The 117359-nt window shown below is 41.3% G+C and overlaps 11 protein-coding genes across 18 annotated transcripts; 3 read left to right on the top strand and 8 right to left on the bottom strand.

Moving 5' to 3' along the window:
- The first annotated feature begins 2188 nt into the window (after nucleotides 1-2188).
- ppm1la (protein phosphatase, Mg2+/Mn2+ dependent, 1La) lies at nucleotides 2189-9555 on the top strand. Its single transcript, XM_086272583.1, has 4 exons — nucleotides 2189-3092; nucleotides 6936-7110; nucleotides 8529-8690; nucleotides 8886-9555. The coding sequence occupies exons 1-4, from the start codon at nucleotides 2694-2696 to the stop codon at nucleotides 9239-9241; spliced, it is 1092 nt and encodes a 363-aa protein (XP_086128709.1). The 5' UTR covers nucleotides 2189-2693; the 3' UTR covers nucleotides 9242-9555.
- Nucleotides 9556-12341: 2786 nt separating this feature from the next.
- Nucleotides 12342-14805, top strand: arl14 (ADP-ribosylation factor-like 14). Its single transcript, XM_086272649.1, has one exon. The coding sequence runs from the start codon at nucleotides 14100-14102 to the stop codon at nucleotides 14700-14702; it is 603 nt and encodes a 200-aa protein (XP_086128775.1). The 5' UTR covers nucleotides 12342-14099; the 3' UTR covers nucleotides 14703-14805.
- Nucleotides 14806-19121: 4316 nt separating this feature from the next.
- LOC147308457 (zona pellucida sperm-binding protein 3-like) lies at nucleotides 19122-22337 on the bottom strand. Its single transcript, XM_086272746.1, has 8 exons — nucleotides 21817-22337; nucleotides 21578-21693; nucleotides 21395-21498; nucleotides 21056-21230; nucleotides 20818-20935; nucleotides 20052-20137; nucleotides 19575-19843; nucleotides 19122-19397 (listed from the first exon to the last, which is right to left on the bottom strand). Exons 1-8 carry the CDS (start codon nucleotides 22225-22227, stop codon nucleotides 19300-19302), a joined length of 1377 nt encoding a protein of 458 aa, XP_086128872.1. The 5' UTR covers nucleotides 22228-22337; the 3' UTR covers nucleotides 19122-19299.
- Nucleotides 22338-25277: 2940 nt separating this feature from the next.
- LOC147308456 (interleukin-12 subunit alpha) lies at nucleotides 25278-27294 on the bottom strand. The gene is made up of 6 exons (XM_086272072.1): nucleotides 26743-27294; nucleotides 26575-26661; nucleotides 26400-26441; nucleotides 26150-26254; nucleotides 25882-25926; nucleotides 25278-25723 (listed from the first exon to the last, which is right to left on the bottom strand). The coding sequence occupies exons 1-6, from the start codon at nucleotides 26950-26952 to the stop codon at nucleotides 25592-25594; spliced, it is 621 nt and encodes a 206-aa protein (XP_086128198.1). The 5' UTR covers nucleotides 26953-27294; the 3' UTR covers nucleotides 25278-25591.
- A 3653-nt stretch (nucleotides 27295-30947) lies between these two features.
- LOC147308455 (schwannomin-interacting protein 1) lies at nucleotides 30948-40996 on the bottom strand. Of its 3 annotated transcripts, XM_086272400.1 has the most exons (8): nucleotides 40853-40996; nucleotides 40357-40547; nucleotides 37265-37374; nucleotides 33602-33719; nucleotides 33275-33481; nucleotides 32744-32867; nucleotides 32329-32422; nucleotides 30948-32210 (listed from the first exon to the last, which is right to left on the bottom strand). In XM_086272400.1, exons 2-8 carry the CDS (start codon nucleotides 40474-40476, stop codon nucleotides 32159-32161), a joined length of 825 nt encoding a protein of 274 aa, XP_086128526.1. In that variant the 5' UTR covers nucleotides 40477-40547; nucleotides 40853-40996; the 3' UTR covers nucleotides 30948-32158. The 3 variants fall into 3 exon arrangements, with proteins under 3 accessions (XP_086128526.1, XP_086128525.1, XP_086128527.1); XM_086272399.1 differs by lacking the exon at nucleotides 40853-40996 and having other exon boundaries at nucleotides 32285-32422; nucleotides 40357-40551; XM_086272401.1 differs by lacking the exons at nucleotides 40357-40547; nucleotides 40853-40996 and adding an exon at nucleotides 39145-39302.
- Nucleotides 40997-41515: 519 nt separating this feature from the next.
- On the bottom strand, nucleotides 41516-43525 carry LOC147308454 (uncharacterized). 2 transcript variants are annotated; one of them, XM_086273255.1, is made up of 4 exons: nucleotides 43183-43525; nucleotides 42944-43084; nucleotides 42749-42867; nucleotides 41516-42519 (listed from the first exon to the last, which is right to left on the bottom strand). In XM_086273255.1, the coding sequence occupies exons 1-4, from the start codon at nucleotides 43451-43453 to the stop codon at nucleotides 41662-41664; spliced, it is 1389 nt and encodes a 462-aa protein (XP_086129381.1). In that variant the 5' UTR covers nucleotides 43454-43525; the 3' UTR covers nucleotides 41516-41661. The 2 variants fall into 2 exon arrangements, with proteins under 2 accessions (XP_086129381.1, XP_086129382.1); XM_086273256.1 differs by having other exon boundaries at nucleotides 42944-43081; nucleotides 43183-43524.
- A 2775-nt stretch (nucleotides 43526-46300) lies between these two features.
- Nucleotides 46301-48659, bottom strand: LOC147308453 (uncharacterized). Its single transcript, XM_086271195.1, has 4 exons — nucleotides 47928-48659; nucleotides 47633-47773; nucleotides 47426-47544; nucleotides 46301-47126 (listed from the first exon to the last, which is right to left on the bottom strand). The coding sequence occupies exons 1-4, from the start codon at nucleotides 48196-48198 to the stop codon at nucleotides 46317-46319; spliced, it is 1341 nt and encodes a 446-aa protein (XP_086127321.1). The 5' UTR covers nucleotides 48199-48659; the 3' UTR covers nucleotides 46301-46316.
- A 60-nt stretch (nucleotides 48660-48719) lies between these two features.
- Nucleotides 48720-53292, top strand: LOC147308452 (glutamate-rich protein 6). 4 transcript variants are annotated; one of them, XM_086271192.1, is made up of 11 exons: nucleotides 48779-49071; nucleotides 49994-50120; nucleotides 50221-50307; nucleotides 50400-50590; nucleotides 50713-50777; nucleotides 50925-51091; nucleotides 51639-51716; nucleotides 51862-52031; nucleotides 52260-52315; nucleotides 52430-52473; nucleotides 52781-53292. In XM_086271192.1, the coding sequence occupies exons 1-11, from the start codon at nucleotides 48923-48925 to the stop codon at nucleotides 53033-53035; spliced, it is 1389 nt and encodes a 462-aa protein (XP_086127318.1). In that variant the 5' UTR covers nucleotides 48779-48922; the 3' UTR covers nucleotides 53036-53292. The 4 variants fall into 4 exon arrangements, with proteins under 4 accessions (XP_086127320.1, XP_086127318.1, XP_086127316.1 ...); XM_086271194.1 differs by lacking the exon at nucleotides 48779-49071 and adding an exon at nucleotides 48720-48772 and having other exon boundaries at nucleotides 49992-50120; nucleotides 52260-52473; XM_086271190.1 differs by having other exon boundaries at nucleotides 52260-52473.
- Nucleotides 53293-53550: 258 nt separating this feature from the next.
- selenot1a (selenoprotein T, 1a) lies at nucleotides 53551-62342 on the bottom strand. Its single transcript, XM_086271196.1, has 6 exons — nucleotides 62153-62342; nucleotides 61252-61362; nucleotides 57919-58045; nucleotides 56352-56439; nucleotides 54183-54349; nucleotides 53551-54068 (listed from the first exon to the last, which is right to left on the bottom strand). Exons 1-5 carry the CDS (start codon nucleotides 62284-62286, stop codon nucleotides 54225-54227), a joined length of 585 nt encoding a protein of 194 aa, XP_086127322.1. The 5' UTR covers nucleotides 62287-62342; the 3' UTR covers nucleotides 53551-54068; nucleotides 54183-54224.
- Nucleotides 62343-63415: 1073 nt separating this feature from the next.
- Nucleotides 63416-69816, bottom strand: kif2c (kinesin family member 2C). Of its 2 annotated transcripts, XM_086272704.1 has the most exons (23): nucleotides 69708-69816; nucleotides 69446-69526; nucleotides 69256-69344; nucleotides 69066-69167; nucleotides 68481-68529; nucleotides 68365-68400; nucleotides 67472-67618; nucleotides 67064-67186; nucleotides 66845-66942; nucleotides 66622-66717; nucleotides 66462-66516; nucleotides 66180-66342; nucleotides 65916-66006; nucleotides 65728-65791; nucleotides 65560-65651; nucleotides 65312-65454; nucleotides 64958-65171; nucleotides 64742-64852; nucleotides 64588-64655; nucleotides 64402-64480; nucleotides 64240-64320; nucleotides 64032-64125; nucleotides 63416-63601 (listed from the first exon to the last, which is right to left on the bottom strand). In XM_086272704.1, the coding sequence occupies exons 2-23, from the start codon at nucleotides 69504-69506 to the stop codon at nucleotides 63540-63542; spliced, it is 2118 nt and encodes a 705-aa protein (XP_086128830.1). In that variant the 5' UTR covers nucleotides 69507-69526; nucleotides 69708-69816; the 3' UTR covers nucleotides 63416-63539. The 2 variants fall into 2 exon arrangements, with proteins under 2 accessions (XP_086128830.1, XP_086128831.1); XM_086272705.1 differs by lacking the exon at nucleotides 68365-68400.
- Nucleotides 69817-83492: 13676 nt separating this feature from the next.
- Nucleotides 83493-111526, bottom strand: ptch2 (patched 2). The gene is made up of 23 exons (XM_086272003.1): nucleotides 110937-111526; nucleotides 109379-109571; nucleotides 100307-100496; nucleotides 100149-100218; nucleotides 99944-100035; nucleotides 97716-97824; nucleotides 97516-97602; nucleotides 97294-97415; nucleotides 96320-96467; nucleotides 95247-95378; nucleotides 94994-95149; nucleotides 94748-94840; nucleotides 94522-94647; nucleotides 93290-93671; nucleotides 92682-93203; nucleotides 92020-92162; nucleotides 91739-91919; nucleotides 91362-91642; nucleotides 89787-89924; nucleotides 89333-89475; nucleotides 86092-86494; nucleotides 85429-86002; nucleotides 83493-85325 (listed from the first exon to the last, which is right to left on the bottom strand). Exons 1-23 carry the CDS (start codon nucleotides 111081-111083, stop codon nucleotides 85291-85293), a joined length of 4467 nt encoding a protein of 1488 aa, XP_086128129.1. The 5' UTR covers nucleotides 111084-111526; the 3' UTR covers nucleotides 83493-85290.
- Nucleotides 111527-117359: the final 5833 nt, after the last annotated feature.

Genomic DNA, 117359 nt, shown 5'->3' with positions numbered 1-117359 from the left:
TCTTTTGGCATTGGCTGCTTTTACACTAATTTACAGTGGAGTCCTTGAACTCTACTATTTTAGCCACCTTACACTGACCTTTGAATCGCTCAAGCATAAGAAAGGCACTTAACTTAAGGGATGAGCCGGTGTTGTGTGTCTATATAATAAAAGTTTGTTACCAGCAGCCTGTCACAAAAACACATAATGTGTTCCCATTTATTTAGTTGAATCTACACAAAATGCCAAAGACAACACAGTTTGAAGGCCTAACATATTTCAAATTGTTTTAAGAAGGAAGGCTTCCTGAACTCAGAACACTCCCATTTTAGATGGTCTTTGGAAGGAATACATGTACACTAAGATATCCAAAAACTTCAAGGCACTTTCATATGGAAATTATATAAGTTTATTCTCAAAGAATTGTTGTATTTAACCTAAAGCTCATTGCAATCGTTGCTTAAATGTAGTACAAAGTGTGACATTTGTTGATTCTGCTTCACAAAATGAGTTTACTATAAACCATTTTAATTTTAAAACCTCATTTTTAATCTTTAGGCCAGTGTCCCAGCTGCAAAGTGTTTTTTTTACATTGATAGAATAAAAAGATGGTTGTATAGGTTAGCAGAACACGAATATGCCATACGCACAGGTAACATTATTTACCCCATGGCTAAGCACTACCTGGACTTTCATAACAATAATCCTTCTACACTATAAGGGGCTTGAATTAACCACATTATTCTTTCAGTACGGAGAGGTACTAGACAAAGAAGTCTTAACCAAAATGAACCTTTTTGGATTTGTAAAATACAGGCCACTAAAAATTGTCCCTTTGAAGATGCATATATGTTATCATTAGTTGATTTCACTGTTGTCTTTTCTTTTGTCTGACTTGGATTGAATTTGAGCTCTTGCATCTGCCAGGTTACTGAGGACTCCTCCTATTGTTGAAGATTTACTGGTGGAATTTTCCACTCTCACCCTGAGTGGAAGTTTTCTACTTCTGGAACACCACATGTCGAAGACCCCTTAAGGAGCAGAGATTCAGTGTGTTCATGGACCGTGTTTTCACCCAGATGAAGGCCCGTTTGCTGAAGAAATATAACCAAGATAAAGAATAAAGGCACTTGATGGTGTCAGACTGAGCGGAGGTCTTCCTGAGCTCCCGCCGCCACTGAGCATATCCTGCTTTATTATCTATACGTTCTGTACAACCTTGAGGGATAAAAACTTTAAACAAGAGTCTGTTAAAATGCTGATCTGAGACATGCATCGGGCCCTGCAATTGATCCATCTACTGTTCATCAAAGCCTGATCAGAAATAGTCTCAGTGGTAGTTGTCAAGAAGGCATTCTTAAGGAGAGGAAATAGGGGGGAAAGGATTAGGTATGCAAATAACACAAGATCTGGACTGACATTCGGTGCCAATAGGTCTAATTGAGTGATTAATCCAAATTTAAAGCTTTTAATTGGTATGATTTCTCTGCCTGGAATTGTCCCTTTACAACTTTATGTGCCCCCCCCCCCCCCCCTCCATCATTTGACTCCAAGAATGTAAATTATAGAATTAGCAGTGAATGTTATACCTTAAACTGCCACCAGGAGGTGGCATTTTTCAACCACTGCTGTAAAACATAAAGACATCGCCTCCCATTAGTTTAGGGCCAAAAGCTGCCTGTTTTGAAACGACCACATAATTTTATCTACTTTTAAATACTGTTGCGTGAGTATTGGGACTAATTTATGTCTGTTTTCTATTCTGCTGCATTTTTATTTTGGGCCTCGTTAAATGTTCTCCATAACAGTCAGCAGCCCCATAAAACATCACATCATCACACAGTATTTTAAGTCATACGAAGTGAAAATGCCGCTATCTAGATTATGACTGTGATGTGTTACACTAGATGACCTCATCATCCGATTCCGCAGTCACCACCATTTGTCCAGCGTTCTGCTTGCGCATGGCCTGAGTTTGCGGCTGCGCAGTCTCGTCAGTGCCGACTGCGTTTGAGGAACGAGTGGACGTGAAGTTTCTCGCTGTGAATAAACCGTTTCCGCTGGTCTTTCAACATAAAGCACCTGATTTGGCCGCATTGCTCGCAGCTCCTGCCTCTTCTACTATTTTGCTTCGTTAAACACACATTCGGATTTCCGATATTGTTCGCGCTCCCTGTTGGTGGTTTGACAGTTCTTAAGTAGGAAGGTGTATGTGTGTGTGCGTGTGTATGTGAAATGTGTTGTTGATGCGGAGACTGAATCGGCACATATCTGACAGTAGGAACGGGGTCAGCGGTGAAAAAGAAGGACATATTGCAGTCACTTCGTCCCCCTGGTGACTCCTATGTCTGTCAGCGTGGTGGGTCTAACCCAGAAAATCCGTCGTTTTACAATGGGTTGTGGGAGATCGGCTGAACTCGGAGAATCCTCTTGCAGCTGTTTAGAGAGCCGGGGATAGGACCAAGACGTTGTGTTGAACCAATGAGGGTGGCCTCCTCTCTTTTGTCCTCTGTTTTCCGCCGGGTGTCTGGCAGCCAAGCTGTGCACAGTGCGTAAATGCGCTCGGAGCAGGCAGACCGAGCTCCGAACAAATGCTTAAATCTTGTCTTTTTCTGACACAGTGGTAGTTAATCGATTTCTTCATAGTTCCGCTGAGCGGATGGAGTGAATTGTGCAGACGGGGGGAGAGACAGACCGCAGTTTGGTTGCGTGTGATGATAGGAGACACAATGACGCTCTTGTCTCTTTTGGGTCGGATCATGCGTTATTTTCTCCTCAGGCCGGAGACATTGTTTCTGTTATGCATAAGCCTGGCGCTGTGGAGTTATTTCTTCCACACGGACGAAGTCAAAACCATCGTCAAGTCCAGCCGGGATGCGGTGAAGATGGTGAAGGGGAAAGTGGCGGAGATGATGCAGAATGACCGGCTGGGAGGCCTCAGTGTCCTGGATGCAGAGTTCTCCAAAACCTGGGAGTTCAAGAATAACAACGTAGCCGTGTACTCCATACAAGGGAGGAGAGACCACATGGAGGATCGCTTCGAGGTGCTCACCGACATCACCAACAAGAGCCACCCGTCCATATTCGGGATATTTGATGGTCATGGTGGCGAGGTAAGCTGGAAGCAAGAGGTTACGAGGGCCCCTTTTATTTTATTTTATTTTTTAGCAGCACAGTGAATTTGGCAGGTAAAGAGAACGTGATGTATCTTAGAGTGCAGTTTTATTTAATGCTGCTACATTTATATATATTAAAATAAATTCTTAATTTAGCCTTGTTGAGTGGGTTAATTTGCTACCAATCAGGGTTTGAAATAACAAAAGTTAAGGTTACAAACTTTCCACAAGGGTGGTAGAGAGCTCCCCCTCCCCACTCCGGCATTGTATTCCCTTGTTTGAACACCTCCACCACTGCCAATCAGGAAGGTGACTTGGATTTCATCACAAAGGGCTTTGTGTGTTTGTGTGTGTGTGTGTGTGTGTGTGTGTGTGTGTGTGTGTGTAAGAACAATGGTTTGTAGTATGTGTGTGTATGTGCGTGTGTGTGTGCTCCAGTCCCCGTGTTATCAAGGGTCAGTTGTTTCTCAGGATTGCCTGAAGAGCAAATGTCCTGCGCCATCTGTCACACCATCACCACTGTCAGAGCTCCCAGTACAGGACATATTGTTGCATATTTCACTCAGTGATAACGTCTAAGAATAAGAGTGCCATGCAGCTATAAAAGTATGGAAAAAAGGAAGTTTTGTCCCTAAATGCAGTATATGCTCAATAAAAATGGTCTGCTGTTCCCGTAGAGCAAATAGGAACGAGCCTGAGTCATAAATCTTATTTCTAATTTGGAATATTTTCCACATATGTATTATCTGTTGCACTTTATGATACAGTCCATGACTTGGCTTGTAATTCCTCCAGATTTAACTTGAAACTTTACATTTATTTTTGAAACTGGATGAAATTTGGGTGAATTTTTATTTACCTGCAAATACTTATAAGAAACCTACATGTGATTAAAAGGGTAGCAATTCTACTGTAAGTACTTTTAGGTTAGTGAGTAAGTTGAAGTACTTTACATGTACTTGTGGGCCATTTTATGAAGTAGCTTAATCTTACAGTTTTACAATGTAAATATGCCCCACCTTTAGGGCCATGGGCTGTATTGTAGAGTGGCCTAAACCCCTTTCTGACATCATAAGTATAATTTACTTTTAGAGGTGGCAGTTGTATTGTGGAGTACCTTAAACTCCCCATCTTGAATAATAATAAATAGATTCTACTTTAAGGTGTGTGGGCTGTGTTAAAGAGTGGTTTAACCTCCTGTCTAATGTTGTAACTGCACCTTTTTTATGGTCTTGGGTCCTATTATGGAGTATTTAACCTTGCCCTATGAGAAATAAGCTCGAGCAGCACTTGTAGTGTTAAGAACAGCTTTAATGTTCATGTTTCAGCTTCTTGCTTTCATTGGGGTCACCATAAAACATATCAAAAAGTTTAAATTGCATACGTATAAAGCAAAACTTGAGTTTTAGCCCTTTATTCTGGTGTACCTAATAAAATTGCACCCTAATTTCAGAACAAATTTCATTCAAATTCCACATTAAATCTGAGGAAATATGGGCTAAGACGTATTATAAAGTGTTACTGTTTTCTTAATAAATATATCAGTTTTTATTTTTATTTTGAAAATTAAGGAGTTGTGAAAATGTTTTTTCATTTCTTAATCTAACTTATTTCGCTTCAGAGCTTTTAAATATCCAGTTTAGTATCATTAACAGGCCAAGAAAACAAACTGTAGTTCACATTTGACTTGAAACAGTGAAACTGGGATTTTTGCTTAAAACTGTCTGAAACAGTAAATCAGAAGAGTTAGTGATTACATCCAGTCTATCCTCTCTTTTAAGCACATCTTAAGGGATTCATTAGACACAGGCAATTAATTTTCTGTCTTAAGGAAACAGGCATTAGTTTGTTAGCTCCCAGAAATGCTGTAACTGTTGGCGTCCGGATGTGTTCAGTCACAGGGAGGTAAACAAACAGACTGTGTTTAGCCTTTCTGTCTCTTTCCACTGTGTAAACAAATATTTTTCTTTCCTCTAATTCCCGATCTTGCACCCTCTTTCTCCTTTTCACACTCAGTGTCTACTGTTTTTCTTTGCTCCCTTTATTTTCTGTAGTTCACAAGTCAGATTTGTGTTGCTCTGTCTGGTTTGTTTATATGTGTTTTACTCAGGTTTGCCCCCCTTCTTTTTATCAGTAGTCACAAAGGCTTTGGACTTGTATTGGGTTGCTTTGACATCGACCTCAGCTGCTTTAGGGTCATTAGCATCAGTGCACAGAACACATGCTGTAACATGCAAACACAGTAACCACAATTCCCAGTATAAAAACTAGGCTCTGGTAAAAACAAACTACGTGGGACCCTCAATGCTAATGATATGCAGGCACAAACTGTAGGAAGTGACATTTGTTTGCTGCTGATCTTTTTTTTTTTTTGCACTTTCGTGCATTTGGAAGCACACACAAACCCTCACACATCACCAATATTGAAAGAAGCCATACTGCCAAGCCAAATATGGGCAGATAGAACAGGCCGTCTCTGAGTGCAGGGTGTCCTGGCTCTGAAAATATGCGCTACATTCCTCAAACATTCTGTGTTTTTTCTCTGCAGTTTTTATTTTCTATCAAGGCACAAATTGTGGCCTTGAAATATAAAAGTCAGCACAAGCTGCTGCTTAATTTTTAACTTGCCTTACAGGGGAAGAGACTATTTGCTTTGACTAGTTTACACCTTAAACGGGCTTTCACGTTACTTTGCTGTACAAACTAAAATTCAATCCTGCATGCTGGCTCTGGGAAGAAGTAGAATTTAATAAAACAGCACAGTTAATAAGAAATCAAGATCCATAATCTGTATTTTCACTTTAAATGGGGCTTAGATGATATTTTACATTAGCTGATTAAATGTAAAGGCTGTAAAATATTGGAGCCCTTCGTGAGGTTTGTAACTGCACTCAGTCTGGCATTTCCTGCTATTTACTGCAAATGGAAATTTACACTTGAAGCTCTTTCCCTGATCCAGCCTCCCTCAGTGCTTCTCCTCCATTAAATAGATCATTGAGCACAGGAAGCAGACAGGGACTTGATTTGTCCCTCCTGATAATTAGACATAATTAGACATTCCATATACTTCATGGTAAATATTTTGAGCAATATCACGGTTCAAATGTCAACTGCGCTCATGGATAAACCTGATAAACCCGAGTATTATTTTTTATTACTGCATCACGTCAGAAGGGAGCAAAATGAAAGCGCGTGGACTGAAGGGCACAAAGTGTCCTCGTTTCGTAGGAGCTGTGAATCTGAAATATGAATGCAGGGACATCAAGATGGTGTAAAATGCTCCCGTTTTTAGATTTGATTTGACAGCATTAGCATAATGGAAATCTTGGCGGAGAAAACGAGGGTGGAAGCAGATATGTGAAGGGAGGAGGTGGAGGAGTGGGCTGGAAGAGGAGGAGGTTGCTCAATAATTCAGCTCTGAACACCTGGTGTTAAAGCACTCCTCTAAATTAAAGTTGTGTTGCCTGGCGAGACATAAAAAATAATCTGAATCATAACCTTATTTATTCTGTCTTTCAAAGCTGGGGAACATTGTATTTATTCAACACGATGAAATCTATCCATATATTACGGCACCAAAAGTTATATGAAAAGTCACCAGAAATCAACATTACATTTATAAACAGCATATCCAATATACAAATCTAGCAGGCATTAAATAAAAAGAGTTTGACTGCTGACCACTTTTCAGTATTTGTTTATTTTTGGCTCTGTTTTGGGCAGCACCAGTTTAAGGAAACATCTGTTTGCTATTTCTTTCTACTTATTTGTTATGATCACAGGCACTGTCCTGTGTCTAATCCTCTCTGTGCCTCCCTTCTTCCCCTTCTGACGTCTTAGGCTGCAGCTGACTATGTGAAGGCCCACCTGCCCGAGTCCCTGAAGCAGCAGCTGCAGGCCTTTGAGAGAGAGAAAAGAGAGAGCGCTCTCTCGTACGCCAGCATTCTCGAGCAGCGCATCCTGGCTGTGGATCGTGACATGCTGGACAAGCTCTCTGCAAACCACGATGAAGCAGGTCAGAAGGAGGAGGAGGAGGAGGAGGGTGGAAGGAAATGGGGAAAAAAAGATATGTGGTCAGTGTGTGAAACTAAAATTGCCACATGAGACAAATAGAGGAAGCACGTCTCACATGTCTTGTAAACACACTGTGCAAGCACTTTTGCCAAGAAGTGTCAAGAGTATTCCTTTAGTGCACTTTAAAATAAAGCTGGCTGTTTGCGTGAAAGTTGGCATGTTAAGAACGATGCTTTCGAGTACTCTCATTTTCACGCTCTCTCCTCTTAAGGGACTCGGTTGCATTGCAGAACCTCACCTATGAAAGAAAATCCTCACAATTTCCTGTCTTATACCCTCTCATCTCCGTACTCCCACCTGACATTTACGTCTCTGACCGAGTCCTTCTACAGCCCACTCGAAACGCTGGCTGAATTAGAAGAGTGAGATGGTTGTGTAACACTATGCTGATCCAGATTTACGCTGATGTTTCAGAGAAACAGTTCAGATTGATCGGTTGGTGGCATTTGAAACAGTTTCCTCATATTTTTGACCTACTATTATTTTTCATCATTGATGTTTTGTTTTTTTTGGTGACAGTCTGCCACATCATCTCCTCAGGATAGTGAAGATACAGTTAATGACTGGCCACTGGCACAATGGTGTCTCTATAAAATTAATTTTAATAATTGAGCTTGATCTAGTATTGACTCACAGGTTAGCAACTTTATTATGGAAAACTCTGTTTTATTTATGTTTTATTTATTTATTTTAAAGCTCACATTCATACATGTCATCGAGCATATTCTTTAAGGTGTAATTTAAGTTTTATCCTCTGAAAGCCCTCTGTGGTAGTGTGAAAATAAATTCATTACAGGAAAGGTGCTGCTATAGCTCACTGGGATGAGTGGCATTTGCTGCAAGTCATCCCCCCATCCTCTTCCTGCTTTTCTGTCCACCCTCTACATTGTACAATATAGGGAAAATACAAAAAATAAATCTTAAAAACAACAACAAAAAACACCCCATACTTGAAACATATCGACTGTGTGCATTGCTGTAGTGTAGTGGTGCACAGGTTTGCGAAGCAGCAAAACAAATCCCTTGAGTTTTGCATCAGTAGGGGCAGCTGGAATAAAAAAATTTGCCTAATCAAATATTTGGAGCTATCTGAAGTCATGAGTTACGTTCTCAAAAGCCAGCATAAACAAAACAAAATCTAGTTTTAAGTATTACTGTTAATCTGGCATAAAAATGATTTGTTATATTTTGTGGTGTGATTAAAATAAAAAAGTTAAAGGATAATATAAGATCACAAAGATGTGCCTGTAACAATTCTAAGGTTTTTTTTTTTAACTTGTAGCTGGTTACAGTACAAAAATCACTAATGATTAGTGTTTGGATTTTTGTTTTTGTCTTCTCTTTGAATTTCCCACACAGGAACGACATGTCTGATGGCGCTGCTGTCAGATAGAGAGCTCACAGTGGCCAACGTTGGAGACTCGCGTGGTGTGTTGTGTGACAAAGATGGGAATGCTGTCGCCCTATCACATGACCACAAGCCGTATCAGCTTAAAGAGCGCAAGAGAATCAAGAGGGCAGGTAAATAATGAGTATAAGAGTGTAATGTAAAGCTTAGGCATTGTGTACCTGCTGTTGCTGTGGGGTCCTTTGTCGCCATCTGTTGGTCTGTTCTGGGAAATCACTGAGTTAAATTTAATGCAGTGTTAGAAATAGGTTGTGATTAAACTTATTTCTTAAACTTTAAATTTGAATTTTTACTCTTTTTACTTTTAGGAGGCTTCATCAGTTTTAATGGATCGTGGAGAGTCCAGGGAATCCTCGCTATGTCCCGCTCCCTCGGGGATTACCCACTGAAGAACCTTAACGTAGTCATTCCCGACCCCGACATAATGACCTTTGACCTGGACAAACTGCAGCCAGAGTTCATGATCCTGGCCTCTGATGGCCTGTGGGATGCCTTCAGTAACGAGGAGGCAGTGCGCTTTGTCCGCGAGCGCCTGGACGAGCCTCACTTTGGTGCCAAGAGCATCGTCCTACAGTCTTTCTATCGTGGCTGCCCTGATAACATCACCGTCATGGTAGTGAAGTTTAAAAGTGGAGCAGGGGGGAACAGCAAGGCAGGGGAGTAAGTGAGGGTCGAGTTTAAAGCTTGCGTCATGATCAGTATATTTTTCCTCCCATCTTCTGGATGTATCAGTAAGTACATCATCACGGAAGGACTGGGAGAAGTATAGATTTCGACTGGGCTTTTAACTAATGCACACACATACAGAGAAATGTACACACACACATGCAATGATATGAGAAAATGAAGCTCAATTTAATTTGACCTGATGGAGAAAAGGGGCATTTAAATTCAATACAGTTCACAGCCATCTGCTAAACGGATGAGGAATTGATTAAAATATTGAAGTACAGTACCAAGACTACCAGACACAGGGGAGGGGGGTGGGGTCTTTTAACCAGCACACATTAGACTGTGATGACATCACTGCTGTTTACTGTACATGCACACGCACACGAATGGTACAGGTCCACTGGAGGCTTCTTCAGAGAAGGCTTCAACCAGTGCCTGCACAACAATTACTGTCCATCTGCAAAAACACCACCCGGCTTGCTGCATTTTGATGATTCTCTGATTGTATGCATTTGTTAGACTTTCCAACAGGAATAATAATTTCTCAAATGTAAGAAGACTCCAGTGGATCCATACCTCTACTTAATTTCTGATGACAATACACACACATGACTTTTGAGTATTAAGCACCTATTTTGTGGCTTGAGGAGTGACGGTAAAAGCTTTGGGAGATTTATTGTTTTTGCATTTATTTAAAATTCATGCTCAGTACAGCAGATTTTAAAACTAAGCAGTCACATAAAGAGAAGGGGGTAGAAGGTAAGCAGTGACAAGGGCTCGTGGCTTATTGAGCTGAAAATTTTCGTTTTAGGTGACACACATTTTAAACATCTTTAAATGAAATATCTTTTTTTAAAGTGATGCCTGAAGTCAATTTTGGAGTATCTGATAATTCATTGACCAAATAAATGCTAAATAAGCCTTTTTTTAATATTGCACATCAATTTAATCAACTTAGAATAGGCATAAAGATGATCTGAATGTCCATATTTTTTTCAAAATGTGTTTTAATGTTGAGGGTCAGTTGTTTCATTGCATTAAAATTGACAACAACAAAAAATCCGTTCTGGTTCTTATCCTTCAAGATCTCCAATAGCGTGGACTCAGATGTTTCTTCAGCTATTTGAACATTTACATCTCATTCCCAGACATGGATTAAGCCTGATCCTAAACCATAAACTTTAATCACTGTTGATCTTCATTTAATTTTTCTTTTAGTCTGGGGCTTGTTTCAATCCACACCTGGGAAACCTGGTGTTATTTTCTTCACCTCTGAAGAATCCTTAATCAACATTACCCTAACCGAGTGACTATAAAGGCTGAAACGTAACATTTTGAAAGAAATTTATCAAGTCTGTAGAAGGTGTGTGATACTCAAAAGTGAAATTTGTGTGTGGAATGTGACTTTAACTACAACACACACATACACCACATGAGCCACAATCTTATAACCACCTATCAAATATTGTGTGGATCCTCCTTGCCAAACACCTCTGATCCATCAGAGTGTATTCACTGGAATTCTGAGAGGTTGGTGTGTGGGACAGGGATGTTGGCACTGGATGCTTTGGCTCATGTGGGTTTCACGGTGGTGGCTCTAATCTGATGCCCAGTTGGCTCTCGATTTTGGGGTCCCTGGAGTTATTCGTAGGCAGTTTTATATAGTGGTTGAAAGTGCGTTGCCTTGCTGGGAGAGGCCATTCTTGGTCTGCAGCAGTGTTTAAGTGGGTGAGATGTCATCAAGGTTACTTGCTCCACTTGTCAGTGGTTTAAATGTTGTGGCTTATACATGTAACTTCCACAGAAATACATGTGGTTCTAAAAAAAATGCACTTTTCAGATGTTTATTTTTTGGAATGGTAAATTCTTACATATCAGCAAACGTAAACACTGTTTACCCTCAGCAACGCAAGCGGGTTTCACTCTACGTCGAGCCCGACACTCACCTGTTTGCGAGGCTACGGAGGAAACGCAAACTGTTCCATTCAAGTGGACTTACACTGTCTGTATCAGGGCATGTGCTTCAGCTTAACCATGTTCACGAACGAATGACCTAACGGCGTGTAGCAACGGACACTGGTGGCTGTCTTCGACCTGCGAAGCACACGAAGCGAGGAGGTGCAACGGACACACCTCGACCACGAAAGACTGAAAGACTAAACGATGTCGCATCACGAACTGTACAGCTGCAGCCAGAATGCTTGTGATTAGAAATACGATATGCTCCCGAAGCAATACAACTGGTGTCAATGACGCAGTCTGTCAAGGAAAGTTACCGTAAACCGTGCTTGATTTACTGCTGTTTTAAATTCACCTTTTACCACTGTGTATCATGACTTCATCAGTCGAGAGAGGGGAGTTTTGTTCCTTTTGTTTTCTTTCTTTTATTTTAACAGTTTACCCAATGCCTTATTTATTGTTATGTTTTTTGGATGTCTCAGGCAGATTGCCAAACCAGTATGATGTATTTTCAGTTTTGTCCTTCTGTACATGAGCAGAAGTTTACAATAAAACAAATACCCGTGATTTTAACGTGAGAAAGTTGTAAGCATTAAACTCTTTCCTCTGAAATATATCAACCGTTTTCATCTCCATCATCTCATGACAGGTATGATCAATTTGGATGTGTTTATTCTTTCCACATTTTATCATATATTAAATGCAATGCACATCACCTGCTGCCAGGTCTGTTGGAGAGCTCCACTGGAGCACTCCAGTCTTAAGTGCCTTCCGTTGCAAATATAGATTTTGGGGAGATGCAAACAGCTTCTCATATGTTTACCTCAAGACATTTCTTTTAAAGAATCTAGCTAACAACAGTCACAAAGGCTAGGAGGGTGAGGTCACACTAAGATTGAGGGAAAACACGTGACCCGAGCGTTTCTGGGATGCTTCTCCCAGACCACAAATAGCTCTCTCACTCTCAGAGCTGCCGTCTGCAAGGTAACTCAACACCGCAGTCTTCAGCCTTGAAGCTCAGCGATGTCAAGTTCAGTGACACTCTGCACCAGGTGGCCAAACTCAGAATAGCCTCCACACGACTTCATCCAAATTCCTAAGACCAGTGTGGTCTAATAACTATAAAAATCAACAGCGTCACTCATCGGCTTTACGGGAACGCTTTGCCGCTGTTTATTTAAATTTGGCATGCTATACGAGAGATCAGTGCGCGTGGAAGACACGTGAGATTCACTAACAAGCAGAAATACACCACTTCTGGCTTAAAAAAAACCCCTTAGATCGTTTTTAGGAATCTTCTCGAAGTTCCAAACAACATGGGACAGCATGGCTCCAAATCTTCCATTGAAGCCCGTGCGATTTTTCAGAGCGATGGCGCAGCGGACATGTGCCAGAAAGCGGACACATGCTCTACCCCAGGCTCAGTTGTCCGCTTTCAGGAGAGGGTGACCAATCAGTCGGCCTGTCTTCACTCTTCCCCCCGGACAAGGCAGAAATCAGAACTCGACTCTTGGCCCCTGCGTCGCCGTGACACCGGAGGACTGGTGTACGTGATGGATAACCCAACCGGCGGGGTGTGGGTGAAGCCGGAGGAGAAATGGTCCAGATCTTGATACAAAAAACTGAAATACAAATGATTTAATCAGTGGAATCAGTTGAGCATCTTACAGAGTAGCAGACGTTGTTGATTTATCTTCCTGCTGTGAGGTGAGCCTCCACTGTGCCCGCCCGCAATGCAGTGAGGTGGATTCAATCGACCTTCTCCTTACCGAGGATTTGGCTGGACGGATCATTGAGATGAACGGATGTTTCTTTATTCTGTTTACATGTTCAGTGTTAGACTGAGAGGGGGATGGTGAGGGGAGGTGATTAGCCACCGAGTCTATGTCTTTGGGTGCTCTATTATTCTGAATGATGTGAAGCAGAGTAAACAAAGGGAAGGGGCCTGGCTGTAATGCTTTGGTCGATGGTGTCATGGTGAAACCTGCACCCTACCAATGGCTGACCAACCATTATTGATTTTGTCCACTTTCCTTTTTTAAAAATTATTTGACTTTTATTTCTGTTTATAATTACGCGTGTATGTGCTATACAACATACACAAGTATTAAAATACAATATTTTAAAATAACGATGGCATTTTGGATGTGATGGAGTGACCTTGATTTAGGACGGAATGTCCACAAGGGGTAAAAGCAAGTTGTGCGTGACGTGACCTCAAGTTTATGATGTTTGGCTGCTTCTGGTTTTCTAGAAGCACTGGAATCTGAGTTGATTTTTTTAATGTGCATGTCAGCGTTGAAACATCCATCTCACATTTAACATGGCTGACAAGCCCGTGTAGAAATTTGTTCGAATACAAGAACTGTGTGTATGCAAACAGGAAGAGCTTCGACGTTTTATTTATTTATTTATTAATTTACGTATCACTTATTTAATTCCGTGATTGGACATGTCATTCAAATTTCGAAATGTTGTAACAGTTTGAGGCATCCCAGTCACTAAGGCACCTTCCACTACGGTCCTTTTTAACTTTAACTGGTTTGGTGCAATTGGCTATTATTTAGTTTTTAATATTTAAGTGTTTGAGTACCCGGTTTTGTTCTCAGTGCGCTTTTGACACTTTTACGAATGCACATTAGTCAGCCTGATATCTTCGGATAACAAACATAAAGTGATGGAATACATGACCAATAAAAGTGTAACTGGGGAACGGGAAACTTTGCCCTCTGGTGTGACGCCTTATCGGAACACAGTGCCTTAGCAGGGAACTAATGGCTTATCCATTAAACCTCGGTAAACGCACTAAGCAAACACCGCGTCAGACGGGCACAGTGCGGAGGATGTGACTGTCCCGCGTCAGTTAACAGCCTTTGTATCTGCACTTCACCATGGGATTATGGGTTTCCAAACCTCAAGTGCAAGTTCTTCTTCTGGGTCTGGACAACGCTGGAAAATCGACTCTCCTCTACAAACTGAAGCACAACACTAGTGTCAGCACCGTCCCTACCATCGGCTTCAACGTGGAAATGCTCGAGGCCAGAAAGAACAGGAGAAAAATAGCTATAACCATCTGGGATGTCGGCGGTCAAGGGAACATGCGCGACCACTGGCCGAATTTCTACCAGAACGCTGGAGCTATCGTGTTCGTTGTGGACAGTGCCGACCAGGAGCGCCTGAACGAGGCGCAAAGGGAGCTGGAAAGAACTCTGAGAAATGATGAGCTCCGGGGCCGTCCGCTGATTCTTCTCGCCAACAAACAGGACGTCGACGGCGCGCTGAATGTCACTGAAATGAAGGACAGATTCAATATGAGAAAGATCTGCCAGGAGCGGGATTGTTTCGTTCAGCCATGCTCTGCGTCGACGGGATTTGGAGTTGAGGAGGCCTTTAAACGAGTGGTCCAAGTGGTCAAACTTCCGTCAGAGCCCGGTGCAGTGAAAGACAATATCAAGGATACAGTGCACTACCTCAGAACAAACACCAAACATTAACATTTATTTATAAGCAATGTTATTTGACAATATGACGAATGAGCTCTGACACTACCTTCTGCTTTAATTCCTTTATATCAACAATAAATCGTATTTAAAGAAATGCCATGTTTTGGTTACATTTCTATGATTCTTACGCCCACGGAGACATGCACTAATCATATAAACAGGTAAGCTGTTTATTAAGTGTGCGTTTAGAAACTGCATATCCGTATCTCCTTTTAATTATTAAACGCAATTCTGTTATCTCACAGTCGTGTATCTCACTGACAGCATCGTCAACCCAGGGGAAAAGCGCAACAAAGACAAGTGCAAATAGGTTTGGATGATTTAGTTGCGTTGCGCTGACTCTCGGCTGTAAACAGTATCCTTTGGCTAGTGTTTCACTTCACTTATGTAAGAAATGATAGATGCTGATAATCCACTGATTAGCTTTTCGCTTTCTAAATGGCTAGTCTGCAAAAACAATCTAAATGTGGTAAATGCTGACTGTATTCATAGGCTGTATTAGAGTCTGGCTGATTAAAGAGCAGATACTTGTTTTTTGTTTTCTTTATCTTTGTTATATCATATCACATCGAATCTATGAAGCATTAGATGCGATATGATAATAAATCGAGCCTCAGTGCTGAGAGTATTTAGCAGAAAATTAAGCTAGACCTGAACACTCACTTGGACACACTTTTTTTTTGGAAGAAATGGAGGAATTGGATGAAAACATTTTCCAGAGGCATACAGTTCATGTTGTATGGAAATTCACCTGGCGATATTTTGTGCGTTCTTCTCCAAAAATGCGCACTATAGTGACAAATATCTCGAATATCGAATACTTGAATCTATAGTGCTACGTGTTCGCGCCTTGTAGCTTGTCCGTCACAGGATTCCGGTCGTCGATCTCTTTCCGTCCCGAACCGTCTCCTCATATGTCGGCAGATGTTTGCATTCATCGTATGTTGGCAAATGCGCAGCGGCAGCTGGATCCGCCGAGCTGTCCGGTGTACAGCTCTCCATAAGCATTTCTTGCGATGTGGTGGCCGCTGGCTGTCCATTTTGAGGTGGGATGTCCTGCCTTGATCTTGAACACAGCACCCTCTGGACAAAGTATCCCAACGCGAAGAGAAGCAGCAGAATAAGTATTCCAGAAAGTTTTCGGGTGACCATGGCGATGCTGTAGTACGTATAGTTCACCAACTCCGGGCAACAGGTGACAACAGAAGTGTTGTTTCCCTGCGTGCAGCATATCTGATCATTTCTGCAAAGGACGTCTCCGCATCTCCGGCTGCAATCAACAACCGTGTGAACAAAAAGGCAAGTAGTGAACAACGCCAGCAGTTGGTTTCTGAGGGAAAACATCGCCGATGTGTTCAACGGGATAAAACAACCCAGTGAGAGACAACAGCTAAAGCCCTGAAACAGGATGCAGGCGAGACGACGCAAATGCCCGGACTGAAACACTGACGCAGAGCATTATCCACTCACCGCATCCCCAGAGCATGGATAAAACGACGGACCAGGGTGGGTAATCAACAATCTTAAGTCTACGTATTAACAGTACCAATCGGCAGACGATAAACTGTAAGCATTCCCCGACTGAAAACGATCAGGCAGAGATCTGGACTGCATCTGTAACCCCTGCAACGCATGAATATGCTAATAAAGCAGTGGCACTGAACTCCTAAGTGCTACTTCAGTGCGCTCCTGATTTGTTATGCACTTAGCAGGTTTATTGGTACAGCAACTCGTAAACAGCATACATATAGTGGCTTGTTCATCTGATATGCAAGTAAACAGGCGCCCGGGAAATCGACAAGTCGTGTCAGAAAGGCTGAAGAATGGCAATTAATCACGGAGATGGGAGGGGACGCTGAAAACAAAGTGGCCCGTGCAGACTGTTTCAGCACCGCGGACAGCGCTCATCACGCCCACCGAGGACAACAACAAGGGGCGCTGTCCGAGATGCTGACACCACAAAATCCAAAGAGCATAAATGCTCCACTTGGCACGAGCAAAAAAAAAAAAATTCCATTTGCAATATTAATACCACTTTGTGTACATCAAGGGGTCAAGCCAGGCCACCCCCTTAAAAGGCCGCAATGTGCAGCGGACGTCCATTTAAGATGATCCGTACATGATGAAATAAGTGCTACTAGGGAAGTGCTGCTCTTGGAAGGTGTTTGCTAAAACCCTAAAAGGCTGCTACACAAAAGCACAGAAGTGACACTTTCTAACAGAGGTGTGGACTCGAGTCACATGACTTGGACTCGAGTCAGACTCGAGTCATTAATTTTATGACTTTAGACTTGACTTGAAAAAATGTTCTAAGACTTGTGACTTGACTTGGACTTTTACACCAATGACTTGGGACTTGAATTGGACTTGAACCGGTTTACTTGAAAAGACTTGATATTTTACCCCAAATATAAAATTTAACATGCATATTATATAGAGATTGAAAATGTGACGTCATTCACGGGTAGAACCGCAAAGGATTCTGGGAACTCGTGGCAAGCGGTACTAGCGCACGCAGGCTTTCAATTAAAATCAGTTATACAGCGATATAAAGAAACACAAAAATGTCAAGAAGCTGTTGTATTATTAACTGCAATAGCCGGTCACATGACAGCCACGGGAAGCCGACGGGTAAAGAGATCGGTTGTTATCGGATTACGTTGTTGAAGAGAAATTGTTCAGCCATGTTTCCGAAGTAACAAAGACGTGACGGATGGCCTGGATTGCAGCCATTCAATGATCAAATATAACGTCCCAGAACCCTCCAGCTCACAGGTTAGTCTGCTCCAAGCATTTACACGAAGGTCAGTCTGCTGTTGTAGTTAATGCGTCATTTTTCTTAACATAATTGGTGATATAGGTTACAAGCAAGTCTGGCGCTGAACAGAAATTGTCGCGCTATGCTCCTTTATTTATTGTGTTTATTGTGCATAAACAGTGAATTGTCCTGACACAATATTGCGTTTCGCTTCTGTTATTATGGTACATTGACAAAAACACATACTTTTATTCACAGGATAAAACAGGTTTTTTGTATCACTAATTGCCCAGTACGATTACAGCATACAGTATTATTGTCACTGCTACATTTCTGTGATGGGTACCAGAAATTATTTCCACTACTACCCATCCCACTACTACCCACTACTACTACTACCCATCCGTCGGTAAACTGTACCTGGGCTTGTTGCAGTGACCTGAAGTTACTAAACTTCATGAGTGTATGCACTCACTCCAAGAACCGTATGATTATAAATATGCATATAAATATGCTAAGATGAGATAGCTGACTTCATCTAACTAGCAAATGTTGTCCAGGCTACGTTGGTGATACAGTTTTTTTTTTAATGTGTATGATATTTTTGTCATGCGATTTTAAAGCTGGTCCTACAACCGCATCCAAGAATAACATGCAGCTTATCTCAGAACTGTCGGTGAAAATTATTCTTGGAGCTAGGTTTAATTGAGCTGCATTTTAAAGAGGTGCAATTTCACAATTTGTGTATATTTTCTAAGTTCACTATTTTGTCATGTGTTGAGAAAAACACAGATTTTAAAATTACATGGTCTAATATTTACATTTAGCATAACTGCAACATTATTTTTTCGTTTTTTTTTTTTAAAGACTGGAAAGGACTTGAAATTCAAAGTTTCAGACTTGTGACTTGACTCGGACTTTTACACCAGTGACTTGAGACTCGACTCTGACTTGCCTGACATTACTTGAGACTTGACTTGAGACTTGAGGATAAAGACTTGAGACTTACTTGAGACTTGACTTGAGACTTGAGGATAAAGACTTGAGACTTACTTGAGACTTGCAAAACAATGACTTGGTCCCACCTCTGCTTTCTAATGTTTATTAAACATATTTACTGATAAAGTGTAAAGCTGCTCTTTTATGAATAAAAAGTTAGAAGACAAAGATGCAACAGTTTCAGTAATCCATCTCTCCAGGGAGCTGTGACTAATGCGTTACTGGATATATCTGAAAAGCCAGGATTTTATATTGCATCAAATACCCCTCATTGTGACAATAATGTGGTTACATGAGTAGGCTGAGGGTAGTAATGGAAGGAAGCGCTCTTTAATAGCATGTCTGCATATCTTCTTAATTGATAATGGTTGGCATGTTAGATGAATCTTTACAGCTGGCAAAAGGATGCATTGTTTGCGTTCAAGTACACAAGTAATGCATCATTTTGACATCCACTTCTGTTGCTCGGGGCTAATGAGCTTGAGTGCTTAAAAACCCGATGCTAATTAAATTATTTGCTAGCTCCATATCAAGTTCAGACTGAAAATTACAGGATGTTGTGGATTTGTTCATGTTTGTTGTCTATAGCAAAGAGTTATTTGAGGTACAAAATACATAATTTAAAGAAACTGACGGCAAGCAGCACACTTAAATGGCTGAAGAAGTTGAGACAAAACTTTATTTGAAAAAAATGTAACGGGCCTGATTGTGTTCTAGTGCACAGGATGAGCTACATTCATGGGGTTTGTGTACAGCATCCACAACATGTTTGTAAAGTCAGCAGAGAAATCTTTATTTTAACCCTCACTCTCCAGCAAAGCCTCCCGAGTCTCAGGTGGTCTTGTTTGAAACTACTGTTTTTGGGTCTGCTAAACTTGTGATGAGGTGACTGAATGGCAGCACAGTTAAGGGTCCCAGCTGGAGGCTCCCTGTAAAAACAGGGAAAAAATAAAAATAAATTACAGATCACAGTGTCTCACTCAGGTTTCTTTGAGCTCCACTCAAGGTTTAATTATTAAATCTCTGAAATACAAGTTCAACAGCAATCCAATTTTAATGAAAAGGTGTTTAATAGCAGAAACCCACTGATTTAAGATTGTACTCACGTGCTACATAGTCTGTTCCTCCCTTCATTAATTTAGCAGAGGATTGCTCATGTTTTGTGTGCCTGCGCTGGTGTAATCTTGGACGGAAACGGACATAAGTTGCTGGATGATGTTTGGGACTGTTCTGGACTAAACCTTCCAGTGAAGACAAGGTGGGCCCTGCTTTGGCATTCATAGTAGTTTTAGGAGGTTGGGTGGACTGAGTTTCAACCTGGTGGGCAATATTACAGCTCCTACATGCCTCATCATTCCCGTCGACTGAACGCCACCTGGATAATGTGAAATTTTACATGTGTAAAATAAAATTACCCATCTGTGAAATCTGATATAACAAACTAAATATATTGTACTTTTAGATTTTAGTGATTTTAGAGACATCGTTTTGATTTTGTCCATCATGACTTATTTTCTGATAACATGGTAGCACAAATGGGCAACTGACCATTGCTGCACATAAAAATGACATGATTTTGGTACCTGTTCTCAGTTAAAGAGCAGGCCCGGTTTTGTGAGGTGGCAGTCATTGTGGCTGGAACAGCCTTTACATGGCAGGTTATATAAACCTGTGAATGAGACAAGAGTTAGGGACATAATTTGGCCAAAGACAGTTGAGATTAAGTCACTAAGGACACCACTGCAGAACAGCCATCCCACTTCTTTGCTCTGAGAAACTCTTGAGTAGCTTCTACAGTATGCTTTAGGTCATTATCCCATTTCCACTGTGAAGCACTGATCGGTTTTGCAGCATTTGACTGAACCCATTTTTGTCCTTCTCCCATATATGCACAAGATAAGAATAGTTTCTTTGTTTCATCTGTCCAAAGACATGGCCCAATGATGGCTACCTTCATATGCACAGACATTTCTTTGGCCCTTATATTTAAACTTCTAGTGAAAAGATCAAATACAAACTCAACAATTTAAATCAGCTTCAGATATGATGTCTCAATTTTTCATAAAAACAAAGAGAGAGCACTGCCTGTTGGCCAAGTGTGCAACTACATATAAAATTATTGTTATTCTTAAACAACAATGCAAAAATTTGGGTGAAACCCTTGAATTAGAGTCGAAAGCTTTCAATGGCACATTGATTTAAAAATCCACTGTGGTGTTGTAAAGAAGCAAAACTACAAAAATAGCATGTTTGATTTGACAAATCATGGGTCCAACTGTATATTACAGTAAAACACACAGGTCTCATATTGAACATATGTACTGTGGAAAGCCATTATTTACTGTCAACCTGGTTGCTGGGTGATTGGTAAAAAATGAAGGCTTCTAGCTGGAATCTGAGCTTGTGTTCCTCAGTTCTTGGCAGAAAACGCGAGCTGGAGTTTGTCAGGTAAGCATCAGTAAGACATCTGTTATGTAAAAAAAATAAAGACAATTTAAAAATGAAAGCCTATGACATGATATGAGTTTTACTATATGGAAATATAGGCCTCTTTATTGAGAATTAAAGCTTTAGTAGTAGAACTCACCCATGCTCAACAAAATCATATCTTAATGCTACGTCTGCATCAGGAGTTGCTGTGCCAACACAATGGTCAATGTACACTCGCAGGGGCATGTGGTTACCAATAACAGCAGAGACTTCAAAATGAACCGAGTCACCAAGGAAATATGTATAAGACCCCCTCTGAAACGTCCAATCATCTGCAAGATGGCAACAATTAAAAAAATAAAAGTACTTGTAAGCCTCTAATGAATATTCCTAAAACCTGTGATGGCATTTTAAAGATGAATCTTTGTGTGATGACGTTAAGTATGACTCTTAGCAACAGCAGAACAATGTTTCATGGCTGTCATCCTTGTAATACCGGTCATGAGAAGCAGATGAAAGTCTATCTGGTCTTCTGCTGAAGCTGTTGCAACAAGTGGAACCCAGGTGGGCTGCAGGGAAATGCCACCTACAGAATACTTCCTGGAAACAGACAGATTTCACACAGACACACAGATTGCCACAGCACACTGCAAACTTCTGTTCATGTGCATAGGCATACTTTTTGTAATGACATTCAACTGGAATAGCAGCTCCACCCAGCCTAAGCAAACCATCAGATGAGGGCTCAGGTGAGTAGACGAGCACATTGGCATAGATAAGCTTCTCTTTTGTGGACTGAAAGAAAATGTTAACATTTTAGTCTGCAACTCACACTTCATTTTGTTTTGTAAAAGGAGAAACTTTTGACCAGAACACAGCAGTGACTGAGCCACGCTCCAGAGAACTAGCAGTGCTTACTGAGAGCTTTGTTCCACAATCCACCAGCTGGGCCCGGATGGTGAACTCCGCCTCTCCCGATGGGACTGCTCCGCATACTCTCTCCTCACCCGCGGAAACTGAGCCGAGTCTCAGATGTCCGCCGTCCACCTGTAGACCTGTGTCAAACATGTCAGCCTGCACCACGACCTCCATGGCATCCGGTTGGCAATTTACCGTGACCGGACGAGGGCGCTCCCGGTGCTCCGTGCTCGGTTTCTGTTTTACCGCACCAAACTGAGGCTGGATGCGGCCATATGTCCCACCCTGGCTCAAGGAGTTTGCCACGCTTGACTCGTTGCTGTGAACTAACCGGCTGCTTTGTGCCAATGCGCAAACGGAATACAAAATGATAAAGCACCAAGAAACGAGGCCGTGCAGGTAACAGTCCATGCTTTAGTCAGATTTTTGGAAGGAGTGATAAGTCCCCCGACAACACAGCCTCTGAAAGAAAAAGCACCACCGCTGTAAGTGATTGCTCTCCAACACACCTGGTTTGACTGATTATAACCGTTTCACTGAGCATGCGTGCCCGTTACTTGAAACGTGACGACACAAAAGTGATTTTTTGCTAAACAACAAGTTTAACTAAAGTGCAACAAGTGAAAACCTTGTTTTCGGCATAATTTTATTCATTTCGATTGTGTGGTCGTTTAGAAAATATAAATGCTATTGTATATATTTTCCACCAGGTGGCACTAAAACAGCTTAAAGTCAGTTTGTCGACAGGGATTGGATGATGTAATGATGACTTCATTCCTCTGTTTAGAAGTGACTGTTTTTGCACTGAAGTTTGTCTTGAGCCTCACGATTTTAGTACCAATTTATTACGTCAGCTCTACTGGGATGTTCGTGAAATGACATTACTTAATAACTACCTAAAGTAAATAAAAATAGTCTGATTTAATTCCAACTGAACCTGCCAACTAAACAAAAAAAAATTACATTTATAAACTAGAAGGGGAAGCAGGTGGGGCTTCTTTAACCTGGGTTTTCCCCCTTAGTCTACATTCAGGTTGCCCCATCATAAACACTTTTAAGTCTATACTGATGAAACTACATACATTTACATAGTATTAAATGAATTAACAAGGTATTTTCTGCTTGTGTGGTGCTTTCTTTCCTATCATGTTATCACATGTATTTGGACCTCCATCTCATTCTATCTTCTGTGCCTGATTGTGATCCTTTTTTCCCCTTTTTAAATGTTTTTTTTTTGTCTACCTCACATGTTTCTGTGGCAAAAATGTCGCACCTCTTTTCTCAGCCTCATAAGCCACAAATGTCAGCTGTGACAATTCAAACGAACAGGGAAGGGATGCGGACGGAAACAAAGTTATATTTCATTTTCAGTTCGGTTTTATGAATAAACAGTTCGCCTTACCTCTGCTTTCAAACCATCGTTCCCACAATTAACCTGTGTAACTTTCAGGTGGCACTTTAGGGCATTGACCTGATTAAATCAATTAAGTTTGTGTTCGAGTCAAGAAAACATCAACAGCGTTTTACACGCTCACAAGTACGATGACGATGGTTTTTTAGAGTATCCTGTTTGTCTGTTGCACAAGCATGTCTAAGCAACCTACACTAAATTCAATATCGAAACTGAAAGTGTGGCATGTTCGGATTTTTTTTCCTTTGTAAATAACGAATACAGTAGTTGATATTGTGAGAAATCAATGCGCTACTGCACACACCCAGAACCCTGCATAATCTATGACATCATTTAGGAAACACCCAGTATATATCGTGTTACATGGAAGTGCTGTATCCTGAATGTCGTCACAGCCTGGATATGACTAAAACCTGCAATTATAATGAGAAATAAAACAAGCTTATCTCGGTATTTCATTGTTAATAATTTTGTGTGGACTTTTCTGTATAAATATGACACAAAACATCAAAAATAAAGTCCTAAAAGTAAAAAAAGGGAACAAAATTAAATAAAAGAGACAAAAACAGATTGAACATTACATATATTTAAGTGGCAACATGTGAAGTGTCTGGTGTACAGCCTTGTGTAGCAGTAAGTGCAGCCTTACACTTCCTGGTCAGTCAGCTCTTGATCAGTCCTGCACACTGTCTTGGAGTACTTCTAACCAATTTCAATCCATACAATGCATTTTCAGGACACTTGTTGATTTCTTCATGTTAACTGCTGACTTCAGCTCATTCCACATTTCAGTTGGATCAAGCTGAAGACTTGGTTGCAGTCTTGCTGCATGACCCGCACCTTCTTTTTTATTGCTATAATTTAAAATTTATTCATCAAAGTACAGCTACAAAAACGAGCCCAAAGCATGATGTCACTACTATATAGCTTCACAGATGAGTGACGTTTCCTCTTCTGAAATGCAGTGTTCTTCTTTCTCCACAGGTAACACTGTGTTCATGAAGATGAATGTGTGAGGGGGTTTTAGCTGCTTAAAGGTTACCCACTGTGACCTCCCAACCCCGGAATAGGTGCTTTCCTCCATTTGCAGTAGGAAATCTGTCCGATTGTGGATTGGTTGTGTCCATACTTATCAACAACTCTGAAATCTTGTTTGTTTTTATCGTAAAACACTTCCACAAACACATGTTGGGAAGATTAGATTTTTTTTCTGAATGTTTTTTTAGTAAACACAGGCTGCTGACTCATAGCTGACTCGCACCCTGCTGACTGAAAGCACCTGACTCTAATTTCACCTTTAAATTAATGGCTAATCACTGAAGTTCACACACATGTGCGTCTCACAGATATGGAAGATTGGATTTATTTATTATTATTTAATTACCTGCTTGTGGATATAGTGTTAAAATCAGAACATGTTTTAGTTCATGGTTATTCAATAATACTAAATAACAATTACAATAATGATTCTTTCTGTAAATCTTGGTCTTAACAGATTAACTATTTGATGCATTTCTTATTACATTGACTGTAATGGCACCATAATGAAGTGTCATAATCCAGTTTTTAAGTTTAATTTAACCCCTTGGACAGATACTGATTGACTTTCCTTCTTGATATCAGACCACGTTTTATTGGCATTTTATTATCACTATTTTATCATGACAATAATAGTCACCTGACTGTCATTATCTTAACTTGGGGATTTCCAAATGAAGCGTGAACAAACACTATACTGTGGTCTCTTTGTAAATGTTCTTCATGGTGGGTTTAGTTTGCTACATGTTTATAGGAAACATAGAGCATTGTGATTGCTCTGTGGCAAAAACAAAGAAACAAAACAAAATCCATCAATGTGCAATCTACATTTTTTTGTTGTTTAAAATGTATTAAGGAATTTTTTTTTTCTTATAGTCCACAAATGCTTTTTATTGTTTTCAAGCTTGACCGTAAACTAACCATGTCTTTAGATTCTTATAAAGAGTTAAAGCAGTTATCTTGTTGTAACATATTTAAAGTGAAAAAAATAAATTAATTAATCAGTGAACAAAAAAAGTGTAAACCAGCAGGTAGTATGCAGGAAAAAATATTTATTCAATGATTCTTAGAATCAAATAAATAACAACATGTTCAACATTTGAAAATAAATAGTCCAGAATAAAATAAATAAATAAATATCATTTTCAAGTCAGTAAACACAGTTAAATATAAGTCGTCAATTTTAAGATATGAGTTAAGTAATTTATGAAACTTTAAAGTATATTGAAGTGTTTTCTGTCACAGCAACATTAACTGACTGTCACCGTAGTTTCTGTAATTTCTTTCTGGAGCCTCTTGAGTATTGTTCTGGAGCTCAGTGACGATTCATTTAGTGTATTCATCAGAGGTCATGTATGCAATCACTCGGTTTATTGTGATGGCACGGACCTGGAAGCCCTTCAGCACTTTGCAGAGGTGAAGTCTTTGGTCGAAGGAGGTTCCGATGTTTGCAGCAGCCTTAAAGAAACACAGAAACATTATAAATGATTTGAAACATTTATGTAATTAAATTTTGTTTCCCTAACAAGCCTAAAATTTCTTTTTCAAAATATTAATGAGAAAGACCCGAAGAAGTGTGAAATCAAGCTTGATTTAAAAATAAATAGATCTCTTACCTCCCTTAAGGTCGACTCTGATGCCGGAAATATTCCGAAGCAGTTCTGTTGAGAGCAAAAAAATTCTTATATGATATAAATAATGTAAATGTTGGTAGTTTGTGATTTCTCCTTTGTTAAGATTTTAAAATTTATTTTAGTACCCTGGCAAATCACAGTACGATAAAACAACATTCAGAGAGTAATTTTATGAAAGAGTCTGCATTTATTTATTGAGAATTATGTAAAATCACAGTAAAAATGATAATAATTGTGTACAATCACATACCTTCATGAGTTCCCTGAGACTGAACAGAAGAGTACCAACAGGCTGCGCTGCGAGAAATTCGTCATAGTACCTCAGATCCTCCCAAATGTTTTTCAAACATGAGCTCTAAACACAGCAAGCACAACCACAATAAATGTCAAACATCATTTTAGATTTGCTTGGAATTATTTGGCTTCCATGTCTAGACCTTAACATGTTTATCAAGAATATAAAGTAAAGAAAAAAATGATGAAGTGGCACAAAAACCTACCTGATCAAATCCTGATGTAGTGATTTCTGAGCATGCTGATCCCTGTGGGGGAAACACAGTTAAGTAATCAGAGGCACAGCTAAAAAAGACTTATCAAATGTTTGTTATGTCTTGTTTCCATTTCACAATGTATCCTGAAACAAAATGGAAGCAATCTGGTATTTAAAGTGGGTACCTGTGGTGCACACGCTGATGGTGTGCTGGTTTTTTTGTACAGCTCCATGTTCTGCTTCGTGCAGTCAATTCCACTAAACAGGGTTTTCTGTTTGAGGACAAGTAATATTTAATAAAATGTAAACTGTAAGAAAAAAACCCTGTGGATTTGCATTCGTTGTAGGCCTACCTGGTTGAGTACATCCGTGATGTTCTGGAGCAGTGTTCTTGCGTATAATACACAGGAGTCTTGCATTCCCATCAGTGGCACAGATTGGCTGATCTGCCATAAAGGACAAGTGAGCACTAGGAGCAGCAGTGCAGGAGTGAAGTCTAGAAAAAAAAGAGAAAAATTAGATAACTGTAAAATATCTCTTGGAAGATTAGACTCTTCAATCATGATACGTTATACTCACAGAGCTTGATGAGGGGCATCTTGGTTCAGAGTGGTAAGCTGTGTTCTTTGACTGTGTCTGGCTGAGCAGTGTTTTATATTCAGACTGATGCAGGGAAATCCCTGCATCAGTCAATGGAGCAGATCCACTGTAAGTTGAAAGTGTGGGCTCAAAATTGTGTAGTTTCCTTTCTCACCATATAACCGTGGTTTGCTGAAACTAATGTCTGTTCATTGTTCGATTACCAAAGAAAACATATTGAAAGTTCATCACATATGCTCTTTTAAACTTTGATTGTGCACAGTTACGTCTAATATTTCTCAAAATATTGATCGCATCTAAGATATCATTAATCACAACTAAACTTATATAGCCTTTTAAGGATGAAAAATAATAAAAGAAAAAGGCTGAAACATTTTTTTATGTGACAGAAAACTGAAAAAAAAAAAAACCCAAAACCACTCTAAATGGTCACATTTTATTCAGTCTTTATTAATAATCATGCTGGTATTTCAAGCCAGCAGGATATATATATATATATATATATGTGTGTATATATATATATGTGTATATATATGTGTGTGTATATATATATGTGTATATATATATATATATATATATATATATATATATATATATATGTGTATATATATATATATATGTGTGTGTATATATATATATATATATATATATATATATATATATATATATATATATATATATATATAAAACACCCAGCACGCCCCTGCGGGCGGTTTATCCTTCAAGCTCGGGTCCTCTACCAGAGGCCTGGGAGCTTGAGGGTCCTGCGCAGTATCTTAGCTGTTCCCAGGACTGCGCTCTTCTGGACAGAGATTTCCGATGTTATTCCCGGGATCTGCTGGAGCCACTCACATCCTCTCGAGCTCTTCTCTGAGCCCTTGGTATTTCTCCAGCTTCTCGTGTTCCTTCTTCCTGATATTGCTGTCATTCGGAACCGCTACATCGATCACTACGGCCGTCTTCTTCTGTTTGTCTACCACCACTATGTCCGGTTGGTTAGCCACCACCATTTTGTCCGTCTGTATCTGGAAGTCCCACAGGATCTTAGCTCGGTCATTCTCCACCACCCTTGGGGGCATCTCCCATTTTGACCTCGGGACTTCCAGGTTATACTCGGCACAGATGTTCCTGTACACTATGCCGGCCACTTGGTTATGGCGTTCCATGTATGCCTTGCCTGCTAGCATCTTGCACCCTGCTGTTATGTGCTGGATTGTCTCTGGGGCATCTTTACACAGCCTGCACCTGGGGTCTTGCCTGGTGTGATAGACCCCAGCCTCTATGGATCTTGTGCTCAGAGCTTGTTCTTGTGCTGCCATGATTAGTGCCTCTGTGCTGTCTTTCAGTCCAGCTTTGTCCAGCCACTGGTAGGATTTCTGGATATCAGCCACCTCCTCTATCTGCCGGTGGTACATACCGTGCAGGGGCCTGTCCTTCCATGATGGTTCCTCGTCTCCCTCCTCTTTCTTGGGTTTCTGCTGCCTGAGGTATTCACTGAGCACTCGGTCAGTTGGGGCCATCTTCCCAATGTATTCTTGGATGTTCGTTGTCTCATCCTGGACTGTGGTGCTGACACTCACCAGTCCCCGGCCCCCTTCCTTCTGCTTAGCGTACAGCCTCAGGGTGCTGGACTTGGGGTGAAACCCTCCATGCATGGTAAGGAGCTTTCTTGTCTTTATGTCAGTGGCTTCTATCTCCTCCTTTGGCCAGCCTATTACCCCAGCAGGGTACCTGATCACGGGCAGGGCGTACGTGTTGATGGCCCGGATCTTGTTCTTACCATTCAGCTGACTCCTCAGGACTTGCCTGACCCTCTGCAGGTACTTGGTGGTTGCAGCTTTTCTAGCGGCCTCTTCATGGTTCCCATTCGCCTGTGGGATCCCCAGGTACTTGTAACTGTCCTCTATGTCTGCAATGTTGCCTTCTGGTAGTTCAATCCCCTCAGTTCTGACTACCTTCCCTCTCTTTGTTACCATCCGACTACACTTCTCCAGTCCGAACGACATTCCAATGTCATTGCTGTATAGCCTGGTAGTGTGGATTAGTGAATCGATGTCTTGTTCACTCTTGGCATACAGCTTGATGTCATCCATGTACAGGAGGTGGCTGACAACTGCTCCGTTCCGTAGCCAGTATCCGTAGCCAGTCTTGTTAATGATCTCACTGAGGGGGTTCAGGCCTATGCAGAACAGCAGTGGGGACAGAGCATCTCCTTGGTAGATCCCGCACTTGATGGTGACTTGTGCTATGGGCTTGGAGTTGGCCTCTAGTGTTGTACGCCACATCCCCATTGAGTTCCTGATGAAGGCTCTTAGGGTCCCATTGATCTTGTACAATTCTAGGCATTCCAGTATCCAGCTGTGGGGCATTGAGTCATAGGCCTTCTTGTAATCAATCCAGGCAGTGCACAGGTTGGTCAGTCTGGTCTTGCAGTCTCGGCTGATTGTTCTGTCTACCAGTAGCTGGTGTTTTGCGCCTCTGGTATTCTTGCCAATTCCTTTCTGTGTCCCGCTCATGTATTGACCCATGTGCCTGTTCATCTTAGCCGATATGATGCCTGACAGGAGCTTCCATGTAGTACTGAGGCAGGTTATTGGTCGGTAGTTGGAGGGGACCGGTCCCTTCTTGGGGTCCTTGGGGATCAGGACCGTCCGGCCTTCAGTTAGCCATTCCGGGTGTCTCTCGTTAACTAGCAGCTGATTCATTTGTGCTGCCAGACGCTCGTGGAGTGCAGTCAGCTTCTTCAGCCAGTAGGCGTGAACCATGTCGGGCCCTGGTGCTGTCCAACTCTTCATACTGGAGACCCTTTCTTGGATATCTGCCACTGTGATGGTTACTGGACCCTGTTCAGGGAGGTCGCTGTGGTCTGCCCTCAGATCCTCTAGCCACTGAGCATTGCCGTTATGGGTTGCATCCTTCTCCCATATGCTCTTCCAGTATTGCTCCGTCTCCAGCCTTGGTGGTGCTGTTCTCTTATTGTTCCCTTGCCACTGAGAGTACACCTTTGCTGGTTCTGTGGAGAACAGCTGGTTTATTCTCCTGCCTTCTATCTCTCTGGTGTACCTCCTCAAGCAGCTGGCCAAGGCTGTGAGTCTTTGCTTGGCAGTTTCCAAGGCCTCAGGTATGGACAGTTTGCTGTATTTCTTATGCACCTTATTTGTCGCACCTTTCTGCAACTCCGTTAGTTGGCTAACCTCCCTCCGTGCTACTTTGATTTTGCCCTCTAGCCTCCTTCTCCATGGAGGGTACTGCCCCTTGTCGCTGTTCAACTTGTAGCCAAGCATCTCACTGATCACTGCTGCCGTATTGTAGATCAGCTTGTTAGTGTCGGTAATCGTGGTTGTAGGTATTGCCCGTAGTGCTGCATTAATATCATCGAGCAGACCTTCTGAGGGTACTTCACGTAATATATATATAAATATATATATAAATATATATATAAATATATATATATATATATATATATATATATATATATATATATATATATATATATATATATATATATATATATATGTGTGTGTGTGTGTACTTCCTGAGATACTTTGTTTTGTAATATTGCATTGATTTAATTTTACTGTCCCATTTTTGGGCTTTTTTAACAGCAATGTCCCAAATTTTGAGAAAAAAAGTATAATGAAGGCTTATAATAAACAGTTAAGTGATCATTAGTTTTTGCCATAGATTATTTTCCCACTGGTTGTAACTATGTAACACTAACCAAGGTTATTTTTGTCACCACGGCTTTTTCCCCCGTTGCTGGCGGTAAGTCCTTACAAAACTTAAGTGTCAACACATCACACGTGAAAGTGTGAATGTGAATAGAAACTAGACGGTGCCCTCGCTTCCTTCCTTGTGTAGCCTGCAGTCATTCAGTTGCAGTGTCAAGGCGTGATGCTTTCCTTGGAACGTGTGGATTTTTTTTCTTCTTGTAAATTCAGAAAAAAAGCAAAATAAATCTCATGAAAGTCGACACACTTGAAACATTTATTACGGAATCATTTTTTTCTGGTCTTTTTTTTTTTTACAATCATTATAGAATACATGTGTTCATGAATCAAGGAAAATAAAAAAGTGACTTTGTGTTAAATGACATTCTTAAAAAGCTTAGAATTAAAACACTAAAACACAACAAGGCATGTTGTTAATCCTTTTAATAAAGTATATTTTAACATTTACATACATAAACATTTGAAACAGATAAAATAGATAAACGCTTAGGCTGCGATTTATTAATATATGTTTTACATTTGTGTTTACCATCTCTGATCGTTATTAAATTAAGAAAATGGAATTGCATATTTCTATTAAGAGACTATCTGTGTGGAGATGCCTGTTCCTTTTTACAGCTTTGTGTAAACTTTGAAAAAAAATGAACTTTTTGTGTCTTCTACTGAGCAGATCATCACATTTGACAAATACAGATTTGCCCAAATAAAGGTCAAAATACTGTCCAGTAAAGCTCTAAATGTCTTTAAAGGAGGTGGAAACTGTAGCAGCTATTTAATTATATTAAGGTTTGAGTCTTAAAGATTTTTTTAGGAACTTTCTGGAAAGCAGTTGCTTAAATGTAACAAATACAGAGTACTTATCGTTTCCTATTATACCAGATCAGGTATGTGATGCTTGATAGTGAATGAGAGTGATAAACGGCAATGTCACAGTGCTTTTAGTGAAGTGAACGATATACAAGTGAACAGAGCATTTCTAAGAACCCTGTTGATTATTAGAGCCAAACAAAAGACCTCAAGATCTCAACTCATCATCCTTTTTCATAAAAAAAAAAAGAGACACAAGGCATGGTGGTGCTCTCTCCAACCCAGCCGTGCCAAAATCATTGAGTGCTAAATAAAGATCAGGGACGGAATCAACTCGACTCCCCTAATTTTATGAAATATGACGGGGACAATCATGCTGAGTGGAAGTGGAACGCCTGCACAAACTCATCTGTCAATACTGAAATTGGTGATCTTACACATGTAGATGTTGTGTTTTGAGGTTCTAAGATGTGGCGCAACGTATCACATGTGTCTTAATACTACTCTATATGCTGCATTCAACTCTCCAGATACAGTGAGCACAGATGAAGTTTCATTAGCAACACTGGTAGCAGTCCGTAGAGTGGGAAATCGGACGGCGTGCATACAGACACATGTGTAGACAAGGTGTTTATTTAGAGATGCCTTTCTCTGGCTGGTGCCGCTGATGGCTATGTGCATGCCTGCCATAATAAACAAGAAGAAATATGTTAAAGTGAGTCCAGGACATACTGTGAAGTGACAGCGCTTCCAATACCTTTGACAGCTAAGAAGCTGAGGTGGAGAAAAACTGTGGTTCACCTGGTGAGGTCCTCTATGTCCACTAGCATAGCGTCCTGCTCCACATGCAGCTCATCCCTCATCAGCAGCAGCTGTACCAGCTCTTCATTTAGACCTGTTTGAAGATACAAATCCAGTCTTTGAATGTTTGTTTCCCTTGTATGATTGTATTTTATCGTGCCAAGTGTGTGCTTTTGTTGTGATGATGTTAGACAGAAATGTGTTAAAAAATAGGAAGTGAGGAAGAGAAAAACAATCCCGAAAGATATCGTATAAATTCTTAAGTGGACTGAATGTCTTTTGATACTTTATTTGATAGAAATAATAGCATAGATGGCATGAATAAAAATATTAAAATCTGATAAAGTACAGATCAGGCTTTTGGCTTGGTTTTTAATAACTAATTTGTGTCTTTATGCGTGAGTCATCTACTCACTCTGAATCTGTGAATGCAAATCATTCGTGATGACTTGCAGCTGTCCAAGACTCATGTCTCTCATGTCCCCTTGCCTCAGATTCCTCTTCATTAAACCCTCACTGATGTGGGGCAAATGGGGAAGCTGCTCGCATAAGCACACACAGACGGGAAATTACTGCACGTCAAAATGTGTCAAATATTTGAGTGTAAATAAAGACTTAAAAAGTGTTGTTGATTATTAATCAACTGGATCTCTGGATTTTTACATGACGCAGCCTCTAACTGCAACTTGCAACACGTCTGTTCACCAGTTTCAGGGGCTTTCTCATGGTAACATGCACCCACGTCTCACGTACACATAAAAACTTGAGTGTTGACCTTTTCATGTGCCTATGTAGTTTTATTATGTCATATTTACTGAAACACCAACTTACATTCCATTTTCACTTTATTTTCCTTGATATTTTAGTGCCCTTAATAATTTCCTACATTGAATTTTCCATGGAAGAGGGAATTAAGACCTCTGTGCATAAAACCCCTCTGACTCACCAAGTCAGCCACAGGTGAACGTCTGTGAAGCTGAATTTGCCTCTCTACCTCCACCTGCATGCGGGCCATGGGTCGAGCCAGAGCCAACGCCACCCGGGCCTCCTCTTGCAGCCTTCGCTGCACTCGCCAAAACCCACCGCAGTCATCTAAAGGATCTGAATCCTCCTCTCCAGTATCCCGGTCCGACAGAGATGAGCTCTGCTTACTCTGTATAGGAAGTGAGCGATACTGTGATGCAACAACAACTGCGGTCACCTCACGAGTGTAGTGGAACAGAAACACACATAAAACCCACATATGGTGACACAGAGAGACTCGGACACATACCACAGGTGACAACGGTGTGTCTAGGCTGGTCTCTGTCCTGCTGTCTTCAGCATCGCTGTCCTTGTCGCTGCTGCTGTCATTAACAAAACACACCTGCAGGTTCACCCCACTCTGCAGCCTGAGAACACAAATGCAATATTCAGAGGCGCTCAGATCGCACCCGTTTTAGTCAGAATCACACATTAGAGAGCACAGGCCAATGCTGTTTGCACACAAGAAGCAAACACCATTTAAAATGCATATAAGCATGAAAAGTGGTAAGGCAAAGAGTGAAAACAGTTCATCCATTCTCTTCCGCTTAGTGAAAACAGTCACTTAAAAAAAAAAAAAAGACAGCGTCAGAAGAAAGTTTCACAGTTTGCTTATGAGTTGTGATTCTGAGGAAGACCAACTGGATTTTTACACCACAACACAAAAAGTCATTTGCATTTGTTTAGTTTCTTGTCTATTTTCTTTGTTTTCATTTGTTTAGGGCAAAACTTATAAATGCATTTGAAAAAGTGAAAATCAGACAATAAAGGTTATGTTTGAGTTATTTCATTTGATGCTTAGCTAAGTCTACAGGCCTATTTAATCTTGCTGTGTGTTACGCTTTGGTGTCCTGCCTGTCAATGTATCTGAATTTTGAAGTCTGTAACTCAGTGTAGCAAAACAAAAATTTCCTGATTTTTCCAGCTGTTAAAGCTTCCCAAGATGTTGCTTCATTACAATGGCGTGGTCCACATTCATTCTCATATTAACTTATAATTAATCTAATCAACTGTTTTTGCTGGCTAACACCTGAATGCGAAATTGGCTAACAATAATTCACATGATATTAATTCATTTTTGTTGACATTTGTTGGATTCACATGTCAGTGATGCAGTCTGGGTACACATTGGTTAGGGCTGGTCAGTTCACCTAAAATGAACCAAAACCAACATTTAGAACCTCTAACTGATTTAATCTTACGAATGTCGGTTATTTTTAAAAATTATTTTTATTTTTCTGTCAATACAGAATTCGTTTAAAGCACACTCTGCCCTGTCCAGTCTGCCACATGGAAGCATCATGTAGGAAAAGTTAAACATAGGGCCAAATAAAATTAATGTGTCCCTTATTTGGAGACATTTTTGGCTACAGGAGAGTCAACCTCAAACAAAAAGAAGAAAACTGAGAGAAAAATGGTTGAAGCGACCAACAGAAATACCGCCAGTATATTTCAACACTTGGAGCACAACAATATTACATTAGCTAACTGCTCAAGCTTTAATTAATATTAAACATTTAGTTTAGCGGCATATTTACAATAAAAAACCTAATTAATTAATCGCAATCAAGGTAAAATGTTTGCCCATTGACTTTGAATTTCTGCATATATTCATATTTCCAGTGGTTCCTCCATATTGGAATTTTTGGCACATCCCAAAAATTGTTTAGCTAGATCCAAAGATTTAATCACAGATATGGAAACAGCATAGTAAAGCATAAAGCCTTTTATTTATTCAGATTTCTGTTACTTTAGGTCACACAGCAGGTTAGGATAGTATTCATTATGAAACAATTCATCCGACTTTACAACAATGTGAGCAAAGACTCTTTTTCCCATTTCATAAACAAGGTCTTTAAAAATGGTTGGTAACATCTCTTATACAGAAGTGAAGGAAAAAAAACCTTAACCTCAGCCTTTCCAAGGGTTCAAAACACCATTTATTCAATTCCAGATCATGATACTGAAAGAACCTAACAACCCAAAGTAACCTTCCCCTACACTAAGACAAAAACAATTACTTAAACAACACCTCACTAACTCTTTTTGGAATTTCCACCCTAAACTACACCCCGTTACACCTTTACCTCCAACGGGGGAGGGGGTCACATGCTCAATTCCACCAATTGTAGCTGTGGATAACTGTGTCAGGCATTACTTCTTCTTTCGCAAGCTGACGAAACTACTTTCTCAAACATCTACAGTAACGAAGGACAGCCCCACTGTGTGACATAAACTAAAGGGTATTGTGGGAAAAAGGAAAAAAAAAAGTTGGGAGCCAAAAAGCTACTGGAGGTCAACTGGTGTCACGGAGAGAAAGAGTACTGATGTAAGTGCTGCGGCTTTGGTTAACCACGGGGAGTCTGTCATAATGCAAGTCGTTCCAGTTGCATTACATGTTTTTCTATCCAAAACTGCAGACGTGAAATGTCATTTCCATGGAAACTAGTATGTTATTTGATTTCTATCAAATATAGTACTATTTACAATGATATTTTATAAGAAGATATAAAATATTCTCTAAGTAAGTAAAAAAATTACTGATCAACTTATTTTATTTGCATTGCAAAAATAAACAAGTCTGACAAATTTAAAAAAAAAACATTGAATACTAATGTTTAAAAAATAAAATATTTGGATATTTCGGATATTTAAAAAAATATTACACTGTCCTTTTATTTTTATTATTTAATGATTTAACGGGCAGGTTGGTGGCACAGAGTTCGAAGAGAGCTGTCTGATTTGAGAACATCATGTCTGAACTGTGTCCCACCATGAAGCTGGGGCATCGCTTAGTTTCTGTGTGGGCAGCTCATCATGCAACAGAGGTTAACCACAGTGCCATGCTCTACGTTCCCATTCTTTCCATACTCTCTAGATAGCCCAATGTCAGTCCCTTTAGACTGACTGTAAACATAACTGTGGCACTCCGGGAAAGCTTTCACTTTCACTTTGCATGTCTGTGACTTAAATGACTCACTCTCATCCTCTGTTGTTGCATAGTCCGTATGAAACCAGCCATGATAATTAAACGTACACACAACTCCAGAACGTCACTGCTTCTAGATAAATTTCTACCAAGGAAAACTATTCCACCTCCCTAATTTGTTTGTTGTAGTTTTCAGCTAACAGTTGTTAGTCAACAAATGACGTAATCTGATGATTAATCCCCTCTCCTGGCTGTAAAGGTCTTAACCCTTTAGCACCCAAGTATAATACAGGTTAAGTGGAGTTATTTTGTACATTTTCTCTGTAAAATCACCAGATAACTCTCATTACTGTGAATCATTTGAATTTCCTCTCCCAAAAATGGCTGAGGACTTACAGTAATGTAAAATGCAGGTAATAAAACCTAGGCGGAGCTGAATTTTATGTCCTTCTTTACACTGCAGTATTTTGTGAATGCTTTTTGCTACAATGATACACTAAATATCCCCCCAAAAGCTCTTCTTCTCTTCTTTCTGAAACCATTTGAATTTTGTCTCTAGCAGAAATGGTAACCGAGTCAAGGTCATTTGAAAGAGCTTGTAAAATGGGCCCTCCACAAGGCCTATTGTAAATAAAGGGTTAACTTAAGGTGCTTCCATGATACAGTTGGCATCTCAGAGACGCGGCCAACAAAATAAATAAATACATACATAAAAAAAATATTTTCATGAGAGCTAGACTTTAATATGAAAAGGCTTTGTGAGAACTGAGAGCTTCAGGAAACCAAATGAGTTTGATGAAATTCAGTTCACCAAATTTCAGTGATTTTTTTATTTTTATTTTATTGTACATCACTGCGCTCGGAAGATGTTCAAATGCAGTCAGAATGACATATAAAGCCAACAATCTATCACATTATTACTGTTACTATTCAAAATGAACCATTCTCTTCTGCTTGCTCACACATACACTCAGTCAAACGCACCGAGACGAAGGGCCGTTCTTGCTGCAGCTGGTGTAGATGACTGGCTCATCGTCATAGAAACTGCCAAGGGCAAGTTTCTGCCTGATGGACTCTCTCTCATTCCTCTGGGCCTGCCACAAACAGAGAAACGTGGAAGCACAAAGAATATTAACACAGACGAGGCTCCTGTGCTGCCGTCTCTCTCTGCTTGATTTGCTAAGTGGGTCGCTTATTGACAAGGAAGACTGATGAAATTCATAAACAAATGCATAAATTCAGGTAATACCAAAATGAGAGGACACTCTCATTTCTTCTAATCAACTATAAATCCGGTTACACCCGATTAAGAGGGAAAATGTGATGAATTCACATCTACCGTCTACTTTTGATTCCATGTATGAATATGAGTATTAAAACATTCATTATCTGCTACTACTACCAGCTGACAGCCTGTCCAGGATTTCTCATCTGATGCGTGTAAACAGTAGTATTGAAATAGATGTATAGAAAATGATTAAACGAATGAATCTGGCAGATGCAGTCCTCATTAACACTTCAGAGAAACGTACTGTTTCAATTCTGAGAGACAGTGCACATAATTTTTTTCCCCCACAGGCCAGGCCCAGAAAAGACTGAAGAATGAAACAAGAAATAGGTGTATCTATCCAGTTATGTCAGTGCATCTGAATGCATTTTTATTAAAGATCTTTGTTCATTACAATCATAGGATTGTAGTGACGGTGAATCATCCATAAATGGCTTCTTTCACTAATTTATGCATCACATTTCATCATCAAAACAGCAGGTACTATTTAAACTGGTTAAAAAAATTCCATTGCATTCTTTTAGTGCTGCTGATTCAAAATGCCGTGTCACTGTGGGCTGGTGTTTTACAGCTTCCTCTTCCTATGTGACTAGTTTCTTTTGACCGACGTCCCATTTTTCATACTTTTTGTTTCACTTTAATGACATTGGATCTTTATGTTCTGCCCCCTTTCCCTCATCTGTATTTCTCATTCTTTTCCCCTTTAACCTTTTGAGCTTCCACACCCGAGCCTTCTATCTCGTTTCCTTTTATTTCACTTCATCTCAGCTTTCAGTCTGTAGCTCCCCCTTTGAACCGATTTCATTTTTTCCCCTTGGATCCTCACAACATGATTTTCTATTCTGGCATCAAAGGGAAAGTATTTATATATGATGGATTTGAGCCAAAAACATCTGCTAAAGCTGCCTGAGTTTGTGTGTGCTCTTTGGAACCACACATATATTGAATAACACTTCTAAAATTAGGCACGTTTCTCTTATGTTTCAGCATTTGTACTCAAAATAGCTGCAAAACTGATACATACACATACACACACCACTACACCCTCTTTTTTTGTGACGCATCCTTAGATGAGGATGTGACGTAAAAGCATAAATGAGTTCATCGCCATCATTCTCCAAACCAACGCTGGCCCCTGCTCACCCACTTCAGACATACAGATGCCCTCCTTACTAACAAAATGACTACACGAGCACATGCACCCCCACAAGCCCAAAATTGTACCCCTTATAAAGAATGTACATGGTATGATGAATGCAAATGTAGAAAGATTTTAGTTCCTATTCAAACAAAAGATAGTATAACATACAATGATATAGATATCAATGATCTGAGATGGAAAATTGTGTCAAATCTGACTGAACAAATGCAGGAGCATACATATTACACAGATATATTCGAGCACAACCACATACGAACACGCCCACTCCCTTTTCCACTCATCCCATACGGCTGATTTATCTACAGCATCACACCCATGATGGATACCTATCATGTATACCTTTAAATAGCTTGTTAAATGCTACAGACCCATCAGAATCACACACTAAATGCAAGCAAATACAAATCCACACACCTGGTAAATGCGTTTCTCTTGGTGCACCATCCTTCAGCGCATCGTACTAAAACAGCCGTCCTGCCCTCCTCTACACTGCAGTGAAACTAGACCCAGGAGACCCTCTCTTATACCGCAGCTCCGTGCAGGAGCGCGAGGGTGGGAGGAAGGGATGACAGAGCGGGGAGGGGAGTGGCAGCAGATAGGGGAGGGTGGGGAGACGTGGGAGCAAGAGAGGAAGGAGTGGGCAGCGACGGAAGCAGAGGAGGAGAGAGAAATCAAGGGAGGGGAAAGAAGAAGCTGCTCAGTGCTGCCACTGCTTTCCTGATCTGTTATCTGTACCTCCATCTTCCTCTATTTTCTCTCTTGCCTTCTCCTCTTCACCTTTCCTTTACTGGAAGGAGAGGGACAAATAATAAATCTGTGTTTCTGATAAATTGAGGCAGACATTTTGGATCTATAAAAAAAATGGCAGGTGGACTAGGCTAGAAGGCCTAATGGATGAGAATGCAACAAAATACTTAGAGGCCATAGCTGGTTCTCTAATAGATCAACATCTGATTATTGGCCTTACACAGCGTAGTAGATTTATTATATTTGTTTTGTCTTCTGGAGGAATTTCCTACAGCCTCATCCCACATCAAAGGTACAAGTGTAATGAGCCGTAAGAGGCATAAGGAAGCACATGACGCATTTGTCCACATGTGCATAAACAACCAGTGTTGCACACACACACACACACACAGGCTTGCAGTTAGTTCCCACAGTGCAGTTGTTCACTGATTAAATGACTAAAGACTGAGTCATCTTCCTTCTTTCATCAACATCAAGCCAAATATTCTCAGTCTCTCCATGCCAGGAATTTTTGCTTATGGAAAATATGCTGCATATATATATATATATGAATGCTGCATGCATATAAAAACAGTTACAGAACTGCATATTGCAAATATGGCAATAAACACAGCCTGTTGTTGCACTTGTCTTTTACCCAAATTTAATTTTTTCCCTATAGCCCATTCCTTTTTATTTGGAGAAGTCTCTTCAACAGCTACAAGAGACGTAGCCATCAGAATAAGTGTCCTCATTTATTTCCATGTGTGGATCAAACAACAGACACAGTGAATCACTCACAGAGATGCTGGACAGCCTGGTTCTTGCTACACTGTAACAGTGATCTGCCTGTGGTGCAAAGATATCCTTAAGCTCCTCTGCCCAGCTGTGACTGTTTACCATGCATCCTAGTCTTCCTCCCTGATGCTGTGCATCTTCCCACCAGTGGCACGTTGTGGCCTTTCTAGTGAATACGTCTCCCTCCTCTTCCTCATCCATGTCCACATCATAGTCCTCCATAAAGATACAAAGTAGAGTAAGCGGAGCAAATTTTAGAGATGGAGGAGGAGCTGAGAGATCTGGTCGGGAATCTAGCCAGACATAAACAGGAGAGGAATACAGATCTTTGACCAAAATTAGTTGTTTAAACGACGGCTGTTCCAGTCTATTTAATGCACGGTATCTTAATGTTTCCTGTGGTAGCATGGATAGAAAAAAATAGATTATATAACAAAATGAGATTTTAAAAATGTAGAATTTCAGTCTGATTTTAATCCTTTCATTAAGTTCATTTAAACAAAGCCACAAAATAAATCTATAGCCTGATACAAACATCCAAATTCTTTGTCACTAGTAAAAAGATAAAGCAAAATCCTGTGTACTACAAAACGCTCACCTTGGCTAAAGAGATGAAACCACTTCTTTAAATGATTGAATAATTTAACCAGCTGCAGCAAGACACACGCAGTGTTGCATGAATGATCTACTTGATTTCTTGTTCTGGAGCTCTGGACCCTCCAAGTAGCGTTTAGAAAATGAAGTGGCTGAACGACAATGAGCATGTCTGGATTCAGAGTCCAGCATTACACGTCGTTCAGTTGTCACGTGTGGTTGAATTTCAGCGAAGTGCGTACACACAGTCACGGAGTGCCCAAGGGGGAAGAGCACTGTAAAAATATATAGGAGCAGACAGAATAGGGTCTATATGTGCAGTGGGTGAATGGGATTTATGCACCAACTTTTTTTTGCAAAGACAAAAAGAAAAAAAAAAATGTGTTCCATAAACAAGAACTAAAGGTAGCCCTCTAGAGACTTTGATTCATTGTCTTAGTATAAGCTCTAACAAGTATTGACGGGGCTTGCTATGAATAGGTCAAACGTTTGAACAATAATTCAGTTTGGCGTTTTAGAAAGGGGTGTACCATGACAACCAACATGCTTAGGACTGTGCATTTCACCATCATTAAATGACCAGTCTTTTGTAGTGGGGGGGGGGGGGGGGGGGGGGGGGAAGAAAAAAAAAAAAAAAAAAAAAACCACACACACCAAACACATGAGAACAAGTTCACAGTAGAAAAATCTTTAATTTTCATCATCATCATCATCATGCTCCGCGAGAACACAAGATTTTCTTAGAACAATTCAACCATTACCAAATTCACACCAACAAGAAACCCTTAGCACTTACAGCTCTGCTTAATTCAGTCAGGGACCTCCTTGACCTCTGTACTGAGGAAACCTGGAAGCAATTTGCAAAGGGAAGCCTGAATGTGTTTGGAATCTAGATTTAAAACCTGCTTTGGCCATGTACTTCTGGTCATCGGGGAGTTTCTTAGCCTTGTATACAACATATGGCTCAAAGGGGAGCTTGTCAAATGGAACATATGGTGCTATAGGGGCTGCAGAGGTTTCTGGGCTGACAGGGCTTGGGTAACTCAGTTTCACAGGGGAAGCTGGGTAACTTGGCATAGCAACTGGGGTAAATTGAGACCAAGTAGGTTGCTTTGGCAAATTTGGTTTTTGTTGGTATGAAGGCTTTCCAAAGAAATATTCAGTCTCCGGGTTGTAGTAGTAAACCTGAGTTTTGTCAGGGATCATTTGCAACTGTTGGACTGGTGGAAGGTAGTGCATATTAGGAAAATGTGCAGGGTAATAGGCAGGGCTCTTGGAAGGAATTTTGTTGCCACTAGGTCTAACAGCCGTAGGTGGTGCCACAGTGGTTGTAGCTGGTGGCACAGTGGTCTTCACTGGGAGAAAGGAGGAGTAGTAGTAGGGGTAATAAAAGTTATATGGGTAGTACAGAGGGTATGAATATCCAGGTGGCTTTGTGTGAGGGCGAGTGGTAGTTGGGTTAGTTTTAGCACCTGGTGCCATCATATGCATGTAATTGTTATACCAATAGGAATTATATAGATTAGGATAATAGGGCTGTTTTGCTTGTCGTCTTGAGCGATGGAAGTGCCATGGCCTGAGAGAGAAAGGAAATTTCCTGGACTGTTGAACTGGGCAGATGAATTCAACTGCCATCCCCCGCCAATTCATTGGCAACACATATCTTCCATTCTGAAACAAAGAAACCAAACATGTTTTGGCCTGGGTTTGTTTTTTTGGCAAATTTAGCATCAAGCAGTTATACCAACTCTAAGTTTGAAGAGATCTTTTTCAAAACTACCAAAAGAAAATATAGAATTCATCAATTAGTGCAGATATGAAAACCACATTCCATCAAGTCCAGGTCCTTTTAAAAGAAAAAAAAAAAAAAAAAAAAAAGCAAAAAAAAAAAGCAGCATACCTCTGTTAGCACACTGCAGGCATTATACGGGACATTTAAAACTAGTCCCAGTGCGTTCTGCTGCATTGAGAAACCACAGCTTTCAGGCACATGCTTCAGTGGTAAGGGTTGTGCATTTTCTGAGAGAAGGAGAAAACATGCCAGTATTCAATGACAGTTTTTAAAAACCGTTTTGCATACTTATATTTTTTCTACCTATGTGCAGTTGTAGATCAGCAGCACCAGGCCCCATGGCCTTCAGCTTCATCTTGTTCTCACTACAGTGTAGTGAAGAGTTTAATTGCCTCCATGCTGCTTCATTAGCAGTGTCATTCTTCAGCTTTGATCTACTCTCTGCTTTAGGAAGAAAGATATCCCAACACAAAGTTAACTGCAACAACCTTTGCCTCAAGTGTACCGAGCATATCAAATTAGCAGAAACAGCCAAGTGTTACCTGTGATGCTTGACTGATGCAAGTCAACTTGCAGCAACGCATGTCCTGTGGCAGCTGCAGAAGAAGCAGGTCCTGACTGGGATTTAAGCCTTTTTCCATTAAAGAGAATGCTTCCCTTTCTTCCATCTTTCACTGCAGTCTCACTAGATCCCTCATGTTTAACTTTTTTGCCCAGCACTTGCAAGTTTAAACAAAGGGCTAAAGAGCACAGGAGTAATGTGACTGCCACAGTTTGACATGCTCTACATCTCCCACTTCTATCACCTCCCATAGTGGTGACACAGTGCAGATGGAAAGCACTTCACAGCGATGCAGAACAACTAAATCACAGCTTCTGATGCTGTCTGCAATTTGTCACCAGCTAATCAACACAGTTACAGTTTGCACCTGTGGCCTCATTAAGAGCCTTTGGCAGCTGACTCTAGTGTTGTCCTGGGATAAGTAGAACATTTTTTATGGAGCATGAAATGCGTGGAATTCTATAGTCTTCATAACTCATGAGTTTGCAGACAAGATTATCCTATTTAGATATACTGTAGACAAGTGTAGGCTCTGTCTCTTGTTAAACTAATTTTGGTTAAAGTAAAATTATTCTCCTTTGGAACATAAGTGAATTGAATAAAGAAAAATTCAAATAAGTCTAGGTAGGTTATTCCAATGAGCTTAAGAAACTCTTCTTTGACTCGATTAATAATCAAATAAAAGTTCTCAGTTTCAAGAATTACAGTAGTAAACACCATCTAACCGTAGCTTGAACACTGAATGACTGAGCAGAGAAGAGTTTTATAAGATCCTGTAAAAGAAAAAGAACTGAAAAAAAAATTGAAATGCAGCAGTTGTGTAGTATTTGCTTCACCATTTAGTTACATCTTTACACCATATATGCATTTGTCAGAATGCATGCAGAAGTATGAAACCAGAAGTACAAACTAGTAATTTCATCATGGTGCCACTTTATAAATGCCTACCCAATAAAATGCTGCAATAAAGCAGAAAAAAACACTTTGTAGCAAATAACCAAACCACAAATGTGATTTAAAAAATTCATACAAAAATTGACATCTCATAATATGTGTTGTTTTTAATCAATTGCAGGTTAACAAGTTAAAAGAAAAATGAAATCACTTTGTAATTTGCATTACTAACATTAATATCTGAATAAACCTGTATGTGCAAAGTGTGCCGTTAAAATATGTCTGTGAAGGTTCTCAGTCATCCAGATCATCATAGTCAAAGGAGCTTGCAAAGAAAAGCGTCTGGACTTCTTTAAGTTACTTGAAGACGTTTCACCTCTCATCCGAGAAGCTTCTTCAGTTCTAAGGTCAAATGGTGGGGAGTCCCAGATTTAAACCTAGTGGGAGTATCCCCCCACAGAGGGACAAAAGGACCCCCTGATGATCCTCTAATCGCCTGAGCCAAGGTGTGAAACTGGGTGTGGGTCCCAATCAGCCAGAGTTTCAGGTGAGCTCATTGTGAAACCTGGCCCCACCTTATCATGCGAATTCCGGAGGTCAGATGGCCCAGGATGTGAGTGGGCGTTCAGGCGTCTGGGGAGGGAACTCAAAACTGGATTATGGATTATAGACAGTTGGTGTCGTAAACCACCGCCTCTGTTCAAAGATGGTCGCTGACAGTGGACATAGATGGTTTCTTTCACTCCTCTTTCAAACCATCTGTCCTGTGAACAATGTGAACATTGGCATCCTCGAAAGAGTGTCCTTTGTCCTTAAGATGCAGATGGACTGCTGAGTCTTGTCCTGTGGAGGTGGCTCTTCTGTGTTGTGCCATGCGCTTGTGAAGTGGCTGTTTGGTCTCTCCAATGTAGAGGTCTGGGCAGCAAGGAATGCCCAAACCTCTTTAATGTGCCGTTAAAACGCTTGTTTGCAGAGCTTGGCAAACTATTACAAACAGCTAACTGAAAGAAAGGATGGGCTCAAACAACTCCAAGAAAAAAAGAATAAATCCAATGTGTGGCCTAAGGTGGTGGTTATGGTAAATGGACTGGTTTAGTGTATTTCAACGCTACTTGAGCACTTTATACAATATGCCTCATTCACACCCGCCCATTCGAGCAGTTTTTATTCTAAGCTTTGCAACATTGCACTCCAATGGATGCAAGGTACTTATAATGGAATATTTGGCATGCAGACTGGAGCAGCCAGGGACTGAACTACCAACTTCTGAATTGTCGGATGACCACCTTTGCCTCCTAAGCAACAGTCACCCTGGTTATTTCTGATTATCTGTATTTACAAATTGTGTTAGTTTGTTTTTTCATTTTTATTAAAAGGAACAAAATGAAGAGTGTAAAGAGAAAACTGGGAGGGTGGGGCAAAATAGAAATTGTCAAAAATGAGTCAATATTTTTTTATTGATTAATTGAATCTTTATTTTGAACATGTTGAAAAAGTACAACAACATAGAATTAAACAGAGACAAAGCAAAACAAAAGGAAAACGAGCAACCACAACTACAAATAACTTTCATGTTCAAAAAGGAGCAGGAAGAAGCATAAGCTTATTTAATCCCACCCCCTTTCCACTATCTAGTAATCAATAGACTGCAGAAATACCTCCTTGCAATTACATTATATGTCACATGTATTTTTTAAGAGAGCGAGAGAGAGACAAGCAACAAGCTGTTTTTTTCTGACTTGTTTTTTTTCCCCCCCGGTGCCATTTGAGTAAAACGGATCTCTTGAAGGACCCAGCATGCCAGGTAAAGGACCTGGTGTACAACTGTACATGATTAAGTCCTGTAAAGATAGTCCATTTGCTGCTTTGACTAAGTTGGAACGGCATAACAGAACATTGCTTTTTATTAGTAAAAAGCAAGCTTAACAGTTCAGGCTACATAAGCCCAGCATAGTGCAATAAAATAGTGACTTTCCAACATTACATATCCACCCGACCCCCCTTTGTTTGGTGGGTGGTTGCAGACAACAGGGACATTAATCATTTAAATTTGAGCCCCCAACATCCAAATATCATCAAGTCTGCTTATTAATTCCAATCACCTTTGCACTAAATGCTCATAACATTTATGATTCTTGAGTTTGAATCTGTGGTGCTGATTGAGTTGAGCTGTTGAACAAAGAATTTCAAACCAAGAACTGGTGTTATTTAAAGCCTTTATTATATTTTCGTCAAACTATGACGAAAGGGCATTAACTGAACTTGTTGATGGAAGTGTGGAAAATTGTGCGACTGAGCTTGAGGCAGCAGAGTGTCTGTGCTTCCGCTTTCCAAGTCTGGATTAGGATTGCTTGGATATTGAGGAACAAATTGAGGGAAAGGCACAACATATTGAGGGAGTACGGTGTCCGAGCTTCCAGTAGCAGCCGCCAAATCTGCATTAGGGTTGTTCGGATATTGTGGAAGAGGGACAAACTGAGGGAAGAGAGGATACTGGGAGAGGAAATGCACATTGGGTGGACGCTGCAGTGAGTGGGGATAAGCGTCAGCGTTAGTTGTGGTTTCAGTATCTGCTGGCACAGGTAGTGGAAAGGGCAAAAGAAAAGGTGGACCAACTGGTTTGTAACCAGGTAAGAGAAACTCTGGAGGAATGAAGGATTCTGGCTTTGCAGTGGTGGTTGGGGCTGCTCTTGTGGCTGGAAGTGGGGGATAAAAGTAAGGATAGAGGGGGGGAAAGGGTGGAGGGTATTGCTGGAATGGGGGCATTTCTGACTGCTTAATGGGTTCTGCAGGATCCGATACGGGAACTGAAGGATATGGATAGTGCATTTGTTGTGGAAAGAAAAAGGGTTGAGGAACATGGGCATACAATTGGTCTGGATTTTTGCTAGTGTAGGGCATCTGGGAGTTTGATGCGGGGTCCTGAGGGGTTTGAGAGGCAGTCGTCATAAGAGCTGGTGCTGCAGGTTTGGAACACCAAAGGGAGATTGGAATACCCTGCCACCGCATTGGAAGCACATAACTGCCACCCTTTAAAACAAGAAGGAATATCAGGACTTGCGTGTTACCAGTCAAGGAGTTAAAGTTATTTACCCCCTTTTAAAAGAGCCATAATTGTTAGAGATCACAATATTAAGTGTTTATGTTTAGCCAAGAGACCGTTCCAAACCCATGACTAGCAAATTAAAGCCTCGGCCATCTAAGGAAGATTTTGCATAATTTTAATTTACTTTTGATAATTAAAAAAATAATCCTAAAACTAGCCAATTTTAACAGCAGGCTGCCAATTATTCAAATATAGCATAAGACTTAATTTCAGTTAAAATTACCTCTTGAACCACACTGCAGCCATCATAGGGAACCTGCATAACAAGTGACCGTAAGTTCCTCTGCATGTTGTAGCCACAGTTGGGAGGGACCTGGCTCAGAGGTACTGGCGGTGCATTTGCTATGGGAAAAAAAGTTTACATGACGATGCAACCAAATGGACACTTTACAAAAAAAAGAAAAAAAAAGAAAGAGCCCTGCTTGCTTACCTTGGTCCACTGCTAGCTCTGACACTCCTCTTCCCGCTACCCTGAACTTCATCCGATCCCCACCGCACAGCAGCAAAGGTACCATGCGCCTCCATGCTGCTTCTCTGGAACTGGTGTCATACGTTTGGCCTTTTGACCAGCCTGACGTGGGGGAAAAAAAAAAATCAAGAAGAGCAAGTTTTGCAATTATGCACAGAGGCATAGAGCTTTTAAATAAAAATGCAAGTACATCTCCAAATAAGCACGCTTTTCCTGCAGCCAGTGTCCTTACATAAACTGTGGACCTGAAGCTTACCTATAAAATCTGCTTGATAGGATTCCTCCACGGATGAGTTTGTAGAGGCTTTCCCATATTTAACCTCTGACTCAAGGCCTGAGCCTTTCCCGACAGATTTTCCGAATACGACTTTCCCCTTTCGTGCACCTAACGCATCGGCCTCTTTGCGCCCTCCTCGCCTCTCTGTTTTCGTTAGTCGGTAACAGTCTATTGCTTGCACTAAATGGCACATCAGAATAACAGCTACAGCACAACAAACGGAGGCACGTCTCCCTTTTTCTCTACGCATCGTTTAGCTGTGCGTGTCTCCTAGAAATGTTAAGAGCTGGAAGGCGAGACTTCGCCATGGCTATTTGTGCGGCAGCAAACAAGCCAGGTGCTGCCACAGCGAATCAGAAGCCGCTGCGGGGACATCAACGGATTCTCTAATTACCTGCACTATATGCACCTGAGTAATGTCTAGTTAACATTTTATTCTTAACGGGCTTTGTGTGTGTGTGTGTGTGTGTGTGTGTGTGTGTGAGTGAGTGAGAGAGGGAGAGAGAGAGAGAGTTTAATTAAGACACACAGTAATAATTAATGAGGTAAACTAAAAAAAATAAATGCACAACCGCTGTCCCATCTAAAAATAGTATTGCATGTGTTCAGAAACCTCTGCTACTCATAAATGGAAGGCGCAAAAACAATTTCGGTCACGGAAGCGAGTTTCAGCTGCAGTTTCCAAGCTGACCAATGAAAACTGGGGATCAACCTCTTACGTGCTTAGAAAATATCGAGAATTTGAACATCTACGATGCCATGGCAACCACCAAAGCTCCACCTGCTGGTGAAGCTGCAGAAAGGCTGTTAAATGAACCACTGAGGTGGGATTATTCCCTGCCTCCAAATCCTTTGCAAACACTAGATTACCATATTTACACATTACAATAATTGTGGAAAGGTTTTGGCTTTTTTAAAATCCGGGGTCTTACCATAGATTTTACTGTTTATTAGAAATTTATGTCAGAACGCTTATGAATGTTAGCATAACCAGTCAGACAGCAACACAGATGAGGTCTGCTGTTATGTTTACACATTGCCATACAGCTATTTCATCTCCATGGTTACTAACAACACCGGCTAGTCTGAAGAATCGCTCAATACTTGACTACCACTGCGGCAAGTAGGTGGTGTTTTATTGTCGTGCTGTCTTCAGCTTATCTTCATATCTTCATAGACTATGTATAGAGGTGTTTGTTTTCACCAACTGTCAGCTTTATCTGTCTTTTTTCCCTCCTTAAATGATGACTGCTTTTATATATGTAAAAAATATATTAGACGTATTATACTTGGGTGTGTATGTGCTAGGAATAAGTTTTGATTCCTGGTAGCACATGAGACTAGCTCATTGAGCTGAGGATGGATTGTTTTATCTTGGGATAAAGACACTAAACACAGTCAAGACAAAAAGATGAAGTCCAGCTTTTCCTGCAAGTCTGTTCAAAGTACTAAAATATCTCCTACATGTACATTGACTGGTCACTTTATTAGATTGGTGGATCTTCTTTTGGCTTCAAAACTGCCTTGACTCTTCTTGGCACAGAGACAACAAGGTGCTGGAATCATTCCTCGGATAATTTGGTCCATGTTGATATGATAGCATCACACAGTTGCTGCAGATTTGTCAGCTGAATCCCTGATTGCACCACATCCCAAAGGCCCTCTACTGGACTAAATCACCCTTTATAACCATTCTATTGTTCAGTTTGAACTTCAGCAGGTTATCTTGACCACATCCACATTGGCTGGTTAGATGTAAGCGGTTGAACAGGAATACCTAATGAAGTGGCCAGTGAGTGTATATTTATAAATACATACCAACACTGTTAACAGTTCTCTTATTCAGACTTCTGTGTTTCATTAAATGGCACTGCTACATTAGCTCGTGATCTACTCCATGTTCCAGACGACCATATAAGACCTTGATTGGTTTCACATGGTCATATAATAATCTTGATATTATTATATGGATTAATATCTCACTCTTTCTAAAATCATTGAATGTTTCCTTTTATTTGTCATTTTTTCTCTTTGTCTGGTAAGAGGATGCGATGCAGTTGCCCAAAACCTGTCAGTGACCCACCCACCTATTGTATCAGAGCTGCGGGAGTTCTGAGGTACAATCGTGAGTCTGACAATCACAGGATGAATTTAACAACTTTTCCCCAAAGGGTAATAATAAATTAAAAGTCAAATATCTCCTTACTTTTTAAGGAAGGAAGCAAGGTGTTACAGATAATGTTACTCTGATAAAAAAAAAAATGTTATTCAGTCCCAGACAGAATACCCAGCACAATGTGAGTACTGTGGGGAAAAGGCTCATCCTCTACTTGTTCTAACATGGGTACATAATCCTGAGGTGAGGCAGATTGTAAATGGTCAAGTCAAAATCCCTAAATTCACCTATTGTACTACATGACCTCCTTACCCCCTCCTCTGTGTCCATCACAGACCCACTTCTGTTGTGCTCAGCGGCAGCAGCTATGTCAAATCCTGGTGAAGCAGAGACTTTTGTTTGAGGAGCGATCTAACCTAACCTTTGGTAATCTAACTTCAAAAGACCAGATGGAAATTCTGTATCACAAATCCAGAGAGAGTGAAGCTTACCACAAGTTTATGAAAGGCTTTCTGAGAAAACCTAGGTACACTTTTGTATGATTTTGCATGAAAATGCCTGTAAACAGAATGAAAGTAGGAACAGAAATATGACTCAAATAATGTGCAAAATTAATATGAGTAGCACTTATTTTGTATTTTTTCATAGAATACAATCAAGAGAATCTACAATCTACGGTGGTTACCCAGTTAATCTGCTTGCAGGGAAGACCTGTGAGTAGTTAGCAACATTCACACTGGAAGCCTGAAACTTTTGCATACAGTCATAATAAACAGACAGACAGACAGACAGACAGGTAACTGCATCTTGATTTTATAAAGCTCTGTGAAACTAATGCAGTCTATTTTGCTATTGTTTAGCTTTCTCTGCACCAGGGGTCTTCAGGTTAAGACTCTCACATGCTCCAGGAAAGGGGACAACGTATTGCAGTAGCACAAGTGAAAAATGCTTAAAAATGGAAGAGGAGGAGGTGTTGCTCCCTTTTTATGATTGGAAACCAGTTCAGTTTGGCATATGTAATCATCAGGTAACATGCAAATTAATATTACTTCTATTTTTCATGACCCACAGAGCTTGTTTTGTCTTATTATATTGTAAATATATGACGTTTTTCCAACACAGAGGTTTCATTTATGTTTGAATAGAGGCCTCAGACAGCTGCATTACACACTAATACAATGCCCCCATGTGGTCACACTGTGTCTACATAATACATTGAACCCAAAACCTTCACAAATGCAAGACTTTATTATTACGCTAAATAGTATTATTATTTATAAAGAGAAACTACTCAGTTTTAGTATCGTAAACTAGTAAAGCTGGGTAAAAAGGCCAAAAGACAATCAAAATGACCCTGCAGAGGCTGACGAGTTTAGACATTGAAAGAGAACTTGAATGTAGAGGTAAATTTGCAATAAAGCAACCCTCCCACTTCTTTCAAACTCCACACTATTAGGTTATAAGAATAATAATTGTTTTTTAAAAATAATTTTTCAAAAGTCCATGTTATTGTGTGCAAAATAGAATTTCTAGACATGATAATTTCTTCGTTTGAAGTTTATCTGTATTCACAGGTGGGGTCTGGAGTTTTACAGAAATTTTATTCCAGTGGCATCACATTCCTTACCATGTTCCCTGGTGGCTCTGCTCAGGTCTTGTATCCTCTCAGATTTGATCAGATTGATCATGAGACTTTGCGGAAGTGATTTAAAAATGCACAATTTAAACATTGAAGAAATCCAGTGAATTCCAGTTGAATTGAATATCCTCTATAGTCAGTGTTCCTGTCCTTACCAGCTTGGTTACAGTTATCCCTCTGGCCTCTTGGCTGTACTTATCGTCGTCACTGAACACAATGGAAGAGTTTGTATAGTGTATGACGACGTCAGTGCCCCTAATCAACAAATCAGAGCTATATTCCAGTCTGATGGCAGAGCGACATGCTATCACACCAATGGAAACATATGGTAGATAGCATTTTTTTTTTTTTAATATTTACCATTTATTAAATATTGCCTCTTTAAATTATATTATTAGCCCTATAGTTGTTGTCATAGAGGTTGCTGTCAAAAAATGTTTTTGTCTATGGGGTCTAAATGTGATATTTAAAATTTGCACAGGTGAGCATAAATACATAATGGCAATGAGCTACAGTCCATTTATATGCATGTATTTTTTCTGTACTCGCATTGCAGGCTGTCCTTGAACATGTCTGGTGGCCGATGCTTAAACAATGCAGGCAATGTAACTTGTAAGTGGAGCTGGGGTACTCCCACACCCCTGCAGCCCATCTTTCTGTCCCTCAACAAAACTGTTGGAGTTCGAGTCCTGGGGAACAAACAAGTGTTTGTTTCCTTCTTGGCAGGCAGGCAACAGGCTAAGTTCAGTGTGGGTACCTGCTGCGCTCAGGTAAGACTGAAGCACTGTGCAACTAGTCTGCACATTGTGAACTGGCTATTTTATAGAATTAAACATATGACAAAACATAAGGGCTAAAATGGAAAAACAAAAATTGGAAAATATGTTCATTTTGAGTATGACACTGGAATAAGTCTAAAAGTTTGGATATGGGTATGCATTACTACCAGTTTTCTGATGTCTTTCTTTATGAAAGCAAATATTTTTAACATTTAACTACACAGAGGGTTTAAATGATTTGCAAAATGACTGTAACAAATGCTAAAGTGCTTCATTAACGTGAAAAATCTTTGATTAGGGTGAATACGTGCATACTTCAGGTTCATCGCTCTCTAAAGACGAGCTGCTGGCATTGGCAGCCAAAATCAGGATCCACGCAGCAATTCAGCATCTTCACCAGTATCTGACGACGCCCTTACATCCCCAAAAACTTAAGACTACACCAGCCCATCACTTACAGGTTACTGCTCAAAGGCTCCTGAAAGTCAGTGATGATGTAATGATGAATGACAGTGACAAAGCCTTCATCCTCAAGTGCCTTCAGGATTGTTGATGTATATGTAATATTGGAACATGATGACAGTGACTGAAAAAAAAAAAAAAAAAAACCATTTTATGTACTAGCACCTGAGTGCCAGCATGTCGATATATAGAGATAATCCTTATAGCATGCTTGGCTGAATCAGTATTTTCTCATTTTTAAGGCCAGACTTACCTTTATTTTAAATTCAATTTAAATGGAGCCCGGTTTCACAAAGAGAATATCAAGTAAAGGTATTATACAATTAACCCAATAAATGACTTTCATTACTCCTTGTCTAAATAAAGTCATCTGTTGCACATTAACCACTTTATTTCTTTTAGGCTGGTCTTGTAGTTGTTTTTTTTGTTTTTTAATTTCTCCTCTCTTTTGCCTTGTAATATAAAATCAGTGTAGAGCTTCCCAAATTAGATAATCAGGTTGTTACTCCAGATATTTCATACCATTGCATAGTATACCCACAGTAAATTATAAGCCTGATGACAACAGATGCGTTAGTATGTCAACTCAACACCACAGTTTCAGAGTTAAATAGTTAACAATATGTTTTATTAATCTTCTTAGTTTCCTCCAAGGTTTGTAAATATAAAAATTCAGAAATCATACCAACAGGTTCCCAATGTTATTTTCACAACAGTGATGACAGACTTTTAAGTGCTGCAAATTTCTACACGGTAAACTACTTGATAAACAAATTTCTACATTTGGCTCAGTGGTACAAATGACACATTGTTTCTTTTTTTCCCCCACAGAGATCAAATTATATTCAAATAGTTAAAGACTACAAGAACCAATGTTAACTCTCTCCTTATGGGCTCACTAATATCACCTGGATGAACTCTGTAGTAGTATGAATAGTACAAGAAAATGACAAAATGGCCAGCACTGTTGCCATGGATCCCACTCTGGCGTCAGGGGCGGGTCATCTCTAAGGGGCGCAGTGAAGAGTGATGGGGACATCCAGTCTGTGCTAGCAGTGTTCCTGCCTTCAGCGCAGACGTTCATAAACATCACCTCACAGCCCAGTGAGAAACCCACCTCAGACCTAGAAAGGCAGAGAAAGGAGCAGGCCAAATTAAAAAGCATAAACCTTCACTTTAGTAGAAGTGACTCCAAAACAAACAAACAAAAAAAGTCTTTGTCACACGACTGTACTTACATGGATGGGCTTTTAGCTTCAGCTAGGAATTGAACAGTAAGGTTATGAATGGTGGTGGTGCCTTGCGTTCATGTGAACGTTCATCTTCATTTCATTATCCAGGATTTGCACAAGCTGCTGCATGGAGGGCAGGTGACCTGACTCCAATTTGGACCACACTGGTACATCTATAAAAGAATATTTTCATTTTAATTTGTGGGCTAGATTTTGTTCCATCATCTCAAGTTTATGAATGTTATTGCAAGAAAAATGAAATAAAGTCAAATCTATGGCGTTATTTTTGTGCCACTATTCTGAGCGCACGTAAAAAAAAATTGCAGGTGCAAGTGTTGCATTTTGAGGAGAAATTTATTTTGAGCGAAGAAAAGCTGAATTTGAGTGAACAAAATTCATTGCTGCGTGCAAAAAATGTATTTCAGTGTTTGCTATTATCCACACACACAATAGCAGCCCCTCTCGCTCAGTTTTTGCACTTGCGCTCGCTCGCAATGTGTCGCTCGCGCTCTCAACATTTCAGCCCGTGCGCGCTAAACTCGTTCTGTACACCGTTATATTTGTGCCACAAAACCAGCCAATCACAGACTTGGATGCAAAAAAAATCTGATTGGCTGTTTTCGTCTCCAACCAGCTCGAAATGACGAAATGCAATATCCCAGAATCCATTTCGTCCAAAACTCAAACGAGGCAGTGGCGGAGGAACACAGAGTGGCGGAGTTTGAAATATTACTCTTTGTGGGTCACAAAATAAACTTTTAAGATATTTTCATGCGATAATGTAGCTGTGTAAACTTCTAATATCTGCTCGATTTATCAAGACATCACATATTTGCATAAGTGCTCTAACGTTTTCGGAGATGCCTGTTACCCACCAGCTGACCGAATACCTGGACTGGCCATTGGGCATTTACCCGGCATTTGCCCGGTGGGCCAATGGTGATTTTTCATTTTTATGTTAGTTTGTTTGTTTTTGTAATGGTATAAACAATGAAAGGTGGTGGATTAGCCAGCTGGTAATAATCAACTCTGGGCTGGACCAATTACAATACATCCGTATTGAGGGGAAAAGACTTCAGCGAGAATAAAAAAGACACAAAGCTGGAGTTATTCTGTGTCTTAGCTGCCTCTTCTCTCCTCATTCTCCCTCCCTCTCCTGTTGCTACTTCAATCATGAAACTGATCAATGATCAGCTGATCGTCTCTCTTGTTTGTTTATCTCCCACTTTGCGCCAGAAACAGGAAACCAGCGGATGTTGCGCTAAACAACAACAGCAGCACGTTCAAAATTGATCAGCTGTTGTTAGAATTTATTTAAAATTAATTTCTAGTATCAGCTGATGTTTGCTGGAGCCATACAAATCATACATATATACCAACAAAACAGTGTACATCACTGTCACAACAGCGTTTGTTTTCGTTCAAAGGCTTTATGGTTTTTCCAATAATACCTGGTGGTGTAGTCGGTGATTTTTTTGTCAGTTCAGCCTTATATATTATGTTTAACCCGAGTTCCCACCCGGTCAGCTGGTGGGTAACAGGCATCTCCGAAAACGTTGGAGCACTTATGCAAATATGTGATGTCTTGATAAATCGAGCAGATATTTGAAGTTCACACAGCTACATTCTAACATGAAAATATCTTAAAAGTTTATTTTGTGTCCCACAAAGAGTAATATTTCAAACTCCGCCACTCTGTGTTCCTCCGCCACTGCCTCGTTTGAGCTTTGGACGAAATGGATTCTGGGATATTGCATTTCGTCCTTTCGAGCTGATTGGAGACAAAAACAGCCAATCAGATTTTTTTGCATCCAAGTCTGTGATTGGCTGGTTTTGTGGCACAAATATAACGGTGTACAGAAAGAGTTGAGCGTGCACGGGCAGAAATGTTGAGAGCGTGAGCGACACATTGCGAGCGCAAATACAAAAACTGAGCGAGAGGGGCTGCTATTGTGCGTGTGTATATGGATAATAGCAAACACGGATATATATTTTTTGCATGCAGCAATGAATTTTGTTCACTCAAATTCAGCTTTTCTTCGCTCAAAATAAATTTCTCCTCAAAATGCAACACTTGCACCTGCAAACCTTTTTTACGTGCGCTCAGAATAGTGGCACAAAAATAACGCCATACAAATCCACTGGGCACTAAGTACGTGCTAGAATAACACTCACCATTTAATGTGATTTCAAACGCTCCTGTTGACATTAACTGGTTTTCAATCATGTTGCTGAGGAAGAACACCATCATGCAGGCATAAATCTGATGGAGAGGAAAGATTTCTTTTATTTAAACAGAGTCTGCAATGTTCAGTGAGCAGAAATTAGAACAAAAACCCCACAGGATAAAAGTGTAGTAACAGGTTAGCATGTAGCTGCTTTAAAATATGACGTTCATGCCATCCGTTAGTGTAGCGGTCCCCAACCTTTTTTTGCGCCACGGACCGGTTTATGCCCGACAATATTTTCACGGACCGGCCTTTAAGGTGTCGCGGATAAATACAACAAAATAAAACTAGTACCGGTACCGAAAAAAAAGAAGATTTATTCATAACACACGTGAAAACATCCAGGAAAACCGAGTTAATGATAAAAACGATAACAAAATGACGCTGAAAACAGATAAAAATCCTGAAAACCATACATTTCACACCTGAGCCTCAACTCTCGCGGCCCGGTACCAAACGACTCACGGACCGGCACCGGTCCGAGGGTTGGGGACCGCTGCGTTAGTGCAATTCAGTAGTCACTCTCAGTGGAGTAACACTTGCCAATATGTTAACATTGTGAAGTATATGGCTATTTCTCAAAATAAATACATTTTAAATCCAAGTAACATATGGGCTCCTGCAGTTATGCCGTTAAGACCTTACTGCAGGTCTAAGTTTTGTTTTATTTGTTACCCGTCTGCAGTTCGCATGACAGGGACTGACAGAGTTGTGCATGCCTGTTTTTGACGCACACTCTTGAGCAGCTCTCCCCATATTGGCTGATGAGATTACAGTGCAGTAGGATTACACAACAACAAATGACAGGGCCTGGCACAGTCATTAAAACCAGATTTCTGCTCTCAAGCCAGCTGATTTAGTGATAGCAGTCTAGATTCATGTTAAATATCATGCGAAAGGATTCCATGCATATACCAAAAGCAGCTTTAAAATCAAACACATACTCAGTGGAAGAAAAACTTAAGATAGTCTTTGTTATCAAACATATGTGGCTTAGAAGCAATTTTAAAAGAACAAATTCACTAGCAAAACCAGCCCAAACCAAAATGAATAAGTCTTTATTGTGTATTTAAAGGCAAGAGTTGCTGTTATGCGCTTGGGTTTCAATGGCACAAAAATAGTTTTTAATCTTTTTCAGCCTTCTGTTAAAATGCAAGAACGACCATTATTGCAGGAAGGCTTTTGGGATTTGCCAGGTCTCTAACCCTGGAGATAACAAATCCAAGCCAAACAATACTTAACAAAACAACCAGAAGCCACCAAATGAAGAGCTAATGAAATCCTGCGGGTTTTAGTTGTACTTGGCAGCCTGTAAGTAAACGGAAACTAGAGCCCACCTTTCTTCATTTCTACATGCTACCCACGCCTGTGCTATCTGCAATAACTTGCCAAAACAACGTGCAGCTCCATCTACTGAAAAGCCAGAGTCTGCCGTCTAACACGCTGTTACACATAAAAACACTACAGTAAAAACGTTCCCATAAGGACACAGTTTTGATTCCAGGAAACCTTACCTTATTTCCTTGGCCCCATTCCCACATTCCGGGGGCTTGCATACCAAAGAGAGCGAATGGGTCCCTGCCGATGATAATCAGCCCAATCACCAGCAGTTTGAAAACAGACAGGAAGGAAGCAACGTGTCTGTGGAAACAAAACAAAAATATGTTTAGATATGGATTTGAATACAGCTCTTATACGTGATAGCATAAAGCAGACAGAGCTTGTTACTGAAGTAAAATCTCTCCAAAATCTTTAGTTTTACATTGTGAGACATTGAAAACAATGGTTAAAGACTCTGAGGGGGCTTGATACCATCTCCATTTCTTTTGCACAGCTTTTCTCGTGTGTATTCATTAGAAGCCCAGAAAAATACCTAAGAGTCTCAGTAACACCACACCTTAACTACAACACCTGGGACTGCTACACAAATACATCTCACATGTAATACAAATACAATCCAATTCTCCAGGCAATGATTCCTCAAAATGCCACAGACTAATTATTCAGAAACCAAGTTATAGTCCATCTAAAACGGTAAACACAAAGAAACTGTTCCATAGCAACTAGAATACAATGAGAAAGATTTCATGTGTTATTTATAAGTTCTCTTTTGAACTTTATTATCATAAGTCACAGTGCTGATTGTTGTACAGATGGACTTGTTGGTTTAGCTAAATACCTAATGTTCTGATGCAAGTCTTGATGCATGCTCAATCATCCAGGTAAGTAAATCCCAAAAAGTTGATTCTGTTCATCTGGATGTAGTGTTTTCAGTGGGAGAAACATTTCATCACTCATCCAAGTGACTTCTTCAGTCTCAGCTGACTGCAGGTTTCCCCAACCTTATAAACAGTGCATTGCATTGCATTATAACTGAAACCAGCCCACTGATTGAATAATGGGCTGTTAGGTCAGTTCCTTGATCATTAATATGCTGGTTTTAGTTACTATGCATTTACGCATGTCATAGTGCCTGGTACTTTTTTTAGTAAATACTTGACCAGGGGTCTAAGCGATCCGAGCAGGTACTAAAATGTGACATCATCAGACTGCATGCCACCGATTGGCTGGTCAGTAGCATCACTTATCTCGTTCACAAAAATCAAAATCTGGAAATGAGAGAAACTGCTACAAAAACAACGCTGTGTTTCCAGAGTCTAGCGTTCACATCGTGGGATGCTCAGACGTGGTGCTATGACTAGGGATGGGTATTGATAAGATTTTCACGATTTCGATTCCATTTTCGATTCTGTTTAACGATTCGATTCTTTTTTTAAAAAAAAAAAAAAGGAGAACACTAAGGTCGAATAGCTTAGAACTTTTTATATCTTCTCTTTGAACAAGATAAAAATTTAGGAGTAACATGGCCTTACAAACCCAACAGTGACATCTTAAGAGATCCAGCCTACGGCTCTTCAATGGGGTATCACAGGGTCCCCAGGACATTAAATAAAAAAAAAAAAAAAAAAAAAAAAAAAAAAAAAGTAAAGTAATAAAATAAATATTCTTCTGTAGCAATAACAAAGTATAACATAAATTATTCTGTAGCAATTACACAAGAATATCCAGTAATGTTCCTGCCTACAATTAAACACATTCACTTACCATCTGCTGTGGCAAATGGGTGCAAGCCTTTTACCACAATCTTAGCCACTGCTCTGTGACATTCGTCTATCCTGGCCTGAAAGGAGATGTTAACGGTAGACTGCAGCGAGAACTGCCAGCATCTGAGCCAGACTGTCTGTCTGTCTCTCTCATCATGATCACCTAAATGCGCAGTAATGGCAGGTTTTGTAATAAGGCAGATCGCGCTAACATAATATGCACTGTTAGTTGATTATTTACCTGCCACATTAACGGGAGAGGACGTGCAAACGTTACCGCTGCTGCTGGGTCCGAAGCGGAATTAAAAACACGACATTCATTTAAGGTTATCGCGTGTTTTGTGAGCTTTTCCATATTCGTAGTGTTTCCTCCCTTAAATGAAATGTCTACTTTGCAAGTATTGCAAGTTGCCCTGTTGTCATCTGTTCTCATAAAGTATAATCAAACTTTTGAGCGTTTGAGCCGCCATGTTTCCTGCCAGGTAAATGACGCTCCGCAACGTGGTGACGTCATTCGGGGCGACTGGAATCGATAAGGGAATCGTTTAAAAAAAATGGCAAACAACTCCAAGGAATTTAAACAGTGGGAACCGGTTCTCAACAAGAACCGGTTTTCGATACCCATCCCTAGCTATGACGACAGTCACGTGTGTTAGGTACCACTGCTTTGTAATAGAAAACCAGTTGATCCAAGTCTAGGTGTGGTAATCCATGGCCAGTAGGTACTAATGGAAAAGGGGCTTAGGTACCAAAGTACTTGGTACTACAACCCAATGGAAAGTCCTTGAAAATGAGTTGAGCCATGGCGAGCTAATCTTAGTAGGTACGAGTGGAAAAGGGCTATAAGAAATATGGGAAGTGGTGGATTTGGTCATTTGGAACAGATTTTTCATTACCCTCCCAAGTAAGGCTACATTACTATTAACTAATACCTAATAGACCATTACGTATGTCATATAATCCTACACCATAACAAAGCTATACATTTTTAAAAACTGAAGGAAAAAAAGTGCATGTCCCCACCCACCCATTTACATTTCAGAAGATTTCTGACTTCATTTATGTTGTTTCTTTCTTTTGTTTCTTTTTTTTTTTTTAATCTTTATAGTTTTTAAACTTCTATGTCTGTAGCTTTTTGACCTGTTATATCTTGTGAAACAAATTTATCTGTAATACTGACCCTGCATTAACTTAAAATGTGACAAATAAAACTAAAACACTAAAATAGTATGACATTCCACTTAATTTACATTTAAATACTTTAGCTGAAACCATCACATCCATGCCTGTACTGTATACACCAAGGAAGGTATGCAACTTCAGCCCCATGGCCTGAAAATTTAAGCAATTAAGGAATGCATCACAGTTGTTTGGATTTCCTGCGGAGAGTACCCATTTAACATCTTTAAAACTTGGGAATGCAAAATGAAGTAAGCTGGAGTAAAATTAGCCCGGTTCATCTAACAATTTATCTATTGCTGACATTTCGATTTGATTTGTAGACATTTTCTTCATTGGAGTGATTTTAGGACACTGGATCAAAACATCTTTAAAAAAGGACAGCAGTTTAAGCAGTGTCTACCAAAACTACCAGACACCAATCCATGGCCAGATATGTTCGTGCTTGAGAATTTCACTTCCTTAGACAAATCACGGCTAATCCCAGGGAGCTTTCAGCCCACTTTAATAAGGCTCGACGTAATCCACTTGTAACAAGGCAGGCAATCTTTCGCTCTCGCTTACCGATACATGGGAACAGGAAGATAGTTCTCCCCTTCAATGCGGATGTCTGGGTACCGCTGGTACAAGGCCTGCGTGTACTCCTCAAACACCCGCTTGTATCCTCAGGAAATGCTGTGGGGGGAAACAAGGACACTGCTAGAAAGCCGAGCACAGTCTAAAGTCAAAACAGGACAGGCTAACAAAGGTTACGTTGATGATTTAGCACGAAGATTTGAATTTTAAACTTCTCTGTTGGTCATTTACTCAAAAGTTTTATATGTGACTTGGCAGCAGCGCGTTATCATACATGAAAGCTGCATGTTCACCTTTGTGGGCTGTGTTTGCTTTAGTGACTAGCTTATTTACATTGCAAACGTGGCCTTAAAAAAAATACTTTCCTCGTACACAAACGTCAAACAAAGTGAGAGTTTTCAGGTTAGCACACCGCCTCCTGGTCAGGTTAATATTTAGAGTAGTTAGTGGACTAATTTGCCTAAAATCTCCAAGTCTATCAGCGAAAACAATATGTTAAATTTACCAACAATAACTGCAGACCAGTTATTTTACTGTAATCTGGGGGGGAAAAAATCCTGTCGTCGTAGCGTAACAATGATAACACATTAACATAACCTACACACAGTAGACGGTTTATTAAAGGTTTAACAGCGGAAGTGGAAGCCATGTTTTCCACCAAATGTTTACGAAAAAAGTGCAAAAAATTATCGACTTCCAGAAAATGATTTCAGTAGAGCTTTTGACAACTGTTTATTTATTCAGTTTGAACAACCCGGAGCGTTGTTATTTCCTAACAAACATCCGGTAAATTAACCTCCTATCGGCGAGCGTTTATTTTAGGCCTGCGACACTGTTAGCCGGGGGCTAGCGTGCAATGACTCGCCAGTTTTTTGGCTCATTTGCTTACCAGATTTGAAACCTGAGAAGAGGTCCAGTGGCAAACTGCATCTTCATTTTCTTTATGCCGCTGCTGTCACCAGCCGTGGCACAGCACAGGGAAAACACCCCCAAAACCAGGAGCGAGAACCGTATCCACTTCATGGCTATCCTCTTCGACGGTCTCTTCCTTAACCCGTCGTACGCAGGCAGGTTAATCTGTACATTTCGCTTCTGGTTGGTCCCTCCTTTTCCTCTTCATCCAATCGCAGGTTTTAACTAGTACTGGTTTCATCTTTAGCACCACCTCCCGCTCTGGCAGTTCAACTGATTGACAGAGCCTTTGGGCTAATAAAATATAACAACATGGATCACCCCATCTTAACCTCCTAAGACCCGAACTCTTCTACGGCATGCATTTTTAATTTCTCTTTGATATTTGGGCATATTGGGGCCCAATGAACGTAAAACCAAAGAATTACCACATTTTCTTTACCTTATTTTTGTTAAGAAAAATAAGAGCCCCATATGAGGATATTCGTTTAAAATTTTGATAGAACAGTAGCAGTATATAACCTTGTAAGTGGAAATCAGGCCCCTGTAAAGCAAAATTGAGTATTTTGGTCTAAATAACCCAAAATGTGATGTCCACATATGTGGATGCCAGGTCCTAGGAGGTTAAAGATGGGATATTTCCTTAGTGGGTGTTTTGATAATAGTGTTGCAGCTGATCGGATACCTACTAAGGCCATATGGAGCAACACTTACACTGGCAAAATTCATGGAGTCATTGTGCACCATCATTCCCCCTTTTGAGATCAAAGTCTCATTATAGGATAGGGGCCATCAAAATGTTATATTGATTTTAAGTTAGCCTTCCCTCACAGGGGCCAAGTCAAATAATAGAAGCAAAATATTCTATAGCAGCTATTTGCTTTTACAAAAAACAAAAACAAAAAAAACCCAGAAACCATCAACTTAGTCATTCAATTATTTATAATTATTTATACAGAGCCACATCTGACCAAGAATAAATCAATTCTGTTGAAATTTCAAATCTGAATCATAGTTTTGAAAGAGGTGAACTATGTTCACCTATGATGCAGAAAAGAAATCATACTGCATTCTTAGTGGTGGTATAATTTATTTAATGAGGTGCATAGACAACTTCAATGACCAATTCCATCAAGAATGAGCCCTCCAAAACTTGTCTCGATTTTTTAATGTACATGTATCCAATTCTGCACTAGAAATGAGCTGTCTGCCTAAAATATAAAATCACATATTTAATGAATAGTGTTCAAAAACATTTTATTGAATACACAGAAGTTAATACAATGAAACAAATATAGTAAGAACAAAACACAATTTTCTAATAAAACAGCTCGTTACTCAGAAGAGAAGGTTTTCTGCTTGATTTAGTGATTCAGCCTCGCTGATCGCTCCTGATCCACAGCAGACTGCAAAGCCATCACTGTCTCTGTGGATGAAACAAATGAATGTAAAGCACACCAAAGTAAATCCTTTCTTAATCCTTTGTCAGGCTATACATTTAATTTTGACAAAACAAGATGACTGTTTGGCATCTATGCATTTTTCTCCCAATCTCACCCTGAAAATAATGACTAAATACAGCAGGAAAGTGTTTAGAGAGGTCACATTTGGAAACGGTTTTTCTTTCTATAGTAACAAAATTCTTTTTACAAGCCCTAGGTATTGCCCCCTGGTGGCCATTAAAAAGAATAGAATTTTAAGACAGAGTCTACACCTTTATTTAAAACAAAAAAACAAACAAAAGAAAAAAAAGGCTGGAGCTGTGTTAGAAGGGGTAAAGTTTTGTGTAATGAGCAAGCAGATTTAGTACATTACATTAACAAAACAAATCAAGCAATATTTTGGTTGGTACAAACCCAATAACTTTTTGGAATGATCAACCAGATTGGAGAGTCCTTCCTCGATGTTGTATGAGATTTGGCCCATTTCTTGTACGAGGTCACCTCCCCTCTGAGTAGAAAAAAATAAAAAATAAAAAATAGGCGAAATTACTAATTTAAAAAAATAAAATGACATTGTAACTTGAATCCTGGGAAAAAACATACAAAGTTAGGAAAACTCTACCTTGAGCTCTGAATAAACTTTCTCCTCCAGCTCAGCCACCTGAGATATGGCATCATACACACCGGTATCCAAAACTGATTCCTACATCACAAAAAGAGTGACAAGTTAAATCTGAGAAACTTCCACACAGGTTATAACTGGATTCATGCTGTGCAAGCTTACCTCTTCTGAGGAGCTATTCATTGGCTCCTGTGTCTTAGGTGCTTCACTGGCTTTGGAATTGCCATTAAGTTCCTTCACTCTGCAGAAAATGTTTCAAGCTTCATCATACAATAAGGCGACTGAGAATTCCCATTAGAAAAAAAAAACAAGCCCACAGATTCAGAGCTTCATATGCTAAATACATACCTGTCAGCATAGCGCAATGTGTTCATTGTATATTCACATGAGGTCATACCTGGAGACACCATAGCAATCTGTGAAACAAAGAAAAATTTTTATTTGATGTGGATTTCAAAATATCCAATGCTGAGAGGAAGTCAAATTTGGTGTGGTAACATACCATGCAGGTCCTGGACTTCTCTCCAATGAAAGAATCCCTGAGGACTTTGGTCAAAGTGCTCATTCGGAAAGGAATGTGATCACTGTTCTTTCCCAGTGAACGGATACACTCCTACAGGATACAAGAGAGGAAACAACAGCGTTTTGAGTTGCTGTGCATACATATTTAATGGAGAGAAAACAGAGTACTTCTGCCTTTTAATCAGCCATCGCTTACCTTGAGAGCCAGAAGGCTGCGGTTGATCTCGGCAGTCTCAACTAAAGTACTCCGGTCATTGCTGCTGACATCTGTACCACGCTCATTGCCAGCCAAATCGATCAGTGAAAACTTGCCGTGCAGCGTGGTAGCACGGTCATTGCGCCGAAGAACAATTTGAAGGATTGCATGAGAGCGGGATGAGTTGGCATTGGCTGAGGTTTGGCCCGACGTTCTGGAAAAGACAGTGAGATTCTAACTTAGAGTTTGCCTACCTACGGTACACTAATGGGTAATTAATACGTTTTTGTGCCCTTTCAGCCACAAAGAAAAATGCACAAGGAAACATCAAACACATTCTTGATACTAAACTACCTGCATGAACTGCCAATCTGTATCATCTTGATGACCTCCTCTGCTGAGGTCACATAGACCTCTTCGAGGCCGACCACCTGAACCTGTTGTCGTTCATCTTCCAAAACACGCAGCTTGGCCTTCTTATGCAGCAGGTCATACACCTAAATAAAAATAAATAAAGGTCTAGTTTGCTATATGGATTAATTGAACACGTGGATTCAATAGATATCTTCTGAGTGAAGGGTGTTCCCTTCACGTCTTCCTACCTTGCCGTTGTAAATCTCAAAGAAGCTGACGTAGGCAGAGAGATCCAAATTAGCATACCTCCTGTGGTGGAGGTAGGCAAAAACATCCTGGGCTAGAAGTGAATAGACTCAAATTATGACAAAGTCTGTTTTTTGTACAAAATCCAGTTGTTTCATTTAAGGTCCTACCTGCTAATGCGTAGATGCCTTTAGCACTGTTCTGCTGCTTCCCTGTGAAATCACCTCCCATTGTCTTAAAAACAAATAAAGACTTTGAATAAATTCCACATTTGCAAAATTGTGCTTCAAACCCCCCCCCAAAAAAAACCAAAAAAAAAAAAAAACCCCTCAAAATCTTAGATCAAGTGGAGACTTACATGAGTCTTACCACTTCCTGTCTGGCCATAGGCAAAACATGTTGCCATACCACCTTCAAAAATGGACTGGACTAAAGGTTTAGCTGTGAACCTAAAAGGAAAATCAGAATTTTAGTCATCATAACATTAACAGGAAAATTACAGCATGTATAAAAGTATACATCGAGTCTCCATTGTACTGGTTAATGTCCCAGTTGAAAAAGCTAAGTTAGAAAATGTACAATCAGAGCCACTGTTGGCTTAAAGGAAAAATTAGGTAGTTACTTGTAGACAAGTTCATTGGTGGCGGTCTCATCAAAGGAGTAGTCAAAGTGGAAGACTTGATTGTCCAAGTACTTGGTGAGGTCCACCTTGTGTTTTGGCTCATGGACCAGTAACGCACCTTTCCCAGGTACAGACACCACATCAATCTCCTTTTTATTAATCTCTACAATACACAAGAGTATCGGAGTTAGTGTATAAACATGGCAACTGTTTTCTCTCCCTCAATTACTCCTTTATATTCAGATGATAGAATAGAGAATCTACAAATTATTCCTGACCTACCCTGCTTGTTAAAGGGCCGCTTGCGAACACACACACAAATCCTTTGGGGCTCAATCTTAAAAAAAGGCAAGAGATGTGCAGAGAAATGACTGTGCTACAGTTTGCAAAGCTACAATAAAACTTTCTGGATGGAACATTGTAAGTCCATGTTTAAACCTACCGTTTCAGTAGTTGATAAGGGTGTGATTTCCAAAGTCGCTCTGAAATCCTGAATCATCTCAAAGAACTTCTGGTTGGGCCGGGAACCTTCCAGAAACTATAAAGACAAGCAAACAAAAGGTACTGTAACAAAATGAGGAGTAGTTTTGCTCATGTTTAAAACAATTTACATAAAAAAAAAAATAATAATAATAATAATAAAAATGGTTGAAGAAATCTTTCACCTTTCCCCTCTTGGTTTGCATATCTGGGGGCTTTACAACACAAGAGAGCCTTTTATTGCCTTTGTTCAACTCCACGGGAGCCACAGATTTCCTCCTGCCTGAAACGTGAAAAACCAAACAAACAATATACACACTGAATATACACACACACACTGAAATAAATAAATAAATAAATGAGATGTTAACACCTAATACCAATAAAATGGTAAGGTTACATACCTTTAACTGTGGATGGAGGAGGCATTTTCTCAGGTTCATCATTTTGCTTTATGGCCTCAGGAACAAAAGGCTGCAAAGTCGCTGGTTGTGTATCATTCTTTTTACGCTGCTGATTCGGAATTACTAGATGACAAAAAACAAATATAATTCAGATTTAACAGAAGGAAAAGACCAAAATATTTCTTCATACATTTAAAGTACTCAGAAACTTATTCAAATACATTTTAACAGGTACATGATATGACTTTGTACCCTGCAGATAACCAAATGAATATGGCATGGTCACCAACAACAACATGTTGTTAAATGAAACGGATGTGGCTCTGTTATGATTTTTTAAAATGCGTTATGCATTTTAAAAAATCTTTTTGTTTTCTGTTTTAAATGAATAAGTAAATCACAACCAACCAGAGTTTTTGAGGACTGGTGGTGGTGGGGGCTCGGGATGTATGGTTTCTGGGTTAGCTGAAAAGGATTCTATAGCTGAGACTGGTCCTTGAACAGAACCTGGAGCCTGAAACATACACGTCTGCCGAGCCTGGGACCGAGTAGCAACTGAAAGTGACACAAAACCAAGTCAAACTGCTGAAATATGCGTTTATGCAATTCAGACTGATTATTACCAGCATTATTGATCTGGATTAAGACAGCCACTACTGGTATAATGGAGGAGAAGGAGGAGGAGGAGAAGGAGAAGAAGAAGAAGAAGAAGAAAAAAAAAAAAAAGCTGTACGAGGCTGTGTGGCAAAACACAAGTGACACCAACAGTAAATTCACCACTTATTTTTCTAAAAACAGAACAACCAAATTAGACATCCACAGTGGTAGAAAAGTGTGTTTTAAGTGAATAACAAAGATATGAAAACACTAATGTGCTGGTCATTAAAATGGTTCTAAGTCATAAAAAAAGGACTTAGAGGCCACTGTACATGCACTGTTTATTCTCCAATGAACTGATCAACCAGTGATAACAATCAGCGGTCCTTTTTATAGCACGATCTTATTTCTCAACAGGCAGAATTTAAGGACGAAGAGACAAAAAAAACAAAAAACAACCCCCCCCCCCCCCCCCAAAACAAACAAACAAAAAAAAAAAAAAACCATTGCTGCATATGCATATACAATCACCCAACACCTAAGTGTGTTTGATTTGCATCCCTTGTGCGTTATTATTAATCTAATGTACATCTAAAATCTGGGAGCAGAGGTCAGCTCTTGCAGGACTGTCACTCCTCGCCCTTGCACCCATAACCAAAACAGGACAGATTTGCTTTAACAAAAAACATGCACGCCGTGCCGACCTGACTCTTCAGTTCTTGTGACTGCCGTAGTAGAAGCTTTTGGAAGGAAAGAAGCCATTAGGCAAGAGTACTTAACATTTACACCTGACACACACAGAGAATCAATATTTACATACAGGAGGCAGGTGCAGGAATCCTAGAGGAGCGCAGTCGACCCTCGTATTTCTACAGAATAAAAACAGAAAGAAAACTGTATAATGCTCAGTCCAGTCAGCCACTTAACTCCCTCATAAGAAGCACCGTGTACTTATGTGTAATATAAGTTATTAGAAGATCATTCTGTATGTAGTTACATCAAACAGTATAAAAGCAGGGGGAGATTTTTAAATCCAGATGATGTATTTAAAAATCATCTGGCGTTTATCACTTATAAAACAAACAAAAATGCTCAATTTGAATTAATCCACTGTCTTAAGGTCATCAACGTGTGGAGTAGAGCATTGCTTCAGGTTTGCTCACAGGAAGTGTTCATTTACAACTACAGTTGAGTTCCTTTTGGATTACACCTCATACAGCATAAGGCTTCTACTGAACATTCAAATTCAACTCACATGCACCCTTACCTGAAATAAGGGTCAACTTAATGTCACAGGAGAGGCTACACAAGGAAGCAGGATCATCTAACCTTGCTGTCATCTGGTGACTGACAGCAAGGTTAATGTAATAAATTATGAGAAAAAACAATGTAGGCTAGCACTTACCTTTTCTGGAACACGAGTCGGTGGGTCAGGAGTTGAGCTTGTGATTGAATTTATAGGGTCCAAAACCTCTGGATTGAGTATACATAACTCACTTAGATCAATCTAAAACACAGAAGAAGAAGCAGACTCAGCATATAGGATATGTTAATGTATACTTGGTTGATATCACCTCAGTTACGACATTACTGACCCCCTTTCCACGGCACATGTTCCTCTCATGCCACTCAACCATAACTGTGGACTTGTCAACGGATTTCACGGTGGCCGAATGGACTCGACCTAGTTCACGTACATAAAAAAGCATGCCTGAGTTAAACTCACCGCACACGGGAAGTACAAAAACACATAATACGAACGGATTTAATGCAACATGAGCTCACCATCACTGCGGCTGATCTGGACAGAGAGTCCAACGAGAAGTCGGGACAGGCTGTTCTCCATGATAGCGCCTTCTTAAAAAGCTGAAAATAATGAAGGTAACGTTAGCGTATTAAGTATCCAACTCATTCTCTACCAGTTGTGCTGTCGTCGCTGTGAAAATATGCCGCCTTTTCATGGAAACGTAAAGTTTGATAAAACCAAACCGTCAGTTGTTTCCATTTGTTTGTTTTTAGTTTCTTTCAAGATAAAAATCACACTTACCTTTCACCCGTACCAAACTCAACAGCGCCCAGAATTTAAACTGGCGTTATTTCCGAGTATTTAAGAATCTGATTGGTCTTCGTCATTTCATAGAGTCCGGCGTTCTTCTTCTACGGATTTATAGGTGGTCTTTAAATTGATGTTACACTGCCACTCATCGGACAAGTTAGGAAGAACCGCTACAGTTGTGCAAATCTAAGAATTAAAGTTAAAGTTACCAAATACTCGTCACTGATATTTATCCTGAACTCAACTAAATTTTATTTTCTAAACCTTAACTGAAACTGAAAATAAACATGATATAAAATCATTATACAACCAGCAATGGTTTTAGCAATATATTTCTGCATGACTTTATCTGTCTCACATATCAGTTGTAGCCCTTTGATTTACAACATTGTTTTGGTTCATTCCCCCCCCCCCCCCCAGGCATTTCTTACACACTTAATCAGTTAATCAGGCTGAGATCTGGACTTTGACTGGGTCATTGCAACACATTTGTTCTTTTCTTTTTCTGCTATTCTCGTGTAGATTTGGTGCTGTGTTTGGGATCATTGTCCTGCTGTATGCTGTAATTTTGGCAAACCTTTAGCTTGTCATTGCTTCACATTTGACTCTAGAATACAGAGGAGGTCGTGATCAACTTAGTGACTGCCCTAGTCCTGTGGCTGCAAACCAAGCCTTACTCATCACCCCTCCATCACTGTGCATTGCAATTGTTGTGAGATGTTTGTCCTGATATGCTGTGTTTGGTTTTCAGTGTGCATTATGACCAAAAATCACCACTTTGGTCTTTTCTGTCCAACAGACATTGTTCCACAACTCTTGTGGTTTGTTGAGATGCAACTTTGGGAAAGTCGTGTTGCTGTGTTCTTTTTAGAGAGAATAGACTTTCCCCTTTCAAATCTTCCAGACAAACCTTATTTGTTCAGTATTTTTCTAATCGCAGTTTAACATTTAACATCCTAACGGAGGACTGTAAAGTCTGAAATGTAGCTTTTGGATTTTTTGCAGTTTCTGTGAGCATTGCATGACCTTGACCTTGGGATGAATTTCCTGAGATGTCCGCTCTTGGGAAGATTGTAACATTGTGTTAACACACACCTGAATGCTCCAGACCAGCAAAGTACCAAAACCCCTATTTTCATAGTTTGGTCACACTTGCAGATGCTTAATTAACGACACATGCATTTGATTGGCAGCACCTGGCTGTTACTTACCCTCATAATTCCTTTGGAAAGAGTAGGAGTGTAGTTAGTTTTGACAGGACTGTATCTACTTATTTGGTAGAAAGTCCAGACTACTCCCACTCGCTTCAAATGTAGCAGTGCAGCCTAGAGTTTAACTCGCTACAGATCACTATGAGATGTGACATTAAAAATAATGACAGAAAACAGACCGATGCATTTCTCAGAATTCACATTTGCCACATTATGGAGTAATTAGACTTTCAGCAATACAACATTGCACTATGACACAGTGATTTTGTTATCTTAACATGAACAGGCTAACAACTGTTTACATGTAGATCACATAAAACACTGTTCTGTGCAAGATTTTATTTTAAATTTTGAAATACTTTTTAGATCATAGGAATATTACCAATGAAACCTAAACAACAAATTTAGAGACATTACAAGTACAGACTTTAGTCCTGTTTTCCATAGTCCAATGGCAGCCATGCCGATATTGGACTATTGATTTGGCACATCCGTACAAAATATAATAAAAATGCTGCAAACAAATATAATTGCAGCTTTTTTCAGTGGGAGGCTATTTTTAATAGGGTAGGGGCATTATCATGACATCACTGAAACCAAACAGGCCTCTTTTAATATTACATTTATAGATATTCCAGTCCGTGAACACATCCCTGATCATTCCACAGTGATCCCCAAATGTGCTAAAAGCTGATCTAATTGGCCTATTGCATTTCATGCTTGCGACCACAAGAATCCAGTGTTTATCCACACGCTGCCTCTCTTCTCACACTCACTGCAAACCAGGCACAACATTTCAGTCCTCCGTGACATCAACAATCAGGGACAGCTGGAGAATGACCCATAATGCAGTTCAGCCTTGCCTTCAGTGTGGGAGGCTTCCCATTTTTTTCTCTTTTCTTTTTCACCCCTTAGCCTCCCCACTACGTGCCCACACCCTCTCAATTTTCAAACCTCCTAACTATACACAAGCTAGACTTATGTATACACATTCTCCACGAGCGAACGCTGACACATGACAAATCAAAGCTCTAATAAACAGCTTGCGCTGAACAATTTCCCCACCACCACCAAAGGACGAAAAATAAACAAATCCCTGTCGGTTGAGCATCCAGGCCATTTGGTAGGTCTGTCTGTTGATGACTGGGTGGCCCAGGGCTGCTTGGTGTGAGGCCTGGGATGGAGCCACAACTGTTTCCTGTGGGCAGTCCAACCCCCAGAACCTCTCCACAACTGGCTTAGTGGGTGGTATTCCCCTCCTCCCTTTTTTTCCCCTCTCATCCCCTAAACCTCTAGACCCTCCTCTCCCTCCTCTCCTTTCCAAGCAGTTCTCCTTCCCCCTTTTCCTCCCCTTACTCTGTCAGTCCATCCATTCTCACAGCCATAGTCCTCAGCTCAACACTTCCCCAGTGGCCTCAAGTGGACCGAGTAAGATAAGAAAAAATGTAAAGAAACCTTGTCTCTGTGTGCACTTAGTCCAAGTATGCCCTCATCATTTACATAAAGCTAAAAACTGTCACAAAGGTGTGATTTTTGCCTGATTACAAAAACATTTGGGGGGGTTAGTAAAGTATCACACATCCTCATCCACATTTTCTTCTTTTTAACATATATATTTAAAGCTATAACACATTGTTTCTCTTTTTCAAGCTTTAAACTACAAAATAAACCATGAACCAGCTGACAGTGCACATCATTAAAATGTTCTTTGAATTGACTCACTCGGTGATGATGTTTTATCACTTCACATGTGTCTGTCCCAAAACTGAGCATGAGCTCTTGTAAATGCACATCCTGTTATACACAGGCTAGGTCACGGGAATGTGAAATAATGTAACAAAACAGTAGCATCTGTGGCTTTATGCTTTTGTTATTTTCATATACCTTTGTGCGTGTTTATTCAGATTTTTCTCATGACTTTGTGACTGTTGCGGAGAATGTCTCGCACATGTTGCAGAGACTTCAGGGTGGGCTTTCCCTTCAAGCAGCCAGCTCTGTTCCACATTTGTTTGTTCATACTGATAAGGGTTCAATACTTGGCTGAAAAACACTAGAAAAAAACAAACTGAAAATTGGGTTTTTGAGTTCAAGTCTCCTCTTTTAAACACCAAAGTTGGCCTCAACACTGTCATGCCACGCAAAGATCACAGTTGCCGAAAGGACACAGCGGCATTTTTAGGTGCTGGCTTCACAGTGTCGATTGTTGGTGGTGTTTGATCCGAAGAAGAACGCAGTCTTGTATCTGTTGGCCCTGTCACTGTTTAACCGCTCCCCTTTTTTCCACCCGTCCAAAAGCATATTTTCTCAGTGTAAAGAAAATTGGCGGAGGCCGTAGCTCTGTTCCTCTATACAGACTAAATAAACATGCACATGCATACTGTACGTGAGCTGAGCACACTTATAAACCACCCAGGAAGGCTGACAGATGAGGAGAGGAGCAGTGAGAGAAACAGAGAAGGAAAAACTGAACTACTTTTTCATATTCTTTCTTTTTTGTATGGTATTAATAGCTATAATAATTCTGTAACCCTTGCCAAACCTAACACTAATATGAAATTAGGTCTTTAGAATAAGTTTAGCATTTGGGTGTAAGCTGTCGGCGAGCATTAGTCAGTTTTTCCCTAAATATGAAGCGGACTTTAATTCTGTGTCAGCCCTATAGTGATGCTGAAATACTGACCAATGAGGCAGTTCGTAGTGGGCATGTGATTTGCTATAATCATGTCTGTAATGTGTGGTTTTATCAAATGGTTTTCATCTTTTTTATCTTTCTAAGATAAAAACCCTAAATATATAGGGTCTGTATTGCATTTTACAACATGACCAGCAGAGAGCAATATAACTACAAACAGAACTGACAGCATGCAGTCAGGTACAGCTAACTGTGGGATTTGAAATAAAAGTGCTGACAGGACTCAAGATCCAGTATTAGAATGCAGGTTTTCTTCTTTTCCATAGCATAGCTTTGGGTTGGTACGTGCTGTTCCATAACTGAACCCACTGCGCATCCAGCAGGGAATTAAATCTTCTCAAGCCAGAGAGCTAAACGTGCAACTGGAACATTCACTCATTAAAGCATGTTCGTATTCTTGGCATGTGGAGATCCAGTAAATAATGCCAGTGACCCTTTTTTTCTTTCTTTCCATGCCATTATTTTAAAAAAGTAAGTACTAAATTTTCTCTTCAGCCACATCATTTCAAGCTTTGGAGTCATTCACTGAGGACTTCACTCACCTTTGAACTTGTGAGTGCAGCCAGACAAAGTTCTATTTTTTCCCCACTGCTCGCAAATGCATATCTGTTTCTTCAGCAATAATTTTATTTATTTATTTTGGCTCAGAAGTAAACAATGGTTCATGCAGTACCTGCAATTACAGTAACACTATGGGCATGTGTTTTCGGCCTGTACATTAATGTAATTATCATTTTTATACCTAAAGTTAAAAATGCAATTAATAGAATCATTATTATGGGCACAGAAAACTGGCTTTTTGTTAATGATTAGCCAGCAGTGTATGTTATATACACTGCTGGCTAATATTACAGATCCACTAGAATCTAGTCAGCACACTCAGTAAGATAAATATTTAAATAAACTAAAGCCAAGATTGATGACAGTGTTGGCACAGAACTAAGTGCACTTATTCAAGTTACAGGAATGCTACTTTATGCTTCTACTACATTCTCATGTGATAGTTTTATTACTAAATTCTTTATAAGTCAAACAAACAAACAGAAAACTATTGTTTACAGTCCAGTAGATTTTTATGCTAAAATTCAAATGGTTTCATTTAACAGCCGTTTTGAGGCCAAAGAACTAAACTTAACACGTGCATCCACTGGTATTTATGTAGTGATACTTCATCTGTAAGTAGTACTTTATATATGCTGTATTAAGTTACTAATTAGCAACAATTTGATGTGATGGTGTTGTATTTTAAAACAGAATCTACCTGTGAATAGCATAATGGTTATCTCCCTGCCTTTTTGTGGTAGCCAGGTAACTGGTAATGGTGATTTGAGTGTTTGGCTTTAAAAGGAATGATTAGTTCCTGTAATGACTTTGGCTGGGTGGTTTAAGCTGCTAAATCTGACATATGACCACACCCCATCTGTGGGCATCCTGTACGTTTAATGTAAACTGTAAAAAAGCAACACCCTAATTGCATCACTGGATCACGCTTTACAAGTTTGAATAAATGTTTATTTTTGTTTTGTATGAGTTTGTCAGAAGATGCGTACACTGTGATTATAAAGGGATGAACATGGTGGGCTGTGGTGTTTAAATAGTGTTCAGATGGTATTAAGGGGCCCAGAGTGAAGAACATATCACCCATACCATTATAGCACCAGCCTGACCTGCTGGTACAAGGCAGAACGGATCCATGCTTTCATTTTGTTGACGCCAAATTCTCATCCGACCATTTGAATGTTGAAGCAGAAACTGAGGCTTATCGGACCAGGTAGTGTTTTTCCTAATCTTCTGTTGTCCAGTTTTGGTAAGCCTGTGAGAACTGTAGCCTCAGTTCTTCTTCTTAGCTGACAGGACTGGTGTTAAGTGTGGTCTTCTGCAGCTTTCAGAGATGCTCTTATGAATTGGTTGTAACGAGTGGTTATTGGAGTTACTGTTGCCTTCCCATCAGCTCAAAGCACTCTAGCTATTCTCCTCTGGCATCAACAAGACGTTATCACCCAGAGAACTGATGCTCTCTCTCTTTCTTTTTTTTTACACCATTCTCTGTAAACACCAGAGATGTTTGTGCGGGAAAATCCCAGTTGATCAGCTGTTTCTGAAATACTCAGACCAACAAGTCTGAAACCACACACGTGCCACCTTCAGAGTCATTTAAATCACTTCTCTTCTTCATTGTGATGCTTGGTGTGAAAATCCTAAATATTGTCACCCTACATGTGAAGCTATTTTGAAGAATTTGAAAGTAAAAGGCATTATAGCCTTTAGATACAGTACTGAAATATCATTAATGTCATCTACATGGCTTTACACCCACAACCTCACACATACTTTAAGTTAGGTCACAGAGTGCAACTTGCGGTTCCTCAACTTCTCTATTTGGTTGGTAAAAAGTCCACAGGGCCATTCTGTCATCACAATTCCCCTATTGGCTTTCATTAGTTTCCAAAGTTAAAGCAAACTGCAGAAAGTAGAGAAGCTATCTGACAAAAAAAGGAGGTGGTGGTGGTTGGGGGTTGCAAAATAAGGGTTATATCTTAATGTAAATCTGTCCATTGAAAGTTTAATGGGAGATTAAAACAAAGTTTTATCCATGACTGTGAAATTAGCCCATAAATTCTATTCCTGAATTCAATCACTTTCTTTATATATAAACTGTAGAGACTGAAATACAGCAGGCCTCCATACGACCTCTTTAAGGGAACACCAATTGAAACCACAAACCGTGAATAGCACAGAAATGTGTTAGTGTGCTTTTGAAATTAATCCTTAAAACCCACCAGTGTTTTGGGCTTTTTTCTCTCTCCCTTTTTTTTTACAGGAGCCAACAGAGAAGGCATGTTTGCTTGTATAGTGCAGGGTACAACATGTGGACCCCAAAGTTCTCAAAGAAAAACTGAACCTACACACAGAGCTTTACGGCCTTCTCCCAAACCACAGCAAAGGGATGCGCTGCGAAGGTTTCCAGAATAGCAACTTAATTTTCGTGTTTTACTAAGTTCCCCGAAAGAGAGAGAAATGTGGCCATTCAGCGAGATAATTGCAAAAGGATGACAGATGAAGTCATGTTACCAAACTAGCAGATTGTATCACTTGTTTTAAGAAAAAGAAATCAGATAATGAGATAAAGATTTCCTTTCCAGTGCTCCAAGTCCGCAGACAATGATAATATTTCAGGAATTAAAGCTTAAGAGTGAGCTCTTCATCGAAGCTTGTAAATCTCACCAAGCTCAAATAATTTTTTTCTCTCTGTTGTTTAAAAAACAAAATAGTTACGTAGTCCCTGTCAAACCTTCTCTGACTTATGCTAAGTGATGTCTTGTTTGTAATAAAACGAGCAACAGACTTTGGTTTGAGACAAACAGAAACCCCTAGTTAGCATATGCAAGACAGATGAACAGGCAACGAATTAAAAAAAAAAACGTTGAAGCTCAAATTTCATTAAAAAACAAACAAACCCCAAAACAAAGCGTTAAAGAAACCACATCGCTGGCCACACTGTGAGCGCTGAAGTGTGTTTGAGAAACATTGCTGCAAACGTTGGTTTATTATCAAAAGATGGAACCAAACATTTTTACCTCGTAATGACACGATGATTTGGATATTGTCTAAAAAGGCAAATGATACATGTTATTGTGTATTTGTATTGCTTCTATGCTACTAACATTTTTATCATTTATCCTGTTATCATTAACCGAGGTCTTGATTTCCCCCCAAGGTCCTGAGCTGACACTTAACTACTTCAGTTCCATCATAAGCTACCTACACGTGAGTGTTAGTTTTATTGTTAATGTGTTAATGCCATTGTTTGCCTTTTCTATTGCACAGACAATGATTTGGCAGACCCTGAGACAAACGATATTGAAAAACCACGCTCATGCATGTTGTCAATTATAGTTTATCATCTGGTTTGCCTAACTTTCTGTAGAGTAAGGCTCTGCCTTATTGCTCCCCAGCCTGCCCCAGTCCTCCTCCTCCTCTTCTCCTCTTCACCACATGAAATGGCTGTCTGTGCCAGCCTAGCGCTGAGCCTTCATTAGCTTTTACTACCCCACTTGGATGTGTTTAGCTTTGCTCTCTTTCTCTGCCTCACTGTGTGTGTCTGTGTGTGCACGTCTCACACTCTGTGTGTGTCTGTGTCGGCATATGTCTAATTACCAACCCCCGCCCTCCCTTTGGAGTACCCCTCAATGCCATGCCACCATATCATTACACTGTGGCTGCAATTTAAACTTCAGTCACACATACAGACGCACCAGCATACCCTGGCTGGCCTGCAAATTGCAAAGAGGAGACAGTGGGGCACTGTAGAGAGCTGCTTTAGCTCCTTTATTCTCCCCTAAAATGGAGAAACACACATGCACAAAGGAAGTGATGTAGAGAAAGAAAGAGTACATGAAAAACATAAGAGAAATTGCTGTGCCAGAGAGTACTACAGCACATCCCATCAGGGCTGATCCACAACTACGTTTGGCGTTCAAACTGTTATTGTTTGAACCAAACAAATCACTTATAAACACAAGGCCTCTGCCTTACGAGGCTCATATTTAGGCCCTTCTGTAAACAGCAAAGCACAGAATGAATCAATTAAAAGGGCATTACGCTGGTTCCTGTTTATTTAAAACATGTTTACACTATATGGGCCCTCCTGCCTCTCTGCATGATTGCCTGGAACTTAGCATTCCTCCACCTCCTCCTCCTCCTGCCACCCCTCGACGGGCCCGGTCACGGCAAGGTATACCAAATACACACACGCACACACACGGTGCATAGATTACAAACACATTTGTTATGTTGAAGAGCGTTTTCAGTAAATATTGATCTCGTTCTTCCTCTGTTTCTGTGAGAGATGATTAGAAGAACTCCGTCGGAGCAGCGGTCTGCTACAGTGTGCAATCACTATGCAGGAACACATATAAATACATGCAGCAGCAGAGAAACTCAAGCCTTAAAGGAGCATTTTGTTTCAGATGGGTGAGTAACTACGTATATAAGTGAAACAACATGTTCTTTGATTCATTAAACATTTGCTGAAGGAAAAATATTGCTAACACCTAAAATATTGCCACAAATATATATAAAAAAAACTACAAAAAGCTCAATCATAGTAATTTAATAAAGTAATTTCGTAAAGGTGAGTGAGTTGTGGTTGCATAAGTTATAATATTTACTTTATTACAGAGTAAGTTTGAAATAATAATGTTAGTGACCTCTTAGGAGTCACCTGGTTGCTGATGACTACAGCCCTTAGCTTCTGCGTCTTAAAACAGAAGCTAATGTAGAAGCGCCTTAAATTGGCATTCCACCTGAAGGCCACCAGATGACGATAGATGTGGTTGCAAAAAGAACTCCGGACCTTTAGAAGTCTATGGGGGAGCAGCTTTCTGTCTTAATCACTATAAAGGTTTTCCTGTTGATTTTATCAGTTCAATCACTCATTTTATGTGATGCTGAATGAAAAATTAAGTCTATTTTGTAAATTACGGTAATACCATTTTTACATAATACAGGTATGAAAGCACGTACTTACTGGCTAACAACTCAGACCAGCCCTTCCTTACCGCATCCGGTATTTTTGGAACCAACACTCGTGAAAAACTTGTCTTCAAAACCAGACTTCAAAAACCAATCGTGCTGGTCACCCCTTTAGAGTTAGGATGAAAACGTTTTAGCCACATGCTAAACAAGCTCATTTTCAAAAAGTTAAAGATGACATGTTTCAAATAAAATCTAATGCAATTCAATTTTATTTATACAGCACCAAATCATAACAACAGTCACCTCAAGGCACTTTATATTGTAAGGTAGACCCTACAATAATACATTCAGAGAAAAACCCAACAATCATATGACCCCCTATGAGCAAGCACTTATGTAACAGTGGGAAGGAAAAACTCCCTTTTAACAGGAAGAAAATCTGGCAGAACCAGGCTCAGGGAGGGGCGGCCATCTGTGCAAACGGTTGGGGAGAGAGAAGGAAGACAGGATAAAAGACATGCTGTGGAAGAGAGCTGTGAATTAATAACAAGTATGATTACATGCAGAAAAGTCTATTAACACATAGTGAGTGAGAAAGGTGACTGAAGAAAAAACACTTAATGCATCATTGGAGTCCACCTAGTTACCCTAGCATGCACTGTTGGAGGATGCCAGTGTACCTAGAGACAACCCGTAGACGCAAGGAGAATATACAAAGTTCATAGTAGCCATTAGATAGTAGTAATTAAGGAATACTAATTTCTGATTGTTGATATTTTTTTGCAGGTAGGAAGATGGTGTCGAGGATATCACTACAGTCTCACAGCTGTCTGCATGGACTGGTGACCAGAGTCCTCAAGACTTGGATCAGAAGATCAACACCACTCTTACATCTCAGCTGTGGCGCTAGAGATAGAAGGCTGTTAGGTTGGCTTAACAAAAATCACTGAACAGCATTTGTGTCTCCTGCCAATTTCTGGATTATGGTGGGTTTAATTTTCAGATTTCCAACAAGAACTATCAGTTCTTACAAAACAAACAAACCAACAAAAAAAGATATCCTTTTAAAATACAGTTTACACTTTACTGTAATTATTCTCTTGAGGAAAAGCGCTGCTGTGGATGTGAAGAGAAGCAATCCTAGTTCCCCAGATTTGTGTGGTATGTCTGCTTTCTCACTGGCTTTACAGCTAATTCCCCCATTCTTCTCTGCTGTGCTTAGTGCAAAAGTAGAAACACATACACCACCCCCTGCTTCACACAGACACGCATGCCAGTGCATGTTTTTACACTCACACACTCACACACACACACACGCACCCACTGCTCTCACACACATGCACACACACACACACACACACACACACTTTTCTTTACTAATCAGCCCTATTGAATTCCAGCAACAATAGGCGCTCATCCTCGGGCCACCCAAGCAGTGCATGCACACAGACACACACACATGCACACCAACAGCACCAGATCATGAGTTCTGTCTTTTGTTCCTTTATCATGTTTTTTCTTCCTTCATTGATCTCACCTCACACAGGTCAGGAGTTGGCACTGGAAGATCCTGTTATCTGGACTATCAGCTTCTGGGCCCACACACTGCACTCGCTTACAGAAAGGAGGGAAGGAGCTCATTTTTACTTACTGTTAACATCCACTGTCCTGGCAATGCTGACGAGAAGCAGACACATTGAGCAGTTTTACGTCCAATGCTGTCCCTTCTATGACGCTTCATAGACAGACCGTGATGTGCCTGCTGCTGTCATTACGGCTGTTACATTCCTCCCTAATTGCAAAAGATGTTACCGACTAACAATATTGTTATTTAATTTCTTGGCTGGGGAGAGGAGGCAGAAAAGGTTTAAAAGTAGTTCTTGTACTGCTCAGGAATAGTCCAACACACCTTAATTTTTTATCTTATTAAATCCTATCTTATGTGGTTCCCAGAATGACTCAGCACTCCTGTTTCTTCGGCTGTGGGGACATAAATCTGTGGGGACCCACCTTCTTTTCAGAGGAGCAGGTCCCCACAACATAAATCAATATATTGTACTGGGTTTGAGATTAGGGTGAGCTTAAACTAATATTAACCTCAGGATAAGGTTTGGGTTTAGATAAGTAGTAGATAATTTCTTCTACTCTTTAGGTACATGCAAAATAGTCTCTCATGAGTGTGAACATTAGTCTGAACAGTTGTTTACATAATTTCCCTCCAAAGCATGCTGGGTAAGGCTCCAGCCCTGCTGTGACCCATAACTGGACATGTTTTCTCGTCACTGAACTGTGACATTGCGCACAAATGTGATGACATCACTCGCTGAGCAAATGTTCTCATTAATGAAGAGCTTAAAACAAAATCAGCAGGGCCCGCGTTGTTCCTAGCTCGAGGCCGTACGTGAGATAGTAGAAACTAAGAGATATTTAGGTTTAGCTTACCCCGAATATAGACACATAAACACTGCGTTGTGTTGTTGCTGTCTGCCTGTGTGCAAGAGTATGAGGCTTGTGTTAGATGTGCATGTGCATGACAGCGACTTCAAAAGAGCGAGGTATCAGATTCAGACATGGGCTGCTTTGCCTGGGCTGACAAACGAGGAGCTGTTGTGTGGGAAGCAAAGGAATTTACAGCATCTACCTTTTATCTACACAGGTGGGCCTGTGTGTATATGTGTGTGCATCTGCGCACGAGGAGGCAGGGATGTGGGTGTGTGTGTGTTTGAGAGAGAGAGAGCATGTAGCTTGTTTTATGTTTGTGTTTCAGAATCTGCAGTGCACATAAACACAAGAGGCTTGATGTTTGTGTGTGTGGGGATGTGCGTCCGAGATTTAGACAGATGAGTCACAACAATAATTCAGGCAACCGGTGATCCCAGGCACCTTACAGGTGGTTCAAAGCTCCAGTTCACTGGTTCCTACTGTTAAGTCATTGTTCACAAAGTGGGGACGTTTTACTCAGCAGGAAGACACACGCTGCTAAATGCTTGTCCGTGTGCGACAACTCTTTCTGACGGATTATTTCCTAACCCTAAACCTGTGCGGCTTTCAGGGGGTGTCAGATGACTGTCAGGAAGCTGAGGGCACTGTTATGCTTGCACAACACCTCAGGCACAGTGAGATAACAATAAATCTAAACCGATAAGACATCCAGTTCATTCTGCATGGAGTTTTCTGTCTTTTTCATGTCCTTAGATAATCATCATAAATTTGTTTATCATCCCTCTGATCTGTGAAACTCACATTTATTTGAACACAAACAAAACAGTGAGCGAATAGCTGCGTTTATGTCGTGTTATCCTTTAACTACTGCGTACCAGACAAATGTAGCAAGTATCTTGAAGACTTGGGATGAGGAAAATTAAGAATGTGGTCATCAAAATTTTATGCAGAGTTGGGTTAACTGGGGATTCCTAATTGTGATAGGTGTGGATGTGAATGGTCGCCTCTCTCTGTGTTAGTCCTGCAACTGATTGGCATCTTGTCAAGGATGTAGCCTCTCTCCCTTTGACAGCTGAGGTAGGCCCCCAGCTCACACAGTTATCCAACACGCTTTGTAAATACGTTTTACTGTATGTAAGATTTACATTTTGACCTGAGGTTGGCAAAGAAATAAAGGGAAAGACAAATGTCCAAAGCAAAATTAATGTAATTTTCAGACCCAAATGAAGTGTAATCTTGTGCTTAAATTGGATGAGATGGATGGAGCATGCTTAGAAAGTTCATGTCTATCCTTCCCTGACAATATAATAAAGATAATATTAAAATCTTTGCCTTTATCTTAAGCATCTCTTTGATTTTACCGCTTTAGTAACTCAGCGCTTGTATGTCAAGGCCAGAAGGGTCAGCATGCTTCTGCCCGACACCTCAACATCGTGTCTTGATGAGAGAACAGGCCACAGTGTGTGAGATGTGTGCTCCCATTTTATTTATTTACAGGGCAACAGGTGGACATACACACACGCAAAGACTGGCAAAGACCGAAGAAGCACTTTTTTTCATTCCATTTATTTTGTTAGTTAAATTTCTATAGCAGGTGAGGGAACATAATGGTCACACAAGGGTTTTTTCTTGAGCATAGTTTTCAGAAGTCACAGTGTTTTAGACGTGGACAAGAACATTTTTAAAACTGACAATGAAGAAGGAAGGGCCAAGAGGAGACTCAAAAACAAGGTGTAACAGTGACTCCTACACACCTTCTCCTTCATGGTCCTCCAACCGCCCCCTCTGCTTCACACACACGCACGCACACCTCCTGCTCTCTCACACACACACACACAAAGGCCTCAGCTCTAAAGTGTTGTGAACCCCTTCCCTCCCATGACCTCCCGCCCTCCAGTCCACCCCCCCCCCCCCCAAAGTCAACAGAACAATAAAATAAAAGCAAACTCAGCCACAAATAGATATATTTATATATAATATATATTTACTCTTTAAAAATAGAACTTCAGTCTAGATACTAACAACTGTACAAACTACAAAAATAAAAATTTAATATAAATAATTTATATGGCATGACATTAACATTTTTTTCTGAAATAAACTACAAATCAATGCAGGACTCCCTCGCCCACCCCCTTCCCGCAAGCGCGCACACACACACCCGCACATTCACACACACACACACACACACACACACAGATACTGACAACACCTCCTGGCTGTCTATGGTGTGATCAAACTGTGAAAGGTGTTTTTGTTCAGCTGCAGTAGCTACTTGACTGTTTTTTCATATTTCCAAAATAAAAAAACAAAACAAAAAAACCAAAGCTGCCACTTGGAAAATGACACACACACACGTAGACACACACAAATAGATCTGCAAGTTTCTCCCTGCAATTATTTAACCTGGCAGTGATTAGACCAATACTGAACAAGAATAATAACAACTGAAACTCTGTAAAGCAAATGAAATGAAAGAAATGTAACATGACACATATATGAGGTTTGCATTAACAGACAGAGTGAGTCATTAGAAAAAAAAAAGTGAGTCAGAGCGTGTCGAAGCGCTAACTAGATTGAAACCGGTTTACATCGTGTAATAATTGCACAGGGTCACGATAACAAGAGACCCTAATAACCCTAAAGCAGCCAGCAAAGAAAAGAAAGAGAAGAAAATAATAAACTAAAATAACTCCCTTTGCATTTGTGAATTTTAAGATTCCCTTTCAAAACTAATACGAGAAGGTGAACGACACTTTTGTTAAAGTGACAAAAGTAAACATCACCCACTGTAGAGCTTACAAAAACTGCAGGAAAAAAAGACATCAAAGCTCCTTCAAGTAATTTAAAACTGCAGAGGCCGTTGGGGCACAGGCAATATGAATTAAGCGTGTCATGATGGCTGACTGATCAGATTTGACCATTTTCAGATAGATGGTGACAAGCGTCAGCCAATCACTGCCAATCGTGGTACACATTCTGTGTCTCGACAAGAGAAAGCGATAAAAACATATTTATACAATTACAACATAATACTGAGCTCTGAATGCTGTGATAACAGGGGAAGGGTGATGTAGTGAAGGCACGGCGGTTACTACTGTTAAGAAAACACCATCTGCTGTGTAAGTTTTTACAGTGCACACTATGGCAGAGAGTCTGTCAGATACAGAATACCTCACAGCGCAACACTGTGATAGATGCTAACAGGAGAAGGGGGAGGGAGGGGTACTGCATTTTTCTTTTAAGGCAAATTGCTTAAAATTATTTTGAAGTGTAGCAGCAAAAAAAGGAACATAATACAAATAGAAATAAAACACTGACCATGTATGTTCAATAGCCTATAATCTTAATAACATCTCAGCTTTGTGAAAACATATAGCACATTTCTTATTCTATACAGTGCAGGGGGGCAACCCAAAAAAAAAAAAAAACACAAAAAAGAAACAAATAAAATCAACCACCCCACTTGAAGATAATCTTTTACATCTGAACTTTTACACAAGAGAATACCCAAGTTATACAGTACTCTTTTAAATAGCTTCCCTCTTGTTTAGTATTAAAATATATACTCATAAATTTATATAATTCTTAAAAGAAATATTTTTTTCGTCTTAACACGTCCTTGAAGTAAAACCTCTCATTTATTCTTTAGAGTCTATGTACAGCTGTCAATGTGTGACGTGACGCCATGTGGACGTTCTGGGGAGTAGCCCAGAGATTCGAAGAGAGAGGGCGAGGCGTGTGAGAGGGTCTAGCAGTCTTTGGGTGCCTGGATCCTCAGCTCACCTGCAGCAGACAGAAGAGAGCGATCAGACTTTAGGCACGGGGGACATTAAGTCACGGTCACATGTTACTGTCAGTGACAAAGAAGCCTGAAAACTTTGCTCACCTTGTGTCTTGTCAAGCTGATATTCTGTCTGGCCCTGTGTTGCTTCCAAGTCCTGGAGCTCTAGAGAGTCTCTTTTACATGAAGAAAAGTTTGTTTTGTCACCACATGTCCTCTTAGCAGCCTCAAAACAGTCCGACTCGCTGTCCGTGTCAAAACCTTCATGCATGTAGCCTTGGTATGCTGCTCCCGGCAAGGTCGGGTGGACAGCCACTGTCACAGAAGCCGTGGCTGTAACCATAGTAACAGGTCCCCCAGCGGAGCCTTGTTGTGTTGGCAGGGTAGAGTTGCTATGGCTATAGCTCAGCCCTTTAGTCCTGTTTGGCTGAGGCCCTCTAACGTTCTGGAACCTGGGGCCGCTCTGAAAAGTCCTCCCAGGAAAGTGGGCTCTGTCGCCGGGTAAGTGTTGGCCAGGCTGAGCCTGGAGTCTCTGGGAGCCCCTCTGCTGCTCCCGCTTGTTTTCATCCCAGCATGTAACCTGGGATCCAAGAGGAGACTGTGCAATGTAGGAAGATTCACTTAATGGTTCAATCCTCCCACCAGGAGCTGTTGCATTTTCTCTAAATGGCTTCACCACCTAAAACAAAGAAATGTTTACAGTTAACTTTCAGAAGATTTGATGAACAATAGGGCAGCTTAATTTGTCTGCGTGCTCATGCAGCGTACCGTAAGTTTAGGGAAGCTCGGGTCTTTGCTCGCTTCCAGCAGTATATGAGATGTTGCTGGTGGAACGCTGGTGTGCGATGCTAAGTATGCACTCCGTTCACAGTACTTATAATCCTCCTCCCCAATCCCTGATGTAGTGGTCAACTCAGAGTAATACTCAGAGTCTGATGACTCAGAAAACGCCTGTTGACGAGAGCGTGGGTTGGGGTGGCCTGTGTAGTACCCATGATGGGTCATTGGTGGAGGCAGCGGAGGCTCTGGAGAAGGCGACGGCAGGCAGCTGGCATTGTCAACCGGGGTGACCTCAGCCGGAGGACCCATCATGGAGAGGAGGACTGGGAGGAGAACCAAGCCATTAAGCATCCCCAAAACAGTCAGGATGGCTAGCACAGCGAAGAAATACCTGAAGGATGGAGAGACATGAGATGTTAGTTTGGGCGTGAACCGAAAACAGACACGACAAAGAATCAGTGTCAGAATAAAAGCAAACGGTAACACGCAGTAGTGACTGATCGCTGTTAATGCATTTAACCATCCTGAAATCAGACAAATGCCAAAGGACAGAGCAGGTCTGTCATCTCTCTTTAGCCTATTGGCAATTTTTTCAATCAACTGGAACGTGCAGTGACAGAGCTGCAATTCATTTAATCCTATTTTCTTTTGCATGCTAAGTTTTATAGGGATTTGGCTAAAATACAGATGCATTAAAACTGTCAGCCAAGCTCATGACACTTTCACACAAAGTACAAGACATTTAACATTTGACAAATGTTTGGGGTTTTTTGGGGTTTTTTTTTTTTTTTGCTTTATCCATTTTTCTATTTAACATTTTTGTTATGCAACACATTTTTTTTTCTTTTCTTTAAATGGACAAAAACACACGTGTGTGTGCGGCTCCAAACACTCCAAACACACACATAGTTGGCACATGAGGAAGGGAAGTAGCTCTGGGGAAGAATACAGGGAAAGCCCAGTGTTTGTGTATCAAAGGCGAGGGGGTTGGGTGGTGGGGGCAAATCTGATTCCCTGCTTAGTCCAACTAAAACATGCTTTGATGCCTCCACTGCTGCTGCTACAAGATATTCTCTCGCTCGTTTTCTTTTTTTCTTTCTGCTCACACTGTGCGTGTGTGTGTGTATGTGTGTGTGTTTCCATCTCTGTACAGCTCTGAGGAGGCCAGGGGTGGAGGCAGGCCACAAGAAAGAGCTCCCCAAGAAAATTAGAGAGGACTCCACTTAAACACTAACAGAAAGCAGGGAGACAGTGAGATGCTAACCACCAGCCAGACTTAAAGAGGTAAAACAAGAAAAAAAAGAGGGAGGGAGGGAAAAAAATGACAGTTGGTATGAGGGAAAAAAGCCAACAAGGACAAGGATAATAGCTGCAGAGTGTTATGGAAACATTCCCTCTCAATGGACTACTACAGTGATTATTACTACTACCTCACTTGACAAAGGTCACTCTTTTGTCTGATATGTTTGCTCTTTTCCTCTCTAGCAGCTGTCCTTATTTTCCTCTGTTATCAGAAGGATATTCATAAGCTGCTTTGCCAAAACCCTGCAGGGACGCACATATTTAACAAGCATGCTTAATCGAATTAATGCGCATTCACCTGCAGATGGCGAAATGATAAATAGTTTATCAATATTATCATTACTATTTTAGAATGGCGTCCACATTTGAGCTCACTTGCTTTTACCCCAAAATGACAATTCTTTACGTGGCGGAAAAAGAGACAGAAAGAAAGAGAGTGAGACGTTGGTGGGACCTCCAACAGCGTCTCACTGTTAGGAATTCTGTTGTTTATATAAACTGTAATCTTTTCCATTCGTTGTCAGGCCTGCAGAGTCGTATGTGTGTGTGTAAGAATGAGACAGTAAGCGCTTACACGCATGTACGTATGTGCGTTTCTCCACGTGTGTACACCCGTGTGTGTGCGTGCGTGCGCACTGACTTGTGGCCTGCCTGCATGCATGCACATTCTACGTAAGTATGTGTGTGAGAGAGGTCTCTGAGCAGAGCTGAATTAGGCGTGCTGTTTATTCAGTGCATTACAAGGCCAGGAGATGTTTACAGCAGTATATTTATGCTACTCCCCAGCTAGCCAGCCTTGGCTTCCCCCAATCAGCTACAGCTACAGCTAAACAAGACCTCCAACAGAGACTAGTCCCCTCTGTCTCTCCTTCACGCTCTGTTTTTTTGAAAATTGTCTCTCAAAAACGTGAGCAGAGAAAAAGTACTGGAAATTTGCTCTGGCACCCTTAATTCCAACCCAACTTCCCAGGTATTCTCAAATTCCCGCTACCGGTACCTAAATATATGTACATTTCTTTATGAGTGTAATCCAACAGTTTTGGAAGATCTACTCATCAGGCTGTGATCTAGCCACCCACAAAGACCTTATGTCCTTGTACGGAAGCCACTCTCAGAAAACGTCTCCTGCTCCCTCTGCTTCTGTCTCCGTTTCTGAAGAAAACTGTGCTTTTTATGTCATGGAGGCCTGCTGCAGTCTGTGAGCTCAAGGCTGTGGTTTAGGGTTTGGGCCGAGACCACATTCGGCTGAAAAACATGGAGGTATTCGCCTTTTTTCCACTCTGACCATGAAACAGTGGTAGAAAACACACGCACACAGAGCAGATGCGCACACAATGTACACTCACCAGTGTAGACTCTCTTACACACACACACACACACACACACACACACACACACACACACACACACACACACACAAACAGAGGGTCTGTTGGTGGGCCGCAGAGCATCTGACCAGTTCAAATTTAGCTCCACTTCTTTTTCATTACGGCATCCAACGTGGAAGGCGGGAATGCCAAACAGATGATAGGAATTTTTACAGATTCCCCTGTGTATGTGTGAAAGAGACAGCGTGAAAGAGTGAGAGGGAGACACCACCCAGTGGGCAGCAGAACACTTCCATGTTTACAAGCAGCTGCTACACACACCCTTGATGTTTTCCCCATTTGTTTCACTCCAAGCTCGAGGAGTCAGATGTGTGTGCGCTCCCAGAGTGACAGAACCAGGTGCTTATTTGTCACTGTTTGTGTGTCTCTGTGTGTGTCTACAAAAACAACAAAAAAAGGACTTCCACCTGCATGTAGACCTCCAAAGTGAGGTTTCCTACTGCACCCAAAGTGAGATGAGACAACCGGCTCCACACAAAATGCTGATTCTTCTAAAGGTAGCATATGACCTTTCCGAATGAACACTCACACTCACTTACCTCATGATGAAGTCAAATTCGGACCCGGCCAGCATGAGAACACCCAGCAGCGTGGAGATCGCTCCGTCAACCACCGGGGCAAACATGTGCTCCAGCGCCACCGCCGAGCGCTTGTTTCTGTTGCCAATTGCTGTCAGGAAGCCCTGCGGAAGAGAGAGGGGGGAAGGTGGGGAAGAGAAGTGAGTTGGAAATCTTGCCGATCACACAAAACTTGTGCTTGCGGTGAGGCTTTGGCAAGCTCCCTAGTTCCTGCATTTGGTTTTGTTGAGGATTACAACACTATGCTACAAGACAGTAGAGTGTGCACGGAAGCAGGTTGCCACCATGAGTGAGCAAGCCAACACCTCAATAATTTTAAAATAGCCAACTTTTCGCCAGTTATAAATAAAATATTTTGTAATGCATTTTCTTCTATTAGGTATGATTAGGTGGTTAGGTGCTGCTCATTCCTTACCAGAGCGATGTGAACAGTGAACTCCACTCCGATGCCCACGGAAGCGATCAGGATGACCACAGGAATGGCACTCAGCTTGATGCCAATTAGACCCATGATGCCAAACAACTCCACAGTCATCATGGCCAAGATAAACACCTAAAAGCACACATGAAATTTAGCGTTACCACTTTTCCAGTGCAGGAAATGTTAAGCCAGCCAACACAGTAGGATGAAAAAAGAAGATATGGCTAAACGAGATTGTAAAATTAAAGCATTTCAACTACGATAATGCTTTGCTTTCTAGATGGAGCGGCGTCCTGCTGCCAGAATCTTTGACCCTTTGGTCAAGATCTTAATGACATGAGATCAAATTTCCCACCCTCGGGTTAATCCCATCCCCCTCGCCCACTCCCATATTCCTTCTTTCTCTTTCTCTTCTTCCTTCCCATAGGTGCTTAACACCAGAGATTGACAGCACCAAAGGCAAAGTGTTTGCACCACATTCACATTTACTTGTCCATAACAAATTATCTTGTTTCATTTTTTTTCCACAAGATTTTTAGCCTGTGTCGCTCATTTTATTGTTTTCTGACATTTAATACAACAGCTAAGTAATGCAGTGCCACAGCTTTCGAATGCCTTCATGTGGGGTGTTACTGTACACCGCAATACAAACAGCAACAACAATCCTTAGAAAACAAGGAGGAGAAAGCAGTTCCTGGCCAACGGCAGCTTTTGATCCCAGCTGGGGCTTTTAGCTGGGGCATAGTTAAATTGGAAATGATAAAAGCTGTTTTACTGCTCGACCACATACAGCCTGGGTGAAGCCTTCACATGCCGGTTGATGCTTGGAGACCATGCATGCACGTAGCTGTGCCTCTCTGTCTGAGAGACTGTGTTGTGTTGCTGTCTCAATCAGCACTGCTGTGGGCCGCTGCTTAAATTAAACGCATTCCTGCTGAAACTGGCTCTGTAGTTGAGCTACAGACCCCTAATGGGGCTATGGGGATATGTGTTTCTGTGTGAGTTTGGGGTCTTTGAGGACCACCGGTCCCACCAGCTTGTGTGTGAAATGTTATCCATCTGTTGACCACTCAGATTGTCTCTTTTCCACTCTCCCACACGCACATACACGTACAGACAAATATCCCTGATGGATGGGTTGTGCAGGCCAAGGTCGCAACTGGGCAGATCTGTCCTGTCCCCAAATCTCTCCCTCTCCCTTTGACAAAAGGAGTGAGAGAGTTGGAGGTAGAGGCTTCAGGAGGGTAAAGCCTTTCTTGCTCCTTTGCATTTCCTTTTTTTTTTTTAGGCTCGCAGAGCGCACATTAGAATAACAAAGGGCCTTGTGTGTGTGTGTGTGTGTGTGTGTGCATGCTGGCCCTCAACAGAGAAAAAAGGGGCCCCCTAGACAGTGTTATTGAGCTATGCTGAGAAGGGTGAAAATAAAGAGAGCGAGAGGGAGGAAGGGGTTAAGGATGCTAAGTTAGGATGAGGTGGAGAATTAAAAAAACAAAACAGAAATGATGTGGAAAAATGCATGATATGAAGGAATAAAAAAGTGGAGTGCAGGATGAAGAGCTATCCACTTACAATGATGCCTGCAGTCCAGGGGTTGAGCAGGAGGATCGCACAGACCAGGAAGGTGCAGGCCAACACCACACTGATCGACAGCAAGAACCAGTGTCGGAGGCCAATGTACTGCTCCCAGAACAGGAAGGGGTATCCGTTGGGGTAATTGAACACACCCTTGCGGCCAAACTCATCGCAAATGGTGCGCACGCTCTCGATGGCTTCCACAAAGTCGCTGGCCTGACGAAGGCCGTTCAGGTAGAAGGGGAACTGAGCAAACTCCAGGGGCTCTGCAGCTGGGACTGCGAGAGGAGATTAAAAGAAGGTAAAGTGATTTTGTATTCACACTGTAAGTCACCTTTAAATGCATCCACTCTGACCAAAATCAGATGACTTACTGCGCAGATTTTCCCCTGTAGTGTCATACTTGTCATGAATCCATTCTCTGGGGTGAGGGTAGAAGTTGGCCTGAGATGCAGCGTAGCCCAGGGGATCATTACTGACCCAGACTGTCAGGTAAATGTAAAAAACCTCTGGGGGAATCAAACCCTCGACATCCACCAGCCGACGAGAGGTCAGCTAGAGAAAAAATTAGCATTTGTTGATCATATTTTCATCTACAATGCCAAGCAAACATATTATGAGACAAAGCCTTTTATCTTTTTTTTTTTTAACTCACCTGGCTGTAGTTAAAAGGCTCTTTCTTGGAGCCAGTCTGGATCAGGAGCTTGTATGCCAGAGCCCCGTCTTCTGTGCCGTTACGATAGCTGTCAGCGGTAATTCTGCCTGCCTGCCAGTCAGCATCAAAAGCCGCCTGAAGACCTGTGTGTGAGGTAGAACACACAAAGAAGAGAGAGGATTATTGAGGCTGTCATTTATAAATGCTTTGATTTCTGTTATCATAACAGTTCTTCTGCATGTCTGCCTGTGTGAGCAGTGATGCTGAAAATGTGGAATATCAAGTTTCCTTTTCTGGATCAGATTGACCTGATCGCTATTACTTCTTCTTCACTGGATCTGTGACACATTCTAGCCTAAGGACGCGCACACACACACACACATGCCAAGATAGCCTATGACCTCAAACCGTGAGCGAGTACGTCACCTCTAAGCCCAGGTGGATGCAGTCTAACAATATGACTGAACTTCCACTCACCCTTTGCACATTGTAACCCCCACACCCATTAACCCACTCACTGTTGTCTTTAGCAAAAAGCATGTCTGAAAAAACCTAATGCATTAAATAGCAGACTCATTATCAGAAAGAGACAGAAAGAAGAAGTTATTACCTAACTCCCTCTAAAAAAAACAACCCAAAATAACATTACTCTGAATTCTTACCTCTGAGCCAATCCTGGAAATAGTGCAGCCACATGCGGGGCAGTTTGTTGTCGCTGTCTCTGACCACATATCGAACTGAGTTGAAGGCGTTGTGCAGCTGAATCAACAGCCTTTGAGATCGGGCATAATCGAATCCGTCCATAGTAACCAGGTACATGTTATAGAAGGAGAAATACTTGAACTGAGCGTCGATGAAGTCGTATTCCTTGGTGTCACGTGGCACGATATCGGTCAGGTAAAGGCCGTCATGCACCATGGTGGTACCGTACAGGCTGAGGCCCAGGAGGCACAGGAAGAGAACAACCACGGCTGCTTTGCTTTTAGGCTTAAGGAGCAGAGGGGCATATTTCTCCCTGGCAAAATTGGACAGGTTCCAGTGCAGGAAAGGGAGCGGTACACACTTTTTCCCTGATCTGGAGTCCTCCACCTGGGCTAAGAGGTCTCGTGTGGAGCTGGAGGTAGGGGTGAAGAGCTGGGAGCCATAGGGGTCTGGCACAGAGGTGGTGGGGGAAGGAGAGGCGGCTAAAAGGAGGAAATACAAGCAGGAAATGAGCATTCCAGTATCATAAATTGCTGTATTGTCAGAATCATCATAGAGTTCAGTTTACCTTGAGGCTGGGAGGGAGGGCAGAGGATGATGGAAGGAGGGCTGGTGGAAATCTGTGAGGTAGGCGGCAGAATTGTTACAATATGCTGGCCTGCCGCGTCGCACTGCGTGAACGCCTGCACCGTCGTAGTGATTTGGGTGCTGGTGGTGATGGTCGAGCCTGCAGTGTACTGGTGCGTGTGCGCCGTTGTTGGCGTGTGAGGCTGTTCTCCGGCGTCCGATAACTCTTGAGGGGAGAGGTGGATGACGCGATCGGAGCACGGGCTGTAGAGACAGCAGAGGATGTCCAAACGCTTGTCCTCGCGACGGTGGAGGTCCAAACTGAGGATGGCGGGGAAGATGAGCAGCACCATGGCAAAGTTAAACACAACCACAATGGCCGCCTAGGGAGAGGGAGAAAAAAATACAGAGTGAAATAAGAGCAAGATAGAGCTAAGAAGAGACTGAACAGGATATAAAATTACAGACACACCAGCCCAACTGGGAAGAGTCAAGACTGTTTTTTTAAATTCCTGACACCACAGTAAGTAAAGCAAAGCTCTTCTCTAAATCACCAGCCACGAATACTAAGCGAGCCAGGAGGGGAAAGAAAAGAAAGAAGTCACAAAAAAATATAGAAAGATATATATAAATATAAAGTTTGAGCAAAACCATCACCCTTAACCAGTTCAGCTACAGCCTCCCCGCTCACCCGTCCCCTGAAGCTGACATTCTAACTGGCTGTGGTTTCCAGAGTGTGTCCATCTTTGTGTGTGTATTTGTGTGCGAGCTTGTGTGTTTCAGACCACCCACAGTTAGTCACAGATCAGAGAAAACCGCCTTGACGGCCCAGTGATATACTGGTCCACTCCCTCCCTCTCCCTGCCGTTTTCTGTCTCTGTCTGTTCATCGCTGTCTTTGCTCTGATTATTCCCCATTATACATATTATACATATTATATGCGCATTACATATATATATATATAAATATATATGCACACTTACACGCAAAGACATGCACACACACACACACACACACACATACACACACAAAAAACGTTGGCCCTCTAGGTGCAGTGGCAATAAAACTAGGAACAAAGGCTTTGCTTGCTTTGAATAAATGTCAACTCTTTTAAGTTATCTCTTTCATTTTAAAAGGAGCCCAAGGCCTCATGGTGTGCGATTGTGTACAGCTTGTTTATGCATGCGCGCATGTGTGTGAAGGCGTGTGTCTGTGTATGTCTGCAAAACATACCTGCAATGAGAAAGCTCGGAGCGCAGGGATGGGTACTAGAGCAGCCATGAAAAATGCAATCATGTTGTTGATGGAAGTCAGAGCCACACTGGTGCCGGTGCGACGCAGACAGTCTCCTGTCCGCTCCTTTACAAAAGCAAAAAACAAAAACAGAAGACACAAATCAGAAGAGAGCAAAAAAGAGGACAGGACAAGGGAAGAGAGGAGAAGAGGCTTTTAAAGGTACCTTGAAGGGTATGTTGCTTTCAGTTTCTGTGAAGGAGTGAGCCAACAAAAACATATCATCCACACCAATCCCCAGTGCCAGGAAGGGAAGCACCTGGAATAGGAAAAACATCAGTCGAGAATAAAGGGTCTGAATGATCATTCAGCATGTGGAATCAAACTCTGTGATTTAAATCAAAGGAGGACCTCCTTAAATTTAAATGTGCTTATGAACTGAATGATGTACGCCGCTCCCTTTATGTTGTACCTGTGTCGTAGCGGCGTTGAAGGAGAGGCCAAGCAGGGAGCAGAGACCCAGTCCAGCTGCCACTGACAGAGCCACCAACAGCACCCCAGCCAACCCAACAGCCCCCTGGGATTTGGCGCAGTCCCATCTCAGCATGGTCACACAGGCATAGGCCAGCTGGAGAGGAGAAAATGTATTATTATTAAAGACAGTGAAATGATACAAGATACTTATTATCCATTAATAATGGGCAAACGTCAGTGACTATAATCACCATGAGCAGGTATCCTCCAGCCACCCTGATGACGCTGACATCAGAGAAGGATTTCATGATGTCATTGAGGGTTGTGGTGGAGAAAGCGTGGATGGACTGACTGGAGTTTGCTGGAATACTCTGGTGAACCACCTGATGGGGAAACATCAATCAACTGTTAAAGCGTTCTGCTGAAGAATAAAAAAAAACATACTACCCAATTTATAACTAAGCACTGTGGAAGAGCAACTGAAGGAATATGGACCTTGTTACACACATGGTTCAAAATCCCCCTAAACTACTACAGCCCTATATCTCAGGACCCCCTAAAATTTCTGTTTGAAATGTGCATGGCTGTGAAAGCGAGTAAGACGGCCCGAGTGTGTTTTTACATGTGCTAGCATGTGTGTGTGCGTGCATAAGTATGACAACTGAGGAGTAATGAGCACAGATGCCAGAGGTTGTGAGGTCAAAGGTGAAAAAGGATGGGATCGCATGGCTCAGAAGGCGTCTCCTGGTACTTCATGCCCATGAAGGAACCAAAGCGCCTGAAAGCCATTTACCTGTAAGCGTTCGACCATCATTTGCTATCTCGTACAGATCTGCGCTTGTACTTTAATATGTCGGGCTGGGGGGGCCTCATGTCTCTGTTTACATTTGAGTTTTGTTACCCCTCCTCCCCTCCCCAAATGCCCCTCCCTCCCGCTGTGCTTAGCCTCGCCGTGGTGGGTGTCAGCTATCACAGCAACAGCTTGTTCCTATAACTAGGGTCCTGACAGAGAGGGAGACGATTGGCCTACCACACACACAAACACACACTAACCCGGTGCTCTGGTCTGCCCTGCGATTCAGTTTACAAGGGAGCTGAAGACTGATGGAATTCAGACACTGCAGATTAAAGTCTCAGTGCGCTTGTGTGTGTGTTTATGTGTGTGTGTCAGTGAAGATGGCATGAGGACAAGGAAATGAGCTCTAATTTTTCTCCCCCTCCTCCTACATGATCTCAGTGACAACAAAATATCTTTATTTCTGCCCTGCTGTCCTTGAAGCATGGCGCGTTTAAAGGAGCGTGAAATCTGTGCGCGAGTTCATACCTCGACAAACTTTCTCTGCCAGGACTCAAGGATGGCGGTGGCTTTCTCCTCATTCCAGTTAATGTCGTGGATTTCGTAGTCGTCCTTAAAGTGCTCATATAGCTGCTTAGGACTCATCAGCAGGAACATGGTCTGGAGAGCCTCCGCACTGCAAAACATGCAAACAAAGTTTAGTACACATCAGGAATGATGAGCAACTCTTAAAAAAACCATAATGTAACCATTAAGTCTGAGTGTTTAGATGTTCCTTGTATCTGAAAGCAGGTGCCGTCTCTTCTAAGATTTGTCCGCCTGCCTGCTTGCCCATCTGCCAGTGTAAACAACTAAAAGCAGGTGTTATCTAGTCTGTCTGCTCATCTCTAGGCTGCAGTCCCAGATGTCCTCAGGTTTTCTTGGCACCAGCAAAGTAAGCAGCAGTGCCGCTCAAAATGTGAAAGAGATGATCATAAATCACATCCAAGAATAAGTGTGGCTCTTGCAGATGGGCCTGGAATCCTCTTTCATTCAAGGCTCTCTTGGGTCTGTGGAGGGGGGCTTGATCTGGGCTCTGACCCAGTGCTCTCACTCCATTTGTACTGGCCATGCTTTTATAGCCAGTTGAACTCTGAAGATTGTCTTATAAAGAGCCCTGGGTTAGATAAAAGTGAATTTGAGTGTTATTCGCCTCCTTGTTTTTCTTCTTCTTCTTTGGTCCTGCACACAACAAATGTGCAGCAGGGTGGTGGGGCTTTATGTGACTGTCAATCATCTTTAATTGGCTGATCCCAGACCGGGGTCATTCAGGAAACTGATCCCTCTCGATATGAGGCATTCCTAGCATGTGTCTTCACTGCTGTTAGGGGGTTCCATAGATTCAGAGGGGAACTCGAGGCCTACTTGGCTGGTAGTGATCGCGTCGCATCCTTGCTATTGGATCCTTTAATCACACAAGAGGAAGACAATGTATAAATATACCCACAAAAACACACACACACCTCAGCAGAGCATCCTGGCTGTTCTTGACCCGCCCTCCCAAAATGAGCTCCTCTTGCCAGTGCATGAACTTCCGGCTAAAACCATGGCAACCACCCTGGAGACGGCCAGCAATGTCAGGACTCTGAATAAGAAAGCAGAAATGTCAATATGCGCGCCTCTTTGGTTTACTTTGTGTGCACTGTAAATAATTACTAAAGTTGCACTCTTTCATGCGAGGTTACCTCTCCTAGCTCCTTGTTAGGTGCACTGAGGGGGCAGTCAGGGTCTAAGGGGTCTAGACATGGTCTGTTCATGTAGGCATGTCCCACCTGAGGAATCAAACAATGTTAGAGATGTCTCAGTACACAATAAGAGGTGTAAACATAGATGACACGCAGCCTTGTTTAGTAAAGATATCCATGTAATTTTTTCTGTGCATCACCTGGGCTTTGTCCAGCATCTCCTTGAACCCTTCCAGTGAGGTGAACTGGCTCAGCTCCTCCATCAGCTTGACTGGATCTAGATTCATCCACTGGATATCTTGCATACCCCTGCAGAGCAAAGACACACTTTATAATGGCAACAAACACACACACACTGATTTTACATTATTTGTAGGAACTTAAGGAAGGAAGGCAACGTAAAATAGCTTTTATGAGCATGTGCCCACACGGCTACGTGGCTTTGAATTCTTCGCTAATGTTTACTCTGGGCAGGAAAACTTTTACTTCAGTTTCTCTCTCGCTCCTTTGTTGTGGTGGGCTACACAGGAGGCTAGCTGCAGATACAGGATAAAATAGCGTTTATTATCCTGTTTCACGCTGCCACAATGCCCAGGGAAAAGGCACAGTGGCTGCCTGCTCACTTTCATTCCTCAATGCCCTGCACTGAGTCATAACAATTACCTCTGCCTCCCAAACATCTTGATAAGGAGGGAGGGAAGGGAGAGGCCAGGAGGATGGAAGGCAGGGAAAGGGAAAACGGGCGAGGGATGAAATGTACATGGACAAATAACCTGTTTGTTAGCTTCATCTGTACTGCGCTGGTTTGCTCTGCAATGTGGCCTACATCAGGAAATGTAATGCACTTGCTCAAGGAAAATAAGAATTTTGGAAAAACTGGAGGAATTATGTTTGTGGTTTGTGATTCAGCGAGACAAAGGGAAATAAAATTATCCCAAAGTATCTGAACTCCAAGCTGAATCTCCCCCCGATGGCTCATGAAGAGAGCTGCTCTCCTATTCCCACATACCAGGGTCCCCCTTTTGCTGCTGGTTGCAAAGACACTCCTTTATCAGCTAGTTTTTGCTTGACTGGACCGGGCCTGGGCCCTTTTGTTTTTTCATAGATTGCTGCTTTTTGTTCTCCCCAGTTCTCTCACTCTCTTTCTCTCCCACTCTTCACTCATTCTCTTTCCCGATCCCCCCTCCCCTTTTCTTGCTCTCTATCATACTCTTATTTCTTCTGTTTTTGAGTTGGTTTTTTTTGTTTTGTTTTTTAAAAAAATGGTTGGAGCAGAAGCTGAATAAAGGGACAGTCCCGCCAGTGAATGCAACAGGCTCTCGTAAGCTCAACGACGACAACAAATAAATGAAGAAGTTAAATACATTTAATAAATAACAGCAGATGTTGAGCACTGTGTGAATGTTTGGAAGATGTGTGATTCATCAAAGGCCCCCTTCTCTTTCTCTGGTGCTATGCTTTTCACACAAGCCAACAGGGAGATGCTAAGGATGGGAAACTTGTGTTTGTTTCTGTATGTGCTGGCTTGTCATGCAACATACCGCTGTCAGCTAAGACACACACATAAACAAATAATTCCTCTGCAAAGAAACATCTGCTATGATCTAAACTATCTTTTCTAAACTAAGCACACAATTGAAATATCACTTCTGACGAGGAAAAAAAGAGATCCCTTTCAGTGACTCAATTTCTCAAGAGAACTTTATCCCCTGCAGAAAAAAAAATAGAATCTCCAAATGCCCAAATACGCCCAGACTCCACTGTTAACTGTCTTGTAGGCTCTCTCTGTCCTTCTCGGGGGACTTGGGGCTTGAATACTGCCCATTTTATTTGTTGGACAACTTGGGAGCTAGGAGCCCGGGGCATTACCATGAGAATGCCGAGTGTTAGCCGTGAGCTGACAAAGCCAGCCCCCCTCCCTCCTCCGGGGCCCCTGCACTGATGGACACTCACTCGTAAACTGAAAGAATGCTTACCATTGTCTGACCCAAAGGGCTCCCCTGCCACCACCACCACCACCGCCACCGCCACCGCCGCCTCCCCGCCCTCCGTTCTACCAACCCACCACCCAGTTGCTGTTACAGCCATCTACTCTCTCTCCATCCCTGCCTCGCTTGCTTGCCCGCTGCATCTCTCTCTAACCTTCTCTCTTTGAATTTCTCTGTCAGTACACCCCCTTTCAGTCCCTCTCTGGGCCCTAAAAGAACTCTATTACTGACCAGCACTGTCAGTCACAGCACCCACTGATAGACTACTGAAAGCCCAACTGTATGTCTCCATCCATCATGTGCTAAAAGTGACGGACCCCTCCAAAAGCTCTACTCAGATCAGATGGAAGCAGTGCATAGAAACAGCCAAGCTGTCAATGAAGTGCTTAAAAGTGCACCCAAAAAAAAGAAAAAGTTATGGCAAATATTCCAAGACTTACGGTAAATAGGCAGAGCCTCCCTGTAGCTTGGCCCCTTCCCAAAAGCAGTCCAATGGGGTGATTATCATACAGGGGAACAGCTTGTCAATCATCTGGGATCAGGAAATAGAAAAGAAAGAAGTAAACATCACAAATCAGTGATAAATAAACATAGACACACAAAAAACCCAAACAAAACAAAACAGATATTTCTTCATCGACTTACCCTTTCGATCATGACGTTCTCTATAATGGGGACTCCAGATTTATAGCATATTTTATTAAGATCCCATGATCTAAGAGAAATAAAGGTTTTAGATTAAAAGTTTTATTTAAAAACACATGGGTGCGCGAAGCAGATCTTCACAGAGCATGTCCACTTACTTTCCAAACAATGACACCTGCACTTTGCTGGCGGACAGCGCGGCTTCCATGTGAACCAGCAAAGCTTCCTGGGTGAGAATGTTTGTGCCCTCTTCTTTGGGGGTCTGGATAAGCATCTGTGAGGTAAATACAGACTCCTCTCCCTGCTTTTCCCTTGTGTAGCGAAGCTCTGTGCTCACACGACTGCCAGCTAAAAAAGTAGAAATGAAAAGTGATTAGATAGACAGATAGATAGATTTTCTTTAATGCACACGCAAAGACACTCACACATTTGTATCCTAATACAGAGTAGGTTTTGTGCGTACATATGCACATACACACACACACACTTACACAAGAACACACACATATATTGACCAACGCCCTTGGCCTTCGCCAGTGTTGGTTTTGAAGGCACTTCACACAAGCCAGTGTCTGGCCAAGAGAAATGAGTAATACAGCTTCTCATTGGCTCCTTCTGCGAAACAGATGTGCCCTGTTAGTTAGTGAAACCAGCCTTCTGATGCCCCCAAAACGCTCTACTGCTGCTCTGTTTAGAGCAGCAGATACAGACCGGGACAATCTGAACTCATAAAAAATAATTATGATGGGCACTTCATCTTTTATTCCTGATGTTTATGCACAGTTTTCAACCTTTAAAGGTTGTTTATTGGAAAATGTGTTCATCTCAGACTCTGTATTTCTCTGCAACGCTTCCTCAGCGGTGTTCTTGTGATATGGCATTGAAAGACATAAAAGTGCGAATGGATAAAGAACGGTGAATATATTCGTGGAGGAAAGAAATATGGCTGTCAGAGACGGTGATGAAGAGAAAAGTTAGAAAGTGGATGAAAAAAAATGTAGAGCGAGAGAGAGAGCGAGGGAGCAAGAGAGAGAGCGAGCTATGTTGTGCTGTGCAATAGACCCCAGCCCCCTAATTACAGGAGGTTGCCCTGAAAAGAGTTTGCCAGCCGGGGGGATCTGTGCCAGTGCCAAGTGGACATGAAACATGCCGCGCTGGATCACAGAGGGCCCGTCTGCCCCTCTTGCTGTCCCACTACACGACAACCCCAGAGAGACAGAAGGGAGGGGAGAAAAGAGGGAAGTGGTGGGAGTTTAGAAACTAGGGCTACCACCTTCTTGATTCTAATTTTTGTCAGTCGTTCACCCAATTTTACTGCACTGCACTTCGCAGCTCCGAGCATCTATTTCTTTTATCCTTTTAACACTCTCCCATCTACCTCTCTCTCCATCTCTTTCTCTCTCTCACACTCTCCCGCTCTCTCTTTTCCCTCACGCTTTCTGGACCTCCCCCTGGCTGGAACAGGCTCCCATAATTGATGGGGAGAAAAGAAAAAACAAACTATTCAGCCTACGCCGCAAAAGTGTGAGATCAGGTTAGAACTGCGGTCCTCTGTGACACAGTCCAATATTTCTAGGCTTCGCTTTCAAGGCTTAATTACATTCGCAGGGCCTCGACACTATCGGGTCACCTTGTTTATTTGCAGTGACTGGTGTCGGGCTTAGTGCATCTCACAAAGAAAACACTTCAAAATGGGACACGCTCTTGTTTGATGTTCTTTGCACAAAAACTTTTCTTTTTTTTCTTTTTTTAAAGCTAATGTATTTATAAACCACAGCAGGACATATGTGAAAGAAATAATTCTGCCTGGAATTTTGGAAATGTTAGAAAATGAGATTTAACTTTTATTAAGTCATTTTCATACTGTCATGAAGTGTAAATACGAGATTTAGTGTAAAACATTTTAATCTTCGTGGCCCCGCTTGGGTTTTCTTGCCCCACTAATTTCCAATCAAAAAGGAAAAAAAAACCACTAAAAAACTGAACACTTTCCGTTTGAGGACCTCTTTGACATCTGTTAAACCTTTTTTGACATTTCGTATGTTAACCTCTGCAGCGTGGGGTTTTGATCCCAACAGGAACTGGGTGGCTCGAAGAGACTCTGGCTCTGTAATTACAGGCCTCCTGAAGTAAATTATAGCTATTTGTGTCTCGTTCCTCCCATCTGGACCACCCAGGCAGCCAGTCCTCTCTCGTTTCTCTCTCTTTCTCGCCTTCTCTCCTCAACCCCCGGTCCGGCCCCAACCACCCGACTTCTAAGCTTCCCCAGCACTCAGCTCTGCTCAAGTTCACCACTCTCTTCATAAGAAGCCTCTCCGTCTCTACCTTTCTTTCCCTGTTCCTCGTCCCCCTTTTCTCTCTCTCTTTCTGAGGCTGTTTTTCCCTTTCTCACTCTTTTTCAGTTTCCCCCCCTCTACCCTCTCCCTTCACCCAGGCTTCGCTCCTCACAGCCTTAAAGAGACAGTTCCCAGAAACTTTCTTCCCACCCTGGGAAGAAAGCACCTTTGAGGGTGTAAAGCTGGGTTTTAACAGCCCAGTGGCTGGGAAGTTTATTACACGAGCGATTCTGAAACATGAAATATTAGTCCTTGTTTGGCAACATGATCAAAATTGAAAAAAATAAAAATAAAAAATAAAAATGGAGGGCTTGGAGATGGGTGAACACAAATGATCGCAGCTCTAAATCACATCCCATCGGTTTGTCGAGATGCTTTCGCGATACTCGACCACCATCTTACAAATTTTAGCAAACAATTCGACTCTGATGGGTGCAACATGTGAATTCATTTACTAGCTTCACCACTAAAAGCACTTTCACAACAGTTATGACATTGGGAAAGTGAAAAGCGAGGGGAAAATGTCATAACAAGCCCTGACATGGTTTCATGGCTGTGGGTGTACAAAAAATAAAAAAAAATAATAATGTTTTTAAGAAAGCGTGTTTTCATGTGCCGGTGTGTGTGTGTGTGTGTGTGTGTGTGTGTGTGTGTGCGTGTGTGTGTGTGTGTGTGTGTACTGAGGTGAAACAGGACTCGGTCTCCACCAACCTCAGTCATTTCCTACCCACCTGACCCTTCCATCCTTACAAGCCAAACAGACAGCATCTCCTAACTCAATAAAACATCTGGCTTCTAGAATGATCCAAGACCACCTTTAAAGGCCTGTTTCTATTCTATTCTATTGTGGTTATGGGTACCTAGTCCCAGTTCCAGGCCATTCTAGGTCAGACCAGGCCGCCTTCAAAGTTTAGTGTGGTAGATTAGCTGGATTAGGGGGCCCCTGAAAGGCCCCACGCTGCTATGGAGGAAGACTCAAGAAGAAGAGGGCTGAAGGTGACATGTATGCTATTACTTGCTATGTAGTGCATTTGACGTTTTTCCTGATTTACACAGCATGACAAGATGAGAAGAAATATGCAGCCGATTTCTACACAAAACTTCCTTTGATAAAATATAGTTCAGGGAAGGTTGCTACGCTACTTTATCACAGCATAGCAACAATATGAAAAATAGATTAAGTTATCCCTCGCCTGCTGTCTTTTCCCTATGATTTACTTCCTTCTCCACTGTTTTATTCACAAAAGAGCTGCTTTACTTCCTTTTGATTTTCAGCAATGGAGCTAAATGAGACATTCATTCCTTCATCTTGGCACCCAAATAGGCCCCCTTCTTTTGGACCCACCAGAATCTCCACTTTGGATTCTTCAGCCCAGTCCTGCCCTATGGCTTCCCCTAGCCAGGGCGCTGCCTAAAGCAGGCTGCACCCCAGCAGATGGGCTGTTCCTCTATAGAATCCGTCAGTACAGCTCCAGACTGAATGCAAACCCTTTTGTCATTCAACCCTTCAATTTCTTTCAGATGTTTCCCAACAAACAGCAGAATAAAATAAAGAGGGAACGTTTTTTTTTCTCCCCTCAACAAAAGCAAATGGACCAAAACTTTCCCAGCCTCTAAAACAATGCCAGAGTCGGGATGTAAGGGGGGGGGGGGGGTGAGGCAAGGGGCAAGAAAGAGAAGCTGGCACTTTGCTATCTTACCTATAGAAATACAGTGTATCTGTTTAGCAGCTGTCAAAAACACCATTCACTCAGGAAATGAGCTAAACTACCCGCACACACAAAAAAACAAATGTGGTCTCTGTTTGTCCTGTAACTTTTTCCTGGTATTAAAATAAAAAATAAATAAATACATAAATAAAAAGCTGTCTCCAAATCACACCTTAAAAACTGCATAAAACAGCAAAAACAACATGAAAAATCAGTTTCACTTACTTTCTATTCAGATGTGCCAGTGGTGTTAGCCACCACACATAAATTTCCACGAGGGCTGGCATTTAGGCACTTTCTATTTCCATATGTATAGGCTTGCCTCTGCTAATTATGCTAATCATGGGCAGTGTTGGCCACTGTGAAAAATAGTCACATTAGACACTCCACTGACCGCTAATGCTGCTTAATGTGTGGTTGAAACATACATTCATCCCCGCCTGAAAAGCAAAATTTTTCCACGTTGCTGGTCTCATTCAGATGAGAAATGAATTTATTGAGCCCCAGAAGCATTTCTTTTTTCCCTCCCAAGTACCAAGAAAATGTTCAGTCCCCCTCTCTCTCTCCAGCCCCTCTCACTTCACTTTTTATACTTCCACGGTGTAAAGACAGAGGCAAATGGTGCAAACTCTAAGGTGACTGGTGTCGCTTTATTCCCCCCTGCACCCACCCCACAGCCAGAGACAAAGGTTGCTCTTCAGCGAAGAGATAAAGGGTGCCACACTATACTGATTGAGTTTTTATTATCCCATTTTCGGTTGCATTGCGACCTTTCTAAGGATATCGCATTCAATGTAGCAAAGAGCCTGACAGTCCAGTGCCCTTTTTTCAGCCCAAAGACCTGTTTTATGCTATCACTGTAAACCGGTGATACTCATTACCCAATAAATATATGAAGAGCTTTTGTTTTACAACCAAAGGCAAAAAAGAGAAGAAGAAAAAAGAAAAACCCCAAACAAACAAGACTTTAAAAAAGGGAAGGTAGAGCACGCTCTTTTGTGCTTCCTGTCTCAGTAGAAGCAAGAGCCATGTGTCTGTCATATGCAGATGTATCTGTAGCTGCTCAGTGTGTGTTTATTTGTTGGGGGGTGGTCTTGGGCTCTCTGTTGAAGAGCGTGTGTGTGTGTTTTGGGGATGCTGAGAACGGAGATGGAATGAGGTAGTCTTGGATTGAGGGATGGAGGGAGAGGGGGTGAAATAAACATTTAGAAGTGACCCAGGTTGACTCTGTCTTGTTTGTTCTCTCTACCAGTGAGGTCCCAGGCCCTGAACGCTGGGAGTTTATTTATCTAGTTGGGGCACCACCGCGCACTATTCACCTTCAATAATACCTCATAGAGCTCCCTTTCTCTGTCTGAACTGGGGCGCTGTGTGCACTCCAATGAATTATAGCATTTACCTGCTGTGCCACTCTGAGGTTTGTTTAGAGAAACCGCTCCAAACGGTGAAACGCCCACGTGTGCATTTGTGCAAACTTTTTTGCTCTCCTCTCTTTAAATCAGTCCACACCTCGGTCTCTTCATATCTTGTCTGATTCCCTGTTATTCTGTATACACTGTATGGTCTTCACCTCCCTCTCTCCTGCATAAGACTTTTTATGGGGCAACTGCTACCCGGATAGTCCTCGTCTCGCTGCGCTCATATTTGGACAGCTTGAGTCTGTGTACATGTCTGTCATGCCTCACCCAAACAACTGCCAAGAAAGATGAGTTTAGTTAAAGTCAGAGTAAACAGCACCACTGTTACATGAAGGCATTTTCTTTACCCTCTTTCCCATACACAGCTTTTCGGCTGCGGCTTGATACGCGCCTGAAAACAATTATCCAAAGGCTGCGCAAAGGCATCCTTAAGTTTTACACATTTTAGTGAAAAAAACAAAACAAAAAAAAGCTTAAGAAAGTAACTTCTCTCATAAAACAAACGGGGCTTTATGGAGAAAGACGTCCACGAGACCGTTTCGCACTTGATGTTTATTCAAATGAGACAGGTAAAAACAGCAGCAAAAAAAAAGGAAAAAAAGTGTGAGCTTGCAATAAACCTTCCACCCTGTTCCTGCCCCCCCACACCATTGTCTCGTCTTATCCTCGTCCTCTTCCTGCGCCTCTTTTTATGATCTTTTTCTTTTCTCCTTGTGAACAATACAGAGCCGGGTCACACGTTGCGCAGGTCATACCTTAACTTTCAAATTCTCACATGTGGCCCAAGCTAGATAAGCAGAACCACAGTGTATACTTTATCTAATTCTAACTAGATAACATGAATGATTTTTTGAAACACAATTTAACTCAATTTAATCCAGGCACTTTGAAAATTGGCAACAAGTGCCATCCCTCGGGCCAGCACTGCAGTTTAAGAAGGAAGAAGGAAAAAAAGATGTGCATGGGTGTAAGGTAATTTGATGGGCGATGTCTGTCTCAGATCCTTTAGAGCAGAGGCAGTTAGCCAGAAATAGTTCGTAATCCCCTTGTCAGACAAAACACCCTGATACTCCAGCTTTTATTCTCCACTACACAGGTGTGAGAGCTGAAGGTACGATGAAGCCTTCGACTTATAAGTAGCTCATCCGCTCTGGAAATGCACAAGAGTCCTCAGGTTGAAGTAAATGATATGAATAAAGACATAAAGAATGCTTGATTGATTGTGAAGTGTAGGCACAAATTCTGTCTCTTTCTCTCTGTCTACACTTTCTAGACACAGACTGCACTGCTGTGCTTCACGGTATTTTGGTCCTGTTGGAGGGAGGAAGCAATTAAAAAAATAAAAAAAAAAAGCCCTGGTGGCCTGACTTCACAGAGCAGGCAGACAGACAGGTAGAAATATAAACAGGCGCACACAAAGCCCAGGCAGACAGACGGGAACGCAGTCAGGAACCTGAGGCGGGAAGACAGGCGGCCAGGCAAGCTGCACGCACCAGAAGTGACAAAGATGACAAGTGTGCGTGTTTGTGTATGTGTGTGAAAACTGCAGGGGGCAGCTCCTAGTATGAATATATGATGGGAAGCATATGCTCCTAACACATTCAGATACACACACACACACATTCACATTCAGCTTGGAGTGTTAACACATAAGGTGTCAATTCACAGCTAGTTTCATCTGAACAAATTAGGGTGCAAGTGGGAAAACTTTCATTTATGCCGCTTCTTAAAGTTGCTTTTGATGTAAAGCCAAATTATTTACATGTTTAGATTAGAAAACACAGCAAATAAAACTTAGGAACTAATGTAAAATATATGTTCATAATTTCGTTCCATCAGTCTGAAATCTGATGTCTTACTAGAAGGCATATTTTTTTTTGTGCCCTGGCTTATGTGTATTGGTGCATGTGTCTTTTTCTGCGTGTGCGTGCGTGCGTGTGTGTGTAAAAGAGAAAGAGTGAGAGACAGAGGGAGAACTAACCTCTCCTTGTTACCGAACCACTTTACTCTCCATTGAGGCCCTAGCAGCTTTGTCAATGGGCTATTGGTGGAAACAAGGCAGGCAGAAACTTTAGAAAGATGGCCACGGCCTCTTAAAGGCACAGCATTCCTTTTGAGCACCCCCCCAGTTCAACTCTCTCAATCCCACAGCAAAACAACTTGCACACAAACATCTAAACATGTCCTTTAAAAGATGGCTTGGCCAATTAGCTCAAGAGGTAATCCCGAAGCTTTACACTAACCACAGTGAAACCAAAGAAAAGGGACAGTGGCAGCTCTCCTTCTTATTGTGGCAGATGGAGGCGTTTCCTTCAAAGCAAACAATTTCAGTGCCTACATTTTTAAAGATTTTTCTTTTTGTTTCTTTTTTGTTTTATTGTGCTTGATAGAGAACCTTATTTAAATTCCTGCGCAAGTGAAGCGCACAGCCTTCCAACAACCGGCGGCGTGTGATTCCACCAACACCTCCACACAGGTCCTGTGGGAGCCGCCTGTTCCTGTCCTCCAGTGACATGGTGGGCTTAAAAAACCCTATAGAGTCTGTTTATATTCACCAACTGCTGTGGCGCTTTTAGAGCGTGCAAAACAGGTGGGTAAACTTCAGCTGCATTCACTTATATTTTTTTTCTTCTTGTGAGGAGGAGAGAAGGGAGGGAGGGAGGAGGGTAAGGGAGGGAGGTGGTGCCTGCTTGCTTGCCTGCCTGCCTGCTTGCCTCTTGTTGAATGGAATCCAAGAATAGTTAGGGACCACACAGGGAGCTAAGGGGGGGGGGGGGGGGGGGGGGGGGAGGGGTCAGAGCCCTCAAAGATGGCTAACCATTCACACAGCCCATCTGCTGCAGGGATCAGCCCCGGCACTGAAGCCTGAGGGTTTAAAAGGAATTTGGTCAGTGTGAAAAACCAAATAAAGCTGCCTCTGCCGCTGGAAATGTACAGATAACCTTAACTTAAAAAGTTCAGAGGTAAGGAATGGGAGCGCTATCAAGAGAAGAGGAAATTGTAAGATATCCAAAAAAACACGGCAGAAATGTCAGGGATGTGTTTGCTCTCATGATGAAAAGACGTAGAAGATAAAGAAGTCAAAAAACATGAAAAACTGCTGATAAAAACATATACAATGCACAGGAGAGAGTGGCATGAATCTGCTGTATCCAAGGCTGTTAATACTGGTGTGTAGTAAGTAGGACTGTTTTCCTTATATGCTGCTAATGTGATTAGAAATGTGTGCTGTAATTCGAACTTTAATAAAAGCCCCTAAAAAGATAAAAAAAAAAAACTTAACTAAGTCCCACAAATCCTCAGTTCTGTCATCAGGATTTCAACAAGACAAGCCATTGTGTCGCTCACTGAACACCTAGTGCCCTCCCACGGCACTGAGATGACACTAACCTGTATCTTCCTGCCAACACATCTCATCATCAGAACTCCAGCTACACTCAGTGGAAAACAACTGAGAATTGTGTACAAACCAGGGGATGTCTGCACCATTTGCTCTATCTCAATCACTCTCTTAGTTTCATGTCACTTTATCAGCTGTCACGATCCAACAAAAGCAAAAAGAAAAAAAAAAGTCCACCAACCAGCTACAACGTAGTGAGGAAGCATACCGAATGATAGCTTTACTGTAGACTCAGTGCCAGCGCCAGACAGCATACAGTTAAGTGTTTAAGACATTTTAACATTTAACTGCTTCGCATGATTACGACCCAAAACAAGCTCCCTAGGGCAACGCATGCACTGTCAAACAGGAAATATCACACACTCACCTTCCACCCATAGCTGTTCAATGTTGGTTTCGATGGCTGCGACTCGGAGTCCCACAGACAGAGCCCCGAAAACTAAGAGTCCAATAAAGAGGACCTTCCCACAGTGCCTCTGGATGTAGCAGCCCAGAGAGAATAGGAAGGCCTGGAACCTCGCCCGGATCCAAAGAGGAGCTTTCTGACCTACTGCCTTCCCCTGGATTGGAAGCAGGAAGAGGATGAGAAAAGAACATTATCATTATTATTATTATTACTATTATACTACACATAATCATGCTTACTGTCTCAAAAAGGTTAGTTGCATATCTTTTCAAACAAGGTTGTGCAAGTAAATTCTAAACATTTGAAGAGACATGCATCTGTATTCAGAGACAACATATGTTTGTTATTTATATCATGCTTTTCATAAAATGGAGACAAGTCGTGGTGCCAAAGAGCTCTGATGCAGGTCTTATGTGTTAAATCTCAGGCTAGACATTATCTGTAGTCCTATCCCAATAATACGATTTAAATGACACTGTGTTGGGACTATTTTGTACTTAATGACATCCTTATTTAAGGAGAGAGATTTCCAGTGTTTTACCTTACAGCCTAGAGGAGCGCCCATAAATAAGAAAAATAAGAGGTGACAATTTCATTCCAAAGCAAAATGCGTGACTTTAAAAAAAGCTGAAAGTTAAAACTGTGAGTTTGTTCTACTGAAAAAGAGCCATTAACACATTTACTATGCAGTTCAAGCTATTTCTATAACTGTAGCCCAACAGAAAAATATTAATGGATATCTTTTGCTTTAATTTGGTTCTACTTCACATTTTATGAATAATTTTACACCCATCTGTCTAATCTCTCATTTGCTGTGAATTGCCACAAATGTCACTGCTGCGCTAGGAGACATTGCTGTAGTGTTGTGGTTTCTCGCAGCAGTGCTGAAACACGTCCAAGCATCCGGGCGGTCCAAAGATGCTTTGTCAGATCAAACTCAATCAGTGAATTCCTTTACAGGACCCACCACATTTCCAAACAGACCCCGGGCCAGTGCGCTCTCCGCTGGCTGCACACAGTCAAAAAAAAAAAAAAAAACACGCACAACACGCCTGGGATAGGGTATGGGAACAAGCCCTTATCTTTCTTTCTCTCTCTCGCTCTCCTCACGGTGGCTTTTAACAGCAGAAATCAATGAGAAGCCGATGTCAGTTCAAATAAACAGCAGAGTTAACATACAGCTAAAAAAGAAGACTCGTTCATTTGTTATCGCTTTATTCCGCTCCCAAAATGTCACGCAATGTTTCCCTTCAGTATTAAATAGTCAAATCAAACCGATCCCGATTTCGCAGTCGTCTCCCCTCAGGGGAGCACTGGTGGTCCCCGGACTCCGGTTTGATAGCTGCTGCTTAAAGTCTACACCGCATTCCCACATGCGACCCTCAAATCCCGATTAGATAACCTAACTCCTAAATAAATAAGCTGCCTTTTTTAGGGGAAACCTTTCATTCACATCTGCCGACTGGATGAAAGCTGTATTCACAGAAAAATCCACTCTAGACTGCGACCAGTGTATCACCTTTGAGATCTGTTTGAGTGCGAAAGCAGCGTGGCAGTAGCTGGGTCTCCGGAGTAGGTCTGGGTTCGCAGGCGGCTGGGAGCGTGTGTAACTCGGGGGTAAATCTCCAAAGACGCCGGCCCCTGGGACCCCGCGATCCGAGGCCATAGTCCAAAGAGCGTGAACGGCACGCAGAGCGAAGCGACACAGAATCGGTGCGAGTTCAGAAAAAGCGACAATAATCCAACATAGAAGTAGAGCGCATCCAGCAGCACCGGCAACAAACTAGAAGAACGTTTTCTAGTCTTCCTTTGAGCCAAACAAGTCTCTAAACTCCATCCCAACATTATGCGCCGGAGTCCGTATAGATCCTTCCGTCTTCATTCGTCCCGATGGTGTGTGAACCGACGTCTCAGAGAGGAGTAGTAGCTCTAGTAGTAGTAGTAGTAGTAGCTTATGTCTGAGCCGTCCGTGTCAAGTCTAACTCCGATCCCGTGGCGGTAACATTTGGAGAAGTTCGCCTCTCGGCAAATCCTGAAAAGGAAGGTTTGATGGAAAAGTGCTCCGGCTCCCATTGGCCAAGGAAGAGGCAAATTACTTTGCAAACATCGCCTATTATTAGCTGCTAAGCAACAGCTCACCAAAGTGGAGAGAGAGGGGGACCACCCAGGCTGCTGCTGCCTGGGCTGGAGGGAGGGGGAGGAGGACGGTGGGGAGGAGGGGAAGGGAGAGAGGAACTCTTTCAATAAACTGCGCACGGCCGCGCATGCAAACACACACACCCGCGCGTGCGTGCGTGCGCGCACACATTTACGCACACAGCTCGCTCCCTGCCCCACTCACTTGCTTAGTGAGCATTATTCCCAGTGGCCTGGCCTCCAGTTTGTAGAGGCAATCGCACATGCCATCTATTGATATAACAGCGACAGGCATGCACGCACACACAATTTTCAGATTTTCTGTTTCATCAACACCAGCCAATCAGTGAAAGGAAGAAGGGGGGGAGAAGGAGAAGAAACGTGTTTTTATAAAGGATTGTAAACATGTGATTCTTCTTTTGTATGGGGGGAATTAGAGATCTTTCAACACTTTTCATATCACTCCAGGGCATCTTATGTTTTGGAGCCTCCACATTTGTTAGACATTTCTAGCTTCCCCAGCCTTTGCTGTGAGTGCAGTTTGTTTCAGGCAGCTGTGGAAAGAAGTGTGTGATCCTGTAGGTTCTTAGCACTAAACAGCTGTAATCTCACCTCTTACGGCCAAAAGCTTCTAAAAGTAGGTTGGTGGGGTTTCTCACATCCTAGAAAATATCACCCTTCAGTCCTGTAAGGCAAGCCTTTTAAAAGACGGGGGAATTATTAGACACGTGCATCTCTTTCATTAACGCCTTGGTGCCGCCTGGTTTCTCTGCGAAAGCCTTATCTCTCTGGAGAGACTTTTGGAGAGTTTCCATGTCTCGCCATGCATGGTTTCATGAGTTCAGAAAGCAGCTCACCTAAGAATAATGTCTGAAAGAAACAAAGAAAGAAAGATTGTTTTCTCTCTCATAAAGTAAGTAAAGGGTGTCTTGGTGGTTTGCTAATGTAAGCCTCCACTGGCCCCACTCATGACTGTATGGGGGTGAAGTACAAACACTTTACTGGATTACAAAGTCATTCTCCACCTAAACACTGACCTGTGCTGCTGTGCAGAACATTTGTCAGGTGGCTGTTACTAATTTGAGGCCCGTTGGGTGACTGTAAAACTATCTGAAGCTAAAGTTAAGCTGTTTGAACATGTCTGTGATGGTGCTATGAGCTCATTTGGTTTATCACTTTGCTGCTAAGTTGTTATGTCAGTTTTCACCGTTTGCATTATATCTAGACAAGAATAAGAGACAGAGAGACATGGGCAGGCTTATAGTGATATTCCATTAAAGGGGCTCTTGCACACCATGAAGAGCATAACACGGGGACTGAAAAATGATCTTTATTTCACAATTTTTCATTTTTTACTACTACTAATAATGAAAAGTCATATGAGGAGTCAGATTGCGGAGTTAGAATAAGAAAGAAGACACCGATGCAAGAATGAGGTACCAGGGATGATATCGGTCTACAATAAAGTCTGATGTACAGGTTCTGGTTGACCAAAACCTATTAATTGTGCACATATAATGAATGATAAAACAATATTAGGTGAGTTATGGATTTTCCAAATTATTCAGATTTTTTTCAATTTCTTTTTATGTTTAGGTGTAGTAATAAAATAAAATACATTTGAAATATTTGGTATGAATGTAAAGTCTAATTAGTTGCCAGAACTTTGAAGAAATATGCAAACTGGTTGACTAAAAAAAACTAAGTAAAGCTTACTCAAGATAACTAAGTTAGGGCAACTTAGTACAGTTGTGAATGCCTAAAAAATAAGTAAACTACAAGAGCCTTTGAAAGAACTTCCTGTACCAAGTTTTAAATAAAGTGAACAGAGCCACACACTAGTACAAATAATACTGTTATTCTTTTACATGCGTGCCATGTCGCTATCAAGTTTAATACAACTCAGTAAGATAGTTTTACAAACAGCACTGAATATGTTTGTATAAATATTTTTATTACATTGCATAAAAAGGGCTTATTAACATCACTGATATGAATTATTAAAAACAGAAACACATATTTTAAATGAGCGATGTCAAACTCATTTTACACTGTGGGCCACCTACAAGCTGACTTCGATCTTATGTTTCTGTCAGTGTGCAGAACATTTAATCCCATGCAAGAAAAAGAAGTACGTCTCGTAATCTATATGATAAAGAAATGCTGCTGTAGTAAATGAAAGAAATCTGTCAGCACGACTCTTCGAGCTTAAATTGTAAGAAATAAATATTTCGGGTAGCTCATTGCCCAGAATGTCCTGTAATTATAAAATGCCCTTTCTTTTTCTTAAAAAAAAAATACTGTGTAGCCACTGTATAAAAATGAAATTTTTGTAGTAGATGGGGGGAAAAAACAGGAACATTTCTATTATTTCATTGATTATTTATTATGTATTTAATTAGGTGTAGTATGAATGGCCATGGGGTGGATATTTATCTGTAGCCAAAGCTGTAAAAATGCTTTTAAAAATCCTAAATGAATGTCCTCCTTTACATTTTCCAAAGCTGTCCAGAGTCCTGGCTGGAAGTCTGCCAGGCCAGTTCTGACTCCTGGGCCTCATGTTTGACAACGCTGTTGTAAGTAGTTAATAGGATAGTGTCATAAAATCACTGATAATTGCAGTAAGAACAAAACATAACGTGACAAATCACATAGAACATGCTGAGTAAACAAAGCATGTTTATATTATTATCATTCTTTTTCATTAGCATCTTTAAACAGCAGCCAGTGAATAGCATAAGCCAATTAATATGAAATATTGCACCAAAAAAAAGTGGTTTTATATTGAGTAACTATGTGCTATTATTTTTGACCAACGCCACTGGTTAATTGTTGAGTAACTCAGATAAGGACAGTAAATATTACTAAAGGTTTCATGAATTTGAAAAATCTGTCAAACTGCTTAGAAAAACCATTGTCATCATCTTCATCATCTTTTAGAGTAAAACAGCACAAATTCACCATCACTCAGTGTGTCATCCTATCTGTGGAGGTGAAATGTAGACTCTCAGGGTACTGTCTTCGGTTCTCATTAACCACCCCTGCCACTCTGCAGATGTTCACCAACATAGCTGCATATTGTAAACACTTCTTCATCTTGATCTTCAGTCACAGGCGTCCATCTGCTCCTATAACCTGCTCATGTCCAGGAGTGGCACTCGAAGGCCTGTTTTTCCCCTTCGTGGAACTGGGCACGGCTTGCCTGGACTGGGTTGGGCCGGGCTGAGTGGTAGAGGGAAACAGGCAGCTGGAAATGGGAGCTCATGTGGAATGTGAGGAATTGGGTTGTGTGGTAGGGGGCCCCTTCAAGCCTAACAAACTCAGGGAGGTCCGAGGCCTGGTCTGGAGGCCTTGGATAAATAAACCATCTGAGATGACCATGCGCTGTGCAGATATCTGCCATCACACCTCCCTGGCTTCTAAACACAAACCACCCAAGCCCTCTCTCCTTCTTTCACCTTTCCATGTCCTTTGTCCCACATGGTGCCTCTCCCAACTTCCTCTTTCTTTATCATCTCCCCTGGTCTGTCTTCCCTGCCTTTATCTCCACTTATCAGAATCAGATTTTTTCCCCCCTTCATCTCGCATTCAGTCTCCCCAGTCCTGCTCTCCCCCCTCCACCTCCCCCTATCTCCATTCCTCCATTTCATCTCTCCCCAGAGACTCCATCCATCGAGCCGTTCATCCATGCATGGCTGGCTGTCCGTCCGGGGTTCTGTATGTGCTATAGGCAGCGCTACGGAACCACTCTGGCACTCAGCCGTCTCACAACAGCAGAGACACTGGGTGTTCAGGCCCACGCTGTTTATTTTCTCAAAGGCTCATGCCGCCTTTTCTCTCATAAAGAATAAATAAAAGCAAAGAGGGTCTTCACGTGGAAGACACACTTAAACCCATATAGCCAGCAAAATGAGCTATTACAAAAAAAACGGTTTATATATAATACTTCAAGAAAGGAGCAGGGAGTCATGTTGCTCAGAAAAGTGCTGAACTGCAGTGCTTTCTGAGGGTTGTGGGAAACCCTCAGAAAGTTTCTGGATTCACTTTTGAAAAAGAAGACCTTTAAAATAAAAATCCTTCCATTAAAATGCACCAATGCAGGAGGTCAAAGCAGAAGTGGCTGTCCTTCGCTTATCCTCTTCTAAAGTTGTGTGTGTCTCTGTGTCGAGCTGCATATCATATTATTATTAGGTCCTTTTATGTCCAGTTAATAGTTAACATGCCAATTAGAGAAAGTAATATAATTTAACCAAATTTTACACACTTTCCCAGTATTACCCTAAAGGCACTAAAGTATCTTACACATAAAAAATAAAATAAATTAACAAACAATCAAAACTTCAGAAGACTAGTCAGCGATTAGGGCGATAAGATCATAATAATTTTCTACCCCTTCATTACACAATTTTGATATCTTTCAATATTTTGTCATGTGTCTTAATATTTCAGTATACTGAAACATTAATCATCAGAGCATCCCATCCAGACCTAAAAGAGAAAAAGACTCAGACATAACAAGAAGAAACAAACAAACAAAAAAATCTCTGAAAAAATAAATAAAACAGAACAGCCACAAGCACGTTTAAAGTCAAGCCCCATTTAAATGCACAGATTATGTTGACAGATGACCAAAGCAAATATTTTAGAAAGATAAACAAAAACACCGGATCAGTTTTAAAATTCTGAAAATGTTTGTATTGTTTCAGTTATAAACTAATTTGCACACGATTCGTGTAAAGTTCACAAAGTCACATTGGTGGGAAGATCCTGTAAGTTTTTCCAGCTTGATGACACACACAAACTTTTACTTCCCAGATATCAGTGAAAAGGCTCAAAATTTGCCCGGGTGCTGAGAGACACTTTCTTTATTGAGCATCTCTGTCAGTCTCAGAGCAGAGTCAAAGCTGCCACCCACAGTCTCACACAAGATTAATTATGATAATGCACTCCTATACCCCTTTGTCATCGAAATGAATGGTTGCCTTTCTGGGGGGAAAACACACAAAACCCAGAGAGAGACAGTGAAACACACTTTTCTTTAAGTCTTTGTTTGTGCGGTTGTAACAGAGGTATTGTCAGATGCAGCAACCAGGTGGCAATGGAAACTTAGACCTGTAGCCTTTACAAGAAAGTGCGAACATGCATATGTATGGCAGTGAGAGCAAGCATAGCTGAAATGGTATAGCTTTTCCAAAAAAAATAGTGCCACACTAGCTTGATTTAAAAGTGTTGAAGCTCATCAGAAAAGCTCCACCTTAAAGATTGTGAAACATCGAGCTCTTCTTCATATGAGACACATTTTTTTCCCTTCAGTAGAAAACTGAGGCTGAAATTGCTGATGTCTTGCATTTCAGACGTCACTGAAGACTTTCTCACAATTTTAAAGCCAATAACAAGCAGCTTTTGCTTAAAGCTGGACAGAATCAAGTGAAAAATATCACTGAACGTCTGAGAAACAAACTTTGGGCTGTTCCAGCTAAATACACAGCGGAATGAGACCAGAAAGAACGGAGTATCTGAAGACTTCTTCCTTTGATGTTGCTGAGAAAGATGTGATCCCAGCCGAGCGCCTAATCAAAGTTTCGTTAATTTGCTGGAGAGGGCAAGGGTGTGTGCGGGAGGTTGGGGGGTTAAAATGTGACAGACAGCGATATCTGGCTTAGTGTAGGTGTGTCCGAGGAATGTCACAGGGGTTGTTACCCCACACACTGAATCTGTGTCGCCACACACACTCTTTGTTGGCCGAGCAGCATAAGCAACTGTTGTATGTAATACTTGTAAAAGGGGTGTTTGTGTGCATATGTAT

This window comes from Aulonocara sp. 'chitande type north' Nkhata Bay, linkage group LG18 (assembly GCF_057382095.1).
Source record: "Aulonocara sp. 'chitande type north' Nkhata Bay isolate Kocher_YH1m ecotype deep benthic linkage group LG18, A_spYH_male_GT1.1, whole genome shotgun sequence".
NCBI lineage: Eukaryota > Metazoa > Chordata > Actinopteri > Cichliformes > Cichlidae > Aulonocara > Aulonocara sp. 'chitande type north' Nkhata Bay.
Note: the sequence above shows the minus strand (reverse complement) of the source record. Positions and strands in the feature narration are given on the sequence as shown.

What these genes read in the sequence shown, in the direction of transcription:
- ppm1la (XM_086272583.1), top strand. Translation starts at nt 2,694, where the DNA reads ATGATAGGAGACACAATGACGCTCTTGTCTCTTTTGGGTCGGATCATG. An exon ending in TGCAAACCACGATGAAGCAG is followed by an intron (nt 7,111 to 8,528) that starts GTCAGAAGGAGG and finishes TTTCCCACACAG; the next exon opens with GAACGACATGTCTGATGGCG. An exon ending in CAAGAGAATCAAGAGGGCAG is followed by an intron (nt 8,691 to 8,885) that starts GTAAATAATGAG and finishes TTTTACTTTTAG; the next exon opens with GAGGCTTCATCAGTTTTAAT.
- arl14 (XM_086272649.1), top strand. Translation starts at nt 14,100, where the DNA reads ATGGGATTATGGGTTTCCAAACCTCAAGTGCAAGTTCTTCTTCTGGGT.
- LOC147308457 (XM_086272746.1), bottom strand. Translation starts at nt 22,227, where the DNA reads ATGGACTGTTACCTGCACGGCCTCGTTTCTTGGTGCTTTATCATTTTG. An exon ending in ATTGTGGAACAAAGCTCTCA is followed by an intron (nt 21,694 to 21,816) that starts GTAAGCACTGCT and finishes ATTTTCTTTCAG; the next exon opens with TCCACAAAAGAGAAGCTTAT. An exon ending in TATGATTTTGTTGAGCATGG is followed by an intron (nt 20,936 to 21,055) that starts GTGAGTTCTACT and finishes TTTACATAACAG; the next exon opens with ATGTCTTACTGATGCTTACC.
- LOC147308456 (XM_086272072.1), bottom strand. Translation starts at nt 26,952, where the DNA reads ATGATTGAAGAGTCTAATCTTCCAAGAGATATTTTACAGTTATCTAAT. An exon ending in GTCTCAGGGAACTCATGAAG is followed by an intron (nt 25,927 to 26,149) that starts GTATGTGATTGT and finishes TGCTCTCAACAG; the next exon opens with AACTGCTTCGGAATATTTCC. An exon ending in CAGAGTCGACCTTAAGGGAG is followed by an intron (nt 25,724 to 25,881) that starts GTAAGAGATCTA and finishes TGTTTCTTTAAG; the next exon opens with GCTGCTGCAAACATCGGAAC.
- LOC147308455 (XM_086272400.1), bottom strand. Translation starts at nt 40,476, where the DNA reads ATGGAGGACTATGATGTGGACATGGATGAGGAAGAGGAGGGAGACGTA. An exon ending in GAGGAAGACTAGGATGCATG is followed by an intron (nt 37,375 to 40,356) that starts GTAAACAGTCAC and finishes TGTTTGTGGCAG; the next exon opens with GCCCAGAGGAATGAGAGAGA. An exon ending in GACATAGAGGACCTCACCAG is followed by an intron (nt 32,211 to 32,328) that starts GTGAACCACAGT and finishes TTATTATGGCAG; the next exon opens with GCATGCACATAGCCATCAGC.
- LOC147308454 (XM_086273255.1), bottom strand. Translation starts at nt 43,453, where the DNA reads ATGGGAGGTGATAGAAGTGGGAGATGTAGAGCATGTCAAACTGTGGCA. An exon ending in GCATCAGTCAAGCATCACAG is followed by an intron (nt 43,085 to 43,182) that starts GTAACACTTGGC and finishes TTCTTCCTAAAG; the next exon opens with CAGAGAGTAGATCAAAGCTG. An exon ending in TGATCTACAACTGCACATAG is followed by an intron (nt 42,868 to 42,943) that starts GTAGAAAAAATA and finishes TCCTTCTCTCAG; the next exon opens with AAAATGCACAACCCTTACCA.
- LOC147308453 (XM_086271195.1), bottom strand. Translation starts at nt 48,198, where the DNA reads ATGCGTAGAGAAAAAGGGAGACGTGCCTCCGTTTGTTGTGCTGTAGCT. An exon ending in AGAGCTAGCAGTGGACCAAG is followed by an intron (nt 47,545 to 47,632) that starts GTAAGCAAGCAG and finishes TTTTTCCCATAG; the next exon opens with CAAATGCACCGCCAGTACCT. An exon ending in GCTGCAGTGTGGTTCAAGAG is followed by an intron (nt 47,127 to 47,425) that starts GTAATTTTAACT and finishes CTTGTTTTAAAG; the next exon opens with GGTGGCAGTTATGTGCTTCC.
- LOC147308452 (XM_086271190.1), top strand. Translation starts at nt 48,923, where the DNA reads ATGAATGTTAGCATAACCAGTCAGACAGCAACACAGATGAGGTCTGCT. An exon ending in GGCTTTCTGAGAAAACCTAG is followed by an intron (nt 50,591 to 50,712) that starts GTACACTTTTGT and finishes ATTTTTTCATAG; the next exon opens with AATACAATCAAGAGAATCTA. An exon ending in CACACCAATGGAAACATATG is followed by an intron (nt 52,032 to 52,259) that starts GTAGATAGCATT and finishes CTCGCATTGCAG; the next exon opens with GCTGTCCTTGAACATGTCTG.
- kif2c (XM_086272704.1), bottom strand. Translation starts at nt 69,506, where the DNA reads ATGGAGAACAGCCTGTCCCGACTTCTCGTTGGACTCTCTGTCCAGATC. An exon ending in GATTCCTGCACCTGCCTCCT is followed by an intron (nt 68,401 to 68,480) that starts GTATGTAAATAT and finishes TCCTTCCAAAAG; the next exon opens with CTTCTACTACGGCAGTCACA. An exon ending in GCGGCCCTTTAACAAGCAGG is followed by an intron (nt 66,343 to 66,461) that starts GTAGGTCAGGAA and finishes TGTGTATTGTAG; the next exon opens with AGATTAATAAAAAGGAGATT.
- ptch2 (XM_086272003.1), bottom strand. Translation starts at nt 111,083, where the DNA reads ATGGCCTCGGATCGCGGGGTCCCAGGGGCCGGCGTCTTTGGAGATTTA. An exon ending in AGCCTTTTAACTACAGCCAG is followed by an intron (nt 91,920 to 92,019) that starts GTGAGTTAAAAA and finishes TTTTTTCTCTAG; the next exon opens with CTGACCTCTCGTCGGCTGGT. An exon ending in CGAGCTTCCCTAAACTTACG is followed by an intron (nt 86,003 to 86,091) that starts GTACGCTGCATG and finishes TCTTTGTTTTAG; the next exon opens with GTGGTGAAGCCATTTAGAGA.